Source organism: Gopherus flavomarginatus, chromosome 1 (genome assembly GCF_025201925.1).
Source record: "Gopherus flavomarginatus isolate rGopFla2 chromosome 1, rGopFla2.mat.asm, whole genome shotgun sequence".
In the NCBI taxonomy this organism is placed as follows: domain Eukaryota; kingdom Metazoa; phylum Chordata; order Testudines; family Testudinidae; genus Gopherus; species Gopherus flavomarginatus.
This window is the reverse complement of record NC_066617.1, coordinates 201,882,997-202,024,691: the sequence shown is the minus strand read 5'-3', so window position 1 is coordinate 202,024,691 and position 141,695 is coordinate 201,882,997. Positions and strand designations below refer to the sequence as shown.

General features: G+C 43.7%; 2 protein-coding genes and 1 long non-coding RNA gene across 5 annotated transcripts; 1 reads left to right on the top strand and 2 right to left on the bottom strand.

The window, feature by feature from the left end:
• Window positions 1–33,072: 33,072 nt before the first annotated feature.
• IL10RB (interleukin 10 receptor subunit beta) lies at window positions 33,073–60,416 on the bottom strand. Of its 3 annotated transcripts, XM_050929574.1 has the most exons (8): window positions 59,860–59,878; window positions 56,880–56,985; window positions 54,610–54,733; window positions 53,117–53,274; window positions 49,153–49,319; window positions 46,817–46,967; window positions 44,651–44,808; window positions 33,073–34,450 (listed from the first exon to the last, which is right to left on the bottom strand). In XM_050929574.1, exons 2-8 carry the CDS (start codon window positions 56,902–56,904, stop codon window positions 34,178–34,180), a joined length of 1,056 nt encoding a protein of 351 aa, XP_050785531.1. In that variant the 5' UTR covers window positions 56,905–56,985; window positions 59,860–59,878; the 3' UTR covers window positions 33,073–34,177. The 3 variants fall into 3 exon arrangements, with proteins under 3 accessions (XP_050785531.1, XP_050785521.1, XP_050785511.1); XM_050929564.1 differs by lacking the exon at window positions 56,880–56,985 and having other exon boundaries at window positions 53,117–53,271; window positions 59,860–60,416; XM_050929554.1 differs by lacking the exon at window positions 56,880–56,985 and having other exon boundaries at window positions 59,860–60,409.
• Window positions 59,668–86,908, top strand: LOC127037797 (uncharacterized). Its single transcript, XR_007770465.1, has 3 exons — window positions 59,668–59,764; window positions 81,910–82,076; window positions 85,528–86,908. It is a non-coding gene; the product is annotated as an uncharacterized LOC127037797 (long non-coding RNA).
• IFNAR2 (interferon alpha and beta receptor subunit 2) lies at window positions 74,455–103,238 on the bottom strand. The gene is made up of 9 exons (XM_050929406.1): window positions 103,152–103,238; window positions 99,396–99,489; window positions 91,828–91,869; window positions 91,368–91,497; window positions 90,045–90,220; window positions 86,897–87,057; window positions 84,229–84,394; window positions 83,758–83,879; window positions 74,455–75,171 (listed from the first exon to the last, which is right to left on the bottom strand). The coding sequence occupies exons 2-9, from the start codon at window positions 99,433–99,435 to the stop codon at window positions 74,512–74,514; spliced, it is 1,497 nt and encodes a 498-aa protein (XP_050785363.1). The 5' UTR covers window positions 99,436–99,489; window positions 103,152–103,238; the 3' UTR covers window positions 74,455–74,511.
• Window positions 103,239–141,695: the final 38,457 nt, after the last annotated feature.

Below are 141,695 nucleotides of genomic sequence, written 5' to 3'. Positions count from 1 at the left end.
CATCTGACGAAGTGGGTATTCATCCGCAAAAGCTCATGCTCCAATACGTCTGTTAGTCTATAAGGTGCCACAGGACTCTTTGCTGCTTTTTCAGAACAAAAAGATGCACTCTCTCTGTCCTGAAGACCATAATGCATCTTAACTGTGGGTATTTTACTCAATTGGATCGTGTTTCCTTTAAGAAGAGATTTAAAATGCACTTGATTTATTTTTAAAATTATATTTAATTTTTTTTTACAGAGAATAAGGATGCTGTATTGTGTGGAGAAATGCCTCCCTTGTTCACTATCTTCATTAATGATCTGGATGATGGGATGGATTGCACCCTCAGCAAGTAGGCGGATGACACTCAGTTGCGGGGTGAGGTAGATACAATTGAAGGGTGACTTAGAGAAATTGGAGGATTGGGCCAAAAGAAATCTGATGAGGTTCAACAAGGACAAGTGCAGAGTCCTGCACTTAGGATGGAAGAATCCCATGCATTGCTACAGGCTGGGAACCAATGAGCAAAGTGGCAGTTCTGCAGAAAAGGACCTGGGGATTACAGTGGATGGGAAGCTGGATATGAGTCAGCTGTGTGTCCTTTTTGCCAAGATGATTAACGGCCTATTTGGCTGCATTAGTAGGAGCATTGCCAGCAGATTGAGGGAAGTGATTATACCCCTCTGTTTGGCACTGCTGAGGCCACATCTGGAGTATTGCATCCAGTTCTGGGCCTCCCACTGCAGAATGGATGTAGACAAATTGGAGAGAGTCTAGTGGAGGGCAACGAAAATTATTAGGGGGCTGGGGCACTTGGTTTATGAGGAGAGGTAGGAGACCTGGGTTTATTTAGTCTGCAGAAGAGTGAGGGGTGATTTGACAGCAGCCTTCAACTACCTGAAAGAGGGAGAGGGGGTTCCAAAGAGGGTGGAGCTTGGCTATTCTCAGTGTGGCAGATGACAGAACAAGAAGCAATGGTCTCAAGTTGCAGTGGGGGAGGTCTAGGTTGGATATTAGGAAAAACTATTTCACTAGGAGTGTAGTGAAGCACTGGAATGAGTTTCCAAGGGAGGTGGTGGAATCTCCCTCCTTAGAGGTTTTAAAGACGTGGCTTGACAAAGCTGTGGCTGGGATGATTTAATTGGAGTTGGTCCTGCTTTGAGCAGGGGGTTGGACTAGATGACCTCCTGAGGTCTCTTCCAACCCTAATCTTCTCTGATTCTATCTGATGATTGGATGCGTCAGGTTTTATTTGTAAAGATCTTAGAGATCAGGTACTTGCATAAAAGGCAGCACTACAGAATTGAGGATTAACATACAAACCCCAACTAAATCAGATGTTTAATTTGAGATTTAGCTACAGCCGGGGTCCCATCCTGCCAGCACTATGCAGGGAGAGCTCCTGTAAACCTCTGTGGAGTTTTTTCTACCTGAGGATCAGGCTGTACTTGGAACTTTCAATGCATGTCTACACATACAGCGCTGCAATGTGTCTAGTGAAGACACTGTATTTCCTGTCAGCCTAATAAAACCACCTCCATTAGGGTTGCTAACTTTCTAATCCCTGAAAACTGAATACCGCCTCTTCCTCCACCTGTAACCCCCCTCCATCCCTTGCTCTCCACCCCTACCCCTGTCACTGTACCTTGGCTGGGAGGAGCTGATGTGGAGCCTGCTAGCCTGCCCAATCAGGGCATAGCAGGGCATGGCGGGGGTCAGTCCTTGGAGCAAGGGGCTGGGGTGGGGAAATCAGGGCACAGCAGAGCAGGGGGGAGGGTCAGTCCTTGGAGTGAGGGGCTGTGGTGAGGAAATCGGGGCACAGCAGGGCAGGGGGAGGGGTCCATCCCTGGAGCCAGGGGTGGGGTGGGGAAGTCGGGACACAGTAGGGGGAAGGGTCCATCCCTGAAGCGAGGAGCTGTGGAGGGGAAATCAGGGCCCATGGGGCAGGGGGAGGGTCCTTCCCTGGAGTCAGGGACTGGGGAGGGGAAATTGGGACACAGTGGGGTGCGGGGAGGAGCCGTCCCTGGAGCCGGGGCTGGGGAGGGGAAATTGGGGCACAGCGGAGCAGGGAAGTCCCCAGAGCAAGGGGCTGGGGGAATTGAGGCACAGCAGTGTGGCGGGGGGAAGACAGGTTACACACCCCTCCTCCAGATGGCACCGGTACCTGCTTTGGAGACTGGTCTGGGAGCCATCCAGTTCTCTCTGTAAGGCTTGGAGGTGGGAAGAGCATCATCTGCTAAGCAGAGCCACTCCTCCAGGCTCCAGCAGCAGCTGTTGCTCTTCCCACCCCCCAGCAGCGGACGCTGGCTACTGCAGGTCACCAGACTTTCAGCGTCCGGTCAGCTGTGCTGACCGGACTCTATCCGTTTCCGTTTTTGACCAGAGGTTCCAGTCAAAAACTGGACACCTGGCAACTCTAAGTCCTCCATGAGTGCAGCAGCTATGTTGACAGAAGAAGGTCTCCTGCCAACATAGCACTGTCCACACCGGCGCTTATGTCTGTGTAATTAATGTTGCTCAAGCTCAAGGGAGTAGTTTATTCACATCCCTGAAGGACATAAATTCTGCTGACATAAGCTATAATGTAGATAGCTTCTGTCAATGACAGAAAAGCCTGTTGACAGGATAGCTTGTTTAAAATTGTTATTAGTAAGACTTTGTAGTTATTTGAAAACTTGTTCTATTTACCTCTTACTTCTGTTTAACTTTCTTCCCATATCTAAAGAAAACTCTAAGACAAGGTTTGAAAGAGATGAAACTCCAGTTTATATATATACAAAAGTCAGGAATCATCAAGAAGTTTCTAACAAAATCAGATCTATACAGTTCAAATTCACTTTCTTTGAGACCCAACAACCAGTTAAAAAAATCAATTTAGCCCAATGACTATGTCAAGGTACGTCTGCACTACGGGATTATTCGGATTTTACATAAACCAGTTTTGTAAAACAGATTGTATAAAGTCGAGTGCACGTGGCCACACTAAGCACATTAATTCGGCGGTGTGCATCAATGGTCCGAGGCTAGCGTCAATTTCTGGAGCGTTGCACTGTGGGTAGCTATTCCGTAGCTATCCCATAGTTCCCGCAGTCTCCCCCACCCCTTGGAATTCTGGGTTGAGATCCCAGTGCCTGATGGGGCAAAAATAATTGTCGCGGGTGGTTCTGGGTAAATGTCATCAGTCATTCCTTCCTCCGGGAAAGCAAAGGCAGACAATCATTTCGCGCCCTTTTTCCCTGGATTGCCCTGGGAGATGCCATAGCACGACAACCCTGGAGCCCATTCAGCGTTTTTTTTACTGTCACCGTATATCTAGTGGATGTTGCTAACAGACGCGGTATTGCAGTGCTACACAGCAGCATTCATTTGCCTTCGCATGATAGCAGAGATGGTTATCAGTCGTTCTGTACCATCTGCTGTGCCATTGTAAATTGGCAATGAGATGACGGTTATCTGTCATTCTGTACCGTCTGCTGCTGTCATGGGTGCCCCTGGCTGAGGTCGGCCGGGGGCGCAAAGACAAAAATGGGAATAACTCCCTGAGTCAATCCCTCCTTTATGGTATCTAAAAATAGAGTCAGTCCTGCCTAGAATATGGGGCAAGTGTACTAGAGAACCAGTGTATCAGAGAGCACAGCTGCTCCGTGTCAGATCCCACAAAAATGATGAGCTGCATGCCATTCACGGGGGGTACCCTTGCAACAACCTCACCCGTTGCTTCCCTCCTCTCCCACCCTTCCTGGGCTACCATGGCAGTGTCCCCCCCATTTGTGTGATGAAGTAATAAAGAATGCAGGAATAAGAAACACTGACTTGTTAGTGAGATACAATGAGGGGGAGGCAGCCTCCAACTGCTATGATAGTCCAGGCAGGACATTAAGTGGTGTGGGGGAGAGGAGCTCAGAATCCCACTGCTATGATAGTCCAGGCAGTACAGAATCTTTTCTTTACACATGAAAGGGAGGGGGCTGATGAAGCTCAGCCCCCAGTTGCTATTATGAGGACGGTTACCAGCCGTTCTGTACCATCTACTGGGAATGACTGGGAATCATTCCTATTTTTACCCAGGCGCCCCCGGCCGGCCTCACCTGAGGCCAGCCAGGAGCACTCATGGGCTCATGATAAGGACGGCTATCAGTCCTTCTGCACTGTACTGTCTGCTACCGGGGAGGGGTGGAGAGAGGATGCTACTGTTTACTGCTACAGCACCGTGTCCACTAGCAGCATGCAGTATACATAGGGTGACATATAAAAAAGTTAAGAAACTATTTTTTCCCCTTTTCTATCAGGGAGGGGGAGGGGGGGTAAATTGACAAGATAGACCCTGAACCACCCCGGACAATGTGTTTGACCCTACAGGCATTGAGAGCTCAGCCAAGAATGCAAATAATTTTCGGACACTGCGGGGACTGTGGGATAGCTGGAGTCCTTGGTACTCCTCCCCTCCCTCCGTGAGCGTCCATTTGATTCTTTGGCTTTCCGTTACGCATGTCACGCAGCACTGTGCTGTGGACTTTGTATCATAGCCTGGAGATTTTTTTCAAATGCTTTGGCATTTCGTCTTCTGTAACGGAGCTCTGATAGAACAGATTTGTCTCCCCATACAGCAATCAGCTCCAGTATCTCCCGTACAGTCCATGCGGGAGCTCTTTTTGGAATTGGGACTGCATTGCCACCCGTGCTGATCAGAGCTCCACGCTGGGCAAACAAGAAATGAAATTCAAAAGTTTGTGGGGCTTTTCTTGTCTACCTGGCCACTGCATCTGAGTTCAGATTGCTGTCCAGAGCGGTCACAGTGGAGCACTGTGGGATACCGCCCGGAGGCCAATACTGTCGATTTGCAGCCACACTAACCCTAATCTGATATGGTAATACCGATTTTAGCGCTACTCCTCTCGTTGGGGAGGAGTACAGAAACTGATTTAAAGAGCCCTTTATATTGATATAAAGGAACTCGTTGTGTGGACGGGTACAGCATTAAATCAGTTTAACGCTGCTAAAATCAGTTTAAATGTGTAGCGTAGACCAGGCCTCACTCTTTAGGCTATGTGGAGAAATGGAACAGTTTCTAATAAGAGTCAGAGGACGTCAAGGTTTGGCCCTAAGCCCCTTTTTGTTCACGTTGGTAATTCATGCACTTTAACATCCACAGTGGTATCCTGGAACATGCTTTCTGCAGATAATTTAGTGCTGGGAGAAGGGCGGGGAGACGGCAAATAAAAAGTGGAAGAAGATTGAGAGAAGTGGAGACACACACTTGAAAAAAATGTCATGAAAACCAGCCAAAATAAAACAGAGTGCATGGTCTCTAGATTCAGTAAATTGCAGGAAGATAACAAAATATATATCTGGGGGATGAGCCACTACCAAAGATACAGAAGTTCAAGTACCTAGGTTTGATAATTTGAGATAATGGTGAACTCGATGAACCTATTAGCAGAGCAGGAAAGGCGTGGGCTAAACGGAGATAAGTAAGTGGAGTAATCTGCATTAGGAGACTGTCTATCAAATTGAAAAGTAAGATCTTCAAGACATTAATTAGGCCTTCACTTTTGTATGGTTCTGAATGCTGGGCACTGAGGAGAAGATCTTGAATATAGAGGAAATGAACATGTTAAGATGGGTGCTTGGTGTTATAAAAATGGACAATGTTTGGAATGAACAAATTAGGGGGAATGTGAAGGTGGTACAAATGATAGAAAAACTGAGGAGATCCAAGCTTCAGTGGTACATGTGGCATGTAAAAAGAATATTGGGAGAATATATGGGAAACGAGGTGTTACATTTAAGCCTGGTCTACTTTACAAAGTTAGGTTGACATAAGTCGCCCTGAGTTGACCTTTGTGCATGTGTCTATACTCAAATGCCTCCAACTGACATAAGTGCCCTGTTATGACAACACAGTAAAACCACCATCTCAATGTGGAGCCATGGTCGACCTACTGGGGCAGGTAGACACTGCATGACCTGTGCTGACCCTAACAGTCCCCCTGCAGGTGTCCCACAATGCTTGACAGCAACTGCTCTGGGCACTATTATGAATTCCACTGCCCAGGGGTCATGGAGACTTGAAGCCACCCCCTGGCTAAAGCCCTGCCCCCCCCCGTGCATTTTTGAAATGCCTTTTCCTGATTGTCCAACTTGGGGAGCACACCTAACAGCAGTCCTTTGGTGCGTGCAACTGTCAACTGACCAAGCTAGCTCCACGCACTAGGTGTGGTGCAGTCTGGAATAGACAGAAGGTATTAGATCTCCTTCACCTGTGAGGAGAAGAGGCTGTGGAAGCACCGCTATGGACCAGCCACAGAAATGTGGATACCTATGAACAGATTGCAGGCAAAGGAGCATGAAGAGATCTGCAGCAGTGCAATGTGAAAGTGAAGGAATTGCACCAGTTACACCACAAGACCCAGGAACGCAACAATCAATCTGTGCTGAGGTGCAGACCTGCTGCTTTTACAAGTTGCATGCCATACTTGGCAGAGACTCCACCAGCACCGTGCAGACAGTTGTGGACTGGATACCTCAAAGGAGCCCAAGACAGTGACCCTTGCTGTGAACAGCAAGGAGATGGAAGCGGAGGAGGACAGAAAGCGGTACCACAAGCCAGGATCTGTTCAAGTCTACACTACAGTCTAGCCAGTCCTGTCAGCCAAGCATGGATGAGCCCAATGAAGGGGAAGGGACCTCGGGTATGTATGTACATGTGTTTTTCCTTCCAATGATTAAATTTAAACATGTTGCCTGGCCCATCCGCAAGCTACCAAGACATAGGTATTGACTTTTCATTGTTTTATTCTCACGAGGAGAGGTAGTGGTACAACAAACAGAGGTAGAGATCATATCTGCTTTTCATTCCTCTGTTGGGTTAGGCGGCAGGTGAGGAGGTGAAGGGGAGCATGCGGAGCGCTTTGTTTATGTTCATAGGAATGGTTCTTGTATCCTCTTGAGAAATTTGTATAAAACTTTCAGGAGGTACTCTGCAATCCTCTCCTAAAGGTTTCTAGAGATGGCTGTCTTTTCTTCCTTTGCAGTAGGACACTTTCCCACAGCACTACGGGATGAATTTGGCTGGCACCATTGCAGTAAACAGGCTGGCAGCATTTGGGCATGAGCATTTGGGATGCCAATAGCAGCTATGCTCTCTTTGGCTTTGTTACCCTCAGGAGTGAGAGATCAGCTGAAACTAGTGGTGGAAAATAGTGCCAATATTCAGTGCATTGCCATATATTCATACCCATAGTTTAGGGACTGAAATTTTATTGTTTTGTGCAAATGAAATTCCTTCCTTCCCCCTCACTTTACTCCTGGTGGGTTATACTACATGGCTGGGGTTGTGGAGTGGTGCTGCGCAGAGACATGCCAAAGCTGAAATGTCAATAAATATGTCTTATTAAAAGTTTTTATGGGAGTAAGGGAAGGGAGTTTTGAAGTATATCTTTCCCTTTCTGTTGTGACTGTAAATCCAGTGATTCATCTATCTGTTTTTATCAGCTGCTGTTGCTGTTGTGGCCTTGAGGGGAGTGCCCTCCACATCCACAGAATGCCTGACACTGATGAGGAAAAAAGAAGAGGACATGTTCAGTAAGATTCCACAAGCCAATGCTGCATCAGACTGTGAACAGTGGTCCTGGAGGGCAAATATGACTGACAGCATGGAGAAAGACAGGGAAGGGCCCAGGCATCCCACCAAGAAAAGGAGAGGTAAATGCACAAAGAACATAATGAGTCTTCTTGGGCAGCAAACACATATGCTGCAGATCCTCGTTGACCCACAGGACCACCCTTTCCAGTCCTTGGAGAACTCCTTGCTAGTAACTCTCCAATATACCATGTGGCATCACAAGATATATCTTTACCCCCATGCTTCCACTCTAAGGGACAGCAAAGAAAATCACAACTTCACATACAGAGACCTTTGAGAACCATGGTTGTTGCCTATGTAGTCACAACAGACTACATTTGTGAACTGAACTGGACAGAAATGTTTGCAGTCTTTCCAATTTTAAAATCCCATTTCATTCATTTATGTTAAAAGTTTGTTGTTTTTTGCACAAGTTTTGCCACTCAATAAATTTGTTTTTGGAGAATAATATTATCTTTATTCATTGGGATAGCTCAGTGGTTTGAGCATTGGCCTGTTAAACCCAGGGTTGTAAGTTCAATCCTTGAGGGGGCCATTTAGGGAACTGGGGTAAAAAACTGTCTGGCGATTGGTCCTGCTTTGAGCAGGGGGTTGGACTAGATGACCTCCTGTGGTCCCTTCCAACCCTGATATTCTATGATCTCCTTCACAGCATATTATTGCAGAATGCTTAGTGGTATTAAAAGCACAAAATGCCAGAAAGTAGGGTCTGCAGCACAAACCATTTCCAGGCAATGTAACATGCACAGCTGACCTGTAACAGGCTGCCTGTTTGGCTACACTGCCTTGTTGGTTGGAAGAGGCAGCAGACCGGCTCTTAAGCACAGCTACAGCAACAGTTCAGTGGCTGCTCAAAACATTTGCCCACAGCTGTTAGAACTCCTGAGCCTGCTTGTTCCTGCCTTGGCCCCAGTCCTGCTCCTGCCTTGCCTCTCTCCAGGTAACCTGGTTCTGACTCTTGGCTCCAATTTCTGACCTCTGACATTGGTTCTAACTCTTGGCTCTAGTATCCGGTCTCTGATTCCAGTTCTGACCCTGGCCACCAACTCCTGGCTCTGGCTGTGACCTGTGGCTCTGGCATCTGGCCTTTGACTCTGGTTCTCACCCTAGGCTCCAACTCCTGCTCTGACCATTAGGCCTGATTTCTGCTTTGACCACTAGGTATGGCCATCCACCTCCCTGTCTCTGACACACAGTACTCGTAAATGTACAGAGGACACCACATGACTCATGTTCAGGAACACATACACAGTCATGTTTATAAATGTACAGTAAGCACTACACAATTCCTACCTGCACCCAAGCTCCAGAACCAGAGAACAGTCCAGCACAGAACACTCTGCGGCTAAGCATTAAGGTGCTCCTTCAAAACCTCTCTCAACTGCACAGCTCCATGCTGAGCTCCTCTAACGGCACTTGTGTCTGGCTGTTCAAAGTCAGCAGCCAGCTACTCCACCTCTACCCTGGCAGCAGCTTTTCCCCCTTTACCTCACAGATATTCTGAAGGACACAACAGGCAGCTATAACCATTGCGATGTTTTTCACATTGAGATCCAATCCAGTGATAAACACCATCAGCATCATTTTAGTCTACCAGTTTCACATTCAGCTGTCATTCTGCACCTGCTGAGCTGGTAGTTGAATCTTTCCTTGGTGCTGTCAGTGTGGCCAGTGTATAGGTTCATGAGGCAGGGGACCACGGCATAGGCTGGGTGCCCCAGAATGACTATTTGCATTTCCATATCACCAGTGGTAATCTGCCAGCTGGGAAAGAATGTCTCTGCTCTGCTTGTAGCTTTCTGAACAGTCCTGTGTTCTTAAAGATTCAAGTGTCATGCACCTTTCCTGACCAGCCCACACTGATATTGATGAAGTACCTTTGGTAATCCACCAACTCTTGCATAACCGTAGAAAAGTTGCCCTTTCTGTTGATGTACTCTCTGACAAGGTGGACTGGTGCCCAAATAGGGATATGCATGTGAGACCCAAGAACCTTTTAATGCCAACTAGCAAGAGAGTGCAGAAGGGTTACAGGGATCTCGTGAGTCTGGCATGCATATTCTACTTCACTAAAAAGTGTCATGTAAGGTTTAAAATAAAAGCCAGTGTTAGATTGGTCACCAATTTAATTGTAATATGCATGCATGGATGTTGTGTGAGGAATTATGTAAACATACTGACAATTATGTTCTTAAGGGTCTGTGTCTATGGACTGGTCATGAGAAAAGGTGAAAATAGATTTTCATCAGATATAAATTTATCTAGCTGTCTGTTTACATCTAAATTAAGTCTTGTGTAGTTCACAATGGTCTCCTCTCACCAGTTTGAACCGCATATTAATGAAGGAGTGCAAAAACTTCAAAAGGAGAAAAATAATAAGAAGAAACAAACAGCAGGTGGAGGACCCTATCTTGGGGTTCAAATCAAAGGCTTGCTTTACTATATTTGGGGGACAAATAATACACCTTGTCATCCTTCAGCTAGGAAATAAATGGGCAGAGAGTTTACGTAATGAAAGAGGGGTCAAAACCAGGCTTACTTGAAAATGAGATGAATGATGAATGCTTTAGGTGAGATGAATGTCTTTAGATAAGACAGTTAACTTGCTAGTTTAGTCTCTAGAAACCATGTTATGATTTTGTTTTATACGTAACCATTTGTTTTTGATATTCTTACTCATTATCACTTGAATCTCTGTTCTTTAATAACAAACTTATTCTTGTTTTCCCTATAACTGTACCCAACTACTGGGGTGTGAAGCTAAGTGGTGGTCTTGAATTGAATCTTACAAGCTGGTGTATACTGTTCCTTTGGGAACAGCAGGCTTGGTAATGCTGTGAGTGTTCAATGGATAAGGGGCTGGACACTACAGGGAATGCTTTGAGGATTCAGGGTTTGGTGTGTGGTTATCACTACCTGCACAGAGAGAACAAGGCCTGGAAGGTAATGCTTGTGCTGCCAGAGGCTGGTGGTTTCAGGGAGCTGATTCACAGCAGGCACAGACAGGACTGGTGGTGAGATACCCCTGGAGAGAGTCACAGCATGCTGTCTATTGCCTCACCACAAATCCATCCACTGTATCCTGCACATTGCTGAGTCACAGTCCTGCATAGCAAGATATGATAATTGGCCCTGCACACTTGCAAACCCACAGGAAGTGCTGCAGTTATGTGTCCTGTATCAGCCATGTCATGAGAACAGTGCAGAGCTCAGTGTGCTCCATGCTTCTCTCAGAGATGACAGACACCAAAAAATGCTGAATGGGTTTGTGGAATTTAAAAAAATAAATAAATGAACAAAACACAAAAATTATGGGACAGTGATGGCACTATGGGATGGAGAAAATTGTATGCTGGGAATTTGTCTCCTAGCTTCCAGAGATCCCTGTGTGAGTCATTTCCATCTCACAATACTTTGTGAAAAGTTCCTGAAAAGTATCATGCTGGACGGCAGTGCGCGTATCACTGGGATACCTACCTCTGTGCCCTGCAGACACAGGCTTTCCTGTTGAATACCTACAGTGTTAATAGAAGCAGTGATACACAGACTTTGGTGGATGTACAATAACCATTATTAGTAGTAGTAAATTTTTCTATTATGGTAGCAGCCAAATGCCCCCGTCAGGATGGAAGCCTTGTTATGTTGGGTGTTGTATTAACACAGAGAAGAGACAATCCCTGCCCTGAAAACCTTGCAATTTCATGACACTGAGGGTTTATCTACATGTAGAAGATGTGCCATTTCAACTATACCAGTATAGTGGGTACAATTATACCTGTATAAAAGGGTTATACCAATATAGCTTATTCTTATACAGAAAGGGAATAACTATACCAGTATAAGGCACCTTTATCCATCTGCATGTACACTAGAGCTTTTAGCGATACAACAATTTTGGTAAAAATGTGTAGTCCTAACTAAAAAGTTATACTAGTAAAACTTTTAGGAGTAGTCCTGGCAAAACAGATGAAGAAGAGGGGAATGGAGATATAGCAGCATACAAGCACATGAAATTGGTGAAGAATTGGCACAGTTTTGTTAGTTACAGGGTTTTTAATTAATTTAATTAATTAATTTTATTGGCCATACAAGTATAGAGGAAGGGAGTAGGAAAGAGTAGAAAGGGGAAGAAAAATAGTCACATCTTAGCTCTGCCTAGCTGTGGTCAGCAGTCTGGCAGGGCCACCCAGAGGATTCAGGAGGCCTTGGGTCTTCAGCTGCGGGGGTTCCCTGCTTCGGCGGTAATTCGGCTGCGGGGGGGTCCTTCTGCTCCTGGACCCGCTGCCGAAGTGCCCCAAAGACCCGCAGCAGAGGCTCCCCACCACTGAATTACCACTGAAGCGGGACCCGCTGCCGTAGACCTGGCTGAGTTAGTTGGGTGGAAGGACCCCCCGCCGCCAAAGACCCAGAGCGGAAGAAGCTCTGGGGGCCCCCGGAGTGAAGGACCCCGTTCCAGGGGCCCTGAAAAACTCTCGTGGGGGCCCTTGTGGGGCCCGGGGCCTAGGGCAAATTGCCCCACTTGCCCGCCTGCCCCCGGGCGGCCCTGCAATCTGGGGATTGCAGATATCATGGCAGAGTTGAGTCTTAAGGAGGGATTTGAGGGAAGATAAGGTAGTGCCTGACTGGATTTTATCAGAGCATCTTCCTCATGTGCAATGGGCAGCATGGGAGAAAGCACAGGTATTTAAGGGAAAAGCTGACCTATAGGTGGTAAAGACTGGGAATTCTGGTGGAGTGGAGGTCGGGGAGAGGGAGTTAGTGTCATGATACAGGCTGGATACTGGGATACAGTCCTAATTTTGGGTTGCTTTCCGGTCTCCTCATGCTACTTGGGTGGCCAAAGGGGACAAAATCCTGTCAGATTCCTCTGGCAGCGAAGGGCTAGCGCTGTGCCCTTTTGCTTCTCCTAGTGTAGGAGCTTGTCAAGAGCAGGAAGATGTGTGGCCAGAACACTTTGCACTTTGGCTAATCTGGGATGCTTGATAGCTCCATACAAAATTATTGACAGCTTCTGTAAATTAAAAAAACCAGTAGGGGCCAACCTAGCTTCTAGCCACCTCTAGAATTCTAGAGGCATTCGTTTGATACCCTCTTTTCCTTACATTGTGTCACACCAGAGATATGGCTCAGAATCAGAACCATAGTTCTTGATAGCTCCATGCATCTCATGGATTATATAGATCAGCTAACTTCCAGTTCTATGCAGTAAGCATGCCTCCAGAGACAAGTGGCTTTTGATATAAAAGAAATAAAGATTCTGAGATGCTTTAGGTGACTTAGATATTTTACCAACTCACACTCTGTTTCAAAAGAGAGTTAACAGTCTTCTTAACTCTCATGTTTTATCCCAGTTGTGGGTATGATTACCCAATCCCAGATGAAACTCAAATTTCTCCCAACAAATTCACTGAAGTATGGCCTTTATAAACCTAGTCTACAGAACACTGAAGTTGATAAATACAGTAAACAATGGTGAAGACAACACATGGGAGAGAACTTGGGTAGGGAGCCAGAGACTATGCTTGCAAAAAACCAAATTTCTATAACTAAAAGAATATATTTTAAAAGTCAGCTATTTCTCAAGGGAAAAACAAAAAGTAAAGAAAAAATAGAGCTTTGTGATTAAAGTACAAAACGAGAACATAACACGTCTGGGGTTTATTGCCAGCTTTCCCACAACTTCCTCTGTAACCTTGGGTAAGTCAGCTAATCTTTCTGTACAGAGAGACCAGGTGGGTGAGATAATATCTTCTATTGGACCAGCTTCTGTTGGTGAGAGAAACAAACTTAAGCTGGCTAAATAAAGGATATTACCTCACCCACCTTGTCTCTCTAATGTCCTGGGACTGAGACGGCTCCAATAACAACATTTCTATACATCAGTTTTTCTTTATGTAAAATAGAAATAAGATTTAACTATTGCATAACGGGGTGAAAAGTTCAGCATGTTAACGTTGATAAAGTGCCTTGTAATCCTTCAAAAATGATGCTATATGAGTATAAAATATTATCATAGATTCATAGACTCTAGGACTGGAAGGGACCTTGAGAGGCCATCGAGTCAAGGTAACTGTAGTGCGTGGAGTTTCACTCAGACCAGTAAGGGGTTGTTGTGTTGCTGCCTGCCCTGTTAACTCTGGGTGCTTCTGTGCTGTGCAGCTTTGGCCCATAGCCCTGACAGCAGCATGCAGCTCACAGCACAATCGCCTTACCCTGGCTTCCGCCAGCCTGGTTACTCCTTGCAGAATGACACCATCAGTCGCTCTTACTGGACCCTCACAGAACTTTTTAAATTTACTGCCTCCAAGGGGACAGAGCACACACACTAGCCTGATAGATTGGCTGAAGGCCCATACTTCAGTTTAATACACAACTTTGAGATGGTTTTGTAATGAAATAAAAATAAATTTATTAACAAAGAACATAAGTTTCAGTGATTACACATCAGCTTGAAAGAGAGAGAAAAGGTTACAAATAAAATAAACATTCTTTTAAAACTTGATTCTAGCAAGCTACAATCTTTCCTGAGTAGTTTCCTTGCTTACCTCAAGTTATCCCCCTCCACACTAGCAGACCCAAATTTCATAGGCTCAAACGGTCCTGTATCCGATCGTCCCGCCAATGATGGATGATAAAATGACTTTTTGCCTCTGTTTATATTGTCCCAAAGTTCATTGACCCTGTTTTAAGAGGCAGGAAGGCTTCCTGTGGGGTGCAATCTCCATCCCCAGTTAAGATGGCTAAGGGTCATCTTCCCTCATTTGCTTGCCTGATGGCTTTGTTTACCTTGCATGCAAATGTGCTTTTTATTGTCTTAGCTCACACCTTGCTCAATTTACATTGGAGACACAGTCAAATCTGTGAAACAGCCTTTGTATAGGCCCAGGTCTACACTAGCGGGGAGTGTCAATCTAAGATACGCAACTTCAGCTATGCGAATAGCATAGCTGACGTCAGCGTATCTTAGGTCGACTTACCTGGCCGTGAGGATGGAGGTGAGTCAACTGCTGCTGCTCCCCCGTTGACTCTGCTTCTGCCTCTTGTGAGCTGGAGTTCCGGAGTCAACAGGGAGCATGATCGGAGATCGATTTTATCGCTTCTAGTGTAGACGCGATAAATCGACCCCCGATAGATCGATCACTACCCACTGATCTGGCGGGTAGTGAAATCCTGCCCCCAGGCAAGGCTTAGGCACTGTCTGCCAAACACATTTTAAGAACAAATTTCCAGCACAGATCTATTTCTTTATACACCATCGTACATACATCACACAATAATATTAATTACCAATATGTTACCAATTTGCATATGACACCTTGCACAACACCTTCTAGATACAGCTTATGACAACAGTAGTTGGTGCAACGAGTGTGTCAGGTATGATATGAGTTATGATTTGGTGGACCTTCTGCCAGTTGGTATTGAGGGGCTCCCTGGGTCACAGCAACCGACAACAGACTGTCGCAACAAAATAGCACAGTCATAGATCTCCACAGAAAGCCTTACAGCATTAAGTGCCCATAATAAAATGGACTGTACTGATAACCCTTTTTAAACTACTTGGCAGGAAGTGGACATTTTTTTTTCAGGAGAAAAACGTAAACATTTGTAGCCAGTTTCCTACTAATAGCTATCCTTTGGAATTATTTTTTGTTGGCTTTTGATCCTTTTACTATAACAATATGGACTATCTGTATCAAAACAACCACATTTGCTCCAATCCCTCAGACAGAGATAAACACCTACAAGATCTCTATTAAGCATTCTTAAAATTACAATACCCATCTGCTGAAGTGAAAAAACAGATTGACAGAGCCAGAACAGTACCCAGAAGCCACCTACTGCAGGACAGGCCCAACAAAGAAAATAACAGAATGCCACTAGCCAACACCTTCGGCCCCCAACTAAAACCTCTCCAGCGCATCATCAAAGATCTACAACCTAACCTGAAAGATGATCCCTCACTTTCACAGATCTTGGGAAACAGGCCAGTCCTCACTTACAGACAACCTCCCAACCTGAAGCAAATACTCACCAGCAACCGCACATCATACAACATAAACACTAACCCAGGAACCTATCCTTGCAACAAAGCCTGATGCCAGCTCTGTCCACATATCTATTCAAGTGACACCATCATAGGACCTAAACACATCAGCCACGCCATCAGAGGCTCGTTCACCTGCACATCTACCAACGTGATGTATGCCATCATGTGTCAGCAATGCCCCTCTGCCATGTACATTGGCCAAACCGGACAGTCTCTACGCAAAAGAATAAATGAACACAAATCTGGTATCAGGAATCATAACATTCAAAAACCAGTGGGAGAACACTTCAACGTCTCTAACCACTCAGTGACAGTCTTGAAGGTGGCAATTTTGCAACAAAAAAACTTCAAAAACAGACTGCAGAGAGAGACTGCTGAACTCGAATTAATATGCAAATTAGATACAATTAACTTGGATTTAAACAGAGACTGGGAATGGTTAGGTCATTACACTAATTGAATCTAATTCCCTGTGTTAAGTTCTCCTCACACCTTCTATGAGTCATCTCAATTATCACTTCAAAGATTTTTTTTTCTCCTGCTGATGATAGCTCATCTCAGTTGATTGACCTCTTCCAGTTGGTATGGGTACTTTCACCTTTTCATGTTCTCTGTATGTATAAATATCTTCTGTCTGTGTGTTCCATTCTATGCATCCGAAGAAGTGAGCTGTAGCCCACGAAAGCTTATGCTGAAATAAATTTGTTAGTCTTTAAGGTGCCACAAGTACTCCTGTTCTTAAAACAATCACTAGGATTCCCCAGAACTGCTGTCTCCTTAATATGAAAATCAAACTAAGGAAAGATATTAATATAGTTATACTAGAAGGTTTTATACAAGTAGGTGTTAATGGCTGGATAGTCATCTGTTTTGGATGGTTTAGGCACAACAAATCAAGAATTTTGGCAGGGGGTTAGACTATATGACCCCTGTGGTCCCTTCTAATCCTACGATTCTAAGAATGGCTGCCTCAAATAGGTCTTTGATCTATAGACAATCACAAATCTGGTTAAAGCCAATGATTTTGCTAAGCAACCTTCTTTCAGGCTCAATGAAAGGAGCAATTAAGTCCTTCTGTGTAGTGAGATAGCTGGAAACTATCGAAACCATTGCCCAAGGCAAAGGGCTACATGGCAAGTCCTGATCTGAAGTTAAACCATGTGGTTTCAGGGATTCCCTTACTGCAAACTCAGGGACTATGGTATCAGTTGCAGCTCTGTGTATTGTGTGTGTGTACTTGGGGAAAAAGTGTGCAGACAGAAGGAGAAGCACTTGTTCCACTGGAACTCGGCCTGTGGTTTATTGAAAGTTTGATGAACCTGATAGGTTTCTGTGAAACATTTCAGGTTCAGTGAATTGGCATTTTCCATCCTCTGTTTCACTGGTAAATTCACAGACAATTCTCCTCCCACTTCCTTATAGGTGCTCCATCCTCAGGGACCCTTCAGGGGAGACAAAATAGAAGAAGAATCTTAAATTTGGCAACTGAATTATCTGCCGCAGACTGAGACCCCCTGAGAAGTGATCTCTTCTTCTCCATGAAAGTATCCTGAAAACAAATACTTCAGGAGACTTTCTTTCCTCCAGCACAAAGTTTGTGTGGGAGTAAATAAACCCGTGACATCTTCTTTATTTGAGATGAACCGTCAGTCTGTTAGGCAGTTTTGAATCTAGCACACATATGTGGGTTATGTAGCTGGGGGGAGGTGGCTCACCTCAGCAAACCTTGGTGAGTTTCAGTTCCATCATGAAATATGAAATCAGTTGATTTCTTCCTACTTATAGGGGATTTGCTATGAAGTTTTCACACAGGTCTTCGTCCTACAGCTATTGGAGATTTTCCTTTAACTAAACTAGCAGGGGCCTGGCTTTTTGTAGAAGAAATTCCTGCATTGCATTTTTGCTGATTACCATGATAATCCATTCAGGCACATTGTGCAGAACTGTCATTTAGGAGTTCGCTTGGTGCCTCACTGACACCATGCTATTGCATGGCAACATCTCGGGTTGGCTAGGAGACTGTCTCCTCCTGTCAGATGGCGACCTTGCTTGAGTTATCCATTCCTTTGTCATCTCTCATCATTGCTATAGTACAGATAAGAGATGACATAGGAATATTGGTCTACTGTGAGCACACCAAATGCGTCCTTTGCTCTCTAGTCTTCCCTTAGAATACTGAGACTAGTTCAAGGTTTTGGTCCTTATCTTCAAGGTGCTCAATCACCTGGGGCCAGCCTATCTAACAGATTGTGTAAAGCTCCAAGATGAAGAATAGTTTTGACAGCTCTGCTTCTCGGGCACAACAGAACTTTCTACTGTAAGAGTAAATCTCACCTGCGTAGGAAACAGAGCTCTCTCAGGGGCCTGTCTGAAACCATGCAATGAACTCCCACAGGAACTAAGAACCATCATAAACTTTCCACTCCAAGGGCAAAATGCTCTTTTTCCACCTTGCATTCTCTAATATAAACACATAGCAACATACACATCAAATAACTCCAAACAAATAAAATACAAATCCTATCAAAGACAACACTCCACTCTACACACAATTCTCCTCCTGGGGAGACAATGAAAGAGAGAACAAATCATGCATGCTCTGACGTTAGTCATGTCACATAATGCGCTAGTGGAAGGTACTCGTATACTATGGTGATGAGGGTGGTATAAGACCCTATGTGCAACAGCATAGAATAGAAATTATTATCTTAAAGTCGGTGCAACTTTGGAAGCATTATAGTTAACAGATTTCCATTCCACGCTGCAAGAGTGGGTGTGGGATTACTACTGAAGCCACTATAGTGTGACCTAGGCTGGGTGATAGAGACATATGCCTTGCTGCAGACTAAGTATCTAGTAACAAGTTGCTTTGGAGGATGTATTATTACAGGACAGTTCTCATCTCAAGCTGAACTTCTTGGTTGTATGCTTTATTTTTGTCTGGTCTCAGAATCTTGCATGCATTTGAATGCAAGAATCAAGATTGCAACATGAACTATTTCTCAATATGCCAGCTCAGGGCAGCTCAAAGATGCTGTATCACCAAAATTCATATTTCAGTAAATTGAACAATATTTCCTCTCTGGAGCAATACTAAAAAGTTAAACAGGAAGTTTACAAGAAAAGTTACATTTTTTTTAAAGATAAGTGCTGTTATTTGTTCTATAACACTGGAGCAACTAACTGAATGTAGAAAAAACAATATATGCTCTTGCATGCCCTGTTCCTGTTCCTTTTGTTAAAAGCAAAACTTCTGTGAACCTCAATGAGAGCAGGAGCAGGACCACCCTTACGTGAAAAGAAAATTAGAAACTGAATCTCTGTTGAATTTATTTCCATATGGCTGGCAAATGTATGGGAAACAACTTTGTTTGTTTCTCAGATCAACTATCTTGAGCAAAATAAGAGAGACAAAAATAGTGGCTCATCCTGTTTATAAGGTTTTGTATTGTTACATTATGTTATGCTCTTTCTCTGCATTTGTCTTTTGATGTCCCACTGCACCAGTACCGGGGGAAATGGCTATTTCTGATCTATTCCTAGTACATGCAGTTTTGAAAGCTGGATAATTATTAGGGCCAACATTTCCAATGAGGGTACAGTGGATATGCTCACAAAAATACCTGCATCCCCACCAGGACTGCAAAAACCCTGCATTTGCACGTGAAGTCCCCATTTCTACATTTGGTAGTGTGTGGGTAGACTGCTGTGCTCAGAGAGAGCCCAAGTGATTTCACAAAAGGGCACTTTTATCCTTGCATAGGAAGTGGCATGGAATCGAGTCAAGTTGTAGTTCAGACATAAATCTAATCAACTAGGAGTTAACTTACTGAGTTTGATCCTCAGGACATGTCAGGTATTCTTAGCATTTGGGGGATGAGCCCTTTCTCTGCAAGGAGCACTTCAGAAGTCATTGTGCTGGTTCACCTTGGAAGAGCCCTGAGAGCTGTCACAAAGGATCCTGGAATACTAACGAGTAGTGGTTTGAATGTTGGGCTGGGGTTTCATGAGAGGTGAAAGGCTGAAAACACCTGACAAAAGCACACCTTGAAAAGAAATCAGGCCTAGCTCCTCCGAGATATTTGGACAGATAACTCCAGTGAAATCTTTGGGAGTTAGGTTCCTAAATACCATTGAGGAGCTGGCCCTTGCTGCATCATGGCTGGTGCTGGCCTCTGAAAGGAACTTTGCTCCCAGTGTAGCAGAAGGCAGCTACAAAATGGCAGTTTGTTTCCTCTTTCACTTAGAACTATTTTTTTCTACAAACTGTACTCCATTTTGATGGGACACTGTCAGTGTTAGAAGCCTGTACTGCCAACAAACACAGTTCTTCACCTGTGTCACTAAAACCTTACTAGCATAGCTAAACAAAAAGATTTTTTAAAAATCCAAATTTCACACTTTATGCTGTTTCATATTTTGCATTATTTCCACTTGGACAATGAAAAGCACTGAAGTCTGTCTCCCCTTCAGATTCTAAATCCTGCAATATTTGTGTTGCAGACGCTACAGCTGGAGTGCTTATTTGTTTTAAAAGTGGTTTCCACTGATATTAAAATATACGAATAATGGAAATGTTTCTGTTTGAGTTTGCATTTAATCAGAATTTGACCCAGAGGTTAAGTCACTTCTCCAAAGCCACAGAGTCAGATGCCCAACTCAGAACCCTTTTCTCTAGCCTCTAGAACATACTGTCTTAAAAAAACATGAATTATGTCTGTGAAAGATGAAGGGTACATAGTATCAATTTGTGCCATATTTTCTTACATAGGATATGTTTACACTGTACTTGGTGTGATTGCAGCCTGGATAGGCCTAGCCACACTAGCTTTAATCTAGTTGTCATGCTAAAGATGTCAATGAAAATGTAGCAATGCAGGCTTCAGCACAGGTAGGAATGTGAGTGTGTATTCAGGGGGACCAGGTGGGCTTGGACAGCCTGCGCTGATGCCATGGTCTTCACTGCTGTTTCTATCCATGTTAGTTAGATTAAAGCTAGTGTGGGTATGCCTGCCCAAGCTGCAATCACACCTCTGATTGCAGTGTAGCCGTACCTATAAACAACAGCAAATAGAAAGTAAATATGGTACAGATTTAACTGCAAGCAACCATAGGAACTGAGGATGCTCAGAATATTAGAGTAACTTAACTATCATATAGGGGCAGTTGGATGATTGAGACTATTTTTCCATCTTTAATGAGAATCAGTTTTATAGTACTGTATTCTTACTGCAGGTGCAGAGACACCCATATCTTTTTAAAGATCCTGAGGCTTTTCTGGTCAATTGCAATGAAAACTTGCCACTGAGAACGATTCTTACAAAACCAAAGGTATCCCTTCCCCTTTCACTCGATTGCCATACATATGTGATGCATGATTGTACCACACGTGGTATCTGCACATCTTTAATCTTCACTTTACCTTGCCTTTCATTTGCTGTGTGAACTTTTTTTATCAGTCTGCAGAAGGGAGAAGGGAGAACTGAGCAAGCTCAGTGCAGCAGAAGCCTGGCCTATACTTTTATTATCCATTTCAGCACTGGGGATGATGGAGGTGGTGGTGGTGAGGCCTCATATTTCCTGCACCAGCATTGCACTCTGACACTTTGCCACTGACTTCAGTTGGGCCAAGATATCACCCATCATATCTAAGTTGTCTTTTTTATATTATTATTAGGAATTGTTTGTATTACCGTAGTGCCTAGAAGCCGCAGTCAAGGACTAGAACCCTGTTGTGCTAGGAGCTGTAAAAACATGGGGAAAAGGCAGTCCCTGCCCCAAAAATCATACAATCTGAGTATGGCACAACATTGTCATTTCATACAAACGTTCCTCTGCCATAATCTCTTTCGAATATACCAAATCATTTAAAAAATTCCTCTTTTCTACAAAGAAACAAGAGGTCACTTTATTCGGAAGTGCAACTAAGAAACTTCCAGTGTAGTGTCTGTGCTGGTAGGACACTTAACAGTAGTTTCTGAGGCAAAATTTGCTAAATTTTAACTTCCTTCAGTCTGCTAAAGAGCAGAAGTAAGGCAGGAAGTTTTGATCTGCGTATGCATTTCATATCACTCACTCGACATAAGCCATGACTAAAGGAAAATTAAATTTTCCCAAGTAAGCATGATTTTGTACAAGTTGCATAAGGAAATCATGAGGCATCTAACAGCTCAGATTCAGTTCTCAGTACAGGACATTTCTTGTCTCCAGACTAATGAAATACCTTCAGTTTTGGGGGTATTCTTTTATAGGCAGGGCTTTAGCCTTACAGATGCTCAGTGCTAATGATACTTGGGCCACTGAATCCCTAAGCATAAAATTTAGACTATCTCTTTTTAATTTATTTTCAGTGACCACACAAGTGCTTTGTCCTTTAGCTCTCCACATTTACTGTGAGGTATTATCTCAGACTTAAATGAGAGCTACCGAAGGGGCTCTGAGATCCAAGTTATTATTGTCTTTTTAGTGCAAGGCTACATTCTGGAGTTGAAACAGGCTGGATTTCATATATGGCAAAGGAAGAGGGGATCATTCCAGCTAGGGAAATATCTTGTCCAAATGAACAAGTTAAATGCATTTTCCTCTCCACCAGCAGCCATTAAAATACAGTCCTTTTCCTCTGGCCCCCATCAATAGAACTGCCTGAGGTTAGCTAAGCTCTAAGGGCTTGTCTTCACAGCACAGTCAGCTCAACTTAGTACACTCAAGGTACAGCACTCCAGCTAGCCTCACTCCAGCAAAAGCGGCCACATGTCAGAACATTGAAGTTACACCGAGAGATTCGGTGAGCAGCATACAGTGACTAGACTCGCTGCTGCTGAGTAGTTGTAAGTCATGCAGTTGCATCCCCACTGCATTACTGACTGGAACATCAGAATCATGGGAGCTTCAAACCCTCCCCCAGCCTCACTATGAGATAGCTATCCTGCATTTAAAGCACCACCTAAGGCAAACTACAGATTTTTGTGTGTGAACAAGGGTCAAGTTAGGGATAACAGTTGAGTTATAACTTGAGCTCACTGTGCTGTGAAGATACACCCCAATTTAGCATACATACAGCCTTAGACCTCACCGGTTCCCCATCTCCTCAATAGGTGCCACCTATCTAGAGTACATAGAATGTTCCTCTTCACTATAATATCTGAGCCCCTCACAAACTAGTCCTCACAGCACCCCGTGTGAGGCAGCACAGTGCTATTATCTCTATTTTACAGATGGAAACTGAGGCCCAGAGTAGCTAAGTGACTTTGCCCAAGGTCCCACGGCTGTGTTGGCGCATTAGTAGTTTATCCCCCAAATCTGAAATCACTATTTAATGCTGCTCCGGAATTACCTTTTAAACAATAACAGAAATACTGCTTTGTTCAAGTGCATTGACACAAGTGTGAATAAACAGATAGTAGAAAGTCAAAGGAAGAAATCCCTTTTATGTTAAAGGAACACCCTCAGTTCAAACGTGGCCCAAATGCAATAAGAGATCAGATTCTTGGGAGCATGAGGAGAGCTCCACCTTTAGATTTTTCAGTTAATTTACAAAGGGCCAGATCCTGGACCCTGCTGCAGGCTATTTGAGGATTCCTTTGATTTATAGCAATTGCCAGTCAGCAAAGTGGCAGCACAGCTGGCTCTGTGTCATCCTCTTTTGGCCACCCCACCTTAGGGGGTGCATTGTGTCCAGAGTGCTGCTGTTCTCTGTCAACCTGCAACACCCATAAAAAACTTTCAGAAGATGTTGCAGCTGGGCTTAATTTAGCATAATCCTGAAGGTGCCCTAATTTGCACTGTGGGTTGAACCATCTTTGCCCCCTTCCCACCTTCCTGGTCCTGCTTGGTCAGACCCAAGGATTGGGAGCTAGATCTTCTCCCTAACGCATTACATTGGGAATTATGCACTCATTTAATTATGAGAGCAAATTGTGTTATTGCTTGGAAGTGGAAATGTCTGTCATCCTAACAAACAGGTGAAGCATTTAGAACACTATAGTTTTAGGAAAATGGATAGAGAGTGCCAAAGACTGATTTACAGTTTGTTATGCCATTTGGCATCCTTTCTTCGAAGTAATAGAAAAGGAGATTTGTTATATATAATCTCCTTTAACTTTGAATATTTATGAAATGCTTAGGGTGAGAGTGGTATGTCAAAAAGAAGAATAGCATATTTATAGGGCCCTGCAGTTGTACTTGTGGGCAAAATAAGGAGGAGTAACATATTCAGGTTTGGTTTTATATTTTTGGTATTTGTATAGTAAATAAACATCTATGATGAGTAAGTTGGTAGGGTTATAAAATATACTTGAAGGGAAGACCTGAGGTCTGTGTCTGTGGGCTGGGAATGTGGCAGTTTCTTTGAGGCAGAAAGTTCACTTTATATTTCTGCAGTTTTGGAATGAGAGATGATTTGGGAAATTCTGACAACAGCCCAAGTGTCTTTGCAGGGCTGAATAACTGACTGCTAAGATCTTCAGTACCTTTTCTGAAAACAAAGCCTAGGAAATGAATAGAACATTTGGTGTTCTCTTTTGAGCTAAATGCTAATAAGAATACTTGTACACAGGACCAGCTCCAGGCACCAGCAGAGCAAGCATGTGCTTGGGTGGCACATTTCCAGGATGGCATTCCAGCCATCCTTTTTTGGGGGGGAACTTGCGCTCTTGGAGCTGTGCCACTTAGACAGGGAGAGGGCGCTGCGCCTGCAGCCACAGCGGGAAGGGGAAGCCCCAGCCCCAGGATGCTGAGCTGCCAGGGCCCAGCCGCTACCTGGGGAGAGAGGTCAAGTCGAGCCGGGGCTGCACCACCTCAGCTACGCACTGGCTGCTGCGCTGCCTTGTGCCACCCCTTATGTTGGGGCTTCTCTGCATGACTGGGAGGAGGAGGAGGTAAAGCCCCTGCAGGTGTTGGGAGAAGGTGACATCGCTCCCTCCGCTTCTAGTGCCGCTTGCGAGCCCCAGCCCCACCTGAGTTTGGGGTGGCAATTTTTTTGCTTGTGGCGGCAAAAAACCTAGAGCTGGCCCTGCTTGTACATAAGGCAATATCTATTACTGTAGATAATGGTCTGTTTCTTTTATTGTATGCACAAGAAAATAACAATTATATGCTATTGGCTCCAAATTGAGGTTATGTAAAAATAAATATTTACAAAATGTAATAATTTAATAGAGAATTTCTATTGCATCTTTATACGTCTCTGGAAAGGTTTAAACAAACATTCCCCCTCATTATTTGCAAATTAAACATTGTATCATCGTACTAGAAAAATGTTTCGACTGGTGTGTTATGTCCCTTGGGGTGGGTGTGTCTGAGGGTGGGGAGAATCACAAAAGACAGTGAGGGGGATAACCAGGTGCTGAAAATTTTATTACAGTCGAAACAAAGAAACTCTTACTTCCTCCATTCTCTGCACAGTTTAACTCTTCAAGATCAAGTATTTTCTGTCAAACTCTTGAAACACACACACACACATTAATTATGCAGATTTAGCATAATCACTGATACTTATACAGTTAGTGTAAGGAGGTTGCAATAATCTTGATTTCAAATAAGGGGTTGCCAACCTGAAAAAGTTGGAGAAACACTGTGATAGAATGGTTTCAGAGTAGCAGCTGTGTTAGTTTGAATCCACAAAAAGAACAGGAGTACTTGTGGCACCTTAGAGACTAACAAATTTATTTGAGCATAAGCTTTCCTGGGCTACAACCCACTTCATCGGATGCATGGAATGGAACATATAGTGAGGAGATATATATACATACAGAGAACATGAATAGGTGGGGGTTGCCCTACCCACTCTAAGAGGCTAAGTAATTAAGATGAGCTATAATCAGCAGGAGGAAAAAAACTTTTGAAGTGATAATCAATATAGCCCATTTCAGGCAACAAGGTATGAGGACACTTAACACGGGGAAATAGATTCAATGTGAGTAATGGCTCAGCCTCCTGCTGATTATAGATCATCTTAATTAATTAGCCTCTTAGAGTGGGTAGGGCAACCCCCACCTTTTCATGTTCTCTGTATGTATATATATATATATCCTCATTATATGTTCCATTCTATGCATCCTATGAAGTGGGCTGTAGCCCAGGAAAGCTTATGCTCAAATAAATTTGTTAGTCTCTAAGGTGCCACAAGTACTCCTGTGATAGAATGCAATACCTTAGCTATTAAATATTTGTTCCACAGATGGGTACTGTACTTCCATTAGTATAAAACATGTGCTCATATACTTGACTTAAAAAAAATGTGGTGATCTATATTGAACCTGAAATTGTTATACTATTAACAGCCCAATCTGAGTGAGTAACTCTTTAGGAGGGCTCTCTTTAAGGACTATCATCCATAGGCAAATTGCTGTAGACTTAAGGCTTTTAATGAATGTTGCTTTGCTGAAGATGAAGCCATGTGGAGGATACAGTACACAGGTTTTGCTGTGGCCTCATAACATGGAAGGTTTTCACCAGTGCTCATTTTTGGAATGAGTTAAACCCTGTCTAGACACAATTCTGCACAGTCATGCATTGTCAATGTTGCTAGACAAGTGTCCAGCAGAATGCAAACGTCAGCTGAATAAAACTTCAGAGTACAACCCTGTAAACGTATATTCTTAGGAGTGAGAATTATTAAATAGCTTATATACTACATGGGAACCATCACTCGTTCTCTGGGTTACCTCTTTCTCCATCAGATACCTGATAACATAACTATCGGCCTTTAGGTAAAGAACTAGAATTATGACTAGCTTGGAGAATCTATAAGGTTAATAAAAACAGGGGACCTTCAGCTTGTCTTTGTTTTTTCTATTTTGACAGTTAAACAAATGTTGTGGTTGCATGTCTGTGGGCTTCTATAAATTTGTCAAACAAGATAGACAATTTTCTAGAATAATCCTTCTGTAGGCGATTTCCTTGATTTAAATTACTGAATAATTATTAGCTGGGCTACTGCATGTGAGAAATGAAATGGAGCATTTTACAGGCAAGTCTTCTCGCTCTAAGCCTCAGTTTATTTAAAGGATGAGGTAGTCCTGAGGTTACTCTGACAACACCAGCAATAATATATTCCAAACAATCTGAAAGCTTAACATTTTTCAGAGAGTTAGAACTAAATTGGAGATACTAAAGATCTGTTAGTATTCTGTAGGTTTCTCCAATCTTGTTTCCTACCTGAGCGGTGTGGTGATCTGGCAAGATGACTAAAACTGGCTAATTCATTTCTATCTCTGGCTATACTATGCTGCAGTGGGCATCTTTGCACCATGTTGTATTGTGTTGCTTCTTCGACTTTTCATTTTGGAGCACCATATGTACTTGATAACTGACTTTTGATGCTCATGTAGGAGGTAGCTTAAATGGTCTCAATGTCGTTTAAAAGAAAATCTTTATATGCCTTTAAAAACAGAGATGTCTTATGCCAAGAAAAGGTTATGGCAGTACAGTAATCTCCACAAATGGAGCAACAGACAACACATTTTTCTAAAGTAGTTGAAAAAGTAACGTACAGAGGCAGTGACCTCACTTCCTCTTTCTCTCTGTGATACTGCTGCAGTTGAAATCAGCTGAGATGGGAAAGCTAAAAGTTCCCCTGTTTAAATGGGAGGGGTTGGCATACGGAAGTTCAGTGAAGAGTCCTTGTCACCCAATGCTCCTGGCCTCTTTGCTTTGCACAGATTGCTCAGAGATCTTCTCTTATGTGGATACCACTTACAGTGTTTTACTCAAACAACTTCTACATACTAGTGCAGTCACAATATTTTACAATGTTATCCAGCTTTACTACCCCTTCTCCAAAGGGGGGAGATGCGTCTGCAATAAGAATTCCCTTTTGCCAGGCCCTACTAACCCACTTGTCCACCCATCAGCCTACTCTCCTGTCCACTTCCCCACCCCCCAATTCCCCAGTGCTCTTTTATCCAGTGTCCTTGTTAATGTGTAGTAGTAGGATTTTATGTATGTATTGTGTATGATTTAGAATGAAGGATAAAGAATAAGAATATAACAATGTAGCATGTATTAAATGTATTGGTGTATGATTTGACCATATCCTGCAGCCACCCTTTATGAATAGCAGAAAGGAATGGCCTAATGCGCCATAGGTAGAGATGCATCAGCCAGAATTTCTTTGTGTCTGGACTGATTTCAAGGCAGTAACAGACCTTTGAGGGTCACCACTTTGTTGTAGGCTTAAGCATTTTAAAATAAGTAAAAGAATGCCATGATTGGGGTTTTTTGCATTGCAACTTGATGTTCCTGTTCAAAATGTTGTGTGTAAATTAATTCTGTTTTGTGTGTGAATGAGGAATGTGTGTTAAGAGGTAAGTGTGAAGGCCATAGCCGAACCAGATGTGCTAGGGAGGAACTGGAGACAGACACAAGGGCACCAGAAGGCTGCAACACGCCCCCATTGAAATGTCAGAGGAGGGCAGATTGACGACTCTAAAGATAAGACAGGCACCTATCAATGGAGACAAGATACCTGTGATCAAAACCAGCATGGGGTAACTCTCCGAGGAACTTGAGGAAAGAACAAGAAAAAGGATGAGAAGGACAATTTAAGAAAACAAGCACTTGTCAAACAACAATTGATAACAGCATGACAGTGCAAAATTCATTGGTCCCAGTGAAGGAAAATCACTATATAAACAGGGTGTCTTCCATGAAACTTTGGGTTTGTCCTGCCAAGACTTCCCTGGAGCATTGTGGCATGACCGATGGAACCTGGCTCCTATCTACCCGTGATCAACCTAGCGGGCCACTAGATTGATCCAGACTATGGACTGGTAACTATAACATCGACTGACAGGACAGTGTGTGTGTGGTGTGACTGAATGCATATGCTAATTGTATTTCAATAAATGTGGTGTGTTGCCTTTTCCCCTGAAAAAGATCCTGTGTTCTTCTTATAAGCATAAGAAATGTGCTAGTTAGCTCTTTAGCTACCCAGCCCCAATCTGATCTGGTAATCATAGAATCAAAGACATGTAGGACAGGAAGGGACCTTGAAATAAGGTGACCATATGTCTCATTTTGGCTGGGACAGTCCCTTTTTAAAGCCCTGTGCTGGCTGTCCCAGCTTTTTTGGCAAAAGGGGGCATTTATCCTGTTTGCTCTTGCCAACTTGATCAGTTGGCAAGAGCAAATGGGACAAATACCCACCTTTGTCAAAAAGGTGAGTTGTAGAGGAATGTGCGGGGAGAGGGTGAGCGGCGATGCCAGCCCTACACAGGGGGGAGGGAAGGAAGGGCTAGCCCCATGTGGTATCCTGTTTTCTGTTTGGGAACTATGGTCACCCTACCTCGAGAGGTCATCTAGTCCAGTCCCCTGCACTCAAGGCAAGACTATGCAATAACTAGACCATCCCTGACAGGTGTCTGTCTAACCTGTTATTAAAAATCTCCGGTGAGGGAGATTCCACATCCTCCCTAGGCCATTTGTTCCAGTGCTTAACCACCCTGTCAGTTAGAAAGTTTTTCTTAATGTCCAATCTAAACCTCCCTTGCTGCAATTTAAGCCCATTGCTTCTTGACTTGTTCTCAGAAGTTAAGGAGAACCATTTTTTCTCCCTCCTCCTTTTACTTTTATGTACTTGAAAACTTTTATCATCTCCCCTCTCAATCTTCTGTTCTCTAGACTAAATAAATTCAATTTTTTCAATCTTTCTTCATAGGTCATGTTTTCTAGACCTTTAATCATTTTTGTTGCTCTTCTCTGGACTTTCTCCAATTTGTCCAGATCTTTCCTGAAATGTGGCACCTAGAACAGGCCACAATACTTCAGCTGAGACTGTATTAGCACAGATCCTCCCCAGATCCCTTTCTGCTGTACTCCTTCCTATGCAGTCATTTCCTATTTTGTATGTGTGCAACTGACTGTTCTATACTAAATGGAGTACTTTGCATTTGTCTTTATTGAATATAATCCTATTTATTTTAGACCATTTCTCCAGTTTGTCCAATCATTTTGAATTTTAATCCTATCCTCCAAAGCACTTGCGAACCTCTGCACCCCTTCAAGGTTGGTATAATCCACAAACTTTATAAGTGAACGCTCTATGCCATTATCTAAATCATTGATGAAGATATTGAACAGAACCGGACCCAGAACTGATTCCTGCAGAACCCCACTCGATATGCCCTTCCAGCTTAACTGTGAATCACTGATAACGACTCTTTGGGAATGATTTTCCAACCAGTTATGCACCCACTTTATAGTAGCTCCATTTAGGTTGAATTTTCCTAGTTTGTTTATGAGAAAGTCATGCCAGACAGTGTCAAAAGTCTTACTAAAAATCAAGATATATCACATCTAATGCTTCCTCCCTATCCACAAGATTTGTTACCCTGTCAAAGAAAGCTATTAGGTTGATTTGACATGATTTGTTCTTGACAAATCCATGCTGTTACTTATCACCTTATTATCTTCTAGGTGTTTGTAAATTGATTGCTTAATTATTTACTCCATTATCTTTCCAGGTATTGAAGATAAAATGACTGATCTGTAATTCCCCGGGTAGTCCTTATTCCCTTTTAATTGATTGGCACTATATTTGCCCTTTTCCAGTCTTCTGGAATCTCTCCTGTCTTCCATGACTTTTTGAAGATAATCACTAATGGTTCAGATATCTCTTCAGTCAGCTTCTTGAAAAGTCGAGGATGTATTTCATCAGGCCCAGCTGACTTGAAGACATCTAACTTGTCTAAGGGCTTGGCTACACTAGAGAGTTGCAGCGCTGGTGAGGGGGTTACAGCGCTGCAACTTAGGATGTGGCCACACTTGCAAAGCATGGCCAGTGCTGCAACTCCCTGGTTGCAGCGCTGGCTGTACACCCGGTCGAGCCTCGGGTGTAGCGATTGCAGCGCTGGTGATCCAGCGCTGGTCAGCAAGTGTGGACCCCACCAGCGCTTTTATTGACCTCCGGGGTATAAGGAGATATCCCAGAATTCCTGTCCACAACAAACCGGAAGGAAGGGGGAGCTCGGAGTTCAGCCAAACTGCTTATTTAAAAAACAAACACAGCTCCTGTTTGCTGAACGAGCGGAGGCAGGCAGGGGAATTACTTTGGAATGTTCACAGCTGTTTGCTTGAAGAGAGAAACAGCACGCTCACACGGCAGAGGGGGAGGGGGAAGTCCGTGTTGAGCAGTTGCTTATCTGGTCTGATGGGTATTTAGGAATGCATAATTTGCATTTAGTGAATGAGAGAGGAGTGGGGGAAGGGGGTCAGAACTTTTAAAATGATTGAAGCTAGGCACTGTGTGTCTTCCAGTCCTTAGAACTTGCAAGGCAGGGAGCTGAGAACAGTATCAACTCAAAAAATCCATTCTCTCTGTCTCCTCCATGCTCCCTGTCACATTCCACCCCACCCCCCTCTTTTGAAAAGCACGTTGCAGCCACTTGAATGCTGGGATAGCTGCCCACAATGCACCACTCCCAACAGCGCTGCAAATGCTGCAAATGTGGCCACACTGCAGCGCTGGTAGCTGTCAGTGTGGCCACACTGCAGCGCTGGCCCTACACAGCTGTACGAACACAGCTGTAACTACCAGCGCTGCAAAACTGTAAGTGTAGCCATACCCTAAGTAATTTTTAACTTGTTTTTTTCCCTATTTTAGCCTCTGATCCTAATTCACTTTCACTGGCATTCACTATGTTAGATGTCCAATCATTACTAACTTTTCTGGTGAAAACTGAAACAAAAAAGTCATTTAATACTTTTGTCATGCCCACATTTTTTTGTTATTGTTTTCTCCCCTCATTGAGTAACAAGCCTATCCTATCTGTGGTCTTCCTATTGCTTCTAATGTATTTGTAGAATGTTTTCTTGTTACCCTTTATGTCTCTAGTTAGTTCAATCTCTTTTTGTGCCCTGGCCTTTCTAATTTTGTCCCTACATACTTATGTTGTTTATATTCATCCTCTGTAATTTGACCCAGTTTCCACTTTTTTGGGACTCTTTTTTGAGTATCAGATCACTGAAGATCTTCTGGTGAAGACAGGCTGATCTCTTGCCATACATCCTATCTTTCCTATGCAGTAGAATAGTTAGGAACTTTCCTATGCAGTGGGATAATCAGGAACTCCTCTCCTTAACCAGCCCCTTTGCCCAGCATAACTGATTAAACAGTCAAATATCAGAGGGGTAGCCGTGTTAGTCTGGATCTGTAAAAGCAGCAAAGAGTTCTGTGGCACCTTATAGACTAACAGACGTTTTGGAGCATGAGCTTTCGTGGGTGAATACCCACTTCGTCAGATGCATGCGTGAGTATTCACCCATGAAAGCTCATGCTCCAATACGCTTGTTAGTCTATAATGTGCCACAGAACTCTTTGCCGCTTGATTAAACAGTGACCAGAATGCTAGTTCTGTTGCTTCCCAGCACTTTGTCACAGTCCTCCACTATACAATTTAGTGCTTGCTGTGGTCTAAAGCAGAGGTTATCAACCTTTTTCTTTCTTAGCCCCCCCACCCCCCATGCTATAAAAACTCCATGGCCCACCTGTGTCACAACAACTGGTTTTCTGCATATAAAAACCAGGGCTGGCATTAGGGGATAGCAAGCTGGGCAATTGCCTGGGGCCTCACGCCACAGGGTCCCCTGCAAAGCTACATTGCTCAGGCTTCAGTCCCAAGTGGCAGGGTTCAGGGCTGCGGGTTTCAGCTTTCTATCCTGGGCCCCAGAAAGTCTAATGCTGGCCCTGCTTGGCAGCCCCCCTGAAACCTGTTCATGGTCCCCTAGAGGGCCCTGGACTCCTGGTTGAGAACCGCTGGTCTGAAGAATGGCTGTGGATTTCTTATCCTCCAGGGATTGTTGCCAGACCTGTCTATTTTTCTGGGAATTTCCTGGCTGGGCTGGGCTGCGAGTTTGGTGTTCAAAGTATAATTATTTTTTAATAAATATTGCACAGCTCCTACAGGTAAGCTCCTTTTTATATATTGAAAAGTAAATAGTGAAAATAGATCTCTCTTCTTTTTAAATTACTGCTGCACGTAGGCACCTGTCAACAGAATTAAAAAACTGCTGCTATTGGAGACAATGTCAAACAAATCATGTCTATCAACAAGCTATCTCCCTCCAACCTCCTGCAATTCGTTTAGCTGAAGGAGTAGTGTAAAAGCAGGGAAAAGGGAGAGGGTCTACAACAGTGCATAACAGTCCCATGTGACTTTCTTCCTTGCTAGCTGTAGAAAGTTGACTCTCTTTCATAATGAGTACAGTGAATGTTGCATGAATCAGACACTTTTGTAACTACATATTTGATGCAAAAGTGTTCCTGCAACAAAATGCCTTTCTTTAATGAAAACGCCTTTCTTACCTTCCTCCATTTTCTCAATATTTTGTCCATTAATATTTTAAAAAGAGACAAAGAATTTTTTTCCAATAATACATTTGTATATTAAGCACACTATCATGTGATTTGTTGAAAAAATATCAATTTTATTTATTTTTTGTGTATTCTTTCTGAATTAGTTCTCCAAAAGATGCACATTTATCCTACCCCTATAATAAAAACAAAAATTAGGGCAATTAATTTTGCCACCTACATAACAAATTATGTTTTATACATAATATACTCATTGCAATCCACTTTTGCTGAGGAAAATTTGACATTTTTCAGAAATATAACAAAGTATGTTCAGATAACTTTGCAGCATTTGAAAGATTTGTTTCTATTAAAGTAAAACCAAATTATATGCCCAATATTATTCTTCTTAGCTCATGCAGCAACTCTCCTCTTTTTATGTACACAGCAATATAGCCTAGATGCTGATCATTTCTGAACAGAGTATTAAGTTATATGGTCCAGCAGATTCATGGAGGTTAGTTTAATATTTAATCCCATTTCCTGGAAAGTCTTTCCATTGACTTCAGTGATTTTGGATTAGGCTCAATGTGATTTGCTTAAGAACTAGGGGCAGATCCTTAAAGGGTGTAAACTGTCATAGCTCCATTGCCCCACTGTAAACCTATGATGAAGTATGGCCCATAACTAATTTTTCACATTTAAAACATACTGACATTGTTTGCTACTATTTTATTAAAGTGGTACCTATCAAGAAAAATGTCGTAATTTTAGTGTCATGTATAAATCAAATATAAAATATTAATCTACTCACTACTAGTCAGACTTGAAGTCAACCACTAAAACAAAATACAAAGATTTTCATACTAAAATCAGTTAAATCTAAAAGTTTTCTTGGAAAGGAAAAGTTTCCTTTGAAAACTATGTTGTGCTGGTCATAATTCTGATTAACTTTAATAATGTTCAATAAAATAAAAATAATGAATTATATATTTAATACTTACATTACAAGAAGCATCGTATTATAGTGCAATTTAATTTGTGACACAGGTTATAAATAAGTCATTAAGAATGAGTGGCTAAAAATGGCATCCCACTTCAGGAGTCATTTAAAATAATGTTTCTCAGAGTTGAAAAATAAATATGATTGACAAAATTCTCTTTACACATTTTAAATCTGGAATTTTACCAAGCGCTTGCTGTTGCATTCTCAATATAAAGTCGTATTTAATTGTCTATTTGGGTACTTGTTTTCAGCCTGAATCAGGTATAGGACTGAACTTGGTCCCGTTTTAAAAGCTGAAACTTTTTCTGCAATAGAACTCTCTTCTTGGGAGTCCTGAAGCTGCTCCTTTCTGTTGCTTGTCTCATCACTACAGTTTTCGGATTCTTCTGAAATGACAGTTAACTTGTCAAAGGAGTGATCCTCTTCTGGTGAACATGGTGAAAGAAACTGCGAACTGTAGGAAGGCTTGCTCAAAAACTGGAAGAAAAGAGGGGAAATAAGAATCAAACTGTGCTTGTTCCTCTTTACAGCATCAGTTAATTTTCTCAGCAGTCTTTAAAGACCTTGCACTGGTGACTCACTATCTTAGGCCTCATCTACACTAGAAAAGGTCTAGCTATGCTGGCAACCCCTCCTAGACACAGCTTATACTGGTAAAAGAGTGCTTTCATCGACATGGCTTATACCAGTTCTCTGAATGAAATATGTTATACCAGCAAAAGGACTTTTTTGTAAGTATAACTGCATCTATGCTAGAGCATTTGCTGGTATAAGTTTGGTGGTTGGGGTAGGGGCAAATAATTGCACCCCTGACCATAAAAAAAATAAAAAAATAACTGGAGATATACCTATCTTCTAGAACTGGAAGGGACCTTGAAAGGTCATTAAGTCCAGCCCCCTGCCTTCACTAGCAGGACTGAGTACTGATTTTTGCTCCAGATCCTAAAGTGGCTCCCTCAAGGATTGAACTCACAACCCTGGGTTTGGCAGGCCAGTGCTCAAACCACTGAGCTCTCCCATTCCCCAAATAAGAGCTATGCCATCAAAAATTTTAAATGTAGATCACTTTAAAGGGTATCTGTTAATTTTTACTTGCTATTCAACATGCATTGGACAACCTCTCCTCCAATGTGACCTAATCAGATTCTCTTTAATCTTGCTGTTGATACATAACAATGCTCATTCAAGAAGCAATTGGTACTCCAACGCACTGAAAAAATTCTCTCTGGATTAACACCACGGTAACAAAATACAGAAATGATTATTACCACTTTTAATACATCCTTGTAAAAAAATCTGATGGAATCTATATCAAAGTGAATCACATTAATCCTGAATTATTACTCACATGAGGGTTAAATGCAGTGCAGAGCCAAACCAACATTTTTTCCTTTAAGTAATGTAAACATTTGTGAGAACTGTACAATGATGATAAAAGAAAAGTGTTGTCTGTCCAATTAACCTCTCTGGAGTTTCCAGCAAAAATTTATTTGACTTTTAAATCATGGGCATAGTTGGGGGGTGAGGTGCTACCCCCTGAAACTGCAAGCCTCAGGCAGGCATGGAATCCCCCCACACCGCCGCATGCGTGGCCCTATTGGCCTGACTGGAGCTACCCCCTGCATATATGCCTATATTTTAAATTCACATAATCTAGGCAACTACTATTTTGCTTATCTCTCAAACTGTTGCTCAAACAGTTTGCAAAAACAAATACTATCTACAGAAATGTGTTTGATTAGAATAAAATAATTAAGACAAATAGAACTATTTACTGTGTGTATTAGGCTATTGTGACAGAATGTACCTGTGTTCACACCCTGCATACTATTGTAATGATCTTTGTACAAACTATGCCTTGTGAGGTATAATTTAAAAACTCGTAATTTGCTGATCAAAAATATCACAGCAAAATGCATGTAGCAGCATTATATGTGAAGTTATAAACATAAGTTGAGAGACTATGACTAAAATGTATGTTTTCCACAGAAGTCTGAGGAGTGGCCAAACAAGTTCCTCAGAGACAAAGGGCAAGTAGATGCCTCAGTCAGGTGTAAACAAAGCTGATGGACCATTACTTGCTAACTGGCCATTCTTTGGCAGGAAAGGGGGCAGGAGCAAAATAAAATCTACATCTTAGCAAAGAAACAACATGGAGTTCCCTTTCACGCAGACTACCTGTCTCCTTACTCCTAGCTGGAAATGCTTCTCAAAGAGGGGATAGGACTATAAAAAGAAGGGGCAAATACCCAGATTGTTCTGGATGTGATAGCTGATTCAGATTTTTCTGGATGTATAGCTGATGGATTCCTTCACCAAGTAGTTGAAGAACCGACAAGAGGGGATGCCATTTTAGATTTGGTTTTGGTGAGCAGTGAGGACCTAGTAGAAGAAATGGTTGTAGGGGACAACCTTGGTTCAAGTAATCATGAGCTAATTCAGTTCAAACTAGATGGAAGGATAAACAAAAATAGATCTGGGATAGGGTTTTTGATTTCAAAAGGGCTAACTTTAAAGAATTAAGGAAATTAGTTAGGGAAGTGGATTGGACTGAAGAACTTGTGGATCTAAATGCGGAAGAGGCCTGGAATTACTTTAAGTCGCAGCTGCAGAAACTATCGGAAGCCTGCATCCCAAGAAAGGGGAAAAAAACATAGGCAGGAGTTGTAGACCAAGCTGGATGAGCAAGCATCTCAGAGAGGTGATTATGAAAAAGCAGAAAGCCTACAAGCAGGGCCGGCTTTAGGCCAATTCCACCAATTCCCCCGAATCGGGCCCCGCACCTAAGAGGGCCCCGTGCCCAGTGAGAATCCCTTCCCTGGCTAGAGGTGCCTTTTTAATTTTTACTCACCTGGCGGCGCTCCGGGTTTTCGGCAGCACTTCGGTGGTGGGTCCGTCACTTGTTCTGGGTCTTTGGCGGCACTTCAGCGGCGGGTCCTTCAGTGCCGCTGAAGATCTGGAGCGAGTGAAGGACCTGCTGCCAAAGTGCCGCCGAAGACTCGGAGCACCACCCGGTGAGTACAAGCCCCACACATTTTTTTTAATGTGTTTTTTTTTTCTCTTCCCTGCCAGGGCCCCGTCGAAACTGTTCGAATTGGCCCCGCACTTCCTAAAGCCGGCCCTGCCTACAAGGAGTGGAAGAAGGGTGGGATTAGCAAGGAAAGCTACCTTAGTGAGGTCAGAACATGTAGGGATAAAGTGAAAAAGGCTAAAAGCCAAGTAGAGTTGAACCTTGCAAAGGGAATTAAAACCAATAGTAAAAGGTTCTATAGCCATATAAATAAGAAGAAAACAAAGAAAGAAGAAGTGGGACCGCTACACACTGAGGATGGAAAGGAGGTTAAGGATAACCTAGGCATGGCCCAATATCTAAATAAGTGCTTTGCCTCAGTCTTTAATAAGGCTAATGGGGAGCTTAGGGGTAATGGAAGGATGACAAACGGGAACGAGGATATGGAGGTGGATATTACCACATCTGAGGTAGAAGCCATATTTGAACAGCTTAATGGGACAAAATCGGAGGGCCCGGACAATCTTCATCCGAGAATATTAAAGGAACTGGCGCATGAAATTGCAAGCCTGTTAGCGAGAATTTTTAATGAATCAGTAAACTCAGGGGTTGTACCATACAACTGGAGAATTGCTAACGTAGTTCCTATCTTTAAGAAAGGGAGAAAGAGTGATCCGAGTAACTATAGGCCTGTTAGTTTGACATCTGTAGTATGTAAGGTCTTGGAAAAAATTTTGAAGGAGAAAGTAGTTAAGGACATTGAGGTCAATGGTAATTGGGACAAAGTACAACATGGTTTTACTAAAGGTAGATCGTGCCACCAACCTGATCTCCTTCTTTGAGAAAGTGACAGACTATTTAGACAAAGGAAATGTGGTAGACCTAATTTACCTAGATTTCAGTAAGGCATTTGACACGGTTCCACATGCAGAATTATTAGTCAAATTGGAAAAGTTGGGGATCAATATGAGAACTGAAAGGTGGATAAGGAACTGGTTAAAGGGGAGACTACAATGGGTCATACTGAAGGATGAACTGTCAGGCTGGAAGGAGGTTACTAGTGGAGTTCCTCAAGGATCGGTTCTGGGACCAATCTTATTTAACCTTTTTATTACCGACCTTGGCACAAAAAGCGGGAATGTGCTAATAAAGTTCGCGGATGACACGAAGCTGGGGGGTATTGCTAACACGAAGAAGGACCGGGATATCATACAGGAAGATCTGGACGACCTTGTAAACTGGAGTAATAGTAATAGGATGAAATTTAATAGTGAAAAGTGCAAGGTCATGCACTTAGGGATTAATAATAAGAACTTTAGATATAGATTGGGGACGCATCAGTTGGAAGCAACAGAGGAGGAGAAGGACCTTGGGGTATTGGTAGATCACAGGATGACTATGAGCTGCCAATGTGATATGGCTGTTAAAAAAGCTAATGCGGTTTTAGGATGCATTAGGCCAGGTATTTCCAGCAAAGATAAGGAGGTGTTAGTACCGTTATATAAGGCACTGGTGAGACCCCACCTGGAATACTGTGTGCAGTTCTGGTCTCCCATGTTTAAGAAGGATGAATTCAAACTGGAACAGGTTCAGAGACGGGCTACTAGGATGATCCGAGGAATGGAAAACCTGTCATATGAAAGGAGACTCAAAGAGCTTGGCTTGTTTAGTCTAGCCAAAGGAAGGCTGAGAGGGGGATATGCTTGCTCTTTATAAATATATCAGAGGGATTAATATTAGGGAGGGAGAGGAATTATTTAAGCTTAGTACCAAGAACGAATGGGTATAACTGGACACTAGGAAGTTTAGACTTGAAATTAGACGAAGGTTTCTAACCATTAGAGGAGTGAAGTTCTGGAATAGCCTTCCAAAGGGAGTAGTGGGGGCAAAAGACATATCTGGCTTTAAGATTAATCTTGATAAGTTTATGGAAGGGATGGTATGATGGGAGAGCCTAATTTTGGCAATTGCTCTTTGATTATCGCCAGATAAGTATGCCCAGTGGTTGGTGATGGTATGTTGGATGGGATGGGATCTGAGTTACTGCAGAGAATTCTTTCCTGAGTGTTGGCTGGTGAGTCTTGCCCACATGCTCAGGGTTTAGCTGATCGCCATATTTGGGGTTGGGAGGGAATTTTCCTCCAGGGCAGATTGGCAGAGGTCCTGGAGGTTTTTCGCCTTCCCCTGCAGTGTGGGGCATGGGTCACTTGCTGGTGGATTCTCTGCAGCTTGAGGTTTTCAGACCACAATTTGAAGACTTCAGTAACTCAGGCATAGGTTAGGGGTTTGTTATAGAAATGGATGGGTAGGGTTCTGTGGCCTGCTTTGTGCAGGGGGTCGGACTAGATGATCACATTGGTCCCTTCTGACCCTAGAATCTATGAATCTATAAATGGCCCCTTCCTCTCTCTCTTTCGGACCATCAATTCACTGCACCAGGAGGGACAAAGGAAGCAGCCATTGAACTGGAGAAGGGTCCTGACCTAAGCGGTTTGCTGAAGAGGATTACTGAAAGCATGTGATGAGAAAACCTTGCTTTGAATTCAACAGTTAAGTTAGGCACCAGTTGCATTTTATCTTTATTTTTCTTGTAACCATTTCTGATTTTCATGCCTCATTACTGGTACTCACTTAAAATCTCTTTTTGTAGTTAACAAACTTGTTTTATTGTTTTATCTAATCCAGTGTGTTTAAATTGAAGTGTCTGGGAAACTCCATTTTGGGTAACAAGATGTGTGCATATCATTTGTAGTAATAAAATCACAGACTCTATATAAACTTGCATTGTCCAGGAGAGGGCTGGACAGTACAGGACATACATTTCGGAGAGAAAATCTAATACTGGGGTGTTTTGGGGTACCCTGCAGTATAGCCAAGGCTGGTAAGAGCCAAGGTGTGAATGGTTGGCTGCAGCACATACACAGACATAGCTGGGAGTGACTTTCATGCTGGCGGCTGTTTGTGAGCAGTCCAGGCTAGAGGCTACAGCCGCAAAGCAATGTAAAGTGGACCCCAGGTTAGAGGGCAGGGATGATACTGCTACTCCTTAGTCTGGTTTGTACCCTGGTATGTCGCAGCTATGTGTACACTTAAACCACTAGAGAGGCACCATTGCAGTTGTGCTGCTGTAGTGCTTCAGTGTAGACACTCCCTAGTGACAGGAGGTGTTCTCTCATTGCTGTACTTAATCCACTTCCCTGAGAGGTGGTAGTGCTGTCTAAGCTGGGGGTTAGGTTGGTCTCATTATTAGGTTGGTTAGATTTTTCACACTCCTGAGTGAGGTATCTGGGTTGACCTAACTTTTTAACATAGACCTGCCCTAAGTATAGACATAGCATAAACAATAGAAGTCTGAAGAGAGACTCAAACAATAGACCTTAGGCGGTGTGAATTGCCCCATTCAGCTCAGGGAGGTGTTAAATTAAATGTCCAGTAAAGATGATTTAAACGTCAAGATTACTTTCTCAAGTCAAGGAGAGGGAGGGAGGGAGGATCACAGATCTATATAATTTAGTGTGAATGATGTCTCATGTTGACACAGCAAGTGGGTGGGATTTGGGAGCTATAACAATTCCCCTCCACACACACCCCAATTAAGAGGGCGCCAAGCCCAAAGGTCCCTGTAGAATTCAGAGTGAAACGATCATATACTGAACACTTTTTCAATCTGGTAAGAACAACAGTTCATTTTAGCAATTCACATGGGCAGAGTTTATTTGGGTGTGATGCTTAGTAGAGTACCACTCCTTTCCCCCCAATCTGACCCACCTGTTACTCTCCCTTAATACTTAAGAGTTTCAGAGATATCTGACTCCTTCACATAAACAACAGACTAGTGAATGTTACTCATTTTTGTCAGGGAACATGACCAGCCTTTTGTTAAGCAGAGAGCAGTTTGAACAAGTTACACGGTATCAGAATCTGCATGAAAAAACTGGAGGTTACACAGAATATTATGGATGTTAAGCAAATCATCTTATTGCTGTGCTGTTCTTATGTCCTTCATTTTGGCTTATTTAACGCTCAACTGGAGTTCTAAAATGAAATATTGGAGGTAGTTCTCAATGATTTCTCTTCCCCACCCCTCAAAGTAAAATAAAATAAAATTACATTACCCCTCCCAAACTCTACGTTTTAGGATGCATTTTGTTATGTTTTCCTACAAATGTCTAGCACAATGAAAATTTTAAGGGTCTTCTCTTCACAAAATACATATCTAACCTCCTTTAACTTTAAGGGGTATTGGTGTATTCTGAGGGGGGAAAGATCACCTGAAATGGAATTATGTATTTCTTCTAAATATTTACAGATTTCTTACACATACTTGCACTGAACATGGGTATTTTCAACTCACAAAGGGACGAGGCCCTCCTCCACGCTGGGACACATATTGCATATTAACTTGTTTTTAAAAATGAAGTGACCAGGGAGCAGATGAGGCAAAACATGATTACAAACTTCTTAGAAACACAAAGCACTCATTAAACATACGTCTTCTCCCTTCATTCTGGACAGTCTAAATCAGTGGTTTTCATCCTGTGGTCTGTGGACCTCTGCGGTTCCGCAGACTATGGCTAAGGGGACTGCAAAAGGTGACTACAAAAATAAAATTTCAGATCCCAGAAAAGGCATTCTGTTTTTCTGATCAAAATTACCTGAATATCCCCACCTGCTGTCAAACCCCGGAAGTGCTGTCATTACCACCGAAGCCCAGTTTAGAGCCCTCTCTCACACTGTGTCAAATGCTGTGCCAAGCACGTGCAACATTTATAATTGAATTCTGTACAGTCAGTTTTCAGTCTAAGACTTCTATGGTAGGGGTCTACAGACCACAGGTTGAATTTCCAAAGGGGTCGGCACCTTAATTTGAAATTTTTTAGGGTTCTGCTAATGAAAAAACCTTGAAAACCACTGGTCTAAATGGTACTTGGCTGTAATATTAAACCAACCACAAGAGGACAGCCTTTGGCTAAAATTTAGAATACAATCCACATGGCTTCTGTTTTGTATTCTTAACAGTCCTGAATAGAATTTATTTACCTATTTATTGAATTTAGGAATTGGGAGGCGGGTTGAAGAAAACATCCAGTTTCTAAAGCACCCACATAATTGGTAAAACAAGGTTTTATATCATTACCATGTGTGTAAATGACAAAAAACAAACAAACAAACAAAAAACCTACAAAAGATGAGCCTGGAAGCTTAAATTCATAACTTTGCTAGAAACTAAAAATCATGGACTGAGTAGAGACACAGGATTTATGGTTTATTAAAATAATATAACCCACTAACAACGCCTCCACCTACCCTTCTCTCTCTCTCTTTCTTTCCCTCATCACTGAAGGCGAGTTAATGGGCCACTTCACCTTGAACAGTCCCTTGAAATATGTGTCAACTATTTACGCTAGACCAGGGGTCGGCAACTCGGCAGAAGTGGTGTGCCGAGTCTTCATTTATTCACTCTAATTTAAGGTTTCGTGTGCCAGTCATACATTTTAACCTTTTTAGAAGGTCTCTTTCTATAAGTCTATAATATAGAACTAAACTATTGTTGTATGTAAAGTAAATAAGGTTTTTAAAATATTGAAGAAGCTTCATTTAAAACTAAATTAAAATGCTGAGCCCTTGGACTGGTGGCCAGGACCCGGGCAGTGTGAGTGCCACTGAAAATCAGCTTGCGTGCTGCCTTCAGCACCCGTGCCATAGGTTGCCTACCCCTGCGCTAGACAATCTGTTCCACCTTGTATTTAGCTGTGACACAGAGTATATTCCCCAGACCTGAAGAAAAGCTCTGTGAAGCTTGAAAGCTTGTCTCTATCATCAACAGAAGTTGATCCAATAAAAGATATCTCACCGACCGTGTCTCAGTGATATGGCTGAGCTTTTGAATGCTTCCTTTACCGCATTCTTTTAGAACATACCAGATGGGCAAGATTTCATCATTTACTAAAGAGCAACACTACTCTTACTCATGCTAAGTAGTGCCACAGAAATCAACAGAAACAGATGACAGAGTAAGGTACTTGGTTATGTCTATGCTAACAGAGTATATGCTAGTATAGCCCCCTTGATGCAGCATACACTGAAAGAAGAAGTTCTACCAGTATAAGAAAACCACATCCCCAAACAAGGTTAGTTGTGCTGTTAGAAGCCCTGTTCTGTTAGCACAATTGCATTTACATGGGGGGATGACTGCCAGCATAGCTATGTCACTATGGTGTGTGGTTTTGTCACACTCGACCTACTCAGCTATGTCAGTATAAATTTAAAGTGTAGCCCAGTCCCTATGCAGTGTGGGAGAAGGTTGTGGAATGAAGCCAACTAAATGCTGAATTGGTTCAAGTCTCATTAAATCACTATTTACACTCACTTGAACTACTGCTCAGTCCAAAGTCTTTGGCAGCAGATTAATCAACTTTTGCAGTTGATTAAGGGTTTGAAATGGCAGTCAACCACACAAGCAGTTTACGACAAATGAACTAAAGTAACCACAGGTGACATAGCTTATGTAGATCGTACCATATAGCTGCTAAGACTCATATCTATTATTTTGCAACATATATACTACACCTGGGTTCTTTTAGCTTGTGCGCTTAATAACCAGCATTACCCCATACATTCACTTCAGGCAAAACCCATGTGACACTAACACAGCTAGTTAACAGGCTGTAGAGTAGCAGCTGTGTTAGTCTGTATCCACAAAAAGAACAGGACTACTTGTGGCACCTTAGAGACTAACAAATTTATTTGAGCATAAGCTCTCGTGAGATACAGTCCACTTCATCAGATGCATGTAGTGGAAAATACAGTAGGAAGATATATATATTTACACAGAGAACATGAAACAATGGGTGTTACCATACACACTCTAACGAGAGTGATCAGTTAAGGTGAGCTATTAGCAGCAGGAGAGAAATGTCCCTCTGCCATGTACATTGGCCAAACTGGACAGTCTCTACGTAAAAGAATAAATGGACACAAATCAGACGTCAAGAATTATAACATTCAAAAACCAGTCGGAGAACACTTCAGTCTCCCTGGTCACTCGATTACAGACCTAAAAGTTGCAATATTACAACAAAAACTAAACAGACTCCAACAGAGACTGCTGAATTGTAATTAATTTGCAAAATGGACACCATTAAATTAGGCTTGAATAAAAACTGGGAGTGGATGGGTCATTACACAAAGTAAAACTATTTCCCCATGTTATTTCCCCGCCTTACTGTTCCTCACACCTTTCTGTCAACTGCGCAAATGAACCATTTTGATTACCACTACAAAAAGTTTTTCTCTCTCCTGCTGGTAATAGCTCACCTTAACTGATCACTCTCGTTAGAGTGTGTATGGTAACACCCATTGTTTCATGTTCTCTGTGTATATATATTATAGATAGATAGATAATCTTCCTACTGTATTTTCCACTGCATGCATCCGATTAAGTGGGCTGTAGCCCATGAAAGCTTATACTCAAATAAATTAATTAGTCTCTAAGGTGCCACAAGTACTCCTGCTTTTTTTTAATAGCTAGTTAACTATCCAAGTGCATGTGTAAGAATGAGGAACTACTGTCAGAAGGTTCACATGCATTAATCAGAAGAGTTGCAAGCTTTTCTGGGGTCTTTGACAGACAAGAGGCTCTCCTGGAAGAATAAAAATAGACAAACCTCCTTCAGATGTTGTGGAAAAGAATACGTAGGGCAGAAGACATATCTGGTCTGTCGATATATATATGAAAAGATAAAGAAACAGGCAGGAACTGATACTAGAACAACCAACATTGATACTAGAAGAACAGTGAGAATTATCCACACTGGAGTTACACCTGCAAGAGACAAGAAAAGAAATTCCTCTTAACCTGATTATTCTTTATTATTATTTTGAATACACAATTTTCAGAATTTAATTCTTGTAAGTGAATAAAATATTTTTTCCTCCACTTTTTCATATTAGCAACTATTTTGGTAAATGAACAAATACTTATTTTTGTTCCCAAATGGAAGAATGTCTCAACTTTGTTTTTACTTCAACCACTCATGACATTCTTACTAGGTAAGTTTAACCTATGGCCATGATATGTAAACATTTATAGAAAGAAAAAAATTCTAGGTAAATGGGGGGAGGGAGAAAGCAGGGTAACAACATATAAACTCTCAGTATACTTATTTCTGGATGCTTCAAACCAGAGCACTGAATTCTGTTTCTCTCTAAAGGAAAAATGAAATAATGGTAACAAAAATGACAACTAATTTGGAGGCGGTGGTAGTCCAAAATTCCTTAACTTCCAAAATACTGTGTCTTCTAAAGCTTGGTTTCATGGGGGTTGTCACAGCATGTGATACGAATAAAGATTGATCAAGGTATCACTTTAAAAGCTGTCTATGATTGTTAAGCAGCTGCTTACTAATTAGTCTGGGACTGCACTCTTCCTTTTAAATTGAAACACAAAGCTCTCTTCTAAGAGGAGGCCACCTGAGTGACGGTGGCTATTGCCACCATAAATAGCTATTCCATAGATAGCTATTGAGATGCAGTGGTTGGAAATTGTGGAGTGTTCAGCCAGTTTCCACTGTGAGGTTCGTACTACAAAAAATGAAAGACTGGAATACGGATTAGGCAATGCAGATGTTACATTGGACAATTTTTTATGATTGGCACTTACTGGTATAGTTGCATAAAAATAAAATATTTAAACAAAGAAACTAGTTTTTTATATTGAGAGTTGATAATAATGAAAGCTTTGGATTGCACCCAGACAAAAACATCTTGGGTAAAATCTTAGTCCTACTGGAGACAATGGCAACACTTCCATTGACTTCAGTAGGGCCAGGATTTCACTCCTTTGGAAGATGTACCTTAACTAATAAATTACATGCTTTTTGTAACCATGAAGAAAACCAATTATCTGGCATGCTTCCCTAGTTAAAGATTTTAAACATGAGAACAGAAAAAGAAAGCATGACTGAGCTCTAGCCATTTTTAAAAAAAAAATATTTCAAGAATGTAATTCTGTTACAAAATGTAAACAGAATCAGATTTTGCAATGCAGGGCCAAATTCTACTCTCCGCAGAGGTGAAAGTAAGCAGGTCTGGTCCTCAGCGGCAGGAGCTCTGGGCCCTTTAAATCCTTGCCCCAGCCCCGCAAAGCTCGGGGTTCCCCCTGGCGGCCAGAGCCCTGGGCCCTTTAATTTGCCCCTGAGCCCCGGGGGGCTCCCAGCCACCTCTTCATCTGGGAGCCCCTGGTTGATTTAAAGGCCCTGGGTCTCCTAGCCCCTGGTGTCCCAGGGCCTTTAAATTTTGAGAGGCCACGCCTCTTCCGGAAGAGGCCACGCCCCCTCAGGACTCCGGTAGTACCGGTAAGTCCTGTAAATTACTTTCACCCCTGACTCTCCGCTATACCTGTGGAAGCCAAAGGGTTCACAAACAAACATAAATTGGCTTATGAGTAGAGGACGTTTACGCCTGTGCAGAAGGGCCAGCACAAGAACTATGCAACACTTAAACTGCACTTAAATCTTGCTTTGAAGGGCTTTAGGGGTGCACGTGCCTCATATGGATTCTCTGCAGGGAGTACATTTAATGTGTTGTGTATCTTACTATTTGTAGTTATAAGAGACTGAATTGAAGCTCTTCTATTTTCTGGCATGAAGGTTTCAATTTTTTTTGCAAATTAGAGATACAATTGGATATCACAATGAACAATACGGAAGTACCAAAACATTTCTGAAGGTTTACATGCATGCTTTTGTTTCTTTTACATCAATCAATGAGTGTCTTACAGTGTTTCATAATTAATCAGCATGTTTATAATGTACTGGTGCATTAGCTATTACCATTATCAGTTGTCCTATCACAGAACTCTTCACTCAGTTTTCCTGTTTTGTTCCATTCAGGAATAACTGCTTGAACTTGAAGGCAATATATTGTCCAAGGGTCCAAACCAGATAATATTTCTGAGTTATATTTAGTATCTGTGGTTATAACCTACATCAAAGAAAAATACAGAAAATTCAAAGGCAAATTCAAGTTCCAATAAATTATCAAATTACAGCACTAGTTTTTAATTAGAACTCCATTTAGTAGTCTTTGCATTTGTAGCTGCACTATGGATTGGATTTACACATCTAGTTCTTGAAAAAAGTGAAAGTTTAAAATATCAACTGTTAAAACAGTTTTGTAATTTTCTGTATTACTTACTTGACAAGAATCAAAGAAAAGTTTCCTTTTAAGAATCACTTAAAAAGGACACTACAAATATTAAAATTAATTAGCTGTCTTCAAATTCCTTTTTCTATTTTAAAAATCCTATTGATGGTGAAAATAATCACCTTCCAAAACAAGAGCTGTAACAGCATTGAAATCCTAGCTCCTAAGCTGGTTGACCCAACAACAGGAAGTGGGCTCTAAGTTTGTTGTGATCAGACTTACAAGTAGTCTCCTTCCACTATGCCATAAAATAATTTTTCAAGAGACACACTGTAACAGAAAGAGGGACTCTAAAGCTATTATATAAATGTGCACAGAATTCTAAGTAGCAGTATTTCTTTTTAAAAACCATGTAACTAACAAAACCAAACAAGTATTCCATGCAGCATGCTCTATTTAGGGTTACATATGAAGACCATTCATGCTTTAGCTAATGTAGAATGTGGCACAGCTTAAAACAGCTGATCAATGTAAGTACTTTGTGTGCGGTTGTTCACAGCACAGACTTTTTATCTTATTCTGGGTGTGTTTAATGGTATTGATTTTAAGAGTATAAATCCTTATATGGTTAAGGAGGTGCTACCAAAAGAGATTGCCTCTCTCCCTATGCAAAGTCACATTAGGTGACACCAGCTAAAAGTGCTGTTACTTATAGACATGGCTTACAGTAAACTAGGATACTTTTTTTTTTTTTTTTTGGTGGGTATTAGGAGACTTGGTTGCTGTGAGGGAATAAATATACTTGAACAAACTATCCAAGTACTAACTTAAAAAAAAAAGATCTAATGAAATCCCATTGTCTGGCACTTCTTGGAAGCCTCTTTAGTCACTGAGGGAATCTCCCAGGTTTGCATTCAAGTACTGGAACCAGAGTATTCTTAGTGAAATCTCTTTTTGGGTAACTTGCTTCCCTTGGCAGTTTGCCGAAGGTTGCTTGACCAGGTATGGACTCACTGACTTTCCCTACAGAATAACATTCTCTTTTCCCCTCTCTTCCTCCATTATTTGTGAGCTGGGGCTAATAAGGTGTTAGGGATGAGAAGATTCCTTTATTTCTGGAACTGAATATTAAGTACTAGACTGGGAATTGTGAAGGATACCTAATATGAATCAGAATAATAGCTGCACCAAAGTCTTCATGTATAAAAATTTCCTCTGTTGCACAGAGATCTAGTATATTCCCACTGATATTGACAGAAATTTCTATCTTTCTTGGATCAAAAGCAGCATTCTATGACACTACAATTAACCTATTATTTATAACATTTTTTCCATGCATATAGTGTGGTGGAGTCTTTGGGGCTGTGGAACATGCCCACCTCTGGGGGAGAATGTCTGTCTGGCTTAGCAGAGGGTGACCTTAATGGAAGTGAAAGAGTAAACAGATTATGTCTGATGATAGTGAAGATGGTAGCAGGAGAGAGGAGAGAGACTGACCCTATAGCAGCAGCCATGTTAAGCATCCAAAATCCAGTCTTTTTTCAAGCCAGTATTGTACAATAGATATTCTAGCAAAACTGCTTGAATCACATATAATTTGGTTGTGGAGCAGCTATTCATCATCCCTAGATATTACCTATATAGGCACTTCTAAGTTGCATTTGTTTTTTTGTGCAGTGTGCATAGGTACTGTTGTGATGACTGCAGTATATACCATTGAAAAAATAAAAACATTGATGCATAAAGGGAACAAAACCTCATAATTTAATAACTATTTCTAACTATGGAAGGATAATGTATGCCTATTTAGTAGGTGGTTACTCATTCCCTCTGTCAGTTTGCTACTGAATGCAGGTTGTGACAATTATAAGTTGCTGATATCACTAACTTTCAGAGATCTTGCTTTTGCTTCAGCAATATTATGTCTCAGAACGTTATCAATATCGTATTATACCTAGAAATGCCTGTTCAAAGCTGCAGCTGTAAAGCAGAGTTACACAAGAGTCAGTTGAGCAAAAGTTACCTCCTCACTATTGCCTTTTTTCCAGTATAGCACCCTGTAAACCCAAGAGCCATAATATTTATTTAAAGGCCACACATGCGACTCTTGTACAGCGACAGGGCCTGTGAAATCTACATGCAAAGATCCGGATTCAGATTTCACTTTTACATCAGGTGGTCCAATGATTGCTAAATGAGAAGAGAGGAGAAAAAAAAAATCACAAAAATACAATCTTTCAATGTGTTCTCAGATTGATATTTTTATATGGTATACAGCACTACACCATATCACTATCATAATCTTATTTACTTGAAGAAAACTCTTTCACTTCAAAGAATCAAGGATAAATAAACTCTTCATTCACAAATGTGTCATAAAATGAATTTGTCTTTACACTTAAATAGACTAGCTTCCATTGCTATATACAGTATAATTGTAGCTGTGTTGATCCCGACCACAGAAGTTGGGCCAAGAAAAGATATTACCTTACCCACCCACCTCATTTAAATAGAAGACACTTTTGCTGTCTGTGCCTCCTCCACTCACTAAGCCACCCTCAGTTCTATCCTACCAGCTGCTTTCACTAGTGGAAAACGTAAGAATACTAAGGAACCCACTCCCAGGGCATCGTATTGCCTGCATTTCCCCACTGAGCTGCAGCTCAGAGACATCAGACTTCGCTGAGGAAACTTTCTGGTGAAGTGTTTTTATTGCTCTCTTCACTGCAACTCATTTGAGAAACTGCAACTCCTGAACTGCTTCTGAATTTATTCTTAGTTCTTTTTTTACATCAAAGGATATATTGTTATATTTTGAAACTGGTTCCTTTTACTGTATTTTTGTTCCACTAAATAACTTAGTTTAGTGAGTACTTTAGTCCTCAGCTAGGTTGTGTCTACAATGAACTTTCATAAACTCTATCAGTGTTCCACCTGTACCAGGTTGTAAAAATGCTGATGGTCAGTTTACACTAGCACTCCAACCATTGCTACCAGTAATGAAGTTACACCAGGGCCAGAGCATCAGTGGGAGATTTTAAGAAACAGCTCAATGAAGGCAAGGCTTTGCATTTTTCCAGAAATTCAAACCAGTTATTAAAACACTTCTGGCTGAGGCAGCCTTGGCTACATGGTAGTTCCAACTGGTTTTAAACTGGTTTAAAGTTATGGAAAAATTTCCCCATGGGTGACTCTGATGTTCCAAGGCTGCACCTACATATTAGGTACTTTCCCAACAACTACAACTCTGTTGGTGGTAATGCTGGTGGAAACTGTAAGACACACATGATATACCTGGCTAGGTGCTCTGAGCAGGATTAAACAATACTGTGGTAAAAATGACACAGTGATTAAGAGTCCTATCTACATTGCAGATTTCACCAGTGCTGCCAGGTCTTCTCCCTCAATTAGTTTTATACAGAGACTCTTTAGTCCAATTATAAATTGGTTTTTGAAGGTCAGTGTTGCTTAGAAGTTAACTCTTTCCTTGAAAATGTGAATCAAAATCCTGTTTTCAATGCAATTCTTTATAAAACACTGACTTGTTAATGGTTTTGTTCTCTGATATGGGGGTTCATGCAAAGTACTACTGTTTCTTCTGGCTTTACCCTAACTCGCATAGTATTTGTTAAATACTTCAATTTTCTATATTGTAGTACAACTTTTCTGTTCGGCCAGTTTTAATTCTCTCCAAGTTATGCTTTTGAAAAAAGACAAACCCCAAAAATGTGCTCTTTTTCCAAATTTCTTTTTCTTCCTTAAGTATTATATTTGCACTACTATATGCAACTAATCTTCCCCTTGTAACCATTTTCAGATTTCCTATAGAGTAACTGGTAATATGTCTTTTGTCCTACTGTGAGGGATTTTTCTCAATGAATACTTGAAACTCATCAGTGCGTTGAAGTCTTTTTAAAAAAACTCCTTCAAGAGTCAGTGCATGGATATGGGAGTGACTTTACAGAGAGACGTCCAAGTGAAGAGATCAAAGACCAATGGCCACAACATCTTATGAATTTAATATGGACAAATTATGTCATAAACATTGTCCTGGTATAAACAACAATTGCACTGGGAAAATGAGACTGGAAACAAACTCTGAAAATCAAGACTAGAAAGGTTAAGCTTTAAGTAAATCCAAGCCAAGCCAGAGAAGAAGGGAAAACTAAGAATTGTTTCTAGAGGTAAAGAAACCAAAGAGGCCTCTTGTGTAGCTTCCCATTGACATCTGTACAGTGGAGAAATGGAAGTTTTGGGTAGTAGACAAAATTGTGTTTGCTAATGGATGAAATAATTTTAAGAATGCATTGACAAAGATCCTGCTCCCCAAGAACTCAGACAACAGCACACTGCCCAAGATCTCTGCCATAAGAAAGTGTTGCAGTGCCAAGTTCCACTACCTTTCACACAAGATAGCAAACATCAAACATGGTACCTTCAAAATGATTTATTTTTATTGAAGAGTAAACTTTTTCCCCTTGAACATATCCAAATATAGGATGGGGGGAAGGGGGGAGGAGGGTTAATTCCCCCCTTCCTCGCTTAGTGACAAGACAGTAGCTGAACTGATTTAAATTTGTAGGAAGTTAGAATCCTTGGATATAAAGCACTCTTGCTCTAAAAATTTGTATGCAATATTTTTTTAGGGGGTAAAATATATATGTGTTAAAATCCCTCAAAAGATGTCTCAGAATGGAAGAGTCAGTGATGACCTACACATACTTTTGATCTTACTATATTTTCTGTACTCCTGGGGGAATTCTGCATCACTTCATGTGTGCATAATTAATGAGCCATGCATATTTTTAATTTTTTTGCATAGAAAAAGGCTTCTGCCAGAAAGTTGCTGCACTTCTGCCTTTTGCCTACCAGAAGGCGCTGTGGCAACAGAACAAAGCAGCAGTTTCCAGCCAGTTAGGGAGAAGAAAGAGCCTGCCTTCTTCACAGCGCCTGTCAGGCCAGGTCAGGAGATATGGGGAGACAGACAGTATCGGGCTGCTGGGGGGAGGGTCACATAGGGGCTCATAAGAGCTGGTGGGGGAAGACAGACTGGGGCAGGGGCTGAATGGGAGTGGAGGCAAAGAGCCACAGTGGGAAGGGAGGTGCAGGGCCACACAGGCACAGGAGGGTGGCTGGGGGGCGGGGAACAGAGACACATGGTGAAAGGGAAGGATGTGCAGGGCCACATGGGGATGGAGCGAGTAGGTGTCCAAATGGGGATGTAGGGACACGTGGACAGGGGGTACAACGACATGTGGGGGTGCAGGGAAACATGTGGAAAGGGGCAGATGTGCCTGACTGAATGGGAGAGGCTAGGGATCAGCCAGGGTCTGCATGGAGGAAGTTCCCTAACAATCCCTCCCTGCCCCTCTCCCCCCCCAAATCTGTTCCACACTTTTCCCACCCACACTCAACAGCCCTCCAAGTTCACACCCAAGCTCCTGCTCAGCAATTACTTCCCTCTCTCTCAGCTCCTCCATTACCCCTAACTCCCCCAAGCCTTTGCACTGCTACTGAGGGGTGCAGGAAATACGTTTCTGTATTGTAGTTTAAATGAATTATTACTCTAAATTCTGTATTAATATGCCTAGTAAGGAATCTATTTGCCAAAAGACATTTCCTGAATCTTTGTATGTCTATATTGTTACAGACATACTTGCTGACAGGTATTTTGAAATAAATGACCAAAAATAATTGAAACTTCTGTTATTCTGACAAATTAAATATGCAGAATTTGAAAATATTGTAAGCAGAATGTTTAATTTTTTGATGCAGAATTCCCCCAGGAGTATTTCTGAAAGCAACTCTCCTCTCCCCAAAAAGTATACCAAATAGGGCTCGGATATTTCATACTTTACTTAAAAAAATTGGTAAATTTAAAACAATCTGTATTTTAATATCGCTACTTATTCAGATTAATTGCAATTTTACTTAATTAACAGTTCGTTATTAGTGGGCAAAAGTCTTCCGTGTAGGGGAAGCCTTACTGTCATCAAGTGGCTTAAAGATGATGTTCACCCAGTCTGATTTTTCGTTCTCTGATTCAGCCCTGACTCGCAAGGTGTATTCTCCATATACAGGCAGAGAAGAGAAGTCACACTCCGTGATGACAATGTTCACACACATATTCCTGTTATAAAGACTGCTGTATAAGAGGCAAAAGAATTGCATCTGAGTCATATATTAGGAACAAGAAAATATCCTTCATTTCCGTGAAGCAGGTAAGTGGCAGTACTCACTCACCATGTATTAACATTGCTAATTACTAGTCAGGCAAAAATCATTAGCTGAAAAAAATAAGAACGTTGATATATCTATTACACATACTTATATATAGGCATTAGACACTTGTAACATCTATTAGGATAGTCTATTATTGCTTTATGATTAAGGTAGAGATTAAGGTGACCGTTCAGCAAAAAGCACGCTGTTGCTCTGACTTGACACCTGCAAATCCTGACTGAGCACACAGAAAATGCCTGATACCACAGCCAAGTTCAACTATGCCGAATTTTCAGTCTAATTTTCACCCTTCCTTTGGATAGGCCTTACACTCTCCTAATCTTTCACTATATGTCCAGGTCTTGAATGGATACTAGTTAATATGTGGAATGTTACATCTGTTTTGTACTTAGAGCCCACCCTGGAATAGAAGCTTGGTATCCTGGCAGTCTGGGGGTCCCACACATCCCTCGTACCTTCTCCCCGCTGACTGACATAGCAGACACGCTTACTTTATGTTCTACATCATTTTAGAGGCCCTTTCTCAGCAGGCACCTGTCTGCCATTCCCCTCCCTAAGGTCCTACTCTTTCTTTGCCAAGAAATGACCCTTTTGATTCATCGGGATAATTTGCTGTCTGGATTTTGTTCAGCTACTGAAGCAGCCAGGGATCTAATACTAGACTAGGGGAGTCCTCAGCCTTCTTTAAAGCGCTCCCCACAAAATCCTTCTCCTCCCAGACAAAGACCAATCTGGAGGGAAAAAATGGGAAAAATTCCTGACAAAATGAGGCCTCAGAGTAAGCTGCTGAGAACCTCTGCTTTGGAGCAAGAGGCAGCAGACAGGGGAACATTCTTGCTGCACTTCACTAGCCATGTCTGTAGAGGGCCCTGACAAACAGATTGCTCTAGGGGAAAAAGTGGAACCTGTTGCCTGCATTAGAAATTGGAAAACATGGGAGAATGCATTAGTACTAAGCCTGTTGAAGTAGTAGTTTCCTATGACAGAGAATGTAAATGTACATGTAGCTGACTATTGACTGTGTTTCCCACACCAGATGAATATGTGACAAACTAATGAATATTAACAACTATAAAGGGTATAGGTATCTAGCTCAGGAGAAGGTGTCTTATGTGCATAAACCAAAAGAAAGGTCTATGTCTTGGGGAAAAAGAAGTCACAAGAACACAATACCATAAACTGTAAGTTTGTCTAAGACATCTTCCAAAGGTAAATACACAAAGCTCCTTAAACCTACCTTATAGATTCGACCGTATAAGTAATATTTTCTTTGTGAATAGTGGGTGGATCCCACTGTAGAGTGCTTTTCAAGTTAACTGAATTAATTGTTACATTTTTTGGTTCTGGCACTATTCCAAATGCTGAAAAACAAAAACCACTGTAATATATGTTCTTTCAATGACTAAGTAACAAATAACCCTTTTTGAAAACTGGAAAAGAGACTAGAAGTATTGCTGGAATATACACATACTGCACTGCTAAGCTAACTAGTAGTTTCCCTGACTACTGAGTTATGATCATCATTTTGATTCTTTACAGATGAGTCAGAAATTATACCAGCCAAGACAGCTACAGAGCACGGCTCTTACTGTTGTGCTTCAGAGCTGATTTCATTTTATGCCACAAGAGAGAAACCAAACAATGTGTATGCTCTTTAAGAAAAAAAAAAACTAATTAGCAATTTTATGTGCATATTTTAGATGTAAAGATGCATGACACTAATGTGTGAGAAGTACACTCCATGCATCTGCACAAGACAGAAACTAAATTTTAACACAGGAACTCCATTTCAAGTATAGAGTTTACTTCCTCAAATGTGACCTCTTCCTGTACCCATAAAATTTCAGTCAGAATGTCCATTAAATTAGAAGAAAACGTGACATATACATGATTTGGATCTAGAATTTTTGATTTAAAGAAATTCTGGCATTTCACTTTCCTCCTTGCCAAATGAGCTTGTGAGGTGAAATCCTGGGCTAATTAAAGTCAATGGAGGAAGTGGAAACAGGTTTTCATCTACAGCCATCAAGATGTTTCCTGATCTGCTTCATACTGAGGATATGTTTATGCTATAGAGACTATACTGGCATAGACCCATATTGCAGATGCAGTCCACACCAACAGAGAGAGAGTTTTTCTGTCAGTGTAGGAACACCACCTACTTGGAAGCTATTAGCTGTGTTCATGGAAGCAGTCTTGTTGTGTCTATACTGGGGGGTTTGTCACCTATGTTGATCCGGGGTGTGAATTTTCACACCCCTGAACAAGTTAGCTATGTCAATATAACTTTTCATGTAAACTAAGATGAAGCTACTGTAAATGGACCAAGTTCAAAACTCTGTCTCTCTGTCCCAGGTTAGCAGTGCTGTAGAGATGTTATGCTCAATCACTGGAAATAGGAAGGTATGGACTCCCATACACTCTAGAACATCTTCTGTGGCCAACTGAAGAGTGCCACTGACTGGCTCCAAATGAAGTCACATCCAGTCCCCTACGGACCATCTACACTAGGGCCTTGTTGAACTAATTACTAATTTTTCAGCAATGGTGCAGCTGCACCAATGCTTCCAACGGGCATAAGGTCCAGTATAGACAATTGTTTTTCACCCCATTTCATTTTCAGAGCTCTACACCATTGCTGAAGAACTGGAAAGAAATGTCCAATTTCCTAGTGTAGAAAATAATCTAAGAAAATAATCGGTTGCAGACAACATGAGGTAACATTGTTTTGGCAAAGCAGCCTTCTGGCTGGCTCAAGCAGCTTCCATTGTACCTCATTTTCTCCAAAGGGGCTACACAACTCTCCACACTCACAATTTCAACACAACATAAATAAAAATGACCTGGAAAGGGAAGTGGCTTTGTGCCCCTTTTCATTTCTTTATGATGTATAAAGAGGTGTGTAAGATTTATGTTTAAAAAAAGTTCTGCTTGGTGCTTTCTCCACCTCTCCTAAAAATCAGATCTGGTCTGTCTGACTGGTGAACTAATTAAAAAACAACATCAAAGGAGGCAAGAGCCTCAGCTCTCTGCAATTCAGAAGAGCAGGGATTTTAGACTATTTGAAGTTTTAATTTTTATCATCTATTTGACTCAACTACCAAATGAGCCCTTCATTAAAATTTCATCACCCCCATCTTCATCTAAGATGGGAGAGCTCACAATAAGCATCTTCACAAATGTCCTCCAGCAAAACCATAAAAGGAAAAACTTGACAAGCTTGTTATTTGCAATGTAAAAACAAATAGGAAATAAACAGATAATTTAATTTGTGAAATAAAATGGTCCTCCCAAAATATCCCCCCAGTTTCAGGCTCAGATCCATTTAAAAAGAAATTCCTTTCAGATCACTTTTAAGACTTTATACGATAGTCTTTTGCTATAATCACAGGCCCAGATTTTCAGCTGTTGTAAACTGCGGTAGCTCTATCTGGCCATAGTATAAATGTTATGTTAAAATGTTTGTTGTTCAAATTTCATTTAAAATATAAATATCAGCTTCAGTACCTGCTATTTTCTTCAGTTGCTGCATGGAATCTGGGATGTTTCAATTATACAGACATATTCCTCCTACACAAATCACACAGTCTTTGGCTGATTGATGCACTTAGATCTGCAGGGGTGGGCAAACAACAGCCTGTGAGCCACGTCCAGCCCATCAGACCTTTAAATATGGCCCTCGAGGTCCTGCTAGGGAGTGGGGTCAGGAGTTTGCCTTGCTCCGCGCATGCTGTGGCTTCACGCAGCTCCCAGAAGCCACGGTATGGTCCCCCCAGCTCCTATGTGTAGGGGCAGCCCGGGGGCTCCAGACGCTGCCCCCACCCCAAGTGCTGGCACTGCAATGGGACCTTCAGGTATGGTGCCTGTAGATGAGGCAGCACACAGAGCCACCTGGCCACGCCTCCACATAAGAGCTGAAGGGGGGACATGCTGCTGCTTCCGGGAGCTGGTTAGCGTAAGCAGCGCCCCGAGTCTGCATCCCTGACTTCCTCCCGTGCCCCAACCCCCTGCCCTGATCCCACTCCCACCCTTTGAACCCCTTTGTTCCAGCCTGGAGCACCCTCTTGCACCCCAAACCCCTCATCCCCAGCCCCACCCCAGAGCCTCCCCCTCCACCCAGAGCCCTCCCTCACCCCGCCCCAACCCCCTGCCCAGAGCCCCCTCCCGCATTCCTAACCACTTAGCCCTAGCCTGGAGTCCCCTCCTCCGTCTCATTTCTGGCCTCACCCTGGAATCCACACCCCCAGCCCAGAGCCCCTCCCACACCCAACCCACTGTCCCCTCCCATACCCTGAACCCCTCTGCTCTACCCCCAGTCCCCTCCTACACCCCAAACCCCTCATCATTGGGATCACCCCAGAGCCCACACCTCCAGCCGGAGCCCTCACCTCCTCCCAAAACCCAACCCCCAATTTTGTGCGCATTCATGGCTCACTATACAATTTCCATACCCAGATGTAGCCCTCAGGCCAAAAAGTTTGTCCACCCCTGATCTGGTGGGTTAAATTCTCTTTGTTCATAGTCTTTTGATTTCAATAGAATTATACCCATGCAACTGAGAGGAAAATCTGACTCTTAATATTTAATTAATACAAAAGATCAGCCAAAGATCTTTCCCTAATCATACATCTTATAAACAAGATATTAGACTGCAGCAATATTTAAACTCTAGAGTAAATGTACACTAGACTGATATTTTGAAAATGAAAAGGTTCTGAGTTGGCCAAGTGGCCCCAGCACAAGGGTTTTAAAGATAGGGATTTCTCAGATCTGGGTCTTTGGGAAGTCCTGAGAATCAAGCAACTCAGCAGAGTTCTGGGACGGTCAGGAATGAAAACAACTTTACATTTAATTGCAAGAATCAGTGAACTCGATTCCGCTGCAATAGCCGGTGCATACAACATAGGCATGATTTTTTTTTCTGACCATTGTCTGCTTTTTTCAATTGGTAGCACTGAGCAGAGGGTCAGGGGTATGACAGGAGTAAGCAAGATATGATAAGTAATTCTTCCACTCTATTGAGTGCTGATAAGGCCTCAGCTGGAGTAATGGGTCCAGTTCTGGGCACTACATTTCAGGAAAGTGGACAAATTGAAGAAAGTCTGGAGGAGAGCAACAAAAATGATTAAAAGTCTAGAAAACATGACCTATGAAAAAACATTGAACAAAACTGGGTTTAGTCTGGAAAAGAGAAGATTGAGGGGGGGCCTGATAAGAGTTTTCAAGTACATAAAAGGTTGTTACAAAGAGGAGGCAGGCCAGGGGCCAATGGCCCCATCAGTTTTAAAAGTGGGAGGCTATGCCCTCCCCCTTTTTACTGGCCATAAGGATGAACGTGGGGAGGGGGGAAATGAGGTGGATAGGAGCGAGTAGGGGCTGGGTTCTTAGGAGGATGAGGTGGTGTGGGGGTGGAGCCATGGTTTGGGCACTGATTGTCCCGTATTTTTAGGGAGCTTCCGCCGCTCCTGGGAGGAGAGTGAAAAACTGTTCTTACCGTTTGAGGATGGGAGCAGCAGCAATGGGCTTAAATTGCAGTAAGGGCGGTTTAAGTTGGACATTAGGAAAAACTTCCTGTCAGGGTGGTTAAGCCCTGGAATAAATTGCCTAGGGAGGCTGTGGACTCATTAGAGCAGGTTAGACAAACACCTGTCAGGAATGGTCTAGTTATTACTTAGCTGCAAGTGCATGGGACTGGACTAGATGACCTGTTGAGGTCCCTTCCAGTCCTACATTTCTATGGTTTGATAATCAGTCCCCTTGGAGAACTACCCAACCAACCCCTCTCAACTCCCATAGTGCCAGGAAGCAAATTGGGGACATCTGTCACCGTCCGGTGCCATGGATGTGTTTCAGCACCATGTTCTTTCTTGGGAGCTATGGGGACAGGAAGAAAACATGCCTGCCTCAAGTGGCCGGCTAAGCTGGAAGGAAAGTCAGGCTTGGCCTACGGCTGTGGAGAGGGGAAAGCCTGAGATGGCGTTGGCCAAACATCCAAGTTTAAGGGCAAAACTCCGGCCCCCTTGAAGTCGATGGGAGTTTTGTGATCCAGGTGGGAGGGGGGGAGAGAAGGGGGGAGGGAGGCAGGATTGCATCAAGTTCTCCCCTGGATCTAAACCGATCTAATTATGTTCCCTCAAACCCCTCCTCCCAACTCTCTCTGCGGGGCTGCTTACAGACCAGGTGCCAAGGGTTTGGCTGCTGGCACACAGCCCCGCCTGGGGGCCAAGCCCCTCCCAGCCTGCCCTAGCCCGCCTCCTCCCCGGCCCCAGGCTGGGGCAGGGCCCGGCCCGGCTCTGCGTGCGCCCAGCGTCACGGCTCGTTCCCCGGCCCAGCCACTGGGGGCTCCCTTGGGAAAGGGGCGCTGGCGGGGAAAGTGCCGGAGCCCCGCAGTGGTAGGCGTGGCCCTGGACCCGCGGGAAAGTAGCCAGGCGACCCCCCCCCCCCCGCCTCCCTACCGCCCCCCGGCAGGAGCGCCCCCGGCACTCACCCGAGCAGAGCAGGCAGCCGGCCACCAGCGCCAGGAAACGCCGGGCCATGGCCAGGGGCTCGGGGTCCCCCTGGCTGCCCGCGGGGTGCGGCAGAAGCGGCCGCCTGGCCTCTGCCCAGCGGAGGCCCCCAGCTCGCCGCCCCAGAGCGCTTTCCCAGCCCGGCACCTGGTCCCGCCTCCGCGCTGGGCGAGCGCTCCCTGCCCGGCCCGGCTCGGCTCCCCTTCCTACAGGTGAACTCCGTCCCCTGTGCGGCGAGCTGGGAGGAAACGCGCCGCCCGCTGCGCTCGCAACCGCCCCCGCAGCAGCCGGGCCCTGCGCCTTGCAGAGCAGAAGCAGCCGGGCTCAAGCTGGGGCAAAGCGAAAGCTCTGGGGGGCGGAGGCGTTTGCTGGCAGCTCCCTGTATCCCGCGGGGGGCAGGAGCACAAACCAATCCCCCGCCAGCTGCAGGCGGACAGAGCGCCCAGGCCCCGGGAGGGAGAGACCCAGCGCTGAGATCATTCGAGTCCCCCGACTGGGTGTAAATCGATCTTTACGGCTCTCCCCTTTAGCCACCCACGAGCTCGTTCTCCTGGTGTGGATCTCCTGTTCTACCTTCTTGTATTGTGGCAAAGGTGGCGGGCGGGAGTTTACAAGAAAAAGGCGCCGTGCCGTACTGCAGCTTTGTAACTCTTACTGTACCACTTTGTAACTATCTGTTGTATCGAGCACCACAGTATCAAAGAGAAACGCTCCCTTCTTGCATTTATCCACCCCTGGAACAAATCATGCCGGGGCAAAAGCCGTTGGTTGCTAAAGGGAAATATAATTCTCTTTATGAATATAGTATATTTTTCTGGGACCATCTGTCCTCTTTGTCATAGTAAATGTATATAAAAATCCCAATCTTACCTACTGCACATACATATAAAAATCTCTTAACAATCATACATTTGTAGCTATTCCCAATGGGTCAAACCCTGTTTAGGTACAGAGCATCTTCAGCTGCCATTGAAATCAATAGAGTTGACAATGCTCAGCACATACACAAGTATACATCTAGATCAGTGTACCCATAGGGGTACACAGAGATCTTCCAAAGGCTTTATCAACTCATCAAGATAATTTGCCAAGTTTTACAACAAACTACATTAAAAGCACTAGCAAAGCCAGTACAAACTAAAATTTCATACAGACAATGACTTGTTTATACTGCTCTATAGACTATGTACAATATTTATATTTCAATTGATTTATTTTGTAATTATATAGTAAAAATTAGAACATAAGCAATTTTTCAGTAATAGTGTGCTGTGACACTTTTTTGTATTTTATGCCTGATTTTGTAAGCAAGTAGTTTTTAAGTGAGGTGAAACTTGGATATGCAAGACCAATCAGGTGCCCGAAAGGGGCACAGTAGTCTTGAAAGGTTGAGAACCACTGATCTAGATACTCCCCATCACTATAGTACCTGAGTGCCTTGCAAACTTTAGATCATCTTCACAGCACCCCAACAATCTAGAGAAATATTATCCCTACTAGACAGAGGAGGAACAGAAGTACAGGGACATTAAGGGCCTGATTAGATATAAGGAGTCCCATCACTTCAGTCTTCTCAGGCCAGGTCTACACTACACATTTACTTGGGTATAACTATATCACTCTGAGGTGTGAAACCTATGTCGTCTGGAGAAATTCTTACAATAGGACAATGGAACCAATTGCCTCAGGAAGTTGTGGAAGCTCCTTTGCTGGAGGTTTTCAAAAGGAGGCTGGATCTATCATAGAAGATTAGAGTTGGAAGAAACCTCAGGAGGTCATCTAGTCAAACCCTCTGTTCAAAGCAGGACCAACACCAACTAAATCATCCCAGCCAGGGCTTTGTCAGGCCATGCCCTAAAAAACCACCTCTAAGGATGGAGATTCCACCACCTCCCTAGGTAACCCATTCCAGTGCTTCACCACCCTTCTAGTGAAATAGTGTTTCCTAATATCCAACCTAAACCTCCCCCACTGCAACTTGAGACCATTGCTCCTTGTTCTGTCATCTGCCATCACTGAGAACAGCCAAGCTCCATCTTCTTTGAAACCCCCCTTCAGGTAGTTGAAGGCTGCTATCAAATCCCCCCTCACTCTTCTCTTCCGCAGACTAAACAAGCCAAGTTCTCTCAGCCTCTCCTTGTAAGTCATGTGTCCCAGCCCCCCTGATCATTTTCGTTGCTCTCCACTGGACTCTCTCCAATTTGTCCACATCCTTTCTGTAGTGGGGGACCCAAAAGTGGATGCAATACTCCAGATGTGGCCTCACTAGTGCCAAATAGAGGAGTATAATCACTTCCCTCAATCTGCTGGCAATGCGTCTACTAATGCAGCCAAATATGCCGTTAACCGTCTTGACAACAAGGACACACAGCTGACTCATATCCAGCTTCCCATCCACTGTAAACCCCAGGTCCTTTTCTGCAGAACTGTCACTTAGCTCATTGGTTCCCAGCCTGTAGCAGTGCATGGGATTCTTCCGTCCTAAGTGCAGGACTCTGCACTTGTCCTTGTTGATTTCTTTTGGCCTGATCTGTCTTGGATTGTTTAGATGCAACAAATTCTGCATCTTGGCAGGGAGATAGACTACATGACTCTTGCAGTTCCCATCTCACCCTATGATTCTATGCAAGGGGGAAGGTTGGGAGAGATTCATGAAATCTCCATGCCTGGTGTCAGTACACAGGAAAGAGAAAGTCAGCTAAATGACGATAAAACAGGAGATAATGGAAAACCACTAGGCAACAGTATGGGCAGCAAGGAGAAACAAAATACAAATATTGATTGGCATAGTAGGCAGGTAGGGTTACACTTAGGGTATGTCTACACTGCATGCTTCTTTTGGCAGCGTGTAGAGTATGTACTTGGGTAGCTCTCGCCTTCCCCCTCCCAGCAGTATAAATAGGAATGTAGAGAGTAAGGAATGGTATAGGAGAGTAAAGTCGACCCCCCCCCCCGAGTCAGTCTCGGATATGGATAGTGATCTCTTTAGTATTATTAGAAAAATAAATACTACCCGGAATTGTGTCATAATAGAAGACTAGCTTCCTGGATATAGATTGCAGAATAAATGCTACTAATACTGGTAGGCCCCCTTATTCCTGTATGTGATAGATGACAGTTTTCTTCCTCAAATTGTTACTGAACCAACAAGAGGTGATGCAATTTTAGACTTGACTTGTGTAAGCAGTGCAGACATCCTAGAACAGCTGGTCACAGGAAATAACCTTGAGTTGAGCCATCACCAGCTGATTCAGTTTAAATTAAATGGGAGGATTATCAAAACCAGGTCATCCACTATGATTTTTATTTCAAATGAGCAGATTTGGGGAAATTAAGGGAACTAGTTAAAGAAATGAGCTGGACTGCAGAGCTCAAGGACTTAAATGTGGAGGAGGCTTGGAATTTCTTCATATCAACAATACAAAATTATCTGAAATTTGCATCCCAAGAAAGGTGAAAAAACTTGTAGAGAAAGGCTCCAGCCCCAGCTGGATGAACAACTATTTAAAAAAGATTATTAGGAGTAAGCAGAAAGCCAATAGGAACTGGAAAAAGGGGTCGATTAACAAAGAAAGCTACATTGTGGAGGTTAGAAAATGTAGAAATAATATACTTGGACTTCAAGAAAGTATTTGAGATGGTAGCACATAGAGTCATAGAATATCAGGGTTGGAAAAGACCTCAGGAGATCATCTACTCGAACCCTCTGCTCAAAGAAGGACAAATCCCCAGACAGTGTTTTATATAGGTAATTATTAGTTAAATTAGGGAAGATGGGGGATCAATACAAGAACTGTAAGGTGAATAAAGGAATGGGCTAATGGGGAAAAGACAATGGGTTGTGCAGAAGTGTGAATTATTAGACTGAAGGGAAGTTACTTGTGGAGTTGCTCAGGGATGGGTCTTGGGACCAATCTTACTTGATATTTTTATTAATGACCTTGGCACAAAAAGCAGCAGAGGGCTAATGAAATGTGCTGATGATACAAAGTTGGGAGGCGTCAGTATAGAGGAGGATTGGAATATTACACAGGAAGATCTGGATGACCTTGGAGACTGGGTAGTGACAGTAATGGGATGAAATTCAATAGTGCAAAGTGCAAAGTCAGCCATTTAGCATCTAATAATCAGTAGTAATAATACTGCTACAGGCTGGGGGTTCATTAGCTGGAAGTGACAGAGGAGGAGAGAGAACTGGGTATGTGGGTCCCTCACAGGAAGATTATGAGCCACCAATGTGACTGTGAAAAAGGCAAATGTGATCCCAGGACGTATCAAGCGAGGCATTTCTAGTAGAGAAAGAGAGCTATTAATGCCCATTGTACAGCGCACTGGTAAGACTTCATGTGGACTACTGTGCACAATTCTGATCAACCATGTTGAAGAATGATTAATATAAACTGTAAAGAAGAGCTACAGGGATGTTCAGGGGAATAGAGGGCCTCTTACGAGAGGACACTGGAAGAGCTTGGCTTGTTTAGTCTAGCAAAAAGAAGGCCAGGAGGGAATATGATTGATCTCTTTAAACACATTAGAGGGGTAAATACCAGAGAGGGTGAAGAGCTATTTAAGCTAAAGAACAATTTGGTACAAGAATCAATGGATATAAACTGGCTAGGAACAAATGCAGGCTGGACATTTATTTCTAACCATCAAAGGGGTGAGGTCTTGGGACAGCATCCTAATAGGAGTTGTGGAAGCAAACAATTAATTATGAGAGAGAGCTGGACAAATTTATGACTGGAGTTGTATGACAGGGCAGCTTGTGATGGTGGGGGGCAGGGCTCAGCAGCTCTGAGGCTCACTTCCCATTTATGTCTCATATTTCGAAAAGCTCATGCTTCATGGTTTCATCTGGCTACTTGCTGGAGTCCGGAAGGATTCCCTCCCACACACACACACAATGTATTCTGTTTTGTTTTTAAAATCTCCTTCCTCTAAAGCATCAGGCGTGGCCAAGGCTGGAAATGGGACATTGGATAGGGAGGATCAGGCTCTGAGGTGCCACTGACCATTCTCTCTCTCAGGTGCTTGGTGTCTGGTTCTTACTCATATGCTCAGGGTCTAACTGATCACTCAACATATGTGGGGCCAGGAAGGAATTTCCCCCAAGTCAAATTGGCAATGAACCTGGAGGATTTTTACTTTCTTTTGCAGTGTGTGGGTGCAGGTCACTTGCCAGGATTATCTGGCTATATCTCACTTAATCATTTCCCTGCCATTGCAAGGCTTTGGGAACTGGTGCACCTCGGTACCTCCTATTCTCTGCCCATGGCACATAATAGTCTAGTCTCCTGTGGCAGGTTGTAATTCTTTGTTCTAATTTTGGTTGCTGGATTTAGTGTGTGGGTGCCCGGTGGTGTCGATGGCCTGTGATATACAGGAGGTCGGATGAGATGATCTGGTGGTCCCTTCTGGCCTTAAACTCTATGACTCTAATTATTGGTATTTTATTATAAATGATGACAAAAATCATTATGTAACTGTAGGCATGGAGATTAGTGTACAAATGGAATAATTGCATGAATTGAAATAGACAAACACAGGACAAATCACAAAGTTCATATTCAGCCCCTCCTTAATCAAAACTCTCAGGGAAATCAATGGGAGTTTTTACCTGAACAAGGGTCTAAGTAAACGTTATGGATTTCAGGATATGGTCCACAATGAATAGAATGAAGGATCCAACACCATTAGTATGATGATTTTGCATTCATACTTTCATAATCAATGCACATTTTAGCAAAAAGACATTTGTCAGTTGGGAATGCCAGTCCTTTATCAGAGGTGGATCAGTGCATTCTTTCTGGTTTGTGCATCATCTTCAGTAATAAAAGTTTCTGCAGGCCAAATTCTGCTCTCAGTTACATCTGTATAGTCTCATTGTCCTCAGTTATGGACTGGATTGCACAGGAGTAGGGTTGTACAGGTGTAAGTCAAGACATACTTTGAAGACATAATTGAATGTGGGGCCCTATCAATTTAGTTAATATAAGAATTGCCATACTGGGTCAGATCAATGGTCCTTCTAGCCAAGGATCCTGTCTTCCAAAGTGACCAATGCCAGGTGCTTCACAGGGAATAAACAGACCAGGGCAATTTTTAATCCATCCCCTCTTATGCAGTCCCAGCATTTGCCAGCCACAGGCTTTGGGACATCCAGAGCATGGGGTTCATCCATGACCATCTTGGCTAACAGCCATTAATGGACCTATCCTCCATGAGCTTATCTAATTCTTTTTTGAACTCAGTTATAGTTTTGGCCTTCACAACATCCCCTGGCAATGAGTTCCACAGATTGACTGTGCGTTGTGTGAAGAAGTACTTCCTTACATTTGTTTTAAACCTGCTGCCTATTAATTTCATTGTGTGATCTCTGGTTTGTGTATTAACTAGGGTGACTAGACAGCAAGTGTAAAAAATCGGGATGGGGTGGGGGTAGAGGTGCCTATATAAGAAAAAGCCCCCAAAATCAGGATTGTCCCTATAAAATTGGGATATCTGGTCACCCTATTGTTAACTGAATAGATAAATAACACTTCCTTATTCATTTTCTCCAAACCATTTGTGATTTTATAGACCTCTAGCCTACCTTTCCTTAGTCATCTCTTTTCCAAACTGAACAGTCCCAGTCTTTTTAATCTCTCCTCATATGGAACTGTTCCATGTCCTAGATAATTTTTGTTGCCCTTCTCTCTACTTTCTTCATTTCTAATATGGTAACTCCTCACTGAATGTTGTCCCGGTTAACGTTGTTTCTGTTGTTACATTGCTGATCAATTAGAGAACATGCTCATTTATAATGTCATTTGGCAGCCACCTGCTTTGTCCTCTGCTTGCAGAAAGAGCGGCCTGGTGGAGGCTTGGAACCAGGGTGGACCAGCAGCCTGCTATTAGCTCCCCACTCCCCTAAGTTCCCTGTGTGACAGCTGCCCAGCAGGCTATCAACTGCCAGGCAGTTCAGTTGTCCCTCCTCCTACTGCTGTGTGCTGCTCCTGCCCTCTGTTTTGGAGCTGGTCCTGGGAGCCTCCTGCTTGCTGTGCAGGGGGGGGGGAGAGGAGGAGGGGAGGGAATGAAGGGGGCTAATGTCAGGGTGTTCCCCTGTCCCCTACTTCTCCCCCCATCTCCCCAGAGCGGGGAGGGGGGAACATGACAGGGCTCAGGATGGAGGGAGCTTTCGGGCAGCAGCTGCTGTCTCAACTTGCTGATCTACTTAGGGCTTGTCTACACTTACGTTTTACAGCGCTCTTCTTGCTGGTTCAAGAGTGTGAAAAATCACCCCCCTGAGCACAGCAAGTCTGAGTGCTTTAAAGTGCTAGTGTGTAGACAGGCTCTGAGCACTGGAAGCTGTGCTCCCAGTACTTGGAGCTAATCCCCTCATTAAGGTGGATTACCAGGAGCACTGTGAGAGCTCTCTCCCAGCACTCACACGCGACTACACTCACAGTGCTAAAGCGCTGCCAGTGGAGCATTCACATTGCAGTGCTTTGAAGTTTCATAGAATATCAGAGTTGGAAGGGACCTTAGGAGGTCATCTAGTCCAACCCCTGGCTCAAAGCAGGACCAATCCCCAGACAGATTTTTACCCCAGTTCCCTAAATGGCCCCCTCAAGGATTGAACTCACAACCTTGGGTTTAGCAGGCCAATGCTCAAACCACTGAGCTATCCCTCCCCCTATCCTTTCCAGTGTAAACATACCCTTAGAGTGGGGCAATGCATGTCTCTCTCTCTCTCTCACACAGAGTGTGTCTCTGTCTCTCTCTCTGCCATGCTGTTTCCCCTCCCTCCATTCCTGCCGCCTTGTAGCATGTGAGTGTACATTAACGACGTGTTAACCCTTGAGGGCTGAGCTGACTGCTAGTTCATCATTTAGCAGTAAGGCATTCTCTGGGAAATATCCCACCCTCTGATTCCACCACCTCAACCAAGCTTCACAGTCATCATTGCTGTGTACAGTATTAAACTGTTTGTTTAAAACTTATACTGTGTGTGTGTATACATTATATTATAATATAGTCTTTTGTCTGGCAAAAAAAATATTTCCCTGGAACTTAACCCCACCCCCCATTTCTGTTAATCCTTATGGGGAAATTGGATTAACTTAACATTGTTTTGCTTAACGTAGCATTTTTTAGGAACATAGCTACATACCCCTCTCCCCGTTCAGCCCCAGGCCCTGCCCACTCCACCCATTCCCCAAAGGCCTCATACCTGCCCCACCTCTTCCCATCCCTGTTTCACCCCTCCCCCTCCTCTTCCTGCCCCCTCCCCCTAGGGTGCCCCATCCCTGCTCCTCCCCCTTCCTCCAGGATCACCTCTGGAGCCCTTTTAAAATATTGGTGTTACATTAGCTATCTTCTGGTCATTGGGTACAGAAGCCAATTTAAAGGACAGGTTACAAACCCTAGTTAATAGTTCCACAATTTGACATTTGAGTTCTTTCAGAACTCTTGGGTGAATGCCATCTGGTCCCAGTGACTTGTTATTGTTAAGTTTATAAATTAATTCCAAAACCTCCTCTAGTGACACTTCAATCTGTGACAGTTCCTCAGATTTGTCACCTACAAAAAAAATCTTCAGCCGTGAAGACTGAAGCTAAGAATTCATTTAGTTTCTCTGCAATGACTTTATTGTCTTTAAGCGCTCCTTTTGTATCATGATCATCCAGGGGCCCCACTGGTTTTTTAGCAGGCTTCCTGCTTCTGATGTACTTAAAAAACATTTTGTTATTACCTTTTGAGTTTTTGGGGAGCTGTTCTTCAAACTCCTCTTTGGCTTTTCTTATTACATTTTTACACTTAATTTGGCAGTGTTTATGCTCCTTTCTATTTACCTCACTAGGATTTGACTTCCACTTTTTAAAAGATGCCTTTTTATCTCTCACTGCCTCTTTTACATGGCTGTTAAACCACAGTGGCTCTTTTTCAGTTCTTTTACTGTGTTTCTTAATTTGGGGTATATATTTACGTTGGGGCTCTATTATGGTGTCTTTAAAAAGCATCCATGCAGCTTGCAGGGATTTCACTTCAGTCACTATACCTTTTAATTTCTGTTTAACTAACCTCTGCATTTTTGCATAGTTCCCCTTTTTGAAATTAAATGCCACAGCATTGGGCTGTTGAGATGTTCTTCCCACCACAGGGATGTTGAATGTTATTATATTATGGTCACTATTTCCAAGTGGTCTTGCTATAGTTACCTCTTGGACCAGCTCCTGCGCTCCATTCAGGACTAAATCTAGACTTGCATCTCCCCTTGTGGGTTCCTGTACCAGCTGCTCCAAGAAGCAGTCATTTAAAGTATTGAGAAATTTTGTCTCTGCATTTCATCCTGAGGTGACATGTTCCCAGTCAATATGGGGATAATTGAAATCCCCCACTATTATTGATTTCTTAATTTTGATAGCCTCTCTAATTTCCCTTATCATTTCATCATCACTATCACTGTCCTGGTCAGATGGTTGATAATAGATCCCTAATGTTATACTCTTATTAGAGCATGAAATTACTATCCATAGAGATTCTATGGAACGTGGATTCACTTAAGATTTTTACTTTATTTGATTCTACATTTTCTTTCACATACAGTGCCACTCACCCCCACATGACCTGTTCTGTCCTTCCAATATATTTTGTACCCCAGAATAATTGTGTCCCATTGATCATTCTCAGTCCACCAGGTTTCTGTGATGCCTATTATATCAATATCCTCCTTTATCATGAGGCACTCTAGTTCACCCATCTTATTATTTAGACTTCTGGCATTTATGTACAAGCACTTTAAAAACGTGTCACTATTTGTTTGCCCTTTTCTGATGTGTTTGATTTTTTATGTGACTATTTCTCATGTGATCTGGCCCTTATATTATCCTCTTCCATCCTCTGCTCCTAACTATAACCTAGAGAATCTCTACCAATAGACTCTCCTCTAAGAGAAGTTTCTGTCCGATCCACGTGCTTCTCTGCAGCAGTCGGCTTTCCCCCATCTCCTAGTTTAAAAACTGCTCTGCAACCTTTTTAATGTTCAGTGCTAGCAGTCTGGTTTCACTTTGGTTTAGGTGGAGCCCATCTCTCCCATATAGGCTCCCCCCATCCCCAACGTTTCCCCAGTTCCTAATTAATCTAAACCCTTCCTCTCTACACCATCATCTCATCCATGCATTGAGACTCTGAAGCTTTGCCTGCCTACCTGGCCCTGCATGTGGAACTGGGAGCATTTCTGAGAATGCCACCATAGAGGTCATGGATTTCAGTCTCTTCCCTAGCAGCCTAAATTTAGCCTCCAGGATGTTTCTCCTACCCTTCCCTATTGGTACCTACCACCGGCTCCTTCCCAGCACTACACATAAGTCTATCCAGATGCCTCAAGAGACCTGCAACCTTTGCACCAGGCAGGCAAGTCACCATACAGTTCTCCCAGTCATCACAAACCCAGCTATCTATGTTTCTAATGATCGAATCTCCCGTTACTAACACCTGCCTTTTCCTAGTGACTGGAGTTCCCTCCCTCGGAGAGGTAACCTCAGTGCAAGAGGATACCCTAACACCATCTGGAAGGAGGGTCCCAATTATGGGAAGGTTTCCCTCTGGTCCCGTTGACTCCCCTGCTTCCCTGGGCCTTTCATCCTCCTCAACAGAGCAGGGGCTGTCTGACCAGAGGTGGGACAATTCTACCGGTCCCAGAAAGCCTCAACATACCTCTCTGCCTCCCTTAGCTCCTCCAGTTCCGCCACCCTGGTCTGCAAAGCCCGTACACGGTCTCTGAGGGCCAGGAGCTCCTTGCACTGAATGCACACATATGCCACCTTCCTACAGGGCAGGTAATCATACATGCTACACTCAGTGCAATAAACTGGATAGCCCCCACTCTCCTGCTGGGCTTCTGCCTGCATTGTCTCCTGCAGCTACCTAGTTAATGAAAGGATTTTGCTTAAAAAGCAAGACGTTTTGAATGTTGTTTAGTTTACAGGTTTTAAAGGATGGCAAGTGAACCATGTCCCCTTCCCACTCCCCTTCCAAACTCCCTTGCAAAACTCCCTGTTAGCAGCCCTGTTCGCAAAGCGTTTGAGAAACACTGCTCTATCATATACATCACCTATTGCTAAAGCACATATGTGTTAAACATCTGCCAGCAATTCTATCCTGAAATATCCAAACCTAGTACCAGTTCAGTGTTCCTGCAGTTGCTTGGTATTTTTATGGACCAACTCCCTCTCTTGATCAAGCTATTCCTAGGCTTACTTTACTTATGATAACTTGCTTAAGCCAATGTCTTACAGGATACAGTTCTGTAGGTTCCTTGCATTACATAAAAGGCTAAGGTAGCTCTATGGGCTACAGTTTACTGTTTTTTAACCAGTTGCTGATCCATGAGAGGACCTTCCCGCTCATCCCAAGACTGGCTGGCAATGGTTGCTAAGGGACCATAGTCATAACTGGAACACAGTGCACATGGCCATGGCACCTCCTTGTCCCCTATGCCAGAGCCAGACTGGAACAGCAGCTGGGTATGTCAGCTCTACATCAGCTAAAAGCTTCCCTGTCCTGAGGAAATTCTCATCTGCTAAGAGCTGGTGGCTTTCCAGTGGCACAAAGGGGCCAGAATGACACAGAATCTGACTCAGTTTATCTTCATTCTTAAACCTATCCACAAGATTAGATGGAGCATATATGTAGTATCACTAAATATTCCAGAGCAATAGTTATGCATTTTCAAAAACTTTATTTTAAAAAGGCATTCACAACACCTAAAAAATATAATGTAGTAGCTGATAATTTTACAAAAATGTAAAAAAAAATATACATAAAAAGTAATAAGGTAATTAAAATTTAAAAAAACCCACAAAGACATCCACTTCCAGTATCAGCTAGGAATGACCAGTTGCATTAATTTAGCAGCTTGAACTGTGCTCATAAAATATTGCGTGTTTCCTGGTTTCATTACATACTTTCTGGCCATACAGTTTTTGGTTATGTCATTACAAAAAGGAATATTTCCATGCAGCATCATTCATTGCATTAGAAGTTCACACTTAAACTTCTGATAGAGATTTTGTATATATGGTACAAGACTAAATATGTTCGGTAGTATTTCTTAATACCTTATACTATTTTAAACTGCTTTAATCATGAAGTGAAATCCTGGCTCCAATGAAACATACGACAAAAGTTCCATTGACTTATGTCGGCATACAGCTGTCACAATAATTACACTGCTTGTGCATGTCCACACTTTGTTCCTTGTGTCGTAGTACGCATCCTCACCAGGGACACTTGTATCAATTGTACTGTAGAGTGAGGCATTTAAAAATGGCTCCTGAAAGCCAGTAACAGTCAGCATAAGCTATGCAGAATCTACAGTGACTCTGTGTTAACCTAACTACATCAATCTTGACTCTTTGCCACTCGTGGAGGTGGAGTTATTAAGTTGGCATAGCAGCGCAGTTATGTCGGTGGGAGAGAAATGTAAGTCTAGACACTTCCATAGCTAGGTTGATGTAAGCTGCCTTGTGTCAACATAACTCTGTAGTATAGACCAGACCTTAAATAGGACCAACATTTCACCTTCAGTGTTTTGCAATGAAATATGCTTTGTGGAAAAATAATAATGCCTTATTTTATACTTCATACTTTTAAAAGAGAGTGCTCTTTCTGGATCTGAACCCACCAAATGTGCTGTGACCATCTACTAGCTGGTTGGTCTCTGTTTCACTACAGACTGAAGTAAATGCTGAATCTGTTTAAACGTTATCAATATAGGAGATAAGGTTCATGAACAATGTCAATTTTCATTCTTCTCCCATGGTTTTCACTTGATCAGCTTTCTCTGAATAATCAGCTTCGGTGTAGGATTAATTCATTTACAGGAACACAGCATTACTCTATTGTTTGCAGTGGTTAAAACATATTGCAAAGTAACCCTCCATATGGAGCAGGCCTTCCAGAGACCGCTTGTGATTACCTTGTGGTGAGACCACTCATATGGTAACATCATTATTTCTGTTTCTCATGGTGAATTTTTGGTAAAGGTTTACTACTTATTAACACTTAAAGCGGACTTGTCTGTGGACCACAACGAGTAAGAATTCACAAAGTTTAATAAATGGCATATGCTATTGCTACACATATTTACCTTCAGATCTGTACTTCGCTTTTATGTGTGTGAAATACAGCTCGTATTGTACATTAAAAGCTTGTCTACACAACAGGGTTAGTTTGTTCTCAGCTGATGCATACCACTTGGTGCCCAATACATAACTTGCTCTAACAGCATGCCTATGGGGCAGCTGTGTCTTCTTTCAATTTGCATCATTTCATACACATGCTGGGAGGTTTTGCGTGTACTAAGTGTGCAGCATTTTTGGTGAGTATCTGATGGTCCTTTGCTGTTGAGCTGTGTGCATTCTGGGATTTCTCTTGTGCACACTGTGAAATGCATTGCAGAAACCAGTGGAATTCTGGGACTTGAGGTAAAATTCAGAATTCCATGATTTTGCTCCGTCTACCCTGATTCAATTCCTCTCTTTCTGGGAAGGCTAGCACCATTTTTGAACTGCTGTTGGCCAGCATAGAGGCAACAATGATCCACACCATGATTCTGACCACTATGAGTATACACAGAGGCTGTCTGGACTTTATTTGAGCTCAGAGTGCTGGGTGGCTTTGGCCTCTAATCAACAAGCAGCTTCTGTAGCTACCCAGCAGCAGTAGCAGAGGAACAAGGAGGATATTGAGCAACTGCTACTGTACTCTTCCTGGAGCAGCTTCTCTTGGTGCTGTGCCATTTCTGGGCTCAGGAAACCAGCACTGATTGGTGAGATAGGATTGTTCTGAAGATCTGGGATGACCAGCAGTGGCAACAGAATTTCAGGAGAGAGAAGGCAATCTTTTCCGAGATCTGTGCTGAACTAGCTGCAGTGGCACCATACCAACATGTAAAGTCCCATAACCCACTGAGAAATGGGTTTCCATCACTGTCTGGAAGCTGGCCACCCCACTGTTACTGGTCCATAGCCAACCAATTTGAGGTGGTGCAATCGCCTGTTGGAGGCACTGTCATGCAGGTGTGTGCTGGCATGCAGAAGGTACTGTTGCACCAGGTTATAAATCTTGGTAATGCTCGGGAGATTATTGATGGCTATGCATGCAAGGGTTTCCTGAATTGTACTAGGGCAACTGATGGGGCCCACATGCCTATCATTTGACCCCACAAAGCAGTGTGGGACAGATGCTGGAGGCGTGCTAAAGTAGCAGGTAGCACCATTGTGTAGACATGAGCGATAGTCTGCACTAACTCAATTTTCACAGAACTTAGTACACTTCGAAGGACGACTCCAGAATTTGCACCAAGATAAGAGTTACGATTTCCCTCATGTGTATGTAGGTATTTTCAATATGCACTAACTCGAGTTAGATTGGACTAAACCCCTTGTGTAGAGAAGCCCTAAGCTACCAAAACACTGTTCATTAATACACGAGTCCTGCATGCTTTTATAACATACAGGCATATATTTAGAATGTAAAAAATGCAGAGTTCATCAGAAGCTGAATTGTATGTTCAAACCAGAAAGATACTCTGAAACATGACCAATTGTTTATTCATGTTTTATAAAGTGGTTCTTGCTTTCACCGATTCATCTTCTTATGTATTCAGAATCTGATGCATCACTTTCATCCGAGACACTAGGGTTTTGCCATTCATGTGAGATGTTATGACAATCTGGCTTCTTAACATCTACTGTGTTAGTAAAATTTTTTGATTCAAGTGCATCAGAAGCACTAGAATCTTGCAAGTCAACTGCATCCTTTTGGTGGGAGATTAATGTTGCAGAATCATCCCAGGTCTTGTCAGGGTCTCCCAGCATCACAGTATTTAAGTTTATGTTAAAGCAAGCACTGTTACTTAACTCAAAAGTTGAGGAACTGTTTACTTCAGATGAAGGATGAAAGAACACTCTACTTATCCCTTCATTTTCTCTAATGACAGATTGATGCTCTTCAGAATTTTCTGTGTCAGAACTCAGAAGTTCAGTTGCTTGACTGCTACTCTCTGCAGATGTACAGTCTATAGTCTGGTGCACGAAGGTGTTTGATTTAGCATGGGAACTTGGATCTCTGCCCAAGATGACACGTCTAGTATAGTCACCAGAATTTTCACTTTCACTTTCATTTTCACTATCATCATAACTGTATTCCCACTCCTTTTTTTCCATTTCCTTATACATGATTTGTACAGAGCACACATTTTCAGGATCAGGTTCATGCACTGAGCAATGTAATTTATTTGTGGTTTCCTAAAAAAACAAAACAAAACCACACACACAAAAATTACACACCGATAAGAGTATAAGAAAGTAATCTTGTTATTTACTCTAACAACTGCCTCATCACTTTGCACTTATACTAGTACGCAGGCAAAAATGTTCAGAAGTCAATGGGTCACCCCAATATAAATGTTTCGGCATTATCTTCAAAGCTCTGAGAATTCAGAAGTCGTCTCTCTCCTGCACTCAAAAAAGAATGGCATCCTGCTCCAAAACAGAAACACAGAGAACTGGATAGGCTCTGCAATTGCATATTGGTTCTAAATAAGATCAGAAATGACCTTATGCTTTTGGCCAAAGAAAACCTCAGATGGAAGGCACTGTGTTTTCAAGATGTAATTTTTCTGGGATTTTCTCTGTTGAAGAGTGTCAAATATAGTTTGTGGCAAGGTTTTGAAGAACAAGGAAAAGGAGAGGGAAAAGAAAAGTTTCCAGCTCTCTTTGCAGAGACAAAATTTCCAGGACTGAAAGCTCATCTTGGAAAAGAAAACGGGTTCAGCAGATAGTCCTGAAACTCTTCAGTACAGTGCTTAACTAACACTTTATATTTCCTTCTTGGAAGCTAAGGATCAACTTTTAAATTTTAATATAAGATTTTGTACAGGTGGCAAATATGTATGTATAACATCCTAGCTGTATGAATTCCCTAAAAGACATTCTCTCACATAACAAACCTGAGAAAGATTGTTTTAGTCAAAATATGTGAGGCAATGTACAATGTATTTCACCAGTTAAATTTCCTTTTTGCTACTAGTCTTACCATTAATGCTCAATCATGGATTTTGTCTCCATCTGTACAATGACTGCAGACAGTTACTTTAAAGCCCATACAGGGGATGTTGGCCCTGCCTATCTGGCCAACCACCAGAAGAGTTATTCTAAACCAGGGGTGGGCAAACTTTTTGGGCCAAGGGCCGCATCTGAGTGGGGAAATAGTATGGAGGGCCGGGGCAGGGGGTTGGGGAGTGGGAGGGAGTGCGGTGTGCAGGAAGGGGCTCAGGGCAAGGGACTGGGGCAAAGGAGGGGTGTGGAGTGTATGAGGGGGCTAAGGGAAAGGGGTTGGGGTGCAGGAAGGGTATGGAGTGCAGGAAGGGGCTCAGGGCAGGGGTGCAAGAGGGGTGCAGACTGTGAGATGGGGCTCAGGGCAGGGGGTTGGGGTGCAGGGTGTGGCAGGGGGCCCAGGGCAGGGGTGCACGATGCAGCAGGGAGCTCAGGGCAGGGGGTTGGGGTGCAGGAGGGGTGCAGAGTTTATGAAGGGGCTCAGGGCAGGGAGTTGGAGTGCAGGAGGGGTGCGAGGTGGGGAAGAAGGCTTAGGGCAAGGAGTTGGGGGGTGGGGTACAGGAGGGGTTAGGGCTCCAGCCCTACTTCCCTCAAGCAGCTCCGGGGTGGCAGAGGCGCGCACCGGGGCCAGGGCAGACTCCCTGCATACTTGCCCTGTCCCCGGCCCTGCGCCACTCCAGGAAGCACTGCAGCCCCTGAGGGAGGCGGGGGCCGAGGGCTCTGTGTGCACTGCCCTTGCCGTGCCTCCAGGTACCTCCCCCGAAGCTCCCATTGGCTGCGGTTCCCCATTCCCAGCCAATGGGAGCTGCGTGGGGTGGTGCCTGGAGGCAAGGGCAACACATGGAGCCCTGTGCCATCTCCCCGCTCCCAAGTGCTGCAGGCCAGATCCAAAGCCCTGCGGGGCTGTAGTTTGCTCACCCTTGTTCTAAACCAATAAGTTCTTCAGTGTTTTCCAGCTTTGACAGTTAATGGTAGTTATGACAGAATTGGTCATACATTTGTAGTTGGCCATGAGAACACACAGCAATTCTAGAATACTAACATGCTAATTTCTTTTCTTCTAGTGAAATTTCCATTCCATTCTCTAGCATAAACTCTTCTCTAATCCTCATTGACATAAGAATACACTAATAAATGATGAAAGAAAGACCGAGGGATAAGAGATAGATCCTGAATCCTGTGGCATATCTATTTTGGAACCGCTAGTTAGACTGAGCACACTCGTGGGGATGATTGCAGATCCAGTTTATAACATCTGATATACAAGGAATCTGAAGGCCAGACTTCTTCTACATATATCTATTTCAGCAAAGATGTTCTTTGCTTGGGAGACTGCTGATGACATAGAGCAAGTCCAGGCTTCCTCAGGAAATAACATTCCCTGAAGACTTGTATGCTTCCTCAAAGCAACATCTTATCCACCTGACCAAAGAAGCCCTTCGTGACTTGTCTCCTTCACACCCTGGGTGTAATGACATAAGTAAAATACTGGGCTTTTATTCAGTGCGTGAGATCAATTGTAAAAGCTCATTTCCACAATTCATCCAGAGTTTTCTTTTTTCCTATGAAGGTGCTGAATTTTTAGCACCTCTTGGTCTCCTGTCCTCTTGTGGACAATAAAAAATAAGAACAGCTCTAGGAATTTTTCTGGTGTTGGCCCTCCAGAATGACAAGGGAAGAGATTTCCTGCATAATTAGCATTGTCTTTCTTGACTGCTGAACTTTGGGGCCTGGGACATCATAGGCTGGTATGAAATTCTAGGGCATTTCCATACTGTACTAGAGAGGCACCATTCTCTAATGGGTGGGGCATCAGACTGGGACTGAGAAAAACTGTGTTCTATTTTTTTACTTCCCCTCTCTCTGTCTTTATGTACCTTGTCTATTTAGAGTCTAAGATCTTCAAGGTGTCCATAGATTTTAAATTGTGACATCATGCCATAAAGGCTCTAGCCAAACCAGCAGAATATAGAGCCACTTTCAGGGCAGCTGATGATTCAAACTCTTTTCCCAGGAAGCGCTCTGGCTCTGTTAACAGGGTTTACACACATACACCCACACACCTGAGACAATGCCTACATTCTTTGAAGCTGAGGTGGCTTCATTTTCAATTCTCAGAATCTGTGTGTTCCTAGATTTTATCAAGAGTTAAGGCGTGTCTGCTTAGCTGCTCACTTTTGTCTGGCAATGCCCACTCAAATCTTACCATATCCTTAAAGGAAGTAAAAGTGCAAAAGCATGTCTAATTTGACTTTGCAGGACAGATAGTTGCCAGGGGACAGCTTGTTTAATCTTCTCAGAAACAGGTTTAGCTGGCGGTTTGTAAATGGCATTTTCTCATTTTTCTTCTCAAGACTTCAAACTCTTCTTTCAAGAAAACAATGTACAGATTAAAGTCTACTTTAGCACAGACAATTCACCGTTCTCTGTGTAAGAGGAACTTGAGGAACCAGACAGGGAAGCTCTGTGCTTTTTAGGTTGCCTTTTGGGCTCCCTGATTTTCTTGGGCTTCTTAGATTTTGTTGTCCTCCCCCTTCTGTGCTTTTTTAGCAGGGGCCTCTCAAGTCTCACACTCAAACTTCTCTGTTACCTTGCATCTACAGGATTACAGTCTAAGGGTATGTCTACATCTACAATTTTGCAGCGCTGGTTGTTACAGCTGTATTAGTACAGCTGTATAGGGCCAGCGCTGCAGAGTGGCCACACTTACAGCAACCAGCGCTGCAAATGGTATTAGATGTGGCCACACTGCAGCGCTGTTGGGCGGCATCAAGGGGGGTTCGGGGAACGCGAGAGCAAACCGGGGAAGGAGACCAGCTTCCCCACGGTTTGCTCTCGCGTTCCCCGAACCCCCCTGCAAACCGCAGGGAAGGAGACCTGCTTGCTCGGGGTTCGGGGAACGCGAGAGCAAACCGGGGAAGGAGACCAGCTTCGCCGCAGTTTGCTCTCGCGTTCCCCGAACCCCCCTGCAAACCGCAGGGAAGGAGACCTGCTTGCTCGGGGGTTCGGGGAACGCGAGAGCAAACCGGGGAAGGAGACCTGCTTGATTACCAGAGGCTTCCTCAGGTATGCTGGGATACCTGCTTATTCCACGGAGGTCAAGAAAAGCGCTGGTAAGTGTCTACACTTGATTACCAGCGCTGGATCACCAGCGCTGGATCCTCTACACCCGAGACAAAACGGGAGTACGGCCAGCGCTGCAAACAGGGAGTTGCAGCGCTGGTGATGCCCTGCAGATGTGTACACCTCCTAAGTTGCAGCGCTCTAACCCCCTCACCAGCGCTGCAACTTTGTGATGTAGACAAGCCCTAAGTCGAGGGAAGGCTTTTGATACCGTCTCCCACAATATTCTTGCCAGCAAGTTAAAGAAGTATGGGCTGGATGAATGGACTATAAGATAGATAGAAAGCTGGCTGGATCATCAGGCTCAACGGGTAGTGATCAATGGCTCCAAGACTAGTTGGCAGCCGGTATCAAGCGGAGTGCCCAAGGGTCGGTCCTGGGGCTGGTTTTGTTCAATATCTTCATTAATGATCTGGAGGATGGCATGGATTGCACCCTCAGCAAGTTTGCAGATGACACTAAACTGGGAGCAGTGATAGCTATGCTGGAGGGCAGGGATAGGACACAGAGGGACTTAGACAAATTAGAGGATTGGGCCAAAAGAAACCTGATGAGGTTCAACAAGGACAAGTGCAGAATCCGACACTGGGGATGGAAGAATCCCATGCACTGCTATAGACTAGGGACTGAGTGGCTAGGCAGCAGTTCTGCAGAAAAGGACCTAAGGGTTACAGCAGACGAGAAGCTGGATATGAGTGAGCAGTGGGCCCTTGTTGCCAAGAAGGCTAATGGCATTTTGGGCTGTATAAGTAGGGGCACTGCCAGCAGACTGAGGGACGTGATCATCGCAGTAGGGGAGGTTTAGATTGGATATTAGGAAAAACTTTGTCACTAGGAGGGTGGTGAAGCACTGGAATGGGTTACCTAGGGAGGTGGTGGAATCTCCTTCCTTAGAGGTTTCAAAGGTCAGGCTTGACAAAGCCCTGGCTGGGATGATTTAGTTGGGAATTGGTCCTTGTGGCAGGGCCGGGGTAAACCCCTGGAATGTCCTGCTAAAATGCTGGCTAAGCCTTGCTTTCTGGTAGGGAAGCCAGGTGCAGGGGCCTGGGCAGCCAGCAGAGAGCCCAGCTGCAGGCCCTAACAAGGGCCAGCTCACAGCAATGACCTGAGCGAAGTAGAGACAGCTGGGCTGAGAGAGGGGAGGGCTATAAAAGTCCTGGAGAAAGCTCAGTCAGGAGGCTAGCCTGGAAGGGGATAGGAGGCTTACATCTCTGTCTCCTCACCAAAGGCAGGAGCCTCAAGGGCCAGGAGACCCTGGGAAGGGTCTGACTGGGGACAGCTGTTGCGGGAATAAAGAGGACTACAATGTTGCACTGTAAATAAAGACACAAGGGTGAAGAAGGCATGGGGACTCTTTATGTAACCTGCCAGCACAGGCTTGAGAGGTTGGAGATCTGGTGCGGACCTTATGACAGGACCTGCTTTGAGCAGGGGGTTGGACTAGATGACCTCCTAAGGTCCCTTCCAACCCTGGTAGTCTATGATTCTGTGAAAGAACCTCATGGGAGAGCACATTGGAGCATGCTCTGTGGAGGAAGTGAAAACCCCAGCCAAGAGAAGTCACAGTACCCATTTCAGAACTGGGCAAGGGATGTTAACATTCTGATTCACAAGGAAGTAGAGCCTTAAAGTGACCCAAAGCACTGCTCATTGCGCCTTTCCTGGGAGAAGGAAATCAGAAATAATGGGTGGAATGGGGGCAATTTTCTGAGTGAGTTAAAAGTGATACTCCTGGGGGCGTGCTCCAAAGATTTTCTCATTGAAGGCTGGCTGCAGCATAAAGATGCAGATGAACCACACCAGCTGACTTCAGAGCCCCATTTCCTACAAGAACAAGAGTCAGAGGGCTAGGTGCAATGAAGGCAAAGGTCTCTTTCAACAGCTGCTTGGAGGACATCTTCAGAGACAGAAGAGTGCCTTTGCCATTTTGGATTATTCTGGTATAACGACAGAGTGCCTGAGGGGAGGAAGGAGAACCTGCTTTTCAGGAAATGCTTCCAACAGAGGTCCCCAAAGAACAGTAGTTTCTCAAAACATGCCCCAGAAAAACAGAAATCAGAAAGGGAAGTTTTACACTACAGTAAAAGTGAACAAGTTAAACCTGAAAATCAATAAGGAAGAGAGCAAGGACGACCTCCAGGACTGCTTCTGCCAGCAGAGGTAGAACATCTGGCAGTGTGCAGGATGGACAGGACCAAAGTTCTCTATGCCTCCTTTAGAGCATTAGACCTGCCTCAGTCTACACAGGCGGAAGGAAAACCTGTGGTGAAAATATGTCAAAGAATAGGTATGTCTAGCTTGAGCATTAAATGGCTATCATTTACATTTCCTTGTTTTTTTAATTAAGAAAAAAGCTACGGCATTCTTACACATTGATTTACCATTACTGGCATGCTGAAAGCCTATATATCTACTTTAGTGGCACCCGTGAATCCTGAGCAATCCTCAGAGGTTAAGGACCTGATTCAATTCCCAATGCAGTCAATGGAAAGACTCACTAAATGTAATGGGAGCTGGATCAGGCCCTTAGGCAGACCACAATGGTTAAAGCCTTAAATAGGCAGGGACAACATCAAGCTAGGGTAGATCAAAACATCCCAAATATTGGGAGCTGGCATGCTGCAAAGAGAGATGGAAAGAGTCTAGCACATGTGCACATTTTCCTAATTAGCACTGGTTAAAACATGGGCTTTTTTCTTGTGAGCTTTTTGTTCAAAAACTGAAACATTTTAATTTGGAATTGCTATCATAGTGGCTGATGAGCAATGTTGTTTGTGTATTTCCCACCCCCATTCTTCTCTACAGGCCGGCTCCTTGGTTAGACTACATTCTCCCAGGGGGTTACATCATGGGAGTCCATGGCCACGGTGAGATATAGTGAGATAATCAAGTGAGATGCCATCTGGGCAGGGAGACCAGCTCAAGCCACAGTGAATGAGGACATGAAGAAAACAAACTACAACTTCCATGAGGTACCATGGCAGGATATCTATATACAAATATTTCCGTTTTTGAGTTTGGGATATTGATTTTTTTTTGGAAAAAAAAAGTTTTCAGTGGAAAGCAGTTATTTGCTAAAAAAATGTGTTTAGTTGAAATCTCAATTTTCTATCCAAAAAACAGTTTTGATGGAAAGTTTTCAACCATCGCTATTCATAACTTCAATAGTTGTACTATGGAAACCATCATTTTATAATACACAAAAACATATACATCATGCTTATGTTCCTGAACCTATACGGTCATTTTCATATTCTAGATATTCCCAAATTCTGTGTAAATCAACAATTTATTGGAGAAGCCTTGAGTCTACAGGTAAACATGACAGTAATTATATATTTAGCAATAGCTTACAAGCAGCTTTGGACATTAAACTAACGTTGGCTAGGGTGCCAGGAATATCTAGTAATCATAACATAAAGTTACAAGTGATCTTTTGCCCTGCAACAGAACAAAAGTCAGAAATGAGCAGAAGACCTTGATTTTAACTTTTAATCCATACCTTTTTATTAATCTATGTTAATTATTTAGCTTATTAATTTTAGTTCATTAATTACTATGCTAGTTTCAAATCACCTATGTTGTAGCAGAACTAGCAAATAACTGTTTTGATAAAAATACAGCATTTAAGCAATTTAAGCTACAACATTTAGTAACCTACAGATAAGTATTTTGTCCTCCCTACCCCAAGGTAAGCTACAAATTGAATAATGAACATTCTTCCCAGGTTAGCAATATGTCCTAAACTTCCCAGGCTGAGAGTGGCAGGAGACAGATCATTAGTTAATTTCTCACTTTCTGCCCTTCAGTTTCCACAATGTCCAGGCTTCTTGTGATGCTCTGGCATTCACCATGCTGATGACACCACACACCTTTTGAAAACCTTCTACAGCAGTGGTTCTTAAACTTTTGTACTGGTGACCCCTTTCACACAGCAAGCCTCTGAGTGCGACCCTCCCATATAAATTAAAAATACTTTTTATATATTTAACACCATTATAAATGCTGGAGGCAAAGCAGGGTTTAGGGTGGAGGCTGACAGCTTGTGACCCCCATGTAATAACCTCACAACCCCCTCAGGGGTCCCAAACCCCAGTTTGAGAACCCCTGTTCTAGAGAACAGAGCTTGCCCACAAGGAGGCCAGAAGGATAAGATACCTATTTTGTGGGGGTTTTTAAAAAAATAAAAATAGCAAAAGATGGAAAATATTTAAGAAAACACAAAAATCAAAAATTATTTTTTTCTCCAGATATATCCTCCCTCCATGTAGCTGCTCCTTTGGTCCAGTGAAGTTCCATGACATTTTATTCTATGTAGGATCCCCAGTATGGTGCACAGAGAGCTGACATTTAATTGGGAACCAATTTCAGAAATCAAAGGAGTAGAAAAGGAAAAATTTAAATGTACAAAAGTGAATTTACAAAAGGTCATTTACAGACCACCCCCCACCACCTTGAGGGCATTTAGCAGCCTATATCTAAATGGATGGAATTTCTAGTTGATTTGCAATTCACTTTTAAGAGAACTCTTCAATGCAAATATTTGTTGCTTAACTTTTATCTAATGAACAATATATCTTGCTACTTGCTGTATAAACATTACAAGCCCTTCCCTCTCCCCCACCAGGTAAATTATATATGAAAAAGACATACCAAAACTTTTGGCCATGGTTTACTTTTTAAGCAAATGAAACCTCCTTTATACAATCCTAGAAGGAAGATGCCTACTACCAATGAAACAAGTCCACCATTTAGGATTGGAATTATACCATAACCTGCAAATGGAAAAAAAAAAAAACAACATACTGAGTAAAACTCAATAGATGCAGGAGAGATTTCCAATTTATCTTATTTTATATTACACACTTATTTAAGATTGAAAAGGATAACTCTGCATCACTGAAAACAATTCAAGAGCTATTTGTACAGCCAGCAGGATTAGCCAAAGATATCAGGTACCTCATATGTCATTTATAGGTCCAACCAAATGTCTATCAAAAGATGCTCTCTCTCTTACTGGGATATTTACCAGTTACCCTTTTCTGAAAATACTATTAAAAACTAAAAAACCACATACCGACAACGCTGAACCCCTCCCTGACCAAACTTTAAAATGTGTGATACCTGGTTGAGTGTTGGACCTGGTGATTATACATTTCAAGGCCGAAGGGATGGAATGATGGTTTAATGATGCAGCCACAGCAACAGACACACAATAATTTGTATTTGAATGCAAGCTTCCAACAACATAGCTAAAGCTTTCTTCAGAGGTTTCATTCTTAATAGGAATCTGCCATGAAAACAATATCTTATTGAAACCTGTTTGTCTAAATGGAGTTATTAAACATTGATTAAAAAAAACTTGCATACAATAGCTATTTTCATATCCCATTGTGAAGCTGTACAGTGGCAAGTACAACTGAGTTGTATAGTTGAGGGTGGGAGTAGAGTGAGGAGGAAGCATAGCACTTTTTCAGTTTTCGAGAGAAGGAAAGCAGTTACTAGAGCTCAAGGACTGACCCTACACTTCTGTCCACTGGATTCAATTTATTAAAAGCGTATTATTACAGATAACTCAATCTTACAAGTTCTACATTAGCAAGAAGATAGTGCACCATAAAACGGCACTTTTGCTGTGCAGTAGAAAAGCTAGCAGTCTTGTATCTACATTCCTTTTCTCTTTCTTCAAATGTATCTGTCTTCACAGTGGATTATTAAAGACTTCTAGAAAAGTCCCCTTCAATGTTTTGATAATTATTGTTCCTTACATCTGCTCTCACAAGCTTACCTGAATTTGGCGGGGTCAGTTCTTAGATAGGGGGCCTAGATGCTGCAGAAAACAGTGTAATTGAATCCCTCATATTTTGGTGATTAGACACAACTGTGACTGGCACTGTGGAAATACTTCCTGCAGGCAGTCTTGCACTTTTCTATTAGTCAGTAATGAACCCAGCCCACATTTTCATCTGGAGACAATTCTTATTTAATGTCTGTCCCAATCTGTTGTCCTGTAATATTGAACAACCGTGTGACCGAATGCACCTCAGTATTCACGCCCTACTATTACTATAGTAATAATCTTTGTACAAAATATGCCTTGTAAGATATCACTGGAAAACTAATAACTGGCTTGTCAATCTTATCAAGGTGAAATGTGACCAACAACACTATATGTAAAGTTATAAAGTAGAAATTAGATCTGAAATGTGTTTACCAGAAAAGTCTGGGTAAACCAGTTTCGCAAAGACAAAGGACAAGCTAACACCTCTAGCCAGGAGGCATCAAAGTTCATGGGCAATCACCTACCATGTGGCCATTCTTTGGCAAAGAAGGGGGAGCATGAACAAACAAATCTGCATTTTAGCAAACAACAGCATAGACCTTCTTCATCACCAGACTCCATGTCTCTGTCCTCACAGTGAGAATGAACGTTATTGAGGGATAACCTCCAGGAAAATGCATTTCAGAAGGCGACTGAACTATAAAAGTGAGGGGCAAAAACACTCCAAGTTCTTTCTCCCTATCCATCTCTCTCTTTCACCTATGACAACAGAAGAAACAACCTCTGGACTCTTGGAGAAGATCCTGGTCAGCAATGTTACTGGAAACGTGTGGTAAGAGACTTCACCTTGAACCAAATCAAGTTTGTTAAGTTTCGTACGAGGAAGCATTTTATCTTTATTTCTCTTGTATCACTTGTGAATTTAATGCCTTATACTTGTACTCACTTAAACCCCATTTCCTTGTAGTTAAACAAACTTATTTTATTCTTTAGTCAAAAGTAATCCACTGTTGTCCACTGTGTGTGTACCTCCATTTAGGGTAGCAGACTGTTGTATACTTATTCTCTTAGAGGGGCAACGGACCTAATATATCTGGACTGCCCAGGAGAGGGCCATATAGTACAGAACACAGGTTTGGGGGGAAAATCCAGGGTGTTGGACTCACCCTGCAAGTGGTCACCAAGGCTGGTGTAAGTGAGTGTGAGACTGATGCTGTCAGGCTACAGCTTAGACACAGATACTCAGGGTGTTACCCGCATGCTGCAAGGCTGTTTCTGAGCAGCCCAAGTGGAAGATACAGCAGCAAAGCATTGTGTGGCACCCAGGATTGCAGGGCAAGGGTGACACTGCCCCACACTGATCTGGATTACACCCTAGAATGTCATAAACTGTCAAGATTCATTTTAGAAGCAACTTCATTTGAAAGGCGGGAGAAGTGATCTCCTTATACAGTTCACTCTGGGATCCTTCAGGATGAAAGCGACAATGTAAATGTGTTCTTTACTTTTCAAGTGAGTTGAAGGAAAGGCTCACTACAATTTAAAATTGGGATGGGAAGCTCCTAGAGGGAAAAAAGGCACTTTTGATATTCACTAGCACTGAGTTTACTTTTCTTATCAATACTAAGTGATACTATAAGAACTGACATACCAGAACAAATCAATGGTCTACCTAATTAGCTATTTTGTCTCTAGCAGCAGCCAATGTCAGATGCTTCAAAGGAATGAAGGGAATCCCTACACTGCACTTACTGGTGAATACTTTATCACTGGGGTGTGGAATGAAGGGCAGAAGGATTTCCTCCTGTACCCAAATCATCATCTCATGCCTCAAGAAGGCTCAACTTTATCCTAAGTAGCGTAAACCACTGACAATAGTCTTATTCACATAAAGAGTTAGGATAAGATACAACAAAGCTCATCTTCAGCAAGCTTCCTTACTGCTCAAGCCAATTTATATTTTATGCTTTGAACATTTTTCTTTAAATCTTAACATTACAAGTTACTTACCTTTTCCTTTCTATCAAATGATTCCACTGTTATCGTATAATCAAGTTTTTGATATATATCAATTAAAGAACTTTCTTTTAAATACGTGGCTGGAAGTTTTACTGTCACATTTATGCAGGTTGGACAAGCAGTAAGATTAACTGCTGGTGGACCCAAGTATGCTGTTTAAAGAAAAAGAAAACAAACCCCAGAAATAACTACATTTATACATTTAACATCAGTTAGACAAGCTGTAAAAATCAAGTAAATTCCCATGTGTCAGAGGATTGACTAATTAGTTGCCCAACAGGGCTTGAAATTACAAAGATTCAGGGGAAAATTGTTCCTCCAATTTTTTTTTAGCAGAGGGAATAAAAATAGAGAAAAACCTAAAACAATCAAAAAACTACCATGAGAGAAAAGGGGACTGAGGAGGAGGGTGGGAAGAGAGGGGAGTTGAGACAAAACAGCAGCATCACTTGTTTCTCCAGTCGTATAGAAGCCCTTCTGTGTGAATTCTGTGCAACTGAGGCTCTGTTTGTTTCGCCTGGAGGCGAGTACAGGCTGATGGGGAAGGGGTGAACATTGTTTTCCATGGCAGCATCTTCTAGTTAAATACTTGAAATACCCATACGAATTAATCCCTGCAGGTGGCCTCTCCACACACAAATACCCCTTGGAACATAGACACAGGGACTAACTGTTGGCCAGGAACCACTGGCCGCAGAGCTCCAAAGGGAGATGCACTCTTGCAGATGACTGTGACTCAGGACCTGAGGAATATCATCCTGAGCCTGGCTTCTGCATGAATGCTTTTGCCCTCAAAACAATGCCTGGAGACCCTGTTTCTCAGAACACCCAGGAATTTGGAGATCCATGAGCCCTGACAATTCCCTAAGATTAAAAACTATGCAGATATTTTCTCCACTGCACCACATAGTAGAATCTCCAAAGTCTGAAGGTCAAAAGTTTTGCACTTCACTGATCCTTCTGCAAGTGCTGTGTTTTGATCTAATTAGTTATTGTCTACATAGAGCTTTGAAAAATCTATAACATGCTATGTAAGTGCTAACTACTTGTCTGGTTCATTATTATAATCATATAGGTAAAATAATTAAATATTTTAAAAGGAGTTGGAGTTCTGACCTTGCTCCAAACAGGAGCGTGCACACACTTAATACCATCCAAATTTTACTCCCCACCTCTTCCTTTGATTTGCCTGTTGTTTAATTTATGCAAAACAACAATAAACCTCAGCCTACGCTTTCACCTGAACGTGGTTGTTCCCATGGTTTTTGACTGCAAGAGTCATCTGTCCCTGCCTCAAATCATTCTGCCAAGGAGAGAGAGGCTCCAATCCTTCCTATTTTATGGGTAGGAGTAAATCAGATGCTTTAGGCCAGTGTTTCCCAAGCTCGGGATGCCACTTATGTAGGGAAAGCCCCTGGTGGGCCGGGCCGGTTTGTTTACCTGCCACGTCCCCAGGTTTGGCCGATCGCGGCTCCCACTGGCGACGGTTTGCTGCTCCAGGCCAATGGGAGCTGCTGGAAGCAGCATGGGCTGAGGGACTTACTGGCCACCACTTTCAGCAACTCCCACTGGTCTGGAGCCGCAATTGGCCAAACCTGGACATGGCAGATAAACAAACCAGCCTGGCCCACCAGGGGCTTTCCCTGAATATGTGGCGTCCCAAGTGTGGGAAACACTGCTTTAGGGTAATGGATCAGAACAGCCCTGCATTTCTACTCAGGGTCATCTTGGTTTAAATATGAACAAGGAAAAGAAAAAGAAAAAGAAAAGTAAAGAGATAAGTTGCCCATGTTAAAACATTTACCATTTGAGCTTGGCTCTTCAGTAAACTGATAATACTTTTCTGTAACTTTACAAAACAGCAAACATAGAGGTGGCATGGGAAAGATGCTAGTGCACCTTCATTCATGCAAATGTATACATAAATGTGAAACAGCTGGAGAACACTGTTACAGAGTAATATTTTTATTTTTCTGATACATGTCTATGAAAAATAGGTGTTTGGAACAATGAAGTCTGAATACAACGTACAATTTACCATTTCCAATTTTTTAGAACAATCTCATTGTAAGGCACTATGTTGATGAGTCAGCTGAGGAAAAGTGTTACATTATTTTCAAGTTTAGGGTTCTCTGCTTCCCCAGATAAATGGGCATTGATGTTTGGACAGAAGAAGACAAGAACAAGGGTGTGGGGGTGGGAAGCTATATAAGTCAACTCAAGTGCAATAAGGGATACACTATTCCCTGAAGGCCTGCAAATTTGAGATGCAAAATAGCGTAACCACTATATTTAAAACTAATGGAGAAACTTCTATTCATGAAAATGTTACCCTGGCTTGTCAGCATTACAATTACAGTATTTCAGAGTCTTTGAGCTGAGTTGATACTATTTCTGTAGTCTTGTACCTAACATGAGGTACAGTAGTCTCCGTGTTCAGTTTAATCACTTGCTCCCTGATATAAATGGTCCTTATTTCGAGAGAGGAAAAAAAGAAATTAGTGAAGCAATATTGTTAATAGGACTCCAGGGAGAAGCAGCCTCTAGCAGTATTAGGCCATCATTGCTAATGAGCATCTGGTGTTTATGTGAGACATACCAAAGGGGGCAGGGGGAAGTCAAGGTGACAGCTAGAATGGAAACAGATATTCCTTCACCTCTCATCTTTTGGTTTTGCCTATTCAACAGTTAACCAATTAGCTATCTTCAAAAAAGTAGATTATGCAATTTATAAATGTAGTAATTTTTTTTTAATTTCTACTCCCAAATGTCCTAAATGATGCTATCACCTTTATAAAAGTCTGTAATAAATACACATAAAAGAAATTGATTCTTATATATGCACAGTGGAAGGAAATCTATTCAAACATTTGCTTTTTCCTTCAAAACTGTTGCTTGTTTCTATTCATAAGAACTATTCAAGCCATGTATTATGTATAGATAGCTTTCCACTGATTATAAAACATTAAATATACACTAGATGATATGTTAGCTCAAAACATCTTACATAAAATAGTGCATCACAAACTACATTACTTTGGAGTTACTTATAGTACCATTAGTAAAACACTGGTTATGTATAGCTCAGAATAAAAACAAGAAAATGAACAAAAACAGATAAAATAGAATAGTTACTTACTGGACCTATATGGAGAGAATTCAAGTATAGATGAATTTAATACTCTATTTCCTGTGATGCTCTGAACCATTGCTATGTAGGTATAAGTACATTCTTCATACTCCTTTGTCAAGTTACAGAACAGGCGTGCAGTATTTGAACATTCTTTAGCAATTTTCCATTTGTTTTCTGATCCACTTTAAGTTGAAAGAAAAAAAAATCAGTGTTTTTCAAAGGATCTTCTGATTTGTGACTGTACCTCTGGAGAGTAACATGAAAACTCAAGAGATGCATTGGATGAAGCGATCACTGCTCTCACCTTAAACAGTGTCAAAAATAATCAAAACCACAAAGACTAGTAAAATCTGAATGGTTTATTTAGAGTGTACCTACAAGGGGAGTGGAAGAGAGGCACGTTTGACAAAGAAAACTGGAAAAATAAAATCTCAAACCACAACTAACCAGAATGATTAAGGGATAAAAACAAAAATTATATACAAGAAGTGTCAGTCATAAGTTTTGCACAGGATCTCCCACTCATCTCGACAACATAAAATAAACTTCCTGAAGAGGGACACCACTTGCTCCTCTTCTCAAAAGGCTATCCCAATCTACTCACTCTACTAGGGTTAATCTCCATTAGGATCATATTGGCTCCTTTCCTGGTCCATATAGGTGTGTACATATATACACACACTAATTTCTTCTCAACAAAACCCTACCCAAAATCAAACCACCACCACAACAAAATCTGGTGGTGGTGTTGCAGGGAGAGTTTGGAGTGAAATCCAAAAAGTTAGTTTAAATGTATTTATTTTTATTTATAGTTATCTAACCCTTGTTCAGTGTTGTTATATGCCCAGTATCCCAGATTATGTGGGGCACTCAGCATATATGTTATCATCAGTTTGAAAAATATTTGCTTTAAAGCTCAGGGTGCTCTGCACACATGCACAATCAAACATAGTATGGCTCAGCACCAGTTAGCCAATCCATCACACTTCCAAATGGCTTGTGGCCCAATCTCTCAGTTAAGGTATAGTACTATGCACTGATAAAAGAATAAGAACAGAAAGTAACAGAAATTATCAACACCAGCTGAAGTTATCTTTCCTTTGATAAATACAGGTTTCTTCCATGTACAAATTTGCTCTAGGAATTAACGTGTACTTGTTTAAAATTGTTCAAATAGCTACTCATATCCTAAAACCGAATTATTTTCCTTGTATCTGATGAATGGCAAATTTCAGAAAATCTATCTGGAAAACAAAATAGTCAATAGAATATTTTGACTAGCAAGTACAAAAAAGTACAAATTCATGTACAGTATGAAAGGAAACAAACCTGAGACCTATGTACATCACATCATAGTACGTTGGCATAGTTGTATTACTTCCTGGTTCCCATGATAAAATGTGCTCGAAATTCTGAGAGTTCATTGTTAACTTCTGAGGTGGATTTATCACAGATGCTTCTAGATTAAAAGAAAAAGTTGCTAAGATTAAGAAGCATTTGAAAAGGACAGCAAATGCAATACCATTATACATGGTAATTCTACTCACCAATTAGTTAAATATCAGCCTCCAAAAAGATAAGAAAACTACAAGATTGAAGATGAAGTCATTTTAAATTGCACATTCATTGCATTGAAGGCACAAGTGCATGGGACTGTCCTGCAGGATATTATCCATATAGCTTTCTTACATGCAAATGCATAGTGAAGTCAAAAGGATACCGGATGGAAGTATACACATCTTCTGTGCTATTTCAAGGATTGTGCTTAAAATACAATAAAAATTCTTACCTGTCAAGCTGAACAAAGTAGTGGTCAAAATGCTGAGGTACACTGGAAATGAAAACATGAATATATATTTATTCATTAGAGAAATGGTATATGTGTGTTCTACAGTATTTGTCAATGATAAATTAGAGTTCTTATTCATTTACTATGAGTGATACTAATCTTGTTCTCTATTTCTATCATCATTTTCCTTTCAGATACCATTTTTTTCTTGATGAAACTGCACTTGAATTATTTCCTTTCTGTATCAAATGCTTTTCCATTATTATCCTTAAGAAGGTGATCAGCGATAGTTCAGGTGTTTCTAAATTGCATATCATTGTGATATTTAAGCACTATATAATAATTAGAGAGAGCCCCAGTAAATTGAAATGTTCTCACAGCCTCCCTTGTACCCAGTATATATGTGTGGGTGCTTTTTTCTTACTCTTCCCCACATCTTGCCATCTTCTTTCTCTCCTCCAATCTTCCAGAATGTGGGATGGCATTTTTCTGGATCATTCAGATCCATGTACACTGTTACTCAGGCTCACTTTGATCTCCTCTGGTAAGGTATTACTTGGCCAGGTTCCTGCTGCTGAAAATACTCTGCTCCATAGACCCAACCATCTTAGCTTGGGTCAGCCTAGTTGAAAAGTTCTTTCAGAGCACTGCCATGGAGGGTTGTGAATGGATAATTGGTTTTTGAGGTAGCTCAGACTCCAACCTATTAAGTACCTGGCAAGCCAGTGCCCAGGCCTTAAAAATTATATCTGGAAAGGGATATGGAGCCAGTAGTACATGAGGAATATTGGTGTGATATGTTCACATGTGCCTTGGTGGCTACATGTCAGGAGTGTGGACTTCTGAAATATTGTAGCTTGTTAGCACTTGCAACATGTAATTCACTGCTTTCATCTACCTTAATCCTTATCTCCTTTCCAAACTAAAATCTCAACTGTCTCTCTGGCATCTCCTTGTGGATGTTTAGCTGTTAGTAGAGCTCTGAGCAGATAAAAAAATACTTCTGCAGATGCGGATACCCACATATCATAAACAGATAAGTAAGAGTTAATAGAACAGAAGTACTTCATCTCTCTTTTGCCTGTAAAGGGTTAACAAAATCAGTGAGCCAGGCTGTCACTTGACCAGAGGACCAATCAGGGGACAGGATACTTTCAAATCTTGAAGGAGGGAAGTTTGTGTGTGTGCTGTTAGATTTTGGTGGTTGTTCTCTCTGGGTTCTGAGAGTGACCAGACGTGCAACCAGGTTTCTCTCCAATCTCTCCGATACAGGCTCTTATAAGTTCAGAATAGTGAGTACTAGGTAGATAAAGCAAGTTAGGTTTATGTTTGTTTTCTTTATTTGCAAATGTGTATTTGGCTGGAAGGAGTTCAAATTTGTATTTTGCTAAAAGGATTTTAATTTGTACTTGTATACTTAGGCTGGGAGGGTATTCCCAGTGTCTATAGCTGAAAGACCCTGTACCTATTCCATTTTAAATTTACAAAGATAATTTTTACTGTTTTTTCTTTCTTTAATTAAAAGCTTTTCTTGTTTAAGAACTTGATTTTTTTTTATTCTGGTGAGACCCCAGGGGACTGGGTCTGGATCCACCAGGGAATTGGTGGGGAGAAAGGAGGGAAGGGGGAGAGAGAGGTTATTTTTTCTCTGTGTTAGGATTACTTTCTCTCTCAGGGAGAGTCTGGGAGGGGGAGAGAGAAGGAGAGGGGAAGGTACATTTTCCTCTCTGTTTAAGATACAAGGAGTTTGAATCACAGTGATCTTCCAGGGTACCCAGGGAGGGGAAGCCTGGGAGAGGCAACGGTGAGGGAAAGGGTTTACTTTCCTTGTGTTAAGATCCAGAGGGACTGGGTCTTGGGGGTCCCCGGGAAAGGTTTTGGGGGGACCAGAGTGTACCAGGCACTGGAATTCCTGGTTGGTGGCAGCGCTACAAGTACTAAGCTGGTAATTGAGCTTAGAGGAATTCATGCTGGTACCCCATCTTTTGGACATTAAGGTTCAGAGTGGGGAATTATACCATGTCACCACAGATCTAAATCAGTATCTGCAGAACTGCAGGGCTCTCCTGGGAACCACAGTGGCGAAAGGAGCAGGATGTGGGGCTGCCACTCCCAGGATCCAGTGCCCCACGCCGGCAGCTCCTCCAGTGTGGCTGTACCACCTGCTGCCCCGTTCCCAGCCCTACCCTCACCCCTTCCATGCAGCTGTCTGCATTTCCTGTCTGGGGGCATGTGTGCCACTTGAACACAAGAGCGAGACCAGAGACAGCTGCTGGTGAGCCTGGTGCCCACTCCAGTGGGTAGGTCTGAAGGATGGCACAGCTGCACTGGGATAGCTGCCAGCATGAGGCGCTGGCTCCTGGGAGCAGTGGCCTCACGTTGTGCTCCTTTCGCTGCTGTGGGTTCTGGGGAGAGCTGTGTGGTTCTGCAGATACACTTTTATATCCATGGATATCTGCATCCACAGATCTAAATTTGTATGCATGCAGGGCTCTAGCTGTTAGCTGAAGCTCAACACAGCTGAAACGGAGCTCTGAATCTTTCCACAAAAGCCATCCATGCTCCCTCCTTCCTCGATCACTGTGGACACCACCAGCATCTTGCCTGTCAGTTAGGCCTACTACCTGGGCATCATCTTCAATTCAGACCTCTCTCTAGGTACCCATGTCCCAGCTGTGTCTAAATTTTGCAGATCCTTTCTGCAAAACATCTCTAAAATATGCCCTTTCCTTTCATCCACACAGCTAAAACCCTCACCTAGAGTCTCAACTGCTGCAACATCCTTTACTCTGGCCTCGACAAAATGCAATCTTGCCCCACTCATATCCACTCAGAATGCTGCTGCAAATATCATTCCCTTAGCCCATTGCTTTGACCATGTTACCCCCCCTCTGCCTCCCTTTTCTTTATTGCATTGAATGCACGTTGCTTGCATTCACTTTCAAAGACCTTCATGGTCTATCCCCACCCTCCCTACCATCTCTCATTTACTATTCATATGTCAACCCGCATTCAACTGGCCAATAATGCCAGCCTCCATTGCCCACTTGTTAAATTTTCAAACAAGCACCTTTGTACCTTCTCCCATCCTGACCCTCACACTTAGGAAGAGCTCCCCACAAACATCCACAAAGTTACCTCATCGTCCTCCTTCAAATCTTTCCTTAAAACTCTCATTTACTGTGATGCCTCCAAAAAATCAACAAGTCGGCCACTGTTGCACTGATACCACTGCCTATCATGCTGACCAACACTGGCTCAGTTTTTTTTCACTCCTCTCTGTTGGTAGCTACCTGTTATACTTCCTATCTTATACTTAATTTGTAAGATCTTTGGGGCTTGGACAACCTTTTTATTTTGTTTGTACAGTACCTAGAACAATGGGGTTCTGGTCCATGGCTAAGGCTCCTAGATGCTACAATAAATAATAATATAACCAATTTAAGCTTTTAACAAAAGTCACAGCATGGAAGGTTTTGAAAGGATGAAAGGAGTCTTAGGACAAAACTTAAGACACATGAACACTGAATGGAGGACTGCAAATTAAGGCAAACCCACCTTAAATCAAAGTGGGTTCAAGATTCTAGTGGGATATCAGCCCAGGTTAAAAAGAAGGTTAATAAGTTTGGGCATGTTGGAAGGAATTATCCAGCATTGATATAAGCTAGTAACATTTTTGTATTAATTGTCTGAATATTCTGTTAGGGAAAGTAATTCTTGTGTTAATTTAAAAGTGTCAGTCTATGAGAGGAGGGATATACAACTTAGCAGTGAAATAAACTACATGATCACAATGCAGACAAATAAGATACAAAATAAAGTGAAATGTCCCCAGAGGTCTAAAAATATTTTCTGAAATAGCAAATTACTTGCTACAATTGAAAAGACAAGCTTTTAACTCAATCATGCATGCTTATAATCCTACATGTAATACAGTATAACATTTGATTGTACATGGAGTCTAATGTTAAAAAACTGGTACAAGAATTATTTCCTGGAAGTACCCCCTAATTGCTCTCATAGTATAAATGAAGTGTCGTAATTACTGAAATTAAACAATAAGATACCAGAGTAGAATCCTTAAAACTGCAGACAAATGTATTTATAGACATTTCTGTGATGTTCTTCATTATCGTAACTAAATGCTTTGCACGTAATAAATTTATCCTCCCAGTACCTTGGGAACTGACACACACAGAGATTAAGCAATTTGCTCAAAATCACACAGTAAATCTGTGGTGGTGCCTGACAGAAACCTTTTCTCTTGAGTTCTAGTCTGTGACTTAACCACAAGACATCCTTCCTGACATATTCTTTCCTCCTGTCTATGACTGCACAACAAAAATCCATGATAGAACTGTGGTTAAAGAGAGTAGAAAATCAAGAGAACTAGAACAATTTATTTCTTGCATTAGATTATCAACTATTTTATAAAGTTTGGTCACGCGGGATGAATAGTAAAACATTTTAAAAATAAATAATTGCTTTAACTTTTATAATATGTAGAGTAACATATAAGTTAAGATTTTAGGCTTTTGGGAGCAGGAACTCTCTCTTCCCATACATGTAGCAGCTAGCATATTTTGGCTGCTTCCACAACACAAATAAAATAATATTACTACTGCCTTATTATGATACTGATCCAGCTTCCAATGAAATAAATAGAAAGTTTTCAAGTGACTTCAGTGGGAGTTGGATGAGGCCCTACCACTTCTGTAAGAAGATAAACACTATTGCTGGTACAAGTTATCTTTAATTTAAAAAATAGTAACTAAAACTACAGATATAAAATGTATCAATTTTGTAAAAGGTTTAGTCTCTGTCCTCAACAGTTAATATATATTTTTTAAAAGTATAGCTTCTTTGGCAAGCGCAATGGGTGAAATTCCTATTCTGGAGAATTCACATCGCCCTCAAGAACTGAGTTTCCTTACATCAACAGAAACTTGGCAAGCCTTAACATTAAATCATATTTGTCAGCAATATAATAAGATTCCAGGAATGTCACTCTATGTGTCACTATGAAATCTAAAATGTCTGATGAGCCAATGCGAAGCAATGGAAGCAGCCACAAGAATGGTAGAGAATTATTTTTGTTCAGAATATCACCAGGCTAAACCATCACTGAGTTTTGCCATCTTTTAGCATTCAATTATTAAATTCTCAGCTATTCTGCCTTAACAAATTATACAGTGTGGTGTACAGATACTGTAACTCAGGGGTCGGCAACCTCTGGCACGTGGCTCGCCAAGGGGTGGGCCAGTTTGTTTACCTGCCACATCAGCAAGTTCCACTGATCGCGTCTCCCACTTGCCGCGGTTCACCGTCCCAGGCCAACAAGGGTGGCAGGAAGCCACGGCCAGCACATCCCTCGCTCGCGCCGCTTCCTGCAGCCCCCATTGGCCTGGGACGGCAAACCATGGCCAGTGGGAGCCATGACTGGCCGAACCTGCCGAAGTGGCAGGTAAACAAACTGGTCTGGCCCGCCAGGGTGTTTACCCTGGAGAGCCGCATGCCAGAGACTGCTGGCTCTTGCTGTAAATTAAACTTGTGTGGTATACCTGTATTCTACAGCTAATTTGCATGCAGCAATTTCATTAGTTGTATGAGGGAGACTGCACCATTGGTGGATTGGTTGGCCCAACCACCATACCTATGCACCAACCGCCATCCACACAAGTCAATACAAATCTCCCAGCACAGTTCCCTGGATGCCAACCAACACAATTACCCTGTGATGGGGTACACCAGACCCTCTGAAGCCCCCTGCTGGAGACCTTGCAGCCTTGCCATACCCCACCCCAAAAAAGGGCAGTGGAGAGGGTTCTCCAAGCTGTCTAGAGTGGCTGTATGGGACACAGCCAATCAGGGCCCACCAGCCTGGTATAAGAAGAGCTGCAGGGCCACAGGGAGTTCAGTTTCCTGCAGGAGTGTGGATGCTGTGTGGCTGGCTGACAGAGCTACAGGACCTTGGATGAGGTAGTGCTGCCAGAAGCCAGGAAGAGCAAGAAGGAGCCCTGAGCTGGTTGTGGGGCCTCCATCAGGACAAGGCCCTGAGGTGAGGGTGAAGATGGCACAGGGCCATGGGGAAATGGCCCAGAGAATTAAAGCAGCAGTGTGACTTAGATAAAGGGACACAGTGACAGCTGCTATCTACAGTGTCCCTGGGCTGGGACCCTGAGTATGTGGGCCTGGGTCCCCCCGTCCCTCCCCCACATTAGCCACTGGGAGAAGTGGCCTCGACAGTGAGGCACCCCAGAGGGGGAACTGAACTATAGTGGCCCAGATGGAGGGCTGTAACCAGGAAGCCCCAAGAGGGTAAAGACATTGTCCTTCTTCTGGAAACAATTGGACAGAGAGAGAAGTGGGTGTGCACCTGGCCAAGGGGGCACTCAGAAGAGGTAAGTCCACTCTGTTACATACCCATATAACAAGGATGCACAATAATGCCAAACACACTGACCCCCTCACAACAGCATGTGTCCCTCATTCACCACACACACAAATCAACACAAATATCCCAGCACAACATCCTCCAACCACAACACCACAAGCAGAACACACAATGACATCAAATATCACTCTGAAGCTTAGTGTGAGTTAGTGTGAAGTGATCAAAACAGCTACAATCATGGATGAGAGCTCTTTCTGTTTAGGCCATCACCAGGTTTAGTCATTACTATTGCTGACCAACAACAGCCATTTCTGACCTTTTTTTAAAAACAAACAACCCCCCCCACAGCTTTACAAATTACACCTTTGCAACAGTGCCAGCTTTCAGCTACTACTTTCCCTTATAGAGTGCTCTTTCTTCAGTATGATTGAGGTCCTGAATAGATACAAAGCTGTACTACTTCAACTATACTGGTACAGTTGAAGTGGTACAACCTGCTAACGTGGATGCAGTTACACTGGTATAAAAGTGCTTCTTCACATACTGGAAGAGGAATACGCTATTGCGGTAGAAGACACTTTTATACCAGCATAACTGCATTCACACAGGGGATTGTACCCGCAAAGCTATTTCAATATTATTTTTTAAAATCACACCCTTAACCAGAATAGTGATATTGGTACACAATTTGTGTGTTCTCACCTCAGATAGCAAAAGAGGAAACAAACAAGAAGAAGCTATATCTTGATTTAGATTAGAGGAGGAGGAATGAGAATGCAAAGGGATATGATCTGCAAGTTAAACAGGGACTCTTCAGGGCAAAGAAATTCACTGCATATTCTGTTGCTTTTTCTACAGAGTTAAATGAATCCGTCAAAGCAGTTTCCTGTTAAAGTGGCAGATGAGCCAGATTTTTTAGTTGTATAATGTTAAGGTATTGACCCCGCTAAATTCCAGTGATTTTAAATCATACAGCAATAATGTACAAAAGTTTAGGACAGGAAATGAAAAATGATCTATCCATCTGAAAGTACAGGGGAATTTAGGGATGCAGAATTCAACAAGTTCTTTCAGAGCACCTCTCTCATAAAAAAATGCCATGGAATCTTTACTGACCACTAGCATGATCAGCGCTGCTATTTCTTTGTACTGTATACACAATTAAGTAACTTACCAAGTTGACAAAAACTCAGTGGTCCAATCAGTACTGCCATGATGATTTAGAAGTACATCTTATTGATTGTGAAGTACTCATTTTACTTCTGGATCTACAAATATACCAAGCAAAATCAACTTCATCATAATTACTGGATGATTTACATAAAAAGCACAACAGGTCTTCTGTAGTAAGAGCTTATATCACATCTTTAATGTCATGTGAGAACTGTGATGAAACATTATCTTAAACATGAGATATGCAGGGTTTGTAGTGTTTAAAATAAACATATGCAAACATTTGTTTAAAGAGTAAGTATTTTCATTAAGGGTTTATACGAAAATGGTGTGACAGACTGACAATATTCTGAATGAACTTTATCAAATTAAGTTGAACATCTTTGGGGTCCATTGTATTAAACACAATTCTGTCTGTTATTGTGGGCCTGTATGTATGTATCTTCTCTTGGAGACTGACTAATCTCTGCAAGCTTTTACAAACTTCAAAGAACTTTTTGGAACAATACCTGTGAACTGGATATCCTAGGAAGTACCTGGGGAATGCAAATGACCAGCTTCCAATCCTCCAATTTCAAACTACACCGTGGGGAGAAAAACCCAGTGTCTACTAATTTCAAAAGTTGTCATTAATGAGATTCTGGAAGTAGTTACTCCACAGGGATTGAAACCATGCTTACTGCATCACAATTACTCTGGTCAAATGTGAAGGATGGACATCACCAGGATGCCAAAGTAGTTGCAGTATGGCAAACTGCAATTGGGCAACCGCCTACAAAGTGACCAAAAGACATGCTTCAAGGATACACTGAAGCATAATTTGAAACAATGAAACATTAATGCTAAGAAACATCAGAAACAGACAGATCACTCTGGCAAGCAGCAGTTAATGATCGGGTTACCCAGGGTATGGCTACATTTGGAATTTCAAAGCGCTGCTGCGGGAGCGCTGCCGCAGCAGCGCTTTGAAGTGTGAGTGTAGTCGAAGCAGCAGCGCTGGGAGAGAGCTCTCCCAGCGCTGCATGTAAACCACATCCTTTACGGGTGTAGCGTGCAGCGCTGGGAGCTGCCGCCCTGATTACACTGACGCTTTACAGCACTGTATCTTGCAGCGCTCAGGGGGGTGTTTTTTCACACCCCTGAGCGCGAAAGTTGCAGCGCTGTAAAGTGTGAGTGTAGCCATGGCCCCAGTTTGAGATTAACTGCTGTAGGGATCTTCAGGCACAGAGGCTGAGCTGTAAACAGCAGGAGACACAGATTGTAATCCCTTCCTCGGTATCACACTGCATATGCAATTCATGCAGGAAGGACTGTCACTCTTTCTTTGGCTTTTTTAGCCACAATCGTACGCAGAAGACATAAAATAACTGCTGGAGTCATCTTCGGCTATGAAGGACAACAACAACAGGAGTTAACTCTGGTAAGCTAATTAGCCTGTGCGTGGGTTCTTTTATTGTTTTAAATGTTTTCTCGGTAATGTTTTTTACTGACAATAAATTAGGCTGTAGCAATTACGCTGTTAACGGTATCTGAAGAGAAAGCAAGCAGGTTCTGTTTGGGCAGCCTGCCTCTGCCGAGGGTAACACAATGTAGGAAGGAAAAGATGCAGCCTGGAAATAACCCAATTAGAGGGGAGAGGAACACATTTCCATCCAAGTGAGGGAACTGCTGGGGAAGTAGGAGCCTAGAGTGGGTGCCCTCCTGGAACACTGAGGGGAAATACAGGTGCAGATGCCCTGAACTGTGACAGATGGCAGCTGGGAGCACTATGCCACTAGATCCAATATAAAAAAAGGTGAAAATTAAAAATGGTTTGACTGTATGTGAAATGCTATTAAAATCTGTGGTTATAACAATGAATGTTTCTGGAAAGGTGTGGAACATGAGGGGAAATTCAAGATGCACAAAATTATGAACTCTGGCAAATAATGCATTTAAAAAATCTTGGCCTACTAGGAACTGTATATTTATATAAGTTTCTCAGTCATAAATCTAGCATTCTAGAGCAAAGTCACTAAAACAGATAAGAACAGATAGTAGATAATGTTTTCACCGCTCTTAGCCAGAAGGCCCTACAACAAACAAATGTTCCTTTAACATGCCTCTCCCTTCTCCCTCTACCACCTGCACTCATAGTTGTTGTCCTTGGTCAGTGAAGGTCCAGAGTACAGAGGTGCTTTCTCATGAGTTCACCTCCCACCCTGGAGGGGGATAAGGCACCGTGCTTGCTTGCCACTTGCGCCAGCCACTGTTTGTCATGCCACTATTCACTCCACCACTCCATTGCTGATGGCCCTGTGCCATCACCTCTTGCTGCCACCTGCCACTGTGACCTCTGTGAGTCAGTCTTTTGAGGTTCCACCCAGCTCTCAGTGCAGGAGCCTCACAGTGAGTTCAGGCTGGGCTGTCTTTTCCACAGAAATACTATCCCACAGCAGGTCTAAGTACTTAGACCTGATTATTGCTGATTTCAGCACTAGTGGTCAATTAACAAAAGACTCTCTCTGGCACCTAATAAGTTCTATCTTTAAATAGGGGAGAGGGGCAAGTCAAATAGTGCCCGTTACTCTTAGGCACAGCCCTCACCACCAAGCAAAGTGTGTGTGTGTGTGTGTGTGTGTGTGTGTGTGTGTGTGTGTGTGTGTGTGTGTGTGTGTGTGTTCCCCCCCATATCCTCCCCGCCCCACTCTCCCGGGATCTGCCATCCAAACCCCTTGCTTATCAAGTGCAGTTCAGCTGAGGGTGATCAGTACTTAATTTATAATGAAAGAGGTGCCGGAGCTTCATAAGTGATGTGGCAAGCCCAGGGGTCCCAGGACTATGAACTGCTGAGCCTAAAGATCCCGGGGCTCAGCCCTGACAAAATTAAGCATTGAGAGTGAACCCCTCAATCAGGACACTCTAAGTTTAGTTTTGCTGCCCCTTACTCATACAATAAGGATAACATTTCATGATCCCCTCATTCAATACTAAAGTGATTTGTAACCCACCACCAGCCAAAATTGACCACTTGGGCAACACAGCTCTGTCTGCTGCATATCTAGGCAGAGTAGGTGAGTTCATTTAAATACAGTCTGGTCCTGAAGCCTTTCCACCCACTACTGGCTCATCACTAGCTGTCAGGGAGAGCTCATTCAGACCTTGCTTACAAATCATAACTGGAAATTATAAGGTTGGCCAAAATTACCGAAATGAACGTGCCAACATTGTCAGAAAAATCAACAGCTGTACGACGAACCTGGTCTTTGTTCACACTTTTCGAACCTATTATACTATTTCAGGGACAAGCATTGCATCATACACTGCATGTGCTGTTAAAGTGTGTATTAATGTTTCAATTCCACTTCAAATGTCGAAACAATGACTACACTGACAACACTGCGATGTAACCAGTTGACAAGGGAGGGGGGAGGGGTGGATTGTGAAATTTCTGCTCGGTGCCCGGGCCACCAATCCCTCCCAGCCGCTGGATCCCAGCCAGCCCCTCTCCCACGTCTCTGCTTGGAAACACGGGCCTTTTCCCAGCGACCCCCGCCCCCGCGCCGTTCCAGAGCCTGGCGCTACCCTGCCCGGGGCGGCCACATCCCCGGGGCAGCAAGCGGCGCGCTCGAGGGCCCCAGCCGAGCGCGGCAGGGGGCGGCAGCACACGCCCGGGGCTGGAGGGGGAGCCCGCAGCCGGGCCTGGGAGACGGGACCGGCCCCTGCCCTGCTCGCTGCCGGGAATCCCGCTCGCCTGCTTCCCCTGCGCCCCCTGTACCTGGCAGCAGTGCCACCCCGCTAGGAGCAGGGCGCCCGGGCAGCGTCCCATGGCGACACGGGCAGGCCCGGGACTCGGGCGAAAGCGCAAGCGCCTGGGCTGGCTCTGCATGGCGGGGCGGAGACGGGGGCGGGGCGGAGCTCCGTGTATCTGCGCATCTCCACCCGGGGGGAGTCTGTCGGGCAGGCCTGTGCTGCCCTCGCTTCCCCGAGAAGAGTGAGAACCGTGACCGGTGCGTGAGCCTGCGCGGGGAGCCAGCCCCGCATATGCCACAGCCTTCTCCCCCCATAACCGCATATGCTTGCAGGCCCCCGCCAATCCACCACTAACCCCCAACATTCCCCTAGAGACCCTCTGACCGCACACCACAACCCCCGCCCCCAGATCCCTGCAGCCGCTGACCACAAACCACCCCCAGCAGCCCCTACAAATCCCCTAATCAGACACCACAACTTGCCCAACATCCCCATACACCACCAATGACACCAAACAGCCCCATACACCTCTCACTCCCCCCAAACCCTTGCCACTCAGCTATTAGCATCCCCCAACCCCCAGCACACCCACTACACACCTCACTACACTCAGTGCCCCCTCACACACATAGCTCCACCTCAGATCTCCCCTACTACTGCACTTCACTCTGCTTCCCCATTATGTAGCCAGACTTTCAGCTGCGCTGTCAATACTTGGTGTATTTTTCAGAAACACAATATCAATATTTAGTATAACAGGAATTCTCAGGGCATGCAACATAACTTGGTTTAGCTACTGACGTTGCATATTTCTTTGTTTATGATGAGGAAGTACTGTTCTGTTTGATCCCTAGTCCCTCACCTCTCTTTTTAACTCATACATGCCTAAAACAGGAGGTTTGTCTTGGACTAAGTCCTGGTCTACGCCCAGTTTTTTTACTGGTGAAACTGTTGGTTAGGGGCATGATTTTGACTGAAATAATTATGTAATTCCCACTTTGGGTGCAGTTATTGATATAAAGGAACCTTTCCAGAGGGGTATAGCTGTACTTGTATAAGAACCTTTATACCAGGGGTAGGTGACCTATGGCACGGATGCCGAAGGCGGCAGGCAAGCTGCTTTTCAGTGGCACTCTCACTGCCTGGGTCCTGGCCACCGGCCCAGGAGCTCTGCATTTTAATTTAATTTTAAATGATGCTTCTTAAACATTTAAAAAACCTTATTTACTTTACATACAACAATAGTTTAGTTATATATTATAGACTTATAGAAAGAGACCTTCTAAAAACATTAAAATGTATTACTGGCACGCGAAACCTTAAATTAGAGTGAATAAATGAAGACTCGGCACAGCACTTCTGAAAGGTTGCTGACCCCTGCTTTATACTGATAAAACTAAGTCAACACTGGGAGGTAGGAGGTTGTATCACCTTAACTACACTGGTACATTTAAAACAGTACAGCTTTTGTGTTTAGACAGGCCAGAAAGGGAGGGGGGATTTTATGGGAGCTCTTTGCCAAAATATTAGGTACTCATAATTCTCTGGTTTCAGAGTAGCAGCTGTGTTAGACTGTATCCGCAAAAAGAACAGGAGTACTTGTGGCACCTTGGAGACTAACAAATTTATTTCAGCATGAGCTTTCGTGAGCATCCGAAGAAGTGAGCTGTAGCTCACGAAAGCTCATGCTAAAATAAATTTGTTAGTCTCTAAGGTGCCACAAGTTCTCCTGTTCTTTTCATAATTCTCTGTTGTTTTTAATGGTGGAAGGAATACTGTGGTAAAGAGAGCTATGTTTTGAGGGCTTTTGATAGTGCTGGAAGGGTCTGTGGTCTCTCTCTCTCTCTCTCTTTTTATTTTTTATTTTTAGTAGGGAAGGAAGCAGTTGGTTTATCTTTCCAGGTATTATTGTATGAAACCAGTATCATAAGCCACAATTGGGAACTTTGTCATTAACATAGGACCCATTCCAGTAGTAGTATTTTAGTAGTAAGTAAATTTGATGCTTGTCATTGTAATATTTGAGTGCCTCACAAGCATTAATAAATTAAGCCTCACAGTACCACTGTGAGATAAGAAAATATCCTACCTTTTTTACATATGGTGAACCTGAGATATGGAGCATTTAAGGGAAATCTCAAGAATTTTCTGATTGCTAGTTTTGTATCCTAATCACAAGACTGACATGTTTTAATTAACATGACAGTAAATACTACTTTTCCCTTAGTGGGGAAAAGACTGTATTTAAAAACATGTTAACTGGTTGTGGTTAACCCTAAGGTGCTCCTTAGATCAGGCATCAGTGTAGGAGGAGATCCTAAGTTTACCCATGACTAATTAACATTTTTAAACATGACTGTCCTCATCCACACTAAAGGCAAAGTAACGTTTAACATCAGGTTAGTTAAAATCGATACCACTTCGGAACAGCAGGACCATATCTGGAGGAAGGCCAACATCTCATCTATTTGTGTAGCCATTAATGAAAATATTACTAAGTATATTAGTCAATGGTAACTCACTCTATTTAAGCTCAGTAAAATATATTTAAATACGGAGTAATAAATGCTGGAGAGGATGTGGAAGAACAGAGACCTTTCCATAGAAAACACCCCCAAGAACTAAGGACCATTTCATAACTCAGTGTTTTCCACTCCAAGTCACTTTTTTTTTTTACTTTGCCTTCTCTAACAAACACATTGTAATAGCTACATTTATACTGAAACACTCTCTCTCTACCAAAACAAGATACTCTGTCTACTGCATATGCCTCTGCCTTTTGGGAAAGGATGAGAGAACTAACAGCATGTGACAGACGTGTAGTCATGTTGCTTAATGCACTACTGGAAGATGTGCAGATTCTATGGTGATGAGCATGGTATAAGAACCTATATAGAATAGAATATGGTGGGAATGCTCCCAAGATAATAGTATTATGCAGAAAAATAACAATTAAAGTTAGGCTACTCACAGAACTGATAGTGGTTCTAATAGTTACAGTCCAAATGAGGTTATTAACCACAGGAAGGACCCTTAGATACAAGTCATAATTACTACTAGCAACCAGCTGTATGATCTTTCAGTGTGTGTGTGTGTGTGTTTTGAAGTGACAGATCCTCCAACATTAGTGACATGGAGAAATAAAGTATGAAAAATACTTTCAGTGGGAAAAAAAGCCCCAAAGACTTATCAGAATCAAGTAGATTTTTCGAATAGAAGGTTATTTTTGGAATTTGAACAAAATAAATGCACAAATAAGAGTTTAACCGAACACAAATTAGTCTTTCAAGTTAATACAATTTACAAATAAGATTTCTTAATATTTGTATGGAAAGTTAATGTATGTTTATAATAAAATAGTTTATTTGTAAAGTATTAGCTGGTGTGTTTTCTAACATGATGTATTTCCCCAGTAAGACCTCAAGCCCTAACTGCTGAAATCCGCAAGGGTTATCAATACAGAAACCCTCTGGGGCAACTTGTGCAGCTTTTCCGTCTAGAACCTAACCAACACTCAGTTACAGTTTAATCTGTTCTCAGGCTACTTGGAGTGGCCAAGAATAGTTCTCTGGTGGTTACATAGGCAGATCAAATGCTTACAAAGGAAAGCACTTATTTCAAATGAAGATGGTTTTAGTTTTGAGTCACCATACTCACTAACCACTCAGTGACAGACTTGAAAGTGGCAATCTTGCAATAAAAAAATTTCAAAAACAGACTCCAAAGAGAGACTGCTGAACTTGAATTAATATGCAAATTAGATACAATTATCTTAGGTTTAAACAGAGACTGAGAATGGTTGGGTCATTACACTAATTGAATTTATTTCCTCATGTTAAATTCACCTCACACCTTCTATGGGTCATTTCGATTATCACTTCAAAAGTTTTTTTTCTCCTGCTGATAGCTCATCGCAATCGATTGGCCTCTTACAGTTGGCATGGCTACTTCCACCTTTTCATGTTCTCTGTATGTATAAATATCTTCTGTCTGTGTGTTCCATTCTGTGCATCTGAAGAAGTGAGCTGTAGCCCACGAAAGCTTATGCTGAAATAAATTTGTTAGTTTCTAAGGTGCCACAAGTACTCCTGTTCTTTTTGCGGATACACACTAACATGGATGCTACTCTGAAACCTGTTCTGTGTTGGTGTCACTAGTTCCTGGTGTGGTCTTTTGAGGGGTCTCTGCTCCTGCCTGGCCCTACTTTGTTGGTCTTCTGTCAGGGCAATTCTTGGACACTTATCTCTAATTAAGTCTAGCAGTCTGCTTTAGGCTGCTGGCAGTGTTTGTCGAGGCATTCTGGTTTGAGAGTATCACCACTTTGCTGTCCTAGGCCTTTCTGCTTTCTCTTCCTTTTCTGTGCTCTCTCCTTTATAGTGGGCCTTGTTTCCTCTATTGGCTGCAGCTGTGGGTGCCTGCCTCCATGATTGGCAGCTCTGGCAGATGCATGGGGTTGTGGTCAAGCTGCTTGCTTATAAACAGGAGCGGCTCTCCTACCTCTTCTGTCTATGCTCATTATGGGGTTTATGCAGAGGCGGTTCTACACATTTTGCCGCCCCAAGCATGGCGTCATGCCATGGGGGGCGCTCTGCCACTCGCTGGTCCCGCAGCTCCGGTGGACCTCCCTTAGGCGTGCCTGTGGAGGGTCCGCTGGTCCCGCAGTTTCAGTGGAGCCGCGGGACCAGCGGACTCTCCGCAGGCACGCCTGCGGGAGTTCCACCAAAGCCGTGGGACCAGCAGACCCTCCGCAGGGATGCCGCTGAAGGCACCCTGCCCACCGCCGTCCTGGCGACCGGCAGAGCGCCCCCCGCGGCATGCCACCCCAAACATGCACTTGGCATGCTGGGGCCTGGAGCCGCCCCTGGGTTTATGTAGCCTTCCCCACAAGGCCAAGACCCAGCCTTCTCTGGTATACAGGGCCGGCGCTACCATTTAGGCAGCCTAGGCAATCGCCTAGGGCGCCAGAATAATTGGTGGGCTCCAATTTATTATTTATTTATTGCCGGAGGGGGCAGCAGGCGGCTCCGGTGGAGCTGCCGCAGTGGTGCCTGCGGAGGGTCCGCTGGTCCACGGCTCCAGTGGAGCTGCCGCAGTTGTGCCTGCGGACGGTCGGCTCCTCATGTGGCTCCGGTGGACCGCCCGCAGGCACGACTGCGGCAGCTCCACCGGAACCGCGGAGCACCGGACCCTCCGCAGGCACCACTGCGGCAGCTCCACCGGAGCCGCAGGACCAGCGCGCGGGGCGGCGAAATTGCCGTGCACCTAGGGCGCTCAAACCCCTAGCGCTGGTCCTGCTGATATAAGCTACTTCCCTGGACAGAAAATTGATAAACTTGCAATGCAAGTTCCTGTCCTGTGTAGTATCTGAAAGGTGTATGGTTGTAGTGACAGCTACCATCTCCTGACCCGTGAGTTTGTCTTTTTCATTACATTTGAACATCTCAGGTGTATGATCAGTAACTAGCATGAATTTTTTTCCTAAGACTCTCTATTGCTCTTTTGGCAGCCAAACACTCTTTTTCTATCATTGAGTATATTTTCTTATGGGGTGAGAGTTTCTGGCTGATGTATGCTATCCAGTGTTCTTCTCCATTTATGTATTGAGAAAGTCCTACCTCCAATGCACCTATTTGTAATACAAATTCATTTTTGAAGTTTAACCTATACAGCACTCGGTGCCTGTAACTCTTTGCAGTCTGCTTTGGACTTAACTATCTTGAATAATTTTGTATCATCTGCAGATTTTGCCACTTCACTGTTCGCTCCCTTTTCCAGATCATTAATGAACATGTTACACAGCACTGGTCCCAGCACATTTCCTTGGGGGATGCAACATCTCTCCATTATGAATAAGGACCATTTATTCCTGTCCTTTGTTTCCTATATTTTAACCAGTTACTGATCCATGAGAAGACCTCTCCTGTTAACCCATGACTACTTAGTTTCCTTAAAAGCCATTGGTGAAGGATCCTGTCAGAGGCTTTTTGAAAATCTAAGTACATTATATCAATTGGATCACACTTATCCACATGCTTTTGACACTTTCAGAGAGTTGTAATAGATTGGTGAGACATGTCTTCCCTTTACAAAAGCTGTGTTGACTCTTCCCCAACATATCACATTCATCCGTGCGCCTGATCATTCTGTTCTTTACTATAGTTTCTACCAGTTTTCCTGGTATTGAAGGTAGGCTTACTGGGCTGTAATAGCCAGCATTGCCTCTGGATCCTTTTCCAAAAATCAGCATTACATAAGCTGCCTTCTGGTCATCTGGTTCAGAGGCTGATTTCAGCGATAGGTTACATACCACAGTTAGTAGTTCTGAAATTTCATATTTGAGTTCCTTCAGAACTCTTGGGTGAATACCTCTGATCCTGGTGACCTATTACTCTTTAATATATCAATTTGTTCTAAAACCTCTTCTATCAACACATCAGTGTGGGACAGTCAGGACCGGATTAACCTTTTGTGGGCCCGGTTCCAAACCTGTTTGTGGGGCCCCATGGGGGCAATGGAGCATAGCACAAGGGAATTGGCTCCCGGAGCGAGGAAGTCGGCCAGGGGCATGGCATGACAGGGGCTGCCCTGCACCACCAAGCCCAGTGCGAGGGCACTATTTACAGGCTGACAGTTGCCAGACGTACAGTGGCCCACCCAGCCCTGTGCTACCAGCATACCCCTTCCCCTTGGAGGTGGGCCAATGCTGCCCCACACAGCCCCTCCACCCAACACCAGAACACCCTCCCCCCCGATTTCATAAGGCCAGAGCTCCCCCCCGGACCCACTATGCCCAGCATCCTCCCCAGACCGTTCCACAAGTGCACAGTGCCCTGCACACCACCACCCCTGCCCAGCGCCCTCCTGCCCACAACCCCCTATTATAACCTTAGTCCCACATTTGGACCTTAGCGTCCAAAATATGGGGGTTAGCATGAAAACCTCCAAGCTTAGTTACCAGCTTGGACCTGGTACCTGCTGCCACCACCCAAAAAATTAGAGTGTTTTGGGGCACTCTGGTCCCCCTGAAAAACCTTCCCTGGGACCCCAAGACCCAAATCCCTTGAGTCTTACAACAAAGGGAAATAATCCTTTTTCCCTTCCCCCCTCCAGGTGCTCCTGGAGAGATACACAGACACAAGCTCTGTGAAACTACACAGAGAGACTCCCCCTCTCTGTTCCCAATCCTGGAAACAAAAAGTACTTTCCTATTCCCCCAGAGGAAATGCAAAATCAGGCTAGCAATCCAACACACAGATCTCCCCTTGATTTCTTCCTCCCACCAATTCCCTGGTGAGTACAGACTCAATTTCCCTGAAGTAAAGAAAAACTTCAACAGGTCTTAAAAGAAAGCTTTATATAAAAAGAAAGAAAAATACATACAAATGTTTTCTCTGTATTAAGATGATATAATACAGGGTTGACTGCTTAAAAGAATATTGAATAAACAGCCTCATTCAAAAAGAATACAAATCAAAGCACTCCAGCACTTATATTCATGCAAATACCAAAGAAAAGAAACCATATAACTTACTATCTGATCTCTTTGTCCTTACACTTAGAAACAGAAGACTAGAAAGTAGAAACTACTTCTCCAAAGCTCAGAGAAAGCAGGCAGACAGACAAAAGACTCAGACACACAATTCCCTCCACCCAAAGTTGAAAAAATCCGGTTTCCTGATTGGTCCTCTGGTCAGGTGCTTCAGGTGAAAGAGACATTAACCCTTAGCTATCTGTTTATGACACGCCCCCCAAATTGCAGACAGTGGGGAAGCTCACTGGCGGCGATTTCCTTCTAGAACTTGAAAATAAACAGATTAATACAACACATACACCTTTACCTATACTCCTAAGTATATAACTAACAGACTTTTACATTTTAAGAACACTTTTTAACTACTGAATTGTGGGAAACTCTCACGGGAGAGTGCATCAGCTACTTTGTTAGAAGCTCCTGTGATGTGTTGAATTTCAAAATCAAAATCTTGGAGAGCTAAACTCCAACGAAGAAGTTTCTTGTTGTTCCCCTTGGCAGTATGAAGCCACTTTAGTGCAGCATGGTCAGTTTGTAGTTGGAACCGCCGTCCCCAAACATATGGGCGTAGCTTTTCCAGGGCGTACACAATGGCATAGCATTCCTTTTCACTGACTGACCAGTGACTTTCCCTCTCAGACAGTTTGTTGCTGAGAAACACGACAGGATGGAAGTTGTGATCTGTTGCTTTCTGCATGAGCACCGCTCCTATACCACGCTCAGATGCATCTGTGGTTACTAGAAATGGCTTGTCAAAGTCTGGGGCCCTGAGCACAGGGTCAGACATGAGCGTTGCCTTAAGTTGGGTAAAGGCCTTTTGACACTCATCAGTCCACTTAACGGCATTTGGCTGGGTCTTTTTGGTCAGGTCGGTTAATGGGGCAGCGATTTGGCTGTAGTGTGGTACAAATCGCCTGTAGTATCCGGCCAAGCCTAAGAAGGATTGGACCTGCTTCTTTGACCGTGGGACAGGCCACTTTTGGATAGCATCCACCTTGGCCTGTAGGGGGTTTATGGTTCCTCGACTCACCTGGTGCCCCAGGTAAGTCACTCTGTTTTGGCCTATTTGACACTTTTTGGCCTTAACAGTTAGTCCTGCCTGCCTGATGCGCTCAAAGACCTTTTTCAGGTGTAGTAGGTGTTCGGGCCAGGAGTCTGAAAAAATGGCCACATTATCGAGGTAGGCAACTGCAAATTCTCCCAGTCCAGCTAGTAGACCATCTACCAGCCTCTGGAAGGTGGCGGGTGCATTTCGAAGGCCGAAAGGAAGGACATTGAATTCATACACCCCCGCATGGGTGACGAATGCTGACCTCTCCTTGGCAGGTTCATTTAGCGGTACTTGCCAGTACCCCTTGGTTAAGTCTATTGTAGAGATGAACTGGGCACGTCCCAACTTTTTCAATAGCTCATCGGTACGTGGCATTGGATAGTTGTCCGGACGAGTTACAGCATTTAGCTTACGGTAGTCCACGCAAAAGCGTATTTCCCCATCTGGTTTGGGTACCAGAACCACTGGAGATGCCCATGCACTGGTAGATGGGCGGATTATACCCATCTGTAGCATGTTCTGGATCTGCCGTTCTATAGCAGCTTGGGCATGAGGAGACACTCGGTAGGGTGGGGTTCTGATTGGGTGAGCATTACCTGTATCAATGGAGTGGTATGCCCGTTCAGTCCGTCCTGGGGTGGCTGAGAACAATGGGGCGAAGCTAGTGCACAGCTCCTTGATTTGTCGCCGCTGCAGACGTTCCAGGGTGGTTGAGAGGTTCACCTCTTCCACGCCACCGTCTTTTTTCCCGTCGTAGTAGACACCGTCAGGCCACTCAGCATCATGTCCCTGGACTGTAAACTGACAAACCTGTAAGTCTCTGGAATAGAAAGGCTTGAGAGAATTAACATGGTACACTTTAGGCTTTAGTGAGGAATTGGGAAATGCTATGAGGTAGTTTACAGCTCCCAGGCGCTCTTGGACCGTGAAGGGCCCTTTCCATGATGCTTTCATCTTATGGGCCTGTTGCGCCTTCAAGACCATAACCTGGTCTCCTACCTTGAAGGAACGTTGTCTGGCATGTCTGTCATACCAGGCCTTTTGCTCTTTCTGAGCATCCTTTAGGTTCTCTCTAGCAAGGGCTAAAGAGTGTCGGAGGGTGCTTTGTAGGTTGCTTACAAAGTCCAATATGTTAGTTCCTGGAGAAGGCGTAAACCCCTCCCATCGCTGCTTCACCAACTGTAATGGCCCCTTAACCTCGTGACCATACACAAGTTCAAATGGTGAAAACCCTAAACTGGGATGTGGTACAGCCCTGTAGGCAAACAGCAACTGCTGCAACACTAGGTCCCAATTATTGGAGAATTCGTTGATGAATTTTCGTATCATGGCCCCCAAAGTTGCATTGAACCTTTTCACCAGGCCATTGGTTTGATGGTGGTACGGGGTGGCAACCAAGTGATTCACCCCATGAGTTTCCCACAGTTTTTCATGGTCCCTGCCAGGAAATTAGACCCTGAATCTGTAAGGATGTCGGAGGGCCAACCTACCCTGGCAAAGATGTGTGTTAAGGCCAGGCACACAGTGTTAGCCCGGGTGTTGCCTAGAGCTACTGCTTTCGGCCATCGGGTAGCAAAGTTAACTAAAGTTAGTACGTACTGCTTTCCTCTGGGCGTGTTTTTTGGGAAAGGGCCCAGAATATCCACAGCTACTCGCTGAAATGGGACCTCAATTATGGGGAGTGGCTGGAGAGGGGCCTTGACCTGGTCTTGAGGCTTTCCCACTTTTTGGCATACCTCACAAGACCGGACATACCTGGCAACGTTGTTGCCCATCCCCTCCCAGTGGAAGGACTTCCCCAACCGGTCCTTGGTTCTGTTGACCCCAGCATGGCCACTGGGATGATCATGGGCTAAGCTTAAGAGCTTCTCCCGGTACTTAGTTGGAACCACCAACTGTTTTTGCGGCTGCCATTCTTCCCGGTGTCCACCAGAAAGAATTTCCTTGTATAAAAGTGCTTGGTCTATAACAAACCGGGATCGATTAGAAGAGCTGAGAGGCGGTGGGGTGCTCCGTGCCGCCGCCCAAGCTTTGTGAAGGCTGTGATCCGCTTCCTGCTCAGTCTGGAACTGTTCCCTTGAGGCTGGGGTCACCAGTTTTTCCTTAGACTGTGGACTTGGGCTTGGTTCCTCTGGAAGCGATGTAGGTGATGGGGTTGTTTCCGTTGCTGGTGAACCGCTCTCCGCTGGTGCACCTGAGGGTATTTCAGGCTCTGGCTGAGCCTTTTGGGTATGGCTGTCTTTTGCTTCTGCCAGTTTTGGCTCGCTGGCGCCCACTGGCGGTGAGTTTGAAGATGGGGTTGCAATCGCTGGTGCTGGTTGCTGTTCCAGTTCCGGGCCTGGGACTGGAGATGCTGTGGTTGTTTCAGTGGTAGGCATGGAATCCGGGTCCACTACCTCTGTCTGGGTCTCTGGTAACACAGACGGGGCCTTTGTGGACGGCTCAGGAACAGGAATGGGTCTGGAAGCTTGCCTGGTTTGGCTACGTGTAACCATTCCCACTCTCTTGGCCTGCCTCACCTGGTTGGCCAAGTCTTCCCCCAGTAGCATGGGGATAGGATAATTGTCATAGACTGCAAAAGTCCACATTTCTGACCAGCCTTTGTACTGGACAGGCAGTTGAGCTGTAGGCAAGTCTACAGCTTGTGACATGAAGGGGTAAATTGTAACTTTGGCCTTTGGGTTGATGAATTTGGGGTCAACGAAGGATTGGTGGATAGCTGACACTTGTGCTGTGTTCAGCTTCTTTGATTTGCTCTTCGGCCTCAATTTTTGCCTTAGAAGTCATGATTCCTGTTTTCTTGTGTTGGGGTGCCCTCCGGTGTTTATCTTCTGAACTGCAGGCTCTCTGTTGCCTCCTGAAGTCTGCCTAGCAACAGTGCCTTTAGCTAATTTTCAATGTTAAGTAAACCTGAAAAACCACTTTATTTGCATGCCTATAGTGCTGGAACTTGCCTCCTAATGGGAGGGCTATTGCATGACAAAAGACCCTTAACAGTCTGGTAATGGCTTCTTGTTTAACATGCAAGCCACAAACTGCCAGAGAGAGCAGAAAAAAAAAATTCTCTCTGGTTCCCTTTTAAAACCAAACTGTTTCTCTCTGCTAAAAAGCCGCTAGCAGAGAAAAGAAAAATAAAATATTTCCACTGGCTTCTGGATTCTGTCTATCCCACCACTGCACACCATATCATAACCTTAGTCCCACATTTGGACCTTAGCGTCCAAAATATGGGGGTTAGCATGAAAACCTCCAAGCTTAGTTACCAGCTTGGACCTGGTACCTGCTGCCACCACCCAAAAAATTAGAGTGTTTTGGGGCACTCTGGTCCCCCTGAAAAACCTTCCCTGGGACCCCAAGACCCAAATCCCTTGAGTCTTACAACAAAGGGAAATAATCCTTTTTCCCTTCCCCCCTCCAGGTGCTCCTGGAGAGATACACAGACACAAGCTCTGTGAAACTACACAGGGAGACTCCCCCTCTCTGTTCCCAATCCTGGAAACAAAAAGTACTTTCCTATTCCCCCAGAGGGAATGCAAAATCAGGCTAGCAATCCAACACACAGATCTCCCCTTGATTTCTTCCTCCCACCAATTCCCTGGTGAGTACAGACTCAATTTCCCTGAAGTAAAGAAAAACTTCAACAGGTCTTAAAAGAAAGCTTTATATAAAAAGAAAGAAAAATACATACAAATGTTTTCTCTGTATTAAGATGATATAATACAGGGTTGATTGCTTAAAAGAATATTGAATAAACAGCCTTATTCAAAAAGAATACAAATCAAAGCACTCCAGCACTTATATTCATGCAAATACCAAAGAAAAGAAACCATATAACTTACTATCTGATCTCTTTGTCCTTACACTTAGAAACAGAAGACTAGAAAGTAGAAACTACTTCTCCAAAGCTCAGAGAAAGCAGGCAGACAGACAAAAGACTTAGACACACAATTCCCTCCACCCAAAGTTGAAAAAATCCGGTTTCCTGATTGGTCCTCTGGTCAGGTGCTTCAGGTGAAAGAGACATTAACCCTTAGCTATCTGTTTATGACACCCCCCCCACAGAACTCCCACTCCCTAGTGCCCCAACACACAGAGATTTTCCCCACTCCCTCACAGCCCAGCATACACACACACAGGCCTTCCAGAGATCCACTTCCCCACATTGGCCCTGCTGGGAGGTGAATGTATCTGCTAGGCTGAACCAGCAGTGCAGCTAGGGCTGGTCCTGGGGGGGGGGAATCGCTCCGGCCCCTTGGGAGTGGCACGATCAGCCAGGCCAGGGCCTGCCCCGGGCAGGCTTCCTCAGGACCCACTTGCCAGGAGGGGCCCAGCCAAGCCTCCCACACTGTCTCCCTACCCACCATCTGGCTGAGACTGGCCAGGCTTCCGCACCAGTCCCAGGTGGCTCAGCTTCAGGGAGACAGGTGAGGCCCTGCAGGTGGTGGGAAGCAGAGACTGTCCAGAGCCAGAGGTGCATTGAGGTCCGGCCAGGGGGCAGAGAGAAGCCGGTGGATGGGGCCGGGGGTGGAGAGGAGTCCTTAGCGGGCAGGCTGAAAGGAGCAAGTGGGGGAGAGGCGGGGAGGAGGACCCAGCAGACTGGTGGGGTCTCAGGGCACAGTGCAAGCAGAGCAGGCTGGGACCCCTTCTGAGCCTGGGCCCAGCTCCGTTGCACCACTGGTGTCATTGTAAACCTGGCACTGGGGACAGTACTTCATACTTGTCACCAAAAAAGAATAGCTAAGATGTGGTTATCTCCCCCACATCCTCTGCAGTGAAGACTGATGCAAAGAATTCATTTAGCTTTTCTGCAATGGCCTTCTCTTCCTTGAGTGCTCCTTTAACACCTTGGCCATCTAGTAGCCCAGGGATAGGCAACCTTTGGCATATGTGCCAAAGGCAGCAACAAGCTGATTTTCAGTGGCACTCTCACTGCCTGGGTCCTGGCCACCGGTCCGGGGAGGCTCTGCATTTTAATTTAATTTTAAATGAAGCTTCTTAAACATTTTAAAAACCTTATTTACTTTACATACAACAATAGTTTAGTTATAAATTATAGACTTATAGAAAGACCTTCTAAAAACGTTAAAATGAATTGCTGGCACATGAAACCTTAAATTAGAGTGAATAAATAAATTAAATTAGAGTGAATAAATTAGAGTGAATAAATGAAGACTCTGCACACCACTTCTGAAAGGTTGCTGACCCCTGTAGCAACCCCAATGCCTGTTGGGCAGGTTTCCTGCTTCTGATGTACTTAAAAAAATTCTTACTGTTGTAATTTGAGAAGCAACTTGCTTAAGATGCAAAAACTTCCTTGACCTGCTTTACTATACTTTTAAACGTATCCTGCCAGAGTTTGTGCTCTTTCCTATTATCCTCATTAGGCTTTGACTTCCACATTTTAAAAGATGCCTTTTTGTCTTTAATGGCTTTCATTACTCTGCTCTTTAGCCATGGTGACATTCTTTTGGTCCGCGTATTCTTTTCTGATTTGGGGTATACATTTAGTCTGAACCTATGGTGTTCAGTATGGTGTTTTTAAATAGTCCCCATGCTGTTTGCAAGCAGTTAGTCCTTGTGACAGCTCCTTTTAATTTTTATCTAACAAGCACCTTAATTTTTGTGTAGTTCCCCTTTTCCAAATTAAATGCTACCGTGATGAGTTTTTGGTATTATTTCACCTACACGGATGTTAATTTAATTACATTATGGTCACTACTACCGAGCAGTTCAGCTATATTCATACTTGCACCAGAGCCTGCGCACCACTTAGGCCTACATTAATAATTGTCTTCCGTTTATTGAGGTTTCTTTATTCTGTCAGTTACTTTTCGTGGGAGAAGGACTTGGTGCCTTTCTAACTGTGATAATCCCTCAGAGACCTCCCCCCACAGCCAAACTCTCACTGCAGCCAGGTTCTCCTTACCTGGGCAGATTCACTTGGGCCTGGTCTATGCTAGAGGGTAAGGACAATGTAAACTGCTTGGCGTTGATCTAGCTGTGGAAGTGTCTTCTCTTAAATTGGGCTCCCACCTACTGAAGTGCCTCTCTATGCTGATTTACTAACACCACCTCTGCGAGTGATGTAGAGTCACTGTCAATGTAAACAGGATGTTGCATTGGCAGTGTAGACACTGCATTGCTTATGTTGACTCTTACTGGCTTTCAGGAGCTGTCCCACAATGCCCCTCACTGATAATACAATTGATACAAGTGCTCCTGGTGAGGATGTGCACTGCCGACACAAGGAACCAAGTTTGTACACATGCAAGCAATTTAATGACTGTGGTGGTTGTATGCCAATGTAAGTCAGGTCCACATAATTTTGTAGTGTAGACTTGGCCTCAGTTGCTGTGCTCCCTCTGTTTGAGAAGGGGCTCTCACGGGAGGTCTCTAGGTTTATACTTTGGCCACAACCCCCCTCCCACCTCCCATTGATTACTTAGATTCTAGTCTCTACAGGCTATCCCTTTGATCAAGGAGCATCTGTCATAAACAGATAGCTAAGGGTTAATGTCTCTTTTACCTGTAAAGGGTTAACAAACAGTGAACCGGACACCTGACCAGAGGACCAATCAGGAAACAAGATACTTTCAAATCTCGGTGGAGAGAAGCCTTTGTTTGTGTTTTTGGGTTTTGCTTTGTTCTCTCTGGGTCCTGGAAGGGACTAGACGTGCAACCAGGTTTCTTGCCAATCTCCCTGCTACAGTCTCTTATATATTCAGAATAGTGAGTATTTAGTAGAGAAGGCAGTTATAGTCTTTTGATTGTTTTCTGTATTTGCAAATGTGTAGTTTGCCGGAAGTATTTTAAATTGTATTTTTGCTGGGGGGGAGGCTTCTTTCTAGTGTCTATAAGCTGTAAGACCTTGTAACTTTTACCATCTAAATTACAGAGATAACTTTTACATTTTTTTCTTTCTTTTTATTAAAAGTTTTGCTTTTTAAGACCTGTTTGATTTTTCCCCCTTGTTGAGGCTCAAGGGAATTGAGTCTGTACTTAACAAGGAAGGAGAAGGGAGGGGAGAAGGGTGGAATCCCTTTGTTTTAGATTCACGGAGCTTGAATCTGTCTATCTCTCCAGGAGCCCAGGGAGGGAACACCTGGAGGGGAAGAGAAGGGAGGAGGGGAACAAACCTGATTTCTCTGTGTTGTGATTCAAGGAGTTTGAATCACAGTGATCTTCCAGGGTAACCCAGGGAGGGGAAGTCTGGGAGAGGCAACGGTGAGGGAAAGAGTTTACTTTCCTTGTGTTAAGATCCAGAGGGTCTGGGTCTTGGGGGTCCCTGGGCAAGGTTTGGGGGGGGAGCAGAATTTACCAGGCACTCCAAGTCCTGGTTGGTGGCAGTTTATCAGATCTAAGATGGTAATTAAGCTTAGGGGAATTCATGCTGGTACCCCAACTTTTGGGCTCTAAGGTTCAGATTGGGGAAATATACCATGACAGCATCACTAATGAGTGACTGACTCAGCACAGAGGTTCTCAAACTTCTGTACTGGTGACCACTTTCACACAGCAAGCCACTGAGTGCAACCTCCTTCCCCTTATTAATTAAAAACACTTTTTTATATATTTAACACTATTATAAATGCTGGAGGCAAAGTGGGGTTTGGGATGGAGGCTGACAGCTTGCGAACCCCTCAGGGGTCCCAACCTCCAGTTTCAGAACCCCTGGGCTAGAACTTCCAAGGGGGCTATGATGAGTTACCAGTGCAGCCTCCCTGACCACATTTGGAAGTTAAGGTTTAGATCGGGGTGTGTGCCTACACTTAACACATTACAGTGGCACAGTGCTGCTGTAGTGCTTCAGCGTAGATGCTACCTATGCTGATGGGAGGGCTTCTTCCATTGGTGCAGGTAACTTACCTCACTGAGAGGTGGTAGCTAGGTCGGCAGAATAATTCTTCTGTCTACATTGCAGGTTAAGTTGGTATAGCTATGTTTCTCAGGGGTGTGGATTTTTCATAACCCTGAGGAATATAGCTATGCCAATGTACGTTTCTAGCATAGACCAGCCTGGAGTAAACCTTTAGATTTTAAACTAAGGCCTGGTCTACATTACAGAGTTAGGTCAACGTGAGGAAGCTAATGTAAGTTGCTCACTACACCGATTTATTACCTCCACCTCTGTGAGGGGGTAGTGCTGAAGTCGATGTAGTTAGGTTGATGCAGTGTCAGTGTACTCATTGCTTACATCGCCTGTTGCCACCCCGGGGGGGACTGATAGCTGGAGCCCTGCCACCTCGGGGCTGGACATGAAGAGCCAATTTAATTATTGTCATGGCTGTAGGTTGACCCAACTTAAGTTCACTTAATTTTGTAGTGTAGACATGCCCATAGATTTCAAAATGCTCGACCTTTAGAATGCTAAGCCCTTACAAACTAGATTTTAAACTACAGTTTTAAAATATAATTTTAAAATGCTTGGCCTATAAAATGCTAAGCCCCTACAAATTAGAGGTTTAAAGCATTTACACTGCTAAGCCGTCCAAATTCATTTTTACATTTAGGAAGTTAAGCTCACACTAGAAAGCTAATAAAACAATGGAAATGAAAAATAAAAGCTGAATAAAATGGGCACTTGCCTGTCCTCACTGCAGCCAAACTCTCCCTACATGGGCAGCTCCCGTAACATCCTGCTTGTGCTGAGACTCAGTAGTAATAAGTTAGAAATAAGCGCATCCTCCAAACTGAAATACCAGTACCACTCCCTATAGCAACTAGATTTTCTTTAGAGATCTATCATCAAAGTACTGATTCAGACCATTTGTGTTTAGATGACATAAATGACAAGATCACAGCTTGATGTGATAATGGTTGTAGGCTTGACAATGAACAACCAAGTTTCTGCTACTGTTATTTGAAAATCCTGTGCATAACAGTCATGTGATACATTTGACTGGCTAAGTAGCTAGTGCATGCTTCTTCTGTTGCAGACATATGTCTGTAACATAACCACACTTTCACAGTATCAGTCATGCCTCACAATATGGTTCGTGGTTTCGTTGTTGCTTCTGTATTGAGATCAGGTTAATATATCAAACTGAAAGATCTGAAAATTAGATTAAAAGCATTTTAATTTTTTTCTGAACAGATGCGTACATTTACTGCAGGGGTGGGTAAACTTTTTGGCCTGAGGGCCACATCTGTGAATAGAAATTGTATGGTGGGCCATGAATGCTAACAAAATTGGGGTTGGGGTGTGGGAGGGCGTGAGGGCTCTGGGGTGTGGCTGGACATGAGGAGTTTGGAGTGTAGGAGGGTGTTCTGGGCTGAGACTGAGGGGTTCGGAGGGTGGGAGAGGGATTAGAACTGAGGCACGGGGTTGGGGTGTGGGGAGAGGCTCAGGGGTGCAGGCTCTGAGCGGCGTTTACCTCAAATGGCTCTCTGTGGCATGTCCCTTCTGTGGCTCCTATGCAGAGGCACGGCAAGGCGGTTCTGCACGCTGCCCCATCTGCAGGCACCGCCCCTGAAGCTCCCATTGGAGCACGTAGGATCCAGAGTGGGGTCATGCCATGGCTTCTGGGAGCCACACTGAGCATCCCCCAACCCTGCACCTGGGCTGCAGCACTGCAGCGGGGTCGAGCTGTGTGGTGCGGCCCCCAGCCCAGCACCCCGGCTGGAGTGCCAGAGCAGGGAAAAGCCAGACCCCATTCCCCAGCGGGAGCTCACAGCCAGCTTAAAATGGCTTGCAGGCTGCATCCGGCTCATGGGATGTAGTTTGCCCACCCCTGATTTACTGTCTGTATATTAGATTCTGGAGATATGTTCATTTAATATATATGGATATTTTCCTAATCTCTACATCTTCCTGTCTGATGGCCTAAAAAAAGGTACATTTATTTGAGACTCTGGTGAGTTTTTCTTTGTTTAATTTTTTTGTAAAAGCCTAATCAATGCTTATGAAAGGTGTATGATGTATGTATATTGATAGAACCCCATGACACGTCCACACTGGCAAGACAGGTAAACCACCTGAACTCCGCAGCTGGCGCACTCCTGGTAATCCACCTCAACGAGAAGCATAACGCTTGCTGCGCCCTGGCTGAAGCGCCATGGCGCCAGTGTGGATGCCCTGGTCTATTGATGTTCTCTGATCAGTCCTCCAGAAGTGTCCCACAATGCTTGTTCTAGTCACTCTAGTCATCAGTTTGAACTCTACTGCCCTGCCCTGAGGTGACCAACCCTCAGTCCCACCCTTTAAGTTCTCTGGGAATTTTGAAAATCCCCTTCCTGTTTGCTCAGCAAGGCATGGAGTGCTTTAAGCGAATCTTTCCAGGTGACCATGTCTCCACACGGAAGGCAATTTCCAGTACGGAGCAATGGTGAGGTGCTGGACCTCATCAGTGTTTCAGGGGAGGAAGCTGTCCAGTCCCAGCTGCGCTCCAGCTGTAGGAATTATGATACCTTCAGGCAGATATCAAGGGACATGATGGAAAGGGGCCATGACTGGGATGCAGTACAATGCAGGGTTAAAGTGAAGGAGCTGCAAAATGTGTATTGCAAAGCGTGTGAGGCAAACCGCCGCTCCAGTGCTGCCCTCGTGACGTTGCTATTTCTACAAAGAGCTGGACGTGATACTTGGCGGCAACTTCATCTCCACTCTGAAGACCACCACAGACACTTCACAGCCCAGTTCAACAAGGCAGGAGGAGGAAAGCGGGAGCAAGGGTGCTCAAGAGGAAGGACTCAGCCCAACATCCCTAGATACATGCTGCTAGGGGCTGTTCTCAAGCCAGGAGGAAGGTAGCCAGTTGCAGAAGCTAGTGGTTGGGGAAGAACAAACACAAGAGGAGGTGCCTGGTAAGTGGCTTTTATTTTGGGAAGGAAGTTGTTCAGTGCGGGCTCTTGGGGCGAGGAGGGTTAGGGCTTCATGCATGCCTAGATGTGGAATAGGGCATTGAGGTGTTCTCTCACATTGCGATAATTGCCTCAGTGATCTCTTCAAAGGTTCCTTGGCAGAGCTACCGTGCTTCTTGTCCCATTAAGGCTAATGTGCCTGTGCCACTGTGCCGTGACGGGCGGGGGGACCATTGCTGCACACAGGCAAGCTGTGTATGGGCCAGCGTGGAAGCTGCATTGCAGTAGAAGACCCTCCCTTGCTTTCCAGGTCACCCTCAGCAGTGAGATATCGTCCAGGACGAACTCATCCTGTGGAAAATGTGGGGACAATGTTCAGTACAGGGTCCCTTGCAGCTGCTGGCTCTCTCCAAGGCACAGAACCCTAGAGGACAGTACAGCTGTGAAACAATCAGTCCCCCTTGCCCCTGTGCTTACTCACCATTTTGGGGCGCCTGTGGGTTATGTGCGCTCGCTTTGGGATGTGCAATTTCTGCTATTGTGTAGACTGTGCTTGTCTTTCAGTATAGCTGAATCATTGCTCTGTCTGGGGTGAACAATGCTGCTTCTGTTAAGTGTTGCATTTTGGCTTTACAAATGCAACTTTGAGATCCCATCCGTCCTTGTTATCAACAGCTGAAAGACTGCAAAGAATCAGGAAGCAGCCACATAGAAACAGAGGTGAAAATAAGCCGGTCTGATTTGATACGGCGTACCGGCAAGAGCCTGTACGCCGAGCTGGACTGGACTGGCTTCTCTGGCAGTGATTTAAAGGGCCTAGGGCTCCAGTCACTGCGGGGAGCCCCAGGCCCTTTAAAGCACCGCCGGAGCTCCGATAGTGGGGGTTGGGTGGTGCTTTAAAGGGCCTTAGGCTCCCCGCAGCGGCTGGAGCCCTGGGCCCTTTAAATCACTGCCGGAGCCCTGCTGCTACTACCCGCCAGTGGCAGGAGCCCTGAGCCCTTTAAATCCTCATCTGAGCCCTGCCGCCCTGGGGTAGTGGCGGCAGGGCTCCGATGGTGATTTAAAGGGCCCAGAGCTCTGCAGTGGCCGGAGCCCTGGGCTCTTTAATTTGACCCTGTTCCCTGGGGCACCCAGCCACCTCTGCAGTTGGTAGCTCTGGGGTGATTTAAAGGCCCTGGGGCTCCCAGCCATAGCTGGAGCCCCAGGGCCTTTGAATCTTGAAAGGCCCTACCTCTTCTGGTTTTCCAGTTGAGGCCACGCTTGTACAGACTGTACTTTCAGCGTGGGGCACCAATGCAGCTGCGCCGCTGTAGCACATCTGGAGAAGACGCTCTAAGCTGACGGGAGAGAGCTCTCCTGTTGCCTTAACTCCACCTCCATGAGAGGCAGTAGCTATATGGGCAGGACACGGGTGGTGAGTACAATAGGCAAGGAGAGGCTAAGCCTCCCCTGGTGCAGCCACTGCTGACCCGCAGCCGGACACCTGGGCTGTGGTGACCCTGCCTCTTCTGCTCCCTGCTCCCTTCCCTGAGGCTCCTCCGCCTTCCGCTCCCTGCTCTGTCCCTTCCCTAAGGCTCTGTCATAAACAGATAGCTAAGGGTTAACGTCTCTTTTACCTGGAAAGAAGTAATCTGAACCACCTGACCAGAGGACCAATCAGGAAACAGGATTTTTTTCAACTCTGGGTGGAGGGAAGTGTGTGTCTGAGTTCTTTGTCTGTCTGCCTGTATGCTCTCTCAGATGAGGAGTGATTTCTATTTCCTGCTTTCTAATCTTCTGTTTCCCAGTTGTGAGTACCAAAGATCAAATAGGGATTTATATGTTCTTTTGTATTTACATGTCTATAGTTGCTGAAGTGCTTTAAATTGTATTCCTTTTTAAATAAGGCTGTTTATTCATATTTCTTTTAAGCAATTGACCCTGTATTTGTCTCCTTAATACAGAGAGACCATTTGTATGTATTTTTCTTTCTTTTTCTATAAAGCTTTCTTTTAAGACCTGTTGGAGTTTTCTTTAGTGGGGAACTTCAGGGAATTGGGTCTGCAGCTCACCAGGGAATTGGTGGGAGGAAGAAGTCAGGGGGAGGTCTGTGTGTGTTAGATTTACTAGCCTGATTTTGCATTCCCTCTGGGTAAAAAGGAAAGTGCTTTTGTTTCCAGGACTGGAATTACAGAAGGTGGACTCCCTCTGCTTAGATTCACGGAGGTTGCTTCTGTGTATCTCTCCAGGAGCACCTGGAGCGGGGGGGGGGGGGGGGGCGGGGAGGGAAAAGGTTTATTTCCCTTTGTTGTGAGACTCAAGGGATTTGGGTCTTGGGGTCCCCAGGGAAGGTTTTGGGGGGACCAGAGTGCCCCAAAACACTCTAATTTTTTGGGTGGTGGCAGCAGTACCAGGTCCAAGCTGGTAACTAAGCTTGGAGGTTTTCATGCTAACCCCCATATTTTGGACGCTAAGGTCCAAATCTGGGACTAGGTTATGACATGGTGGTAGCGGTGGGATAGAATCCAGAAGCCAGTAGGAATATTATATTTTTCTTTTCTCTGCTAGGGGCTTTTTAGCAGAGAGAAACAGTTTGGTTTTAAAAGGGAACCAGAGAGAATTTTTTTTCTGCTCTCTCTGGCAGTTTTTGGCTTGCATATTAAGCAAGGAACCATTAAGCTGTGACAAACAGGTCTTTTGTGACAATAGCACTCCCATTGAGAGTCATTACCAGCACTATATACATGCAAATAAAGTGGTTTTTCTGGTTTACTTTACATTGAAAACAATTAGCTAAAGGAAGAAAGGGAAAAAGGCACTGTTGCTAGGCAGACCCCAGGAGGCAACAGAGCCTGCAGTTCAGAAGATAAACACCGGAGGGCACCCCAACACAAGAAAACAGGAACCATGACTTCTAAGGCAAAAGTGGAGGCCGAAGAACAAAGCAAAGAAGCAGAACACAGGCGACAACTGGAAAAAAGAGAAAAAGAGATGGAGCTGAAAGAAAGAAAAGAACAAATCAAACAGGCAGCCCATAAAAGAGACCAAGATGCCAAAAATGCAGCCCACCACAGAAAACTAGAAGAAAAAGAGGTGGTCCACCGCCGAGACATGAAAAAATAACAAAAAGAAATAAAAAAACAACAAAAGAAAAATAAAAAGAAGGAAAAACAGAAAAAACATGAACTGAACTTAGCGCAAGCTGGGCTGCATGCGCCAGCCAACCCTAACAACCCTACGCCAATGATTGTTCCACAGCACCAAAAATTTCCCACCTACAAGGCAGGTGATGACACCGAGGCCTTCTTGGAAATTTTTGAAAGAGCCTGTCTTGGGTACAGCATCCCTGAAAACCAGTACATGGTAGAATTGAGGCCACAGCTCAGTGGACCTTTAGCAGAGGTGGCAGCTGAAATGCCTAAGAAGAACATGAACGACTATAAACTTTTTCAAACCAAGGCCAGATACAGAATGGGGATAACCCCAAATCATGCCCGTCGGCGTTTCAGAACCCAAAAGTGGAAACCAAATGTGTCATTTCCCAAACACGCCTACTACGTTGGGAAAAATTATAAGGCCTGAATATCAGGACACAATGTTAAAACCTTGGAAGAACTGCACCTCCTCATACAAATGGAGCAGTTCTTGGATGGTGTTCCTGAGGACATCACATGGTACATACAAAATGAAAAACCCAAAAATCTCGCTGAGGCGGGGGAGATTGGAGCCAGATAAATAAAAGTGGCAAAAAGCAAAAAAGCTACGGTCAAGGGGAACGAATACCCCAGGGGGCACACCGACCATAAACCCTACAACCAAGGACAGCCAAAGACCCCACATACAACCCAAGTAAAGCCACAGACGCCCTATTCTTCCACCTCACCAGTCTCCAGTAACTCACCTCGGTCCAGTGACCCATCAGATGGAAGATGCTTTAAGTGTAATGAACTGGGACTAGGTTATGACATGGTGGCAGAGGTGGGATATGTTTTTGCCAGGGTAGGTTGGCCCTCCGACATCCTTACTGATTCAGGATCTAATATCCTGGCAGGGACCATGCAAAAACTGTAGGTTATAACAGGCTCCTCCATCTGCAGCTGCTGCCGTCTGGTGAGTCTTCCTTCTCTCCTCCACTCCATCTCCACCTCTTCAGAGACCTTCGTTGCTTGTTGTGTCCCTTCTCACCCCCCTTCCCCCGCGGGGGCAGGAGAGTGAGGTAGGAAGTGGTGAGCCAGCGGTGGGTGGGAGGGGGTCTGGCGAGGAGTGAGGAAGCAAGCGGCAGGCAGGAGAATGAGGAGGTGAGTGGAAGGCAGAGGAGTGGAGGGGGGTCTCGTGGTGGGCGGAGGTCTGGTGGGAGAGTGAGGAGGGACACAACGTGCAGCAGGGGGAGGGGGGAGTCTTGTGACAGACAGGGAGGTGAGAAGGTATGTGGCCAGTGGCAGGTGGGGGGGTGTCTTGCTGTGGGGGCGAGTGAGAAAGGATGTGGTGAGCAGCATGGGAGAGTCTGAGTGGGTAGGGGGTGGGGTCTGGAGTGGAGCGAGGGTGGATCCGAGGGCAGAAGAGGCAGGACAGGGAGATAGCCTCCCCTAGGGGAAGTTTCACCCACCACTGATGCAGCAGGAGAAGCTGTTCCACGGACAGTCTACATGGTGGGGTTAAAGTTGGTATAACTATGTCGATCAGGGGTATGGATTTTTCAAATCTCTGAGCAATGTAGCTAGGTCAGCCCATTTTCTGTTTAGACCAGGCCCTGGAGACATTCCACACCATCTGTTAAAGAGACAAAGGCATTAAATAACATCTTGCCCCTCTTTCCCCTAAATTTGAATTGGCTGTGAATGTATCTGCAATTATAAGAGTATAAACAGAAGAAATGGAATCTCAAAGCATGTGTTCCCATTATGAATTACAGCAGGATGACTACTTGTTTTATCTTTTCCTAACTGTTTAGGGCTTGATCATGTGTACCTTGTACATCCACTCGGAAGCAGCGCCAGAGTTTTTGGCGCCCTAGGCGGGGGTCCTTCCGCACTCCCGGTCTTTGGGGCACTTCAACAGCGGGTCCCGGAGTGAGTGAAGGACCCGCCGCAGAATTGCCGCCGAAGACCCGGAGCGCGGAAGGACCCCCCGCTGCCAAATTACTGCCGAGGATGGCAAAATGCCGCCCCCCCCCAATTCTGGTGCAGTCGCCTAAATGGAAGCGCCGGCCCTACATCCACTGAAGTCAGAGGGAGTTTTGATTGTGCAAAGGATACGGGTTCACAACCCAGAATAAGATTCTCCATCAAAAACTGTGAATTCTTTTTACATTGAGGAAGGGCTCCCTCTGCAGTATGTTATGTAAAAATGAAAAACTACCCCTAGAAATGATTTAAAAAATAAAAGAACAAGAGAAAGAAATATAATAGGGAATCTGGTCACTATCAAGCACTGACATTGTTCTTTGAAGGGGTTAGGAGAGCAGATTGCACATACTTAAACACCTTAATATCACATACAATTATTTTATACATTTTTTGTCGAGAAATTCTTATCTAAAGTTACACAATAGCTGCAAAAGAACAGCTGGGTCAAAGTGAATGGAAGTATGATCAAAATGACACTGGGAGGAAGAGGAAACATTCTGAGGAAGTAGCTAAGACACTGCTCTTTTCTTCCATTGAAGGCATCTGCCCTCCATTCATCAAAATGGTGCTTATTCTCAGGATTTTGCTAGACTCATACCTTGACACATGGGAGGTGATAATCCAGGACTCACCAATTCAAAGCGGCACCAGACCATGCCAGAACAACAGAAGCAAAACCTGTACATATATTTCTACTTCTATGATGATCAATACCCCTCACAGCACACTTTTCAAGATTCCAGGGTCCTACACATGCCTTTCACAGCATCCAGTGCATCAAATGCCCCAACAAAAACTATGTGGGTAAAACCAGACAATCACTACATTCGTGAAAGAACTCACACAGAAAAATGATAAAAGACAAAAACATCACATCACCTGGGGTGAACACTTCTCACAAAGCAATCACTCCATATCTGCTCCTTCAGTACTCCTCCTCAAGAGAAACTTGCATAACACCTTCAAGCCATGAGCCTGGGAACTTTAATTCATAACGCTGCTAGACACTACAAATCATGGACTTAGCAAGGACTCTGGTTTTATGGCTCGTTACAAGAAGTTGTAGCACTCCACACTGCCTGCTACCCTTACCCCACAAAGTCCACACTGCCCACTTCAAGCCCCTTATGTATAACAATCTAACCCCCAGCTGCCCACTTCACTTCAAGGGACCACCTCCAACCTGAGTTACCCTTGCTTAACAATCTGTCCCAACTTGTTTTGAGAAGAACTCAGACACTCTGCTTCCTTCCCCAGACCTGAAGAAGAGATCTATGTAACTTGAAAGTTTGTACCTTCCACCAACCGAAGTTGGTCCAATAAAAGACATTTACCCCACTCACCTTGTCTCTCATATCCTGGGACCAACACAGCTACAACAATACTGCAATGCACAAAAGCATGAAATACATATAAACATAAAACATATACCAGGGGTCGGCAACCTTTCAGAAGTGCTGTGCCGTCTTCCTTTATTCACTCTAATTTAAGGTCTCACATGCCAGTAATACATTTTAACATTTTTAGAAGGTCTCTTTCTAGAAGTCTATAATATATAACTAAAGTATTGTTGTATGTAAAGTAAATAAGGTTTCAAAATGTTTAAGAAGCTTCATTTAAAATTAAATTAAAATGCAGAGCCCCCCGGACCAGTGGCCAGGACCTGGGCAGTGTGAGTGCCACTGAAAATCAGCTTGCAGTGCTGCCTTCAGCACCTGTGGCAAAGGTTGCCTACCCCTGTCATATACATATAAACAAACCAACTTACAATAAAATGGTTACTATGAAATTAATCTAATTATCAGGTAAATTAAACCATATCAAATAGACCAACAATTCCTTATAAGATGTCTCAATAATTTGGAAGGCAGAAGTCTTGACTAGCTAACAGTCCTAAAAGTAACAAGGCATTATCAACCTCAGTGCTAATCAATATAGTTATGATAAATTGTTTTCCTTGTCCACTGAGGACAGGACAAGAGGTAATGGGTTTAAATTGTAGGAAGGGAGATGTAGGCTGGACATTAGGAAAAACTTCTTATCCGTAAAGTTAGTTAAGCACGGGAACAAGTTACCTAGGGAGATTGTGGAACCTTTTTTTAGAGTAGCGGCCGTGTTAGTCTTATCTGCAAAAAGAACAGGAGTACTTGTGGCACCTTAGAGATTAAAAATTTTATTTGAGCATAAGCTTTCGTGGGCTACAGCCCACTTAATCAGGGGAATCTTTGTCATTGGAGGTTTTTAAGAACAGGTTAGATTTAGACAGACACCTGTCAGGGATGATCTAGGTAAAACTTAGTCCTGCCTCAGTATAGAGGATGGGATGACCGTTGAAGTCCCTTCTAGCCCTACATTTTTGATCCTATATTCCAGCCAAATAGCTGATACAGGGAGTATTGAATCACTCCCAGGTTGAAACTAATGTTGAGATTACACCTCTGAGGCTAATTAAAGCAGCCTATCCAAATTATTGGTGGTTAGGTAAGAGCCAGTTCTCCCCATTCCACCAACATGAAACATTCCATTACAATTCAAGATGACACAGCTTGTTATATTTAATATTTAAATGACAAAATTAGGGTAAAACAATATTTCTCAGGATTAAGCATACAGTCCTAACCTATGAAAAGTGTGTATTTGTGATCTTTAAGACAGCAAGGTTGGTTAACCTGACTCAAAAAATCATTTAAAAAATGAAAAGTAGCAAAAAGTTGGAACTAAAATAATAGGAAACCACTAATCATGCTGTGGTGCTGGCAGACCAGGTGCTCATGTGGCCGCCAAGGCCCACAGGCCTCACTGAATGCTGACAAATGCATAGCTGGAAACCAGTCTGACTCAGCTATGTGTTAGTATTGTTCAAAAAGGTATTAGATTTCTAGAGATGTGTTTAGTGTTTGGACTTTATGAAATGCTTGTGAGTTGCTGCATGTATTAATTTCACTTATGCTATCTGTAACCCATGCTGGAAGGTAACATTTAAGTGTTTGCTTTGTAACTATAAAAGGGTTTTCTATGAAAGTGGAAACCCCCCACAGTCAGAATAGGAGCATTACCAAGTGTGAAATACTAGTTAACCACAAAAGGTGTCATCTCCTGCCCAACAAAAGAAGGCCCATAGACACCAGATGAACCATTGTGGAACACCAGTGGAGAAAAGACTTTTTTGATTGCTCCTCCCACTCCCAGGAAGAGGGGACTTGCACAAACCCTCGTCCCATCACAGTTTGAAGCCTGGGGGAAGGAAATAAAGATCCCTGACAAAAAGGATCTGTATCACTGTGCTGCTTGGAATTTGGAGACGGGAATATTTCTAAGCTTAAGCAGGGGATGCCCAAGTTGCTTAGCTTGGATTAGTCCTTAAGGGACACATAGCGCTTGCTTATTACAGCAGCTTCTGTTACCTTTTGAAATCTTAACTCATTTGTGTTTATGTTTACCTGCTTTAACCTTGTAAATAACTTGCATTTCTTTTTCGTACTTGATACATCTTTAGTTAGTTTATTACAGGATTGTCTACAAGTGTTGTCTTTGGCGAGAGATCTAACATACAACTGACCTGGGGTAAGTGACTGGTCCTTTGGGAGGGGGAGTATTGTTGTGATTTTTGATGTAAGGGACCATCTGTCATAAAGGCAGGCTTGCCTGTCAGGCAAGATAGACCAGAGCGCCCAAAGGGACTGTCTGTGACTCCATGTTCAGGCTGCTATAGTGCTTGAGGAGTTCACACTTGATTGGTGGAATCTAACTGTAGGACAGCACCCACGTTTTTGAGTCACTCCAGGCAGCCTGACTCATGCATCCCCTCAGTCAGGCACAGAGGGACAATTCCTGTTCTGTAGTCAGCTGCTTATAACTTCTCCTTTTGTATTTTGGTACTCAGTTACTCAACTCTGAAGAGCATTTTTGATACACGAAGTCGAGGTGAAAGGTTAGATTTTAATTCTGTCAGAGTAAAAGTCTTTCCCTCCTAAAACCACAATTTTGAAGTTCAGTTTTTATGTGCACTCTTATCTGACTCACAAGGATGGAAGCAAAACAGTATCAGCCTAAATCAGTTGAAATCAAGGCAGCCTCATTCTGCACTATCTGAAGATTCTGAAGGCTCCTCACAGGTCACCCTAATTCTCTGACATAGCATCTGCAAAGTCTAGAAAAACAAAAATATTGCAAGTGGTGGGCAGCCTTGTGGAGGCATCCATTCCTGTAGTATCTAAAGGCTAGAGCTCCAAATGGACTTAGGCACTGCAACAACTATCTTTTAGGTGCCTTGTGACTCCACATCTCTGACTTAGGTACCTAGAGTCCCTATACAGTGCACGGGGAGAATTAGGTGCCTAAGCATGGGATCCACAAAAGCGAGTATACCGAGTCACCTAAACTAACCAGTAGGAAATGCTGAGAAGAGATGTATGGCCTAAGCCAGGGGTGGGCAAACTTTTTGGCCTGACGGTCACATCTCGGTGGGGAAATTGCATGCAGGGCCATGAATGTAGGACTAGGGTAGTGGGTTGGGGTGTGGGAGGGAATGCAGAGTGTGGGAGGGGGTGCAGTGTGCAGGAAGGGGCTCAGGGCAACGGGTTGGGGTGCAGGAGGGGTGCGAGCTGTGGCAGGGGGCTCAGGGCAGGGGATTGGGGTGCAGGAGGGGTGTGGCAGGGGCTTAGGTCAGGTGGTTGGGGGCTATGGGCAGGAGGTTGGGGTGTGGAGTGGAGGAGGGGTTTGGGGTGTGCGCTCCGGCCTGGCGTACCTGGAGCAGTTCTGGGGTGGCAGCGGCACACAGCGGGGCTCAGACAGGCTGCCTGCTTGCCCTGGCCCTGCGCTGCTCCCAGCAGCAGCTGGCACCAGGTCCCTGTGGCCCTTGGGGGAGGGGCAGAGGGCTCTGCATGCTGCCTGCCCCTGGGATATCTCCCCCAAAGCTCCCATTGGCTGCAGTTCCTCATTCCTGGCCAATGGTCATTGTGAGGGTGGTGCGAGGGCAGCACATGAAGCCTTCTGGCCCCCCACACCCCAGGGACCGTGGTGCCAGCCACTGCTGGGAGCGGCGCAGGGCTGGCAATCCCACGGGCTAGATCCAAAGGCCTGATGGGCCAGATCTGGCCCACAGGCCATAGTTTGCCTACCCCTGGCCTAAGCTCTATCCCTCAGAAAGAATTTAGCACTTATCTCCACATGAGATTCGTAGTTGCAGGGCCAGCCCTAAACCAGATGGAGCCCCAGGTGAGAAGCGTCTTTGGTGCCCCCCTTCCATCTGTTAAACTTTTGAATACCTTATTTTTATTATATTTGTAGCCTATTTCATGACTTTGATGCATGTTTTGCATGCATGATTTATCCCTGCCATATAAGATGATAAATTGGCACACTAGGATCTGTAAATCTGTATTATTCATGCTATATGTAAGCAAATAAAAAAAAGTTTCCTCTAGCCTTACAGAGACTTTTTCATTTTAAGAATAACTGAAATGTACTAACATTAAGAAATTGATCTGTGCACCAACATTGAGTGGACCAGTATTAAATAGTGTTACAGTAGGTGACAGCCTTAGAATGTTAACCCTAATCTGGTAGTTCACAATTACATAACAAAACAAATTTCAGAGTAGCAGCCATGTTAGTCTGTATCCGCAAAAAGAACAGGAGTACTTGTGGCACCTTAGAGACTAACAAATTTATTTGAGCATAAGCTTTTGTGGGCTAAAACCCACTTCATCAGATGCATGCAGTGGAAAATACAGTAGGAACATCTACCAATGTGGTATATGCCATCATGAGCCAGCAATGCCCCTCTGCCATGTACGTTGGCCAAACCGAATAGTCTCTACGTAAAAGAATAAATGGACACAAATCAGATGTCAAGAATTGTAACATTCAAAAACCAGTTGGAGAACACTTCAATCTCCCTGGTCACTCTATTACAGACCTAAAAGTCGCAATATTACAACAAAAAAACTTCAAAAACAGACTCCAACGAGAGACTGCTGAATTGGAATTAATTTGCAAAATGGATACCATTAAATTAGGCTTGAATAAAGACTGGGAATTGATGGGCCATTACACAAAGTAAAACTATTTCCCCCTGTTTATTCCCCCTTCCCCTACGGTTCTTCACACCCTCTTGTCAACTGCTGGAAATGGGCCATTTTGATTACCACTACAAAAAGTATTTTTCTCTCTCCTGCTGGTAATAGCTCACCTTAACTGATCACTCTCATTATAGTGTGTATAGTAACACCCGTTGGTTCATGTTCTCTGTGTATATCTATACCCTATCTATATATATCTTCCTACTGTATTTTCCACTGCATGCAACCAATGAAGTGGGTTTTAGCCCACGAAAGCTTATGCTCAAATAAATTTGTTAGTCTCTAAGGTGCCACAAATACTCCTGTTCTTACAACAAAACAAAGTTCACAACATCACAGTTGGGCTCACTTCGCTTCAGTTCATTTTTATATCTTACTGACTGACTGGCAATGCCCTGCCCCTTATAAACCTGCAAGGGCATGGCTGGCAACATTCTAGGAGGTTAGGGAAAAATGAATCCACATACAGAATACTTGAAACATTTTACTTCAAACATTCTATTTTTCCTTATGTCATTAACAACAAAAACAGCATCCCAATCTTGGCGCCTTCCAAGCCTTGCACCCTAGGTGTTTGCTTGGGTCGCCTTCCCTTAAATCCAACCCTGCATGGCTGCGTACCCTTTCCTGGAATTAGGCGTTTAAGCCCTTTCTCACACAAAATTCTGGATGAAGAGGAACCCTCACTTATAACTTTTAGCCCAATGGTCAGAGAACTCACCCAGAATGTGTATACACAATTAAATATGCATTGGAGCAGGGATTGGAACCGAGTCTCCTACATCCCTCATGAGTGCCCCACCCACTGGGTGGTGGAGTCATGCTTACTCTTTTTGTTCCAATTAATATTTAAATCTGTATACAAAGTGAAACAGCTTCAACAGGGGAGATTGAGGGAGCCCCACATGAGAATACCCCATTATCTATTAATTAGAATACTCACCGGGGAGCCAGGGGACTCAGGTTCAAATGCTTTCTCCACCTAAGAGAAGGGAGAATTGAACCTAGGTTGCCCATTTCTTGGGTAAAAACACTAACCACTGGGTTAAAGGTTTTAGGGGGACAATTCACGAGCCTTGCTTCCTCCTTTGGCTGTTTTGTGTGGGGTTATGCATGCTCTGAAAATGTTTAGTGGATAGGGTCTTCTTGGGTGAGTTAGGTGTGGCGGGGACGGGGACACCTATTGTGAGGAGCCTGTTGGGGTTTAAGCATGAGCTTAGTGCCAGGGTGTCTAGACTGAAAGAGCAATGAGCATACTTGCTGGCGGATTTTTAGACACCTAGGTGACTTTCACAGTGGAAATATGGGCACCTACAGAGTTAGGCAGCAGCTGAATGAGAGTTCTGAAGATCTCAGTAGCACCTAAATATTGGATTCAGGCACCTAAAGGGGCTGTTAGGTACTTAAGTCCTTTTGTGGCTCTAGCCCTAAATGCTGAACTGAGAAATTATATCTGTATGGCAGTGTCCATACTGAGCTTCCTAGAGGATCCCACCCTTAGACCTTCCTACATTCTAGAAAAATCAGCTAGCTTAAAAAATAAAAGCTATTCATTATGATGTTTCTTTTTCTGGGAAATCCTCAGCAAGTCAGTGGGTCTGGCAGGGTGTCTAAAAATTGTCAGCATTTGGCTTCATCTAATTTCTGCTGGTTGCTTGTTCCATAAACAAACTGCTGATTTTTAGCTCTGTGTCTCTCATGGTTTAGCTGTGGGTTTTAAGCTGTGTTATCATAGGGGAATAAAACTTCTCAGTGAGTTAGGTGTGGAAAGGTGGTTCTTCTGGTAGCTGAGTTCTTATGCACTGGAGGCCTTGAAAATCTGGACCATGCTATTGAGAGGGAAGAAGGAACCAGCAGAGGGCGCAGATGATAGAAGTGTGCTATGACAGCCTTCATGCACTGAAAATGCACTATTTTAGTCTTTCATGTAAAGATCTAAAATATTCCACACTTTCTCCTATCCTTTGGTATCTCAGGCCTTCCTCCTTCCACTCTATGGCCATGCTTACACTAGGGAACTAATAAAAAAAACACTGATGATTCAAGTTGGAAGAAAAACTGATTATTATAATAATATAATCATAATTAATAATAATTAGTGTGGGTCGAACTGAAAAATACTGAAAATTTCAGAGAATCAGCAATGTCCATTTGGGGTTGAACAAAATGTTTTGCTAGACCCAACACATTGTGTTTCTAGGCATTTTAAAAGAATTACATTCACAAAATGAGGGGGCGGGGGAAGGAAGCAATGGCAGAGGGAAGCAGTCAGAGGAGGAGGTGGAACTCCTTTCTCTAACTTTTAGCCTAGGGGTTAGGGCACTTACCTGGGATGTAGGGGTCCTGAATTCAGTTCCCACCTCTGCCTTATGTGGAGAAGGAATGTGAATGTGTCTCTCCTACCTTCCACAACCACTAGGCCATGGGGTATTGTGGGGGATGGGACTCTCAGCCTATTCTGTTGAAGCTATTCTACTTTGTACAGCAATTGGAACAGAGATGTGAACTTGGGCTTCCCATCTCCTAAGTGCATGTCCAAACAGCCAGGCTACAGATTCATTCTTTGTCTTTCTTTTTGATCTAATAACTATCAAAGTGTTCCATACAAAGTAGAATAGCTTCAACAGGAGAGGCTGAGTGGTCTAGTGATTAGTGCACCCTAGTAGGAGGTAGAAAGCCCCAGGTCAAATGTCTATGCCACATCAAGCAGAGGGGAGAATTGAACCAAGGACTACCACATCCCAGGTGAGTGTACAAACCACTGGGCTAAAAGTTATAGCCCCTTTTTCCCACCTTTGTTTTATGAATGGCACAAAAGCCACCTTGTGACTCTAGCCCAACCATTTTTTTGGGCCAAAACTGATGGTGTGAAATTTGCAAGTCATTTTGGGCTAACCAAAACTCAGTTTTTTTGCAAATAAAATATTTATCCAAAAATGTCACCAAACTTTACAGGTGATACCACTGGTTCAGCAGAGCCTTAGTACACACAAGGTTTGGTAACTAGCATTTTTACTACTGAGTAAAACTAATGAAAAGTGTAGGAAGCTTTTTTTATTTACTCTTGGGCTTCTGTCAGCATCAACACTGGTTCAGGTGAACTAGTGGTTTCATCAATGGGAAATTTTTTGTAAAATTCTCTGGTGTTGATACAGGCTTGTAACTTTTCAACTACCTCCTGAGGAAAAGGTAAAGATTGAATAAAATTTCTCCTTTACAATACACTGACACTCTTGTCTCTCTTTTAACTGTCAAAGTTTTTTTCATGCCCAATCATTCAAACATTCCTGAGCATCACCATCACTATTGTCCGTAAACTCCGGCAGTTCTCAGAACCAGATCCTCTACTACTGGAAATTAGGATTGCTCTGATGAAGCCAGTCCTGATTTATAAAAGCTGAGGATCTGGCCCTACTTCTTTAGGCTGTGGTACCTTAGCGAGAAAACTAGCTACAGAACTGCTGTTTTATTAAAATACAGTGCTGGTCCTTTACTTGTCAAACAATACTTGTTTGCCTCATCTATTGATTCCAAATGATACAGAGAAATAAATAAATACTATGTTGGCAGTAGATATGCCATCTCAAAACCATTTTACTGTATTTATGTATGTATAGGCATCTAAATAATTCTAGTGATTTTTCCTAAAATACTCTGGATTTGCCCTGGTATATGAGTGAAAAATACAGCACTACCTTAGAAAGTGATGACAATATGAATATATAAACTAGCTTGTTTACTCTTTACACAAGTCTATCTATATTAGATTTCATCTCTATTTATGTTTTTCTGGTTGTATTCTCTTTTAAGCCCATTCTGTAGACCAGGGGTTGGCAACCTTTCAGAAGTGGTGTGCCGAGTTTTCATTTATTACCTCTGATTTAAGGTTTCGCGTGCCAGTAACACATTTTAAAAATTTTAGAAGATCTCTTTATGAGTCAATCACATATAACTAAACTATTGTTGTATGTAAAGTAAATAAGGTTTTTAAAATGTTTAAGAAGCTTCATTTAAAATTAAATTAAAATCCAGAGCCCCCCGGACTGGTGGCCAGGACCCAGGCAGTGTGAGTGCCACTGAAAATCAGCTCGCATGCTGTCTTCGACACACGTGCCATAGGTTGCCTACCCTGCTATAGACCATACTTGTGGAATCATTCATATGAGTAAGGGCCAATGGATTAGGCCCATTTCTTGTTCAATTATGTAAAAATCAAACAATATAAACAATTTTAAAATATTGTCTATGTTTTGTGGTTGGGTCAAAGGGGAATAACAATGTGCTGTAGACAGGCAAGTAATCTCTAAATGCCTCAGTGGTTTGAGCATTGGCCTGCTAAACCCAGGGCTGTGAGTTCAATCCCTTGAGGGGGCCACTTAGGGATCTGGGACAAAAACTGGTCCTGCTAGTGAAGGCAGAGGGCTGGACTCAATGACCTTTCAAGGTCCCTTCCAGTTCTAGAAGATTGGTATATGTCCAATTATATTTAAAGAAATTAGAATGTAATAAAAATATTTTTGTGGCCTGAAGGTGATGCTGTTGCTCTAGGAAAAAAAGATATCAGAGAAGGAACATTTACTGAGCATGCTTTGAAAGTCACAAAAATTACTTGGACTATAAATTTGACACACATTTATGCTGTTGGAGATAGTTCAATAATGTTCTCTATTTCTAATCCATGATCATTTTAGAGGACTGAGACTTTTCTTATCAAGATTCAATATGCACTATATTAAAACTTCCTGCTTATTACGTATTTACCTAGAAAGACGTGATTAGGGCAAAATCAATCACTCTTTAAATTACTCAGGCAGAACTTTTACTTTCTTCTGCTGTTTCTGGGTAGGTAGTCTGGCAGCCTAATCTCCATTCCTGGTCTCAGATATCTTCTGGGGGGGTCACCAGCTGCCTCGCTTGCCACTTCTTGTAATCTTCAGGGGCCCACTGGCTAGATTCTATGCCCCAAATACCAGGACAGTTATGCTTGGTGGCAGAAAACTTGCCCCACTCCACTCCTGCAGTGGCAGTCCAGGAAAGATCCCTACTGGCATTGGGGATGGGGCCTGGGATGCCCTAGATTCTTTGTGTGGTAACTAGGGAAACTGTTGGTCATCTATGGAGCATGGGGAATCTAGGCCCAAGGAGAAGTTAGGCTGAGTCAGCAAGATCTTTTACTGCTTTGTTGCTGCATAGGGTGACCAGATAGCAAGTGTGAAAAAGTGGTATGGGGGTGGAGTAACAGGAACCTATAAGACAAAGCCCCAAATATTGTGACTGTCCCTATAAAATCAGGACATCTGGTCACCATGTGGCTGTGGGATGGGAAGAAAGTGGGTGGATGAGCCTTGCTGGTGTGTACACAGATACACTTTGGAGGGTCAGGGTAATAAGCAACTCCTAAAGTACAAATGAACCAAAGAGGGCTGAAGCACCTCAGAGCAGGACCATTGCGACCACTAGGCGGCCACCTAGGGTGCCAAGTGGTTGAGGGCGCCAAAAAGTGGTGTCCCTTCAATTTTTTTTAAACAGCGGAACACAAGGCGGCTGCTGCTCCCTGCCTCCCAGCTCCAGAGGGGCCATCCGCAGCGTGGTCAGTCTCTCTCCCTGGGGGAGCAGCCAGCAGTGGAGTGAGGAAGGGGAGGATCTAGCGCTAGCAGCTGCGCTTTCTTCCTTGCACCACGGGCCAAGCTGGGCTCCCTGCCGCCCCCAGGGCTCTCAACAGCAGCGGTGGCAGCAGGCTCGGGTGTGTGGGGGGCTGGCTGCCTGTGCCATCGGTGAGAGCCCCAGGGGTGGCGGAGAGCCCGGCTCGGCCTGTGGTACAGGGAAGAAGGCGCAGCTGTGCTCTGGTCTTCGGACAGAGAAGCTGGGTGTCTACTCTGCCTGTAAGGTACCTAGCCAGGCCGCGGGGACCCATGGAGCGCCGGGGGGTGGGCAGGTCCGGTCCCTGGCCTGAGGAATGGTGTATGTGGGAGCAATGCGGGCACCCCTCCCCCAGCCCAGTGCCACCCCCTCCAACACCTACTGACCAGTTACCTTCTCTCCTGTGCACCCCCCTGCCCCAACAACCCATCTTGTCCTGCCACTTTTGCTTCTGGGCAGCCTCCACCTGGCAACTCCCCGAGCCAGCCATGGTCACTTTCACACCTGCATCAACCTCGGGGACCCCCCGCCCCCACCATCTCCCTCCTGCCCACTCCTCCCTTGTGCAAACCCCTCCCTGCCATCTTCACTCCCCTGAAACAACCCTGGGCACAGACACACCCCCACCTGCCAGCCTCTTGCAACAACCCCCTCCTAGTCACTTGTCCCTTGTGCCACTCCCTCCCTGCCACTGCACCCCCTGTAACGAGCCCTTTTTCCCTCTGTGCAATCTCTTCCCTGCCACTAGCCCCCTCCCCATGCCTCTTGGCCACCTCCATCCCCTGCAACAGTCCCGTGCACCCCCCTCTCTGCCACCTTCACCTCCCGGAAGATCCCCCATACAACCGCCCTCTTTGCAGCCCCCCCCATGCCTCCTGCACTTTGTGAACATCTGGGCCCCTGGGGGGAACTTGGCCGTAGGAAGGTGGGGAATGGACATCGGAGGGAGGGCACAAGGTGGCAGTTTCATCTAGGGTGCAAAATATCCTTGCACTGGCCCTACCTCAGAGCCGGGACTGGGGCTTTTGGGCATTACAACAATACAAACAATAAAAACCCAACACATGTAAGATGGTGAAACTCGCATTAACTAGGACTGGTGTGTTTCAAATAGCACAATGAAGGACTGTATCTACACTTTCAAAGATCCATTAGGTCTTTTCCATCTCTAACATCTATGAGCATGTAACAAATGGCAAGGGAGTTATGGATCCCACCCTTGTTTGTCTCTCTTGTCCTGTTGCATCCTGTCTTGTCATTTAGATTGTGAGCTCTTTGGGGGCAAGGACTGTTCACAACAGAGCCCTGATCGGGATTCCTAGATACTACTGCAGTACAAATGATAAACAATAATATTTCAACACTGCCTATGCTTGAGATCTTAATTACCCTTCTGTAAATGTTGCTCCCTTAAATAAGCTCTGGCATGCTCTCAGGAGATGTGGCATGGGCCACACTCTGAATCTTTGCATGACATGATCTGCAAAATTTAATTCAGACCCCAAAGGGTGGAAGTGTTATGTAGAAAACTACAATTGGAGAGGGTGAGATTCTTCTTTATCACCTAGAGGGATGCATGGAGATGGGGTGGAGAGGCAGATGGAGCTCTAACCCACTTCCTCGGACAGGCCAGTGAGTCAGAGAATAAAGCACCACCAAACTTGGGTGAGATGTTTTTGTTTGGGATGGGATGTGGGTTCAGGGCAACACCTGAGACAGAGTCTGAATTAATCCTTCAGTTAAGACATATATATGTGGTCAGGTTTCCAAATGAGTTCAGCACATTGGATGTTGAGCTCTGGAGAAAACCTGGCTATAATTGTCACACTGGGAGCTGCTGGGTGCTGAACTCTTGCAAATCTGGCCTCAGTTGTGGATGTGGAATGGTTGAAAATTTGACCTGGAGCTCATTTGAAAATCTGGCTAAAGGTTTATAATGCATCAGTAAACAGCAGCAAATATAAAATTACAAACACATAGTAAATAGAGTTGCCTTCAGCATTTCACAACAATGTGGCACTCTAAGTGGAAGTTATTATAAGTTCACTGCACACTTAGGGTCTGCTTCTGCGAGGATACATGTACTTAACTTTATGCATGGTGAGTAGTGAACAGTAGTACTTTTGGTGATAAAGTTAAACATATCCATAAGTTTTGGCAGGATTGGGGCTATAGGGAGATAGAAGCTTTTACTTTTGCCTGCTGCCTAATGACATACCACTTTATCACATGGTACTGGGGTTTGTGATAACTCATTATCTGTATGTATTGTGACAAAGTTCCTCCTCTACCTTGGTGGGTCCTGCACTTATTGGCAGATTTCTCACCTCAGTGATCTTCCCTTCTGGTGGAACCCACA

Excerpts from the sequence above, each read along its gene's own strand:
- IL10RB (XM_050929554.1), bottom strand. The coding sequence starts at position 59,908 with ATGGCCCGGCGTTTCCTGGCGCTGGTGGCCGGCTGCCTGCTCTGCTCG. Across the intron at positions 54,734-59,859 it reads CGGCTGCCTGCTCTGCTCGG|CATTTGGAATAGTGCCAGAA; the intron begins GTGAGTGCCGGG and ends TTTGTTTTTCAG. Across the intron at positions 49,320-53,116 it reads CTTTAAGCCACTTGATGACA|CAATCATTGGACCACCTGAT; the intron begins GTAAGGCTTCCC and ends CTTCTCATTTAG.
- IFNAR2 (XM_050929406.1), bottom strand. The coding sequence starts at position 99,435 with ATGGCAGTACTGATTGGACCACTGAGTTTTTGTCAACTTG. Across the intron at positions 91,498-91,827 it reads TACTTTGTTCAGCTTGACAG|AAGCATCTGTGATAAATCCA; the intron begins GTAAGAATTTTT and ends CTTTTAATCTAG. Across the intron at positions 90,221-91,367 it reads GTGATGTACATAGGTCTCAG|TGGATCAGAAAACAAATGGA; the intron begins GTTTGTTTCCTT and ends TTCAACTTAAAG.